Source organism: Epinephelus lanceolatus, chromosome 18, assembly GCF_041903045.1.
Source record: "Epinephelus lanceolatus isolate andai-2023 chromosome 18, ASM4190304v1, whole genome shotgun sequence".
NCBI classification, from domain to species: Eukaryota; Metazoa; Chordata; class Actinopteri; order Perciformes; family Serranidae; genus Epinephelus; species Epinephelus lanceolatus.
This window is the reverse complement of record NC_135751.1, coordinates 18,470,143-18,614,321: the sequence shown is the minus strand read 5'-3', so window position 1 is coordinate 18,614,321 and position 144,179 is coordinate 18,470,143. Positions and strand designations below refer to the sequence as shown.

Here is a 144,179-nt window from a genome sequence, read left to right as displayed (position 1 = left end):
TCTACATTCAAAAAAATGGATTTGTTGCAGCATGTGTTCAGGCCATTGGACTCAGCCTTTTGGTAAATTATGCGTATAGCTATCAAGTGCATATTTAAGACCATTTTACAGGGTTGTACTTTAAGAATAAGTCATCTCAAGATATTAAAAAGTCAACAGGAAACAGCATTTTTCAACAAACCAATTGAACATTAGCCTAATTAGCTAGTTAGTTACAGCTAAGGTGATGTCATTGTTTTTTGTTAGTCTGTAACCTTCCTGAGAAATTATTCATTTTCTTCTGTTGAGTAATTGACCTGAGTATTTCTCAGCGGGGATTTAATCTAATTTGACAAATTCATCAGAGAAATTCTCAAAGGAGTCTTGTGTGGTCATGTTTCAGGCTATTTTCAAGATTGTTTAAGTGAAGATACCTGCTGAGTCTCTTCTAAACAACTGTTTAGAAGTTAAATCACTTGGCAAATGTCATTTCCAAGTATCGTTAAAAGCAGCCTTTAAAAAAATATAATTGACTGTTCTGTCATAGATCTTACAGCATGTCTGCAAATTCAAGATATCCTCTGCTACAAAAGTGCTTTCCCATTAATGAATAGAACATGAGATGTGGAAATTATTCCTTGAATTCTCTGGGCAGATAATGATTCTCATCTTTATCAGTGGTTTATCTTCTAAGGTCAAGATTAAAGTGAAAAGTGATGTGAACCCCCAGTGTCTCCAATTAAGAAGAGAGAGAGAGAAAGAAAGGGAGAGGGAATGAGAGAGAGCAGAGGTGGACTCTGCTACATTACTCTGCTTTCTGGTCCCTAAAGTATCCCTGAGAAATAGAAAACAACACAATTAAATTATGACACCTGACATCTAGACCTCACATCAGTGTGAATCATAATGGACTAACCACTGAAAGTGAGATCCTGTCAGACGATTAATGTGATCACACACATTAGCACCTTTCTAACTTGACATCTTTTGATGTTTTTTTTTGTCTGGTCTTGATAAAGACCTCAGAATAAATGTCCAAAGAAACAGCATAGCCGAAGCTTGAAGTAAAGAAAAAAAACATTGCACTGATATGTCTCTATGTGGCAGCTATTAAGTCACTGTATCAGTAAAAGAGCATATACCCTCAGCAGGTAGCCAATTGCTTACAAACAAGAAGCAGCCCTGTCTTTCTGTTTCTGCTGTGGGGCCTCTGTGTATTCAGAACAACTAATAACAGCTCTTGCAGAAACTTCTCTATGAGAAAGGTATTGTTTTTCTTTTTCAGATGCAAATCTACAACTTAGCCAGTCTTTCCAAAAATAAATACTGCAGGAAATAAAGCCTCTGAGGTTTCCAGTAGCTGTAATAATTTGAATGGAGACAGAGCTTCATAGTCAGCATGAAAGGAAGTAAACATTGTGGCTCAACAGTCAAAGAAAAGACCAGTCATGCTTTCAACTACATATGCTGCTACTTGGACTATTATGTTTTAAATCGCAAAGATTTTTTTTGTTTAAATTAGCACAGGCTGCAGAGTTTGCATGTCCCACAAACTTTGCATTTATTTATCTATTTCTTTAAGCTTTATTTATCTAGAAAAACCACTTCAGATTGAAAAGCATCATAAGTTACAGACAAAAATACAGAATAAAAATGTAAAACTCTATTAGTACAAAGAAAAAGGTATGTTCATATATACTAGAAATGAACCATGCAAATGCAAAAACAGCAACTACACATGATTACAAAGACCAGCTAAGACACACTGTAACACTGGCATATAGAAGACAAAAATCAGTGCTGTGAAACGGCCGAGAGGAGTTGCATGCTTTCCTTGTGGTAAGGTTTCTTCTGGTTGCTACAGTTTTCTGCCACAGTCCAAAAACATGCAGGTCAGGTTAAGTGGCAACCCCACAATCAAAAATGCGTTATTCTTTTTACCTGTAGTGCTATTTATCAGTCTAGATTATTTTGCCAGATGCCCAGTGTTGGAGATATTGGCTGTAGAGATGTCTGCCATCTCTAGAATATAATGGAACTAGATGGCACTCGGCTTGTGATGCTAAAAGCACCAAAACAATACAATGAAAGAAACTCAACAGCAATATCTCTTTGCAGGAATCATGGACCTGGTTACTTAAGATAATCACAGACCTTTTTGCTTATGTAGGAACCATTTTATTTCTACCAAACTACACCCACCAACCATAAAATAGTCCAGAAAGAAGCATTCATCCTAGCTCAGTGAGCATCAGTGAGCATCACTGAGCTAGCTAACATTGCAGCTTGGCCGAGAAGGATGCTATTAATGGTTACATCTTTCGCTGTCACGAGCATGAGTCTCTAATACAGCAACTTATACCAAAACAATCTAGACTGAAAAATCCAGCACTGCAGGTAAAAGGAAATAAATATAATTTTGGAGAGAACTGTAATGGATGTATGGTAGTTGCCAGGACAGGGACTCTGGATGCTGTGAGGATGATAATTGTATGGTAAATATCATGACTAAAAGCCAACATAAGCTGATATCTGATCAACATTTTCTTTCTCATATCATTCTTCTATAACTTAACCAGTCGAACGTGAGCGTAAGTATTTCAGTTTGCCCCCCATGGTGCCAGCTGCACCCGGTTACCATAGAATAGAACCTCTTCTTTCCTTGAACATGCTGTGGCTGGTAATGAATTTTTTTCACATGGGTGAAAGCAAAGAAACTTACAGAGTTTTACAAGCAGGGGTGCTACTAGTAATTCTGCCTCCTCTGACAAGATGTCACACCGGACCCCCCTCACCCTGTTATCATATAACAGTAGAGTATCACCCCGACGGTACCCTCCACCTCGGGGTCCTATTAAGAATACTGCATTTTCATGAGACCCACTACCTGTGCCACAAATTAAGAGACTTTCAACACCAGTGAAAATAGCCGCCTAGAGCAGCGCCTCCCCACCGAGAGGCTGAAGGAGCTCTCAGTCAAGTGGTGGAGGGGAGTTGTGACCATGTATATTTTAATGTGTAACCAATCCAATGCCTTATAACTACACCACACTAATAGATTGCCAGTTGGCTACACCAGCTGAGCTTTATCATCAGGTGCCAGTTGAAAATCATTAGGCATATAATTTAATAGCTTTTTGGCATTAGGCTGTTATTTCCACAGCAAAAAAGGAGAGAGAGAAAAAAATCTTCTTCCCATCTTACCTAGACATTCAGCCCTATTATTTAGTCGTAAAATTTTATTGTACTATTTATTTCTGTTAATGCAAAAGAATCTTTGCCCCATGGTGCACTCAGACTAACTAACTCAGAGATTTGCTTCCCATTCATTTTCTTAGTGGAGCAGTTTGAGACACATCTGCTTGTCACAAATGTTTTTATTTATATCATGTCATTTTATTTAGTCAGAAAAACTGTCTATTCACCGATGGCTACATTCTTAGCGTTGTTCTACAATGAAACACTGGTTGCTCCATGCAGCTTTGGTCTGGAGTGTTTGTGAGCCTGTAATGCAAACTGATAACTCCAAAGTAAGCAGGTAACTAAATACCTTTAGTGTTTTTGGTAACTAAATCTGATTAGACTTTTGCACAGGCTTTAAAGTTCAATGCTGGAAATCATGAGAGGTCAGTGTACTTATTCAAGCCTTTACACACCAGGGACATTTTATTTCTTTATTCAGTTCATTTGCATGTCAATATAGTGCTTTTTTAAACTGTTCTTGTCATGAGTACATTCACACTGAGCGCAAATATTACATGGTGAAAAAAGGAAGAAATTATTTTTCGGAGGTAAAATTTTTCTGAGCCTTCACACTGTGAATGAAGACATTAACCAGCCACACTGTGCATATTATTAGGAGGATTATAAGACAACAACACAGAAGCTTTGCAGTGTGGACCAAGGCAGCAAACTTTATCACTCCTAAGGCAACGCATACCAGATCCACTCCTTCCATTCTAACCTTTCACAATAAAAGCTATTGACTTATTAATTGTGTAACTGTTTACTCAGATTCACTGAGAGAGTTTTGCTAAAAAGAAACTCAATAAAATCGCTTATTGTAGCTTAGTCTTAGACAGACTCCCAGATGCTGGTCTGGGTGTAAAGGATCTCAGCTGTCGTAAATTCACATCGCAGGTGACTATTTTGCATTTTCATGTTGTTAATTGATCATGGCCCTGATGTTTAAAAGTCTTAAGGGTAATAAAGCTGGCCTGTGAGTTGGCCTGCCTAGCAACTAAGTCAGAATGATCTCAATCAGCCATTGTCTGTATCTACACACCAACTTAAAAGGTTTTTCTGTAGTAGGTAAAGTAATCCCCTGCTGTAAGGGTTTAGTGAAAACAAAGGTCATTGTGAGTTCGTTTGGCACGGTGTTGCTTAAGTCAACTGACCTATACCCATGAAAAAAAAAAAAAAAAGAAAGAAATAGTCTTAAGAAAAAGCAGCCAAAAGGCCCTGATACACCAAGTTGACTTTAGAGAACTAGCGGCAACGAAAGCCGACTGTTGCATCACCTCATGTCACCTGTGTCTTGGCCAAAAAGTTGCACTTCAATACACCACAAAGACTAAAGCCAACAGCCAATGAGTATGTACATTCTACTCCTGCATGAGAGAAAATAACTCTCAGCGCAGGCACACAGTGGTAGTCTGTATTTGTCATTCAAAAAGGGAAACCAGAGGACCATCTTGACACTAGTTAGCCAGTTAGCACAGAAACAGAAACCAGTGTTGAAAGAACAAAGCATATTTATTGTATGACAGTGAACAATAACACAAACCATCACAAAATATTTCTGCTAAAGAGCTCAATGGCTAAATTAAAATAATCTTACCATATTTTTGTTTGGTTTTCTCACTTCCTCTTCACTTTGGCTGATTGTTTACTTTCCTCACTTCAGTTTCTGTTCTCATACACTGAGGTGAACTTACAATCAGAGTGATTTGACTCACTGACGCCAATAAAACATGCTAAATTGGCCAAAAAGACATTTTTAAAAAGCTGACAGGGGCTGATGAGGGGCAATGATGCCGGACACACCGCACTGACTAAGGTGACCGACACTCACCAATGGCTTGGTGTGTCAGGGCCTTTAACCCCGTCTCAGCAGACAGGCCTGGGCTGTAATGAGTCAGCTGGTAGACTGACTATAAAGAGTGAGAGCAACATGTGGTTACACGCTAAACAAAAGTTCTGATAACAGAACTCTCACTTTCAGCTTTCACTCAGTCCGTGTCATCTTGAAAACCTCTCTGCAATTGTTGCTCTAGAAAAGGTTTCAAGTTAGCAGTAAAACAGAACCCAGAAGTCTCTGCCTGATGTTTACACTTCATGAATTTCACATAAACTTACTTTACTAGTCAGTTTGCCCACGGTAACTAGTATTTGTCCTTTTATCTTTCCCCTATACATACAGTGTAGCTCCGAAAATACATGTTGTAGGCAGGTCATATTGCAGGTTTGCCTGCAGTGCGTTTGTACCCGGACATTTAGGGCATGCTTGTCTTCTCTCCCATAGATAGCGCTAAAGAACAAACAGCTGAAAACTTGCAAATTTGGAATAGTATTGAAGAAAATGCCAATATTATAAGCTCAAATAATTTATTGAGTTATCCTTTGTTGTGAAAATACGCCACTATAAAGACGTGCTTCTACATTTTCATCAGTTTCAATAAATGTTGAACTTTGAGGCGTAGTAGTAATTCTTTGTTTCCAAATGAGCAGAACTAAAAACACACAAGAGCACACACGCTCACATAACACATAACACCTACACATTAAGCCCACATTATAACAGTGAGTGCTTTGTTATCGACATGAGACTTGATTCAAGCAGTAAATCCAAGTAATTCAGCACAAAACCAGTGCAACACATTTAATTGCTGTATGGTATGGTGTCACTATAAGAAACCAGAACAATTTCTGTTATTTAAATAAAGCCCCCTCAAAGATGAAAATATCACAGCAGCTATGGAGATAGAAACAAGGACGTGAAAAGCAATAAAGTTCTTGACATAACAGCGCTTTATGGCGTTAAACGTTGACGCTTGAAATAAATACAGACCAAGCAACTCTGAGAAAAATCAATTTTAAACAAATTAGCCTTAGATTTAGCCCATTCTGGTTAAAGTACAGCTGGAGCTGCCAACTCTTTAAACTTTTTAGATCTCTGACATACAAATTCTCTGTATTTAGCACCTCAGCAGCGGAAGAGAAGTGTTAACACTGCTGCAGTAGTGGAAGAAGTAGGCCTATTCAGATGCTTTACTTAAAGGAACACTTTACCCACACATTTAACATTTCTATATAATAATTAACGTGTTATGTTGAATTCAAGAAGAAAACTTTTTTCTTGCATGCCTTAATGGTGAAGAAATAATCCAAAAACTGAGAAAATTCTTAATGAATTGAAGTCATAGGGGGCCACGTTTAACATCAGCAAAACTGTATCAAAACATGAAACTCGCACACAACTTGTTCAGTACAATCAAAGTCTGATTTATCCAGTCGTATGCTCAGTACTTCCCAAACAGACAGCTCTTACTGATGAGAAGCTGAACTAAAAGTACAAGTACCAGTCGTATGCTCAGTACTTCCCAAACAGACAGCTCTTACTGATGTATGCTCAGTACTTCCCAAACAGACAGCTCTTACTGATGGGAAGCTGAACTAAAAGTACAAAATCTATGCACTCTTTAAAGTCAGACTACGTTGAAAAAACCCATTGATTTTACCTATAGCTGAACATGGGAGCTGTTGGTATACTTCTGCCTCAATCAGTAGTTTGTTTGTCATATTGTGTGATTTTGCTGAATCTGTACTAACCCTTTAAAACACCAACATTTCAGAAAAAATACCACACACATATTTTGTTGTTGCTGAGATGAGTTAATGATTGACATATTTTAATTATAAATTATCAAAATTACTTACTGAAGTTGTTAATTTACATGTGTGGAGAGTTTTGTCTGATATAATACATAAAAAGTGGAACACAGTGCATTATGTTGACAATTAACTTGATTATTTAATATGTACATTTTCATGCATTTGTTAAATTGTGATATATGTCATTAATGGAAGGACCCCCACCCCAACTTATACATTAACATGTAAGCAGTATTTTGATTTTGTAACTGATTGGGATGAAGTTGACTCCATACATTTATCTATTGCTGTGTGGTTTAATCTTATAAATCAGAATTTAGAAGCAGATACCTTTTGTGTGTAAAATCTTAACCTGCAAAGTAACTAGTAACTGTAGCTTTCGAATACATGTAGTGGAGTATAAAGAACAATACAGAGTAATACAATGGTAGTATTTGCCTCTAAAATGTAGTGGAGTAGAAGTGTAATGCAGCATAAAATAGACATACTGAAGTAAAGTACCAGCGCCTCAAATGAGTAGTGTTGTGCATGAAGGTGTTATAAAAACATGCTCACATTTTTGGTGAATGGCGAACTGAATACATCAGATTGCAATTTATGAATCTAAACATAAGCGCTGTTCACTATATCGAAAGTCAACAACACTGGCATGACTATCTATTGCTAACTATTGTACTGTTGAAACCAGTTCATTTGGACATTTGAAGGACTTTTATGAACAAATCTGTAAATTACAGATTCCAAAAAAATAATCTGAATATCTCATATTCCTATACAACCAAGTGAAAAAACAAGTCAGAAGGTCAGCCACATTGGCAACAAATTTGACAAACACATCAAGTCGAAGCATCTTGACAGCATCTGACCAGTCTTTGGAAATAGCTGCCAGTGAATGATCGTCACAAGATTTGACTTTATTAAAAAAACAAACAAACAAACATAAGACATATCTGTAAAGTACTTCATTTTTGGGGGACTGTGAACATGGGGTTGGGGTTAGGCTAACCCAAACTCTTGGGTAACTCTATCCCTACGAGTTAGCCCTAACCCCATTCAAAATTAATTCATTAAGTTTGAGTTGACTCTTGTGAAGAGTGAAAATGCAAAACATTGCTTGAGTAAATGTACTTAGTTACTTTGCAGCACTGCATAGTTGCAACAGCTGTCCTGAAAAGTACATTTAAGGGCTTATTTGCATTAAATTTATCACAAAGTTGTTGGTGTTAACTGAAGAATCTGAGAGAAAAGTGAATCTTAGGGGAAGTTACAATTTGCAGAATCTTGCTAAGTCCTAAATAGTAAATTCTAACTCTATGTGATAGTTTTATTGTATAATTATATTATTATATTATATAATTTCATATTATTTCACACTAAAAAAGACTGACATGTCTAACACATTGGTAATAACAGGGATGACAACGTTTCACATGCCATAAAAACAGTACACTGTCTATGGAACCGCAACAGTGACCGAATCAATTAGTCTCCAATCAGCTGAATGTGCTAAAGAGTCTCATTTTATTTTGTACAAACAATAGAGGAGACAAGGCTACGCAGGAAAAGAAAAGCAATCCTTTTGCTCCAGTGGCCCATGGCAGATAGATGATTCCTCCAGGTAGATTTTTTAGTTCAGCTGAGCTGCATTGATTTGGCAGCATTGGGTGGATGTCACACATGCACTGAACAATGCTCAATGACTTTGCTATCCTATTCCCATTTAAATTGCCTCTACATTTCCTTTCTGACACCTGTTTAAATCAATGCCTTCCTCTGCAGGTCATGGGCTGAATGTACTAAGGCGCACACCAGCCGCCTCTCAAATCCACTAAAATCAACACAATAATTGAAATATTTTCAAGCTGATTACACCGAAGCCTGGGGCTTGGCTGGTTGCTAAGAGTATGCTCCCTAGTTGCTAGGGGGAGTAAATCATCCTGCATTATTTGATTTTTGTTACTGATATGAAACTGCTAGTCCCTCGATTAAATGTCTCGCAGTCAAACACCTAGGGGATGGACAGGAGAGAAAAAATAAAATAGTCACTGCGAACCTGTAAAATAGCATCTCTAACTTCTCTTTTCCATGGGGCTTCAGCACAAATCTATCTGCTTGTTTATGTTTGTTCCTGCTGAAATAAACAAAGCTCCGGTTCTGCTCTCATTGAGGAAAAACAGAAAAGACAGCAAAATATCCAGAAGTCCCATATCACACTTTGGTAAGATCATGAGTAATCTGTCTGTCCCTCTTATCAAAACAGATTGCATAGTCGAAACCATGATTTTTTTCATAGCAATCTCAGTTCGATTTGGGCGGTAACAGTCTTGTAAATAATAGTCAGTCGAATACAACAAGGGAAACATTGACTGAATAATATACTGTCATAGAAGATTCAAAGATAAATTACCTTGATGTGCACATGGGCTCCTACATGTGTCACAATTTATAGAAGATCTTTTTTTCTTTGCAGCAGACATCTTAGTCAATCTAGTCAGCGTGGTATTACATTTAGCAGCTGTAAGTATGAGTCAGGAACATGCAGTTTCCTCCCTGTTGATTATAAAAAGCCCTAATACATTTATTGCCTTCCTCCAGCATGCAAAAGAAGGAGCCACAGTCTACTACACCACACTGTGGATCTGATGCTCGCTGATTACAACTGGACCTTCACTCTCATTCCATTTAATATTAATACTGCATTGAGGAGGATTTTCTCCAAAGACTTGTCAGACATTGAGGGCTGCTCCAGCCGGCCTTGTCAAATGAGATCAGTGCTCACCATAATGGTGAGGTCAAGTGGAGGGGCAGCCTCTCAACTCCATAACAGCCTGACAGCGAGCATTATATTATGCTCGGTAAGTATAGAGCACAGAGACGTGCGCAGTTACAAACTACAGATGCACTTGACACACAGCCAAGGTGTGCCATATCATTAAAAAAAGTGTCAACGTAATCCTCCAAATGGGTGTCAGCTGAATTAGTTAATCTACTTATGCAACATTAGATTCTATCTATCAAAGGAATAAACTCCCGTGAAGAGAATACAAGCCATTTAACAATATTCCTTGACCTCCGCTATGAGCTGGCCTCTGATTTTGTCGTTCTGCAGCCAATAGGAAAAAGCTGCCTGACAGCTCCACTAAAGGGGGGTGAGTGGTGATCATGGCCCGGCTGCTAAATAAACGCCTAACCACGGACCGGAGTCCCTTCATTAGCCGGCAGTCAGGTCTGGCTCGTGGTAGTTGGATCGCTAAAGCAGCCCCGCTCTTTTTTTTATTTACCAACTACCACATTTCTTGTCACTGAGTTGTCTTTAAACTGTGTCGCTGTTTAACTGCTTTATTCAGCCTCTGTATGCGACCATCTGGTCCCCTGTCCTGTAAGTCTCTTCTAAAGCCCAGGCCTGACAAGCAAGAGATATGTCAATGCAGTCCTCAGCACAAAGCAACATCTGCCATGCCTGACGCCCACTATTGTATGGCCATTTAATCTGTCCCCCTCCTCCCCTTAACGGCACACAACAGTTCCTGGTATTATGTTTTGCCACTCAATTAGCATTATCATCCCGCTGAAATAGAAGCCAATTTACCTTTAATGACGTGATTGTTAGATGAGTGACAGCAGTCGGTGCTGCCACTATCGCTAGATAAACGGAGGCCTGCCCCTGTTTTCCTGACTGGTCGTGCCGAGGGCTGGGAAGTCAGAGCCAGCCAATCACGATGGCCTGACTTCACCCCTTCACCACCAACATTGTTTCCTCCGGTTCATAGAGGCAGTGTGCTGGAAAATTGAGTCCAGATTCATTAGGTTTTCAGTGTGCCGCTCGAGTCAGTTAAATTGATACATTTCCTAACAAAATTGAAGTGCTTTTGTGGTGCCTGCGGATGGCTGGTGACCCCACTCGGCCCACTGAGCAGCCGAAGCAAGCTGATGGATCCATTAGACCGCTTAGACTGCTTATTCCTCTCTCTCCATCTCTGACTGACACTGTAAATCTGAACCAATTTCAGACTCTAATCACCATTACAAACCCCTTCCACTGTCCATTTGTTACTCTGCAATTCGAATACACTACCTAGATTGGTTCAGAAATACCAGTTTAGAGGGGCCCTCCTGCTTTCCCATGGTTAAATGGCTCATGACTGGTCCCTTTTCTCAGCTGAAGCAGAAAAGCAGTGGCTACTGGAGGGGCAGGAGGCGGGGGGGGGGGGGGAATAACATACAGTGAAACAAAGGGCCTTGAACAATTCCCAAAAGATAAACTGGAATTAAGAAGAATGATAGATAAATGAATAAATACGAGGAAAAAATAGGAAGTGTGAAATTCAGTGAGATGACAGACAGGCCTCAAGGCCACACTGCTGGCTGTGGTAGAAGGGTGTCCCTTGAATAACAATCACTGTTACACCTCCAAAACATTTCCTCATCCACTAGCCATTTCTACCAAAGCTTTTATCTGCTCAGTCAACCGCACAGCACTAGCGAAGCGGCTGGAGGATATTATTTCCCTGTTGGCCCCAGTCATATAACTCTGCTTAATATGCGCTCTATAATTTAAGAAACTCGAATTATAACCAGAATACGCCTTGCTTTATATTATCTATCTAACCTTCAACTTTGTTCAACTTTGAATTAGTGACTCTGAACATTTTCACATAACAGGTAAAAAATGCTCAAAAAAGTCTGAAAGTAAAGCCTCACATGCATTATTTATGCCCTTAAATCATGGCAGTTCAATTGAAGGGCTTATATTGAAAACCGGTGAGCTCACCCGTCAGTCTCCACATCTAATTAACTGCTGCACCTCATATCCTCTAAGTGCAGTGGAAACACATTTTAATTGATATTGAGATGTTTATGCCCTTAGAAAGTAATTAAGATTTTCAATTAATCCTGTCTTATTTCTGGACATCTTGGTTCTGTGTCCTTGAGCGTCCAGCGATTAATTCCCCAAACCTCCTCCAAATGAGGGAACTTCAATTACTTTGCACTGAATCACAACCCTGTGAGTGACCTCATCCAAGGCTGCATCATCATTTAAATTAAAGGCAATACAAACCCAATTAAATCATATAAGGCTGGTGAAATCACCAGTAGCTGAAAGGCTGTTTGGTATATCCCACGTAGGTGCGAGTGAACCGGGGAATCTCCTTTACTGTATGTCTCCTGAGGGGGAGAAAACAGGCTATTATAAAAACCCATCTGCTTTTTAGGTTATCAATATTTCTATACAATCAATTAAAACAGCCTTTTTATGGAAAGTTGTGCTCCCTTTGGGATCAGAAAAGCAGTATGTGCCGTTTACACTGACCTCTTCCCACTCCCCCGCGTCTCCATTTGCTTGTTTACTACAAACATGCACCACACTCCACTACAAAAGTGTTTGCTCACCAGTAGGAAAAAGGAGACACAGACTTTATCAATCAACCCACCAAAAAACGTTTGTTTCCTCATCCCAAGATACACCCTAACTGATAAGAGTAAAAGGTAAGACCTGATATGAAAACATAATCCATCTTCTACAGTATTTTTATACCTTTGGAATTACATCTCCCCAAACCTCAAATGTGTACATACAATATGACAACACTCTGACTGTCCAAACCTCTATTGTCATGCCAAGAATAAATAATAATTTCTCCTTGCTGCCCTTGCAGTGCTGTTTTGCTCACACATAGAATCACCTGCCCATCTAGGCAACAAAAAGCCTGCTTGGGGATTATGGTGACATAATCTTAGCAGTGGCCTGTGAGTCGGGGGCTGAATGGGTTTGAACCCTCTATGCCACGCTGAGATAACATTTGTCACCGGGGTTCCTAGGCGCCCTATTCATAGATTAGTGGACTGTCGCCTTTTCAGAATGTGAAATGGCTTTGGCACTGCTGCATGTTTATTTTCAAAAACCCGTGCCTCCAAGGATGAGGAGAGCATCTTGTCCTTTTCTTGAGAGCTCCACCGCTTGGCCTCGTACGAGCACTGAGAAATCAGCGGCCTCTGTTGTCTATGTGAATCCATGAGGACAGTGAACACTGAGGGATACTGTTACATCGTCTTGTTGCTCAGTGGGCCTCTTGAAATAATACATGATATGCTTGATAGGCAAAGTGTTATCTTTTCATACGTTTTTAAGTAAAACAAGCCTGATTTCTGTTTGCCTCTGGTTGTTCTTTAAAGAAGCTCTACACAACTTTAAGAGCATTAATACTGCAGCAAACAACTAAGATATAGTGGAGTAATGGCGTCCCTAGCAGAGAATGAAGTCATGTTCTGTCTGTGTGTGTTGTAATCTAAGCTTCTCTATTTGTTGTTGTTGTAGACGGTCCAGCGGCGTGTGCATGTGGCGGCGGCATATCCCTTTGTGTGTATCCTCACTGGCTTACTAACTGCTGCCACCCTGCACTGTACTCATACAGCAGCTACTGCTGATAACACTGTCCTGACCAGTGGTCGAATTCCTGGCGCCAACCCCTCCACGCCAACCACCCAGGGTTACACTGTTAGCTCTGTCAGCACTGTTGAATTGTTAGCACTGTTCACGCTGTTAGCACCATAGGCTGCTAGCCGGTGGCTCAGCCATCTCCATGTTGAGAACCGTGGGCAGACAACCTGAGTCAGATCCTGAATCTCCAGCCTGTTATCAATCCCAGCTCGTCAAATACCATTGCTTTGTCTGTGATATGAACGTCTGTGTCAGACAAGGATGCAAGTGCATGTGGCCTCTTTGGAGGGGTGGTGGATGGGTCAAACAAACTCAGGACTTTCACAGGGGTGCTCATTGTTCAGTTCCCATATGAATTTTAAACTAAACCATGAAGTTTTTTTAAACATAACCATGTGCTGTTGTTGCCCAAACTTAAGTAAAAGTAAAGTAAGTAAAAATTAGGAATTTTAGGTAAGTTGTAAGTTCATTTTGAAAAAGACTGTTTGCATGTAACAAGTAGAAACTGTACACTCCCTGTTAAAATGTAAGTGTATTTTGAAAAGACACAATGTAAGTAAAAAGAGTGAATTGACACGCCATCCCAGAACGTCCAAAACTGACACAGGAGGGTATTTAGTGTGCCATATTTAGAAGCTTAAGTCCACTGACAAAGCGGTAGTATTTGACAAGTTGGGATGAGAACCTGTTGGAATAGTATTTTAGCATCTTAACAAGGAGTAGTAACTTCCTGAAGTCTTTGCTGGTTTCCTGGCGACCTGCTCCCCTCCCAAAAGGATCTCCTATAAATTGGTGAATTGTTGATTTTACACTGTGGTTTGTGTATGGATTTAAAAATAACAGAGATATAAAGTGTTAATTGGTGCACTGGTAGGTGATTTTGTCGCTTCTGGACAGAGCCAGGCTAGCTGTTACCTCCTGTTTCTAGCCTTTATGCTATGCTAAGCTAAGCTAAGCTAAGCTAACTGGTGCAGGCTGTAGGCTTATGATTGACAGACAGACTTTAGAGCAGTATTGATTTGACTCTCCACGAGAAAGCCAACAAGCATATTTCCTAAAAACTATTTCTTTAGGCGATGAACTTTACATTTTCTAGCCATCAAACCAGCACAAAGCCAGCGTGAGCCGTGAGTGATTGGTTACTTATTTATTGAAATTCATTCAGAACAGAAGATTTGGGGATGTTCACCGCTGCAACGTCTCTGCTGTCCCTCTCCGAACATCCATTGTATTATTTGCGCACGCTTCAAGGGGTCTTTAATCAGCCCGAGCGGTCCCCACAGTTAGCATTTAAAGCGAATCTTTGCATCACAAAAGGGTGGGATGTGTAAATGAGATGTGACATTTTATTTGTGCAGGGCTATGCAGCAAATAAATAAATATCAGGCCATGACAGACAGAGACTGCTGGGAAAATCTTCTCTACATTGCGCTCACTGGTTAACTGTCACACCATTAAATTGACTTTCACGTTGACATGTTGCCTTCCGATTGGTTAGCAGATGTAAAAAGAGGGAACACTTGCCAAACAGTTTCCAAGAGCATGAAATTGATATTGTGAATCATATGTGACAGTGACTCTTCTGCCCTATAATTGATCTACATTAAGGCTACAAGGCTTCAGCCTGTGATTGGAAAGCGGGGCACATCATGAGGCTCTGTGTATCCCCGGCTGGCAGCCAGAGGAGTTTATTCTTGCACTGGAAAGATTACATCTTCAATTTTACCTGGGGTGTATAGACCTCAGTGGGCCAGCAGATATCTCTCTATAAGTGGGACCTTACTTATTGCTCTTTCAAGTGGTAGATCTATCCATTCACTCTAATTAAATTGAGGTTTTTAATCTGGTTCTTCTAATCCAGAGTCAAGTGTGTTGGGACTTGGATGATGTGATTTGAAAGGGAATACTCTTGAATCGCTGAAACACTGTTATCTCCTCTCCACTATTGAAATAAATTTGAAAATGAGGTTTGTGCACTTAAGCACCACACACTCAGATGACCTGAGCCGGGTGCTTTGATGTACAATGTGTTCCAAGTAAAGCAGGAGGATATAATGGAAAGCAAAAGCCTCCAATCAGCACCTGCCATCTTTTGTAACTGAAATGAAATTACAGGAGAAGGGGCTAAAACCAGAACTCGGCAGGGCTCAAAAATAACATTGCTTTTTTTATTATTATTATTATTATTTAGCCTATTTATTTTTTGGCCAAACAAACATGGCATTATCATGTTGCGAAAAAACCTTATCATGTGTGCCAGATTGGTGAAAATGCTAAATCAAAAGTCATTGCCAACCAGGGAATTTTAGTGCCAAATCCTTCTTGGAGAATGTTGAGAAAATAAATAAATAGATATTTGAGTTGGATCTGTAAGTTGAAGATGACCTCTCCTTGCAATCCTAGGGTCCATCTGGCTAAAGGTAAGCCCTTCATCTCAAAAGCAGTAAAGCATCCATCACTGCACTATATAACCTCTCTGCTGGGGGAATTCATGCAGTTTGGTCTTTAAGATCCAGATCAGGACGAGGCTTGATAAAGCTTGTTCTAGCTGGGTATCCAGAGATAGGGGTCTTACCTATGAGTCATTTTCAGCATGATCACCCTTATCTGTGTTGAGCTGGGCTCCCCTGGCTACTCGGAGGCCTCCGTTTAACCCTGGCCCTCACATGGCTTCACCACCAAACACAAAACCCACTCGCAGCCAAAGATGCTTGTTTGTCAGGGATTAAAGGTATTTTCCCTGCCTCTGTCGCAGCATCCTTATTTGGCAACAGCAGCCCTCTAATTCAGGTCATGGTGCCACCGCTCTCATCAACAAACTGTAGGCCACTTTCCAAGTTACACTGGCTCGCATAAACCTGTGCAAATTGCACTGGACAAATATCAGAGCAGCCAACTGCCCCGGTGAGAAAAATAAATGATAGAAATTAAAAAATAAAAGTTTAATGGGAGATATTCGGTCTTGATGTGCGTTAAAATCAAGAGAAAATGAAAGAATCTGGGTTGGGATCGCAGCTATGGGAGAAATGTTGCAGGGATATGACTGAAAAGAATGGGACAATGAATATATTTTAGGCAATTACCTCAGAGAGCATGAGTTCCATAATTTATGTCTGCCAAGATAAAAGTAATCCACAACACAGAAACTAAAGAGCTGATCTCATAATGGATATTTTAATCAAGTCCCTCAAAAAGAAAGAAGAGCCTATTAAATTCCAATTTTAATTTATGAATAAAGAAATGATTTTGTACCTCAGCGAAATTACCAAAGGCATGCTGCAAGATGTTGTGCAAGATTAAACATTGAACTTAAAAAAATACTCAAATTACTTTTGAAATGCAGTCCATGTTTCTTTGTGTATTTATTTTTTAAAAAAATGTGGTCACTCGTCATCTGCTGTTACACTTATGCAAGAGAGGAATGAAATATGAAGTGAAACATGCTTTTCAAAAAGGCAATATTTCATGGAGGGACTCAGTGCAGCCTGCTATAGGTTGAAGTGTTGTCTCTAACAATATATCTAGTATATTTACATTTCTTCCTCATGGGAACAGGCATGCATGTAGGGCTACCATCCCCAAAAGGAATATCACAGTAAACTAATCATGAAGCTCTGACACCAGCATCTCTCACGTCTGTGTATCCCAAAGTGGAATACTCTCCTCTAATTGCCAACGTTAGCCGCACCGTGCACATCCACTGAGACATGTCTTCACCACTTTATCTACATTTATGATTTTTTTTTTTTTTTTAAAAAGGAATCATTTACATCTCTTTTTTGGGGGGCAAACTTGACAGGGGATCTCATCTGAGGCCTTGATTTGGATAACAGACAAATGCCAATACTGTAACCCCGATTCCATCTATTTAGGCTCACATACATTACTGCTAAAATAGCCTAAATGGATGTCTAAACTGCAGCTCGTAAACAAACAGCAGCAGGGTGGGAATGGTCTTTGCTATCGAGCAAAGCATGACACTCTGGGGGGTTGCGGATGGGATCTCTCCATAGTGACGAGATGTGATCAGAGACGTCCCTACTGAAATCTTTCCAGGTTACACAATACCCACAGCAAAGGAGACTGAATTTAAAAGAAAAAAAAATGTGTGGCTGTTGACCTTAGATGCATATATACCCTACAAAAACAAAAAAAAGCAATTCTGGCAAAGATGTAACAAAGGCAAGACCTTGGAGAAAAAGAGGAAGAGAAATGGAGAGAAGAAGAGGGAGGGATATGCTGGTGTGTATTTGTCCATGATGTAAGGCCAAGAGGGAGAAATAAATGGGGAGACGGGGATAAAAAGAAGGGAAATGACAGAAGAAGAGAAGGAAGTATTGGGGTCACACTGATGGGCACTGAATTGTGTTGTGAATTGAATGAACTCATCTTTAAAAGACTACTGTGTATTTTCCCTTTTACTGAGAGAATAGTCATATTAACATCCTGTTCTCTTTGTGAGGCAAAGCCATATCCGATGATGATTGGGTTTGGGAAATGCTCTGATGGAAAAATAGAGCCCATTGCATCCACATCACCATCTCACACCACATTGGCATATGCGGCTCACTGCTTCCCACTTTTGGCCAAAATTGAAGAGCTTGCACAGAGGAAAATAAATAGATGGTTGAATAGCAATGGCCTCTGCCACTGAACCTTTTATCAGTGGGAATCTAACAGCCGTGCCGTTTCAGAATTTCAGTTTAGCTTCCGATTACGGTATGTCCCGGCATTTTATTCCCTACATCTCTATGCTTCATAGCCTTCAAACACTTCTCGGTAACTGCCTATTATCCAACAGTTCCACTCCACTGACCCTGCCAATAAAACTTTTCATATCCTTATAAATGAACTCAATTGCCGCGTTCTAAACATTTACACTGCACTAACAGATCATCTCCACACCTTGGAATTGACTAAATTCCCTTTTCCTTATGAATATATAGGAGGAGATTAGAGATATGATAGCTTTTCAGATTGCTGCACCCAGTGAAATTAGTTTAGTGAGCATTTACAGACTAAATTGGAACCATTAAATAGCGGATTGAATTGATGGCACATTCATTGTCTCTCCATCGGTATCACTGTAAAATCAATTAGCCGTCACTTTTCCATTCTCAATAAAGTATGATTGTCAGCTACGGATGAATAAAGAAGACCCTGACAGCTACTCAGACCAGAACACCATGTGAAAACAAATCTGTGCGTAGGGGCTGGCAGGGGCTGCCAAATGTGATCTGTAATTGTGCAAAAAGGCGCAATTGTCTTCATCAAAAGGCCACTATGCATAGGATGGGCCATTAGTTTAAAAATTTACTACATCAAAGTGATATCAAAGGCGGGGGAAGCTGCAACAATTGTTTCAGTGCGACGATAAGTAAAGAATGCTTATTGAATTTTTATTATTCATGCAGGAATGGTCATTATTCTTTTTACTGTCAGATAATTTTGAAGGTCATGTATAAAGAGTCTTTTTTAAATGTCAGATAGCCTTGCTATACTGACAGACCAATGAATAAGAGATGTTTTAAAAAGTTTCCAAGTCATTAGAACTTGTAAGAATGAACACGGCAACGCTGTGAATATCCATAATTTTCAAATAGCACCCACTCTTGAAAACTGAGACAAAATCTTATATTTACTCTTCAGTTAGGATGGAAAATATATTTTAAAAGATCAGAGTCTTGACTATTAAACCTTGTAATGGCCCAGACTCCCAGTGATTACATTTTTTTTCCTAAATAGCATATATGGTGGATATTAGAGGATAGGTTCTGACAGAGTTGATGCCTTACAAAGTTGACAAAAAGTTATACATTTCTCCATTTCATACTAGTCATAATGAGTAGCTGTTTTATTTTTCAAAGCTGCTAAGAGTTCTCTTAAAGCTAATCAAAATACAAATTTTTGAGCCATAATTCTTATTTAGTTTTAATTTAGAAGAACTATGGTGCTGACATGTTATGGTTGAGACACCCGATAGCAATATTATCTAATGAATTCATCAAAAAATAGATAACTTACCAGTACTTGAGCAGCACTCTAACCTTTTCGGAAACCAGGAAGTGAGACAGGAGTCCTGACAATATAGCTTACCCCAGTTATACCTGATTAAATGATGTTTTTTAGAATTCTGACAGAGTAAAAAAAAAAAAAAAAATCTAGTGCACAACTTTAGAGGGCCAACATTTTCACAAAAATAAAAAAATGAAACAGAGATCATTATAGCAGTACATTTTTACAGCGATGTTGTCAGTACATAATGTTAGTTTTAAATTTTGAAGGCTTTTAACACATTGTGGGGTTGTTTAAAGTGAATTCTTGTCTCGGACATGGCTGTTTTTTGGTTCAGGCCATTTTTAGAAGTTAAAAAAGTGAAAGCAGAATAAAGTATTTTTGTGTTGTTGTTTATTGTTGTTTATTGTAATGTTTATTTTATGAATATATAACCTTTAAAAATAATGTTTCACCCTAGAAATGGAAATAGTCTGTTAATAAGTTATATTTTTAAGGGTTTTTTTAGGGCATGATTTCTTTAAATTCTCAAGAATGGGTGACAGGAAATGATGTCGACTTGTAGGGGACACATCCCACTAAATATTTAGAACAGGTGCATTTGGCCCCCCAATAAATATATAAATGTACCAAATGAGGACTTACATCTAGACAATATTAAAGACATTTACACTGTAAAATGATGCAGAAAAGGCACAAATTGTTGCATAAAAATTCACCAGAATGCTGGAAATTCAGTGTTTAATGCTCAACCTTTTCTGGTGGAGGACCCCAGGACCATTTCAAAATGGAAACCCACTGTTTCATAGTGTCCACCCAGTGAAACGAAACCTACACCCCTGAAAAACATCATATAATCATCACAACACATGCTTTATGCGGCCATAGTGTATGCCTGTTACATTGGAAAACATTACCCCACAGATGCACATAGAATATTGTACCATGCTGGTTTCCCATCATGTGATATCCCACTTCATGTTTTCTTTATCAATCAATGGAATATCATTTGTTTAACCAAACACTCAGCTGTTCAGTTTTGGTTGCAAATCAAACAGCATTATGTCTGTCAATTTGCCAGAGGCACTGCTAAGTGTCCTCTGAGATCAGGACTTTCATCTAATTTTTCCTTCTAATGAAATCAAATAGGGTCTCCCAATATCCCTCATCACAATGCTGCGTGCAATATCTGCACTGAGAGCTCCAGCAGCTGAAGTCCCCCCTCTTTATTTGTTCTGTATAGAGTAACATATGAACATGCATATGAAAATTACCAGAGGCAGCAGCATCACATATGCTATTATGCCATGGATGGCACAATGAAACAATGCCAGTTTTTCATTAAGCCATTTTGTTGAATTGATAGAACAGCTGAAGCTTTTTTTTTTTCTCTGGATATGGCAACAACAGATTAAAACAATGTGGCCAACAGCCCGATGGACTGTGAGCACTGTAACTTTTAAGGCCTGCCAACAATTGCTAGTCAGGGCTCCAAATCACTGATGCTAATACGGTGTATCAGCAATATTGTGATTTTAAGATTTAATCCAAAAATTACAATTCCGCTTGAATCTTTTGCACAGAATTTACAAGTTTCAACAAATGCTGAATCAAATTAAAAAAGTGGGGTAGCAATGTGTCTTCAGCTTTGTTGCGTTAAACCTTGATCCGAGAAAGATGTTTGATCAAAATATTCATTCATTTTCCTCCAAATAAACAGAGAAAAATTGTGTTTCACCAAAACCAATGAAAATTCAAACGTTTTCCTTCCCATTAATTACAAAATAAGTCTCTTCAGTGTCCTGAAGGAAATGGTTATATACCACTAAAATGCGAGCCATGCTGAGTAGGTGATAAAAAAAATAAGTGGTGCCATAGCGTTTACAGGTATTAAATTCACTGTCAGGACCACATAGCTGTAATTTTCTAAAAAATTAATGAATCCTCATCTCCCTGCTGCAATTACTCTGGTGTACATTGTATTGGCAGAGGATTGGTTATCTCCACACAAAGTAAAGGGCTTTAAGATTCTCAGATGAAAGGTGAGATGGAAATGCGATCGGGTATTATTGCTTCATGTTATCAACACTTCAGCTCCCAGTATATGTACTGATACATAGTAGATGCTCATCTCAGAGGTAAATACGTTGATTTCATGAATACAAATGGTTGTTCACAATAGGCAGGGTAAGAATTCAATCTATATCAATCTGATTCAGGCCCTTAGAAGAGAATGAAGGGATCCAGCACCAGCTTTCAGATATGAGCTCAGTGTTTGGTTAGAGCAAAGAGGGAAGGTATAATAAACCGCCAATAGCTGCTGAGCTCTCAGGTATGGTGTGAGATTGACAATGTTTAAGGAGGCAGGCCGAGCAGCGTCAGGGTCAGAGGATGTCCCAGGTAGCAGATCAACCTCAGACAAGCCGAGGAGCTCTTTAATGTTCAGGAACTAGTGGAAGGTGAGAAAAGCTTAGAGGGGGCTTTCTCATGAACCTGGCTGACCTGGGGGAGAGGCTATAGGGGAGGCCTGGGGCTTCGGTGGAAAAATAGACAGCTGATGTTTGGTAGCAGGTGGGGTGCTGCTCTGTCCACAGGTGCTGCACAGATGCCTCCGAAGCAGAGCAAGCACCAGTTATCCAGGGACACTGGGACCCGCTGGAGTCTCCTGATTCAGTCTCACCCACAGCCCTCGCATCTGCTCAGCCATTCTCTAGGAGTAATTACACATGGCACCGGGTGGGCACATGATGGATGCTGGGAAACAAGGACAGAAATCTGACATGATTTTTCCTTTAAGGTTCAATAGCAGTAAATTAAGTGGGATTCTGTTTTTTTTTCATCATAATTTAAATGATGTTTTGTATGGAGAAGTGAGGTCAGGCCCAGCTGTTCTCTTCCAAGGAGGATTTTCAAGATGTTCGGTATTTCAAAGCCATAATGGAGAATAAATGAAATGTATGAGGAAATGCTGTCCAATTGGTGTCATAATTGCTATTTGGAGGATTCATAATTACAGAGTGCAGCCATCAGATAAAGGAGCGCAGATAAAAAGGAGTTGGGTCGGTAATGGAAATCTGTTTGGAGAGGAATAGTTTCTAATAAGTAATTTTGCCTAATAAACTATAACCGATTTAATCTCCACCTTATCAGGCCAAGATTTCACCACTTTCCTTTTTAATTGGCTATTTTGTAATCCCGATTCCCAACAGAGCGGATGGTCTGCCTCCCTCTCCTGAGAGTTAGCATGAAATCAGTTTAAAACACTGTGTCAATCTCATTCTGAAGTGGCCATCTGGCCAGTGTACAGAAGCTGGGGATAGCATGCTGAACCACGGGGTCTCTGTGAGGCAATCATCAGCAGATTTACACAATGTGTTAATGCAAATTTAATAGAGACTTCCTATCAGCCACTTTAATCTTCCATGTGTTCTCAGTGTCAGCCTGACCAAAACCTGCACTACACCAGGAAATCATCTCCAACAGGCAACACATTCAGCTGCTGCACCGCCATGTTTCTCTTTTATAAAATTTACATATAATTTCCATGTATTTAATCATGAATGGAGTAGTGGTAACAGTAAAAACATTTCAAGTAAAATATGGTAGCACACTGTAAAGTGGGAATTTAGCCACTTACTAACACGACTACAGAGCTTCCTATTGCAGTGACCACTGTTGGTAACACAGGCAGTGCCGGAAATAGCTTATTTGGAGCCCTAGGCAAGCTTCCCTGGCACCCACCCCCACCCCAAAAGTAGTTTTGTTTTAAATTATTATCAGTGATTACATTTAATATTTATTGCACAAGAATTCTTATAAAAAATCAACACTAATAATCAAGTTAGCTCACAAACAATAATGATAAAAATAAACAATGTCAGAACGCACTATTTGCAAATTTGTGAATTTCTTGTTTTTTCTTTTTTACAATGTGCCCCAGATGGTACGTTCTTCTTAATATTTACGTCCCCCTCCCCCAAAATAAAAACGTGAAAGTAGCAGACATTAATTTCGATGAACACCCAATTATATGTTTTCCCCCACCACCACCACTAATGTTGAAACAAGACCTATGCCCTTGATTGGTAATGTACTTTATTTGTTTTACTTCATTAACTACTATACGTCTGACATACTCTACTATACTTCTAATGTAATCTGATTTTTATATTACCCTTATTGTAACAGTTCCTGCTGAAAAACTGTTGCCTTTTTAAAACCAGTGATTTGATGGATTAAAGAAAGCTGAATTGATGTTGATTTCACCAGACTGCAGGAGATAAAGTGATTAATACTTCAGATGTTCTTGCTGAGGTCCCCTAACCATTTCAAAATGGAAACCCACTGTTTAATAGTGTCTTTCCCGATGTTGAAACCAAACTTACGGTCTTGGAAAACATCATATAATCATCATAACACCGGCCTGCTGAAAAACTGTTGCCCCATTTCAGATTTTTAAAAGCAGTGATTTGCTGGACTAAAGAAATCTAAATTGTTGATGTAAGTGCCAACATAACTCATCCTTCAACACGGATTTTAATGCTCTAAAATGGATTTTGGCTTATGACTGAAATCAGTTTCTATCCACATGACAAACAAACTGAAGTGAAATGTGGGTAATGGTGGTGTACTTTACTCAGTGCTGATGGTAGACTCACAATATGCACTGCCCCCAAGAGCCTTGCATAAGTGCAGACATGTACTGCAGCAGTGGCTTGCAGTTTTACTGTACCACTGTTGGGCCCACGACACCAAACAGTACAACAAATATTTTGTTCTGTTAATGACTACTGCAGCGACTGACATCAATGATCTTTCAAGTCAGTATAGTCTCATTCAATTAAAAAATTTCAGCCTTTTAATGAATTGCATTTTATCGGTTGTGGTTAATAATTGCATCCAAAACCCAATGCAATAATTCCTCTGGAGTTACAAAAATATGTCTATTCCCTCTATTCATTAAAGTGTAATATATCATGCAGGGCCATAGCTAGGAATTCTGGGATCTTTGAAAGGATATTGCTCTGGGCCCCGCTTAATTAATTCATACATCCTGCTAAGATTTTTATGGTCCCTCTCCAGCTGTGGGCCCCTAATATTATCCCCACCTTTCACCCTGCTCAATTTGCATTGGCTTTTTCCCAGATACTATCTTTAATTTCAATTAGGGAAATACTGGAAAGATTTTTAATGTGTGCACAATAAAAACAAAACAATGAAAACTTAATAGAAATGCCAGAACTTCGTGTGCCTAAAAATGCTTTAAAAATAAATAAAAAATAAATGAAAATAAAACGTAGCCAAGGTGGACAAGTTAGCTCATCAATTTAATTTTCATTTAATTTCATTAGTACATTATGTGCCTCTGTTTTTCTGCGTACATTAAAAAGCCATATCAGGCCACAGTGCTCTTTTAACTTTATAATCATGCTGTACTGTTATGAGACAATTTGAATGAAAACCAACATTTGGAAATGTAAGATTGTGTAACATAAGGATAGAAACATACCAGTATCAGAGATGGAAAGACCATTCCAGCACCGGCATCATGAACTCGAACATCTCTTGGACAGGAAACAAAGAACTGCCGAGGGCGGCTCAATGAATGGGGCATAGCTTTATTGTAGCAGCGCCTTTTTTCCAAAGCTATAATATGTCGTCTGATCACCAGGAAATTATCCTGGCTGCTCTCTCGGTGACCTTTTTGCATTTTTCCACTCCATTCTCTATGGAGGGGCACATCAGTGTGACATCACAGATTACAGGGTGTGGAAAATCCTCTCTTGTTTCACGTTATTGCAGAAATTATGGATTCGGATCCTTGAAGTGTCCTATGACGTACTGTGGCAATGGCACATTTGAATGGCGGTACAGTCTGTTAAGCATGGAGTGTCTGAAAACAAAGACACAGTGCTGGAGGAATCTGGATCAATTCAATTTCTTGTTTTTTGTGTGTCCTTGTTTTTCTGATTTTTTCTTTGGATACGGTGCTGTTTTCTACCCTCTACTTTAATTTGACTTACTTACTGTACATGTACATTGCATTGTGTCTCCAATGCTTAAGAAACAAAATATGGATCAACCTCATTGCTATAGTTGTATTTACACTAACATATTACAAAATAAAAGTCAGTAAACATGGAGAGCAACTTTATGAGAAATGTTTACTGAAAACTCTTCCTACAACCTTATGCGAGTAGTTCCACTGTTTTTTTTTATCACACAATAACCAGTTACCAGGAAACACAGATATGTTTTGCTCATTGATGCTGTCCAAATATTGCTGAGTATCAGTCTTGTTTGAGTCTTGTACACGCCAACGATCTTTTGCTTGGCACATCTTTCACATAGAGGACTTCTGAATATAAAATACCCCTTTCCTTTGACAATGTGTGGTGTAAAATATGACATTTTTGCAGCTTCAAGTACATTCACAATCGTCAAGTGTCCATATGAATATTGAAACACATTGTGCTTGATCTATACATTTCTCCTCTTCATAAAAGATCCCTTCTTATACACGTTCAGTGTGAATAATGGGGGACAAGTTTTGTGCAATAATGCATCCCAATGTTCAGCCACGATATCTTCAAATTTTTCATTATAAGCTTTGTATAGTTAATTTGCACAGATAGTGAAAATATGATCAACAGCAGAATTGTTTGTCACCTTTGTGGAAGCTCTTAAATATGAGATCACAGAAACTACTTCTACTTTTTTGCCTTACAGCCAAGGAGTTAACATCAGGGGGTCCGATCCTTTTTACCCAAATATTATTTGTTTCATAACACTTGCAAAAACAGTCGCAAATGACAGTGATAAAGCCTACGTAATACACATATAACATTCTATTTTTCAACTTGTTAATACATTTGGAAGAGGGACAACAAAGTGTTTGACACTGATCGTACCTACCCACAGCAGACGAGCAACGGCCTCTGCAACACCACCCACATGCAGAACTAAAGAATAATAACAGTTTGTTAATACTATTTATAATTATGATTCCATTTCATGATTATTTTGGCCAGTGGTGCATGGATTTGTGTAACAGAATAGCACTTTTAACCATATTTAAATATTGGGGGGATGTGTCCGAAAAAGCATTAATGTGAATAGGGATGCAGCCCCATTCACATTAATGCTTTGAGTGTTGAGGCAAACAAAAGAAACTTCAGCTTCAAGCCATTTTTTTTATCTACAGTTAATTTCTGTCATGTTCATTCAATTAGTGCAAAATCATTTCTGTATTTGCTCATTTAACTGTTCGTGTGAGTTCTGAAAATGTTGAGGCTCGAGGAGTTCAAGTGGAAGATAGCAGTGTTGCCCCTTAGCAAAAGGACATTTTGTGCTTTTGTTCAGGGACAGTAAATAGACATTGTCTTGCCAAGTCCCTCTCTTTATTATTTGCTTTGCCCCTGTCAGGCCCTTTGTTGTTTCATAATACAGCTCCACAATGCCACTACACCAGTCACATATGCATCAGTAGTCTCCAGTGGGAGTATTGTTATGTAAATGCATATTAATGAACTTCCCTGTGAACAAAGTGCACTGGTAATGGTGTTGGAGATGTGGTGATGTATTAAGGCAGTGAAAGAAGTGCCTCTTTCTTTAAATGCTGCATTATTGATCAGTTAAAATAAACCACCTGAGTAGATATATTTTATATATGTATATATATTTCACTTCTGACTGAGACCGAGAGACATGTCCCAAACTTTCTAGAAACAATTTAATACACCAATCAAACTCAAATAAGACAATATTCCTCTAATCGGTTTAAATATTAAATGTACTAAATTGTTTTGTTTCGATCCTCAGAACATTTTGAATTTCCTTTTTGTTTATACCTGCTGGACCTCTTAGCTTTTAGGCAGTCTCAAATAGTTTTGGTCATGCTAAATTCTGAAGTAATTAAAACAGTCAGACACTCACAGAACGGTTTTTAACAAAATGACATTGTCATATCTGAATAATACAGCGGACCGCATTTGTGTGAACGGTTAAGAACAGGTAAATAAAACCTTTGATTCCATTTCAGCTTGAATGTTTCTTAACAAAAGAGACATGGCTAAAGAAAGAAAATGGATATCAAAATGGAAATTTCCCTGGCTGTTTAATTGGATGGCCACTTTTACTTAACTTATCTTTGCAGCCCAACTCATTCACTGGAAGTGAGCATTTCCAATTAGAGGAAATAACCATTTCTTCTCGGTTCAAAAGCATGTCTTTTACTGTGGTATTTAGTTATGATGGCATGTAGTGGCATAAACAAACACGACACTCAGCATTGTCCTCTCTTAACCCAACTCGTGTCTGTCAAATGTGCTTGTGAACACACTCTCCCAGGTTTATAAGACACATATGTCATTCAGAATCACACTTATCTGAAAAAAATGTTCAATAACAAAAAACATATACTTATTTATAGCTAGGAAAAATGACTCAGGCACAAACAGCCACCCTGGAGATCATCTCTAAGTAAGTCAATATGACATGAATCATGATGAACGACATTTTAAATGGCACACCGTTACAATCTTAACAATATTGCAAGCTGAGTTAAGAACAAATGATTTCATCCTGTATGGCCTCAGAATAATGGAAAAGGCTCCTACATTATTGCCCATTTTTTCCTGGAAGCTATAGAGACTGACATTAATCCCAACTGTCTGTAAAATTGAAGCAATAAAAACCACAAGCAGTGGCATCAAATTTCGCCATGGCAATGCTCCTCAAAAATATAGATCCACAGACAAACAGTGATGTAGTTGATTGTTTCAGTAAAGATTCCTGGACTCTCTGCATTCCCTTTGTTGTACATGAGAGAGACATTACACCAATGGTGGAATATGACCTCATTTGCTGCAAAGAGGAAATTTAATTAACAGAGCAAACAGCGTCTGCCAATATGCCTCCGTAGAGACTGCAGAGGATAAGAAATACCTTTCACAAGAACCTGCAATACTGTCTTAAGACTGGACCAACAGTTGGACACATGGCACTAACCCTCTGTGAGGCTTTTAATGTACAGCTCTAAAACGCCATTAATAGAGATCAGTGAGAATATACGCTATACATAACCAATGCACATAAACTCATAAGGTCATGAAAGCTGCATGGATGAAGTTCGGACAACAAGAGCCAGCAGTGTCCATCTGTGCTTCAGCAGCAGAGTAATAGAAACACTAATATCACCGCCTATATTATCCGCCTTTTTTGTCTTAACTTGTAAAACTGCTCATTTGACTTCATCGCTGTTCTTCTTTGCTGCTCTTGTTTTGCCAAAATAAACTGAAAATCCTCAGAGGGGCTAAGTGTGTGTTTTTTAATCCAATAGAGTTTCATCTCGTGGCCAAACTAACTTTAATACACATTGTAATGATAGCTATATTCACACTTAACATTGTAACTGAGGGAGACACACAGAGTTCAGAGAAAAACAAATATAAGAATCTCTCATGTAAAATAACAAAAACTGTTCAAACTTTGGCAGAAAATATTTTGTTCCCATCAGTTTTCAGCGCCTTGAATACATTGTTGAACAACAGTTAAATCAGAATTTTCTGATGCTGTTTAAAGCTTCTTGACATCAGTAATATAGCTCTGTATCAACGAAATTATGATCTGCTTACCACCTAGCCCTGGCCTGTCTTGTCTTGTACTACCAATTGCACCTTGAGAGGCGATAGTGCAACCCTTTCTCACTCCGAAGTCGTCAAAATCTGGTACGTGGGTGGTGACTTGTGGTGTCAGACACTGATGAAAGAAAACGTTCTTTAATGTCAGCACAATACACAGCCAGTCGCCATTATAGTTTAATGGCATCAGGGGAAACATGGCAGGACACAAACCAAAGGTAAGGCAGCGGAAGTCCAAGCAGGGCGGGTGGGAGTAGTGGTGAAAGGGTACCACAAATATTGACTTTCCCCTGGGAGAGCGGACTTTGCGTCCCATAAAATTATAAAGCCAAACCCAGTTCTTTTTTCCTAAACCTAACCATGTGCTTTTGTTGCCGTTCATTACGTTCATTTTGAAAGAGACTGTATGTAAACGGTAAAGTTCCTGTGAAAACAGAAGTGTATTTTGACAGAAGAGAATGAATGTAACAGACATAACTTGACAGGGTGTCCCAGAACGTCAACAGTCAACGCACCCAGGGTACATTTTGCGTTGTATCTGGACGTGGAAAGTCCATGACCAAATGTCAATATGTGACGAGGTCAGAGAGAGAATGTGTTGGATAGTGAGTCACTGTGGCATCCAGTCTGCCCTCTGTCCAACATGAAAGGACAAAGAAGTCAAGTCCAGTATTCTTTTTGTCGTTTTGACATATCTGAACTCTCCCAACGTTCACCAATCTTTTTATGTCATAATCTTCCTCTTCTCTAGCTGACAAACAGTCAATCAGAGATCCAAAATCCACATTACTGGTGTGGTTAAGTCAGCCACCGGATGCCGGTATACAGCAGGTTTACCGTTCGTTGCTTGTTAGAGTCATAGAATATTAAATCGTTTTCTCAATCCAGGCATTGGTCAAAGCCAAAATAGGTCCAGGGCCAGGTAATCTGAAGCACGAAACCCAAAATCCAACATACAAAATCCACTGATTTTAGGCAAAGACTGTGAAAAAGCCAAGGGACACAGGAAGCACAGACAGTGCAACTAATGACTACAAAAAATGTTCTGAAAAAATATTCCAAATGGCGTCAAAAGATGGTTTGGATGTGGCTGTTTTCTTGCTTAAGATTATAAAAGCAAATTTTGACCAGCTCTCAGAGTTTCAGTAGTTGTGTCGAATCTTGTGTATTCTTGCTCTGCTGTTGGTTAGTAGTTGGCTTTGAGGTGAAATCCTGCCCCTTAATTTGTTTGGAGCATGTGGCCAGGTATTTGACTGCACATTGCACCTTTAACACAAACTTCAACTATAAATGTGACTTTAGCTCAAATGTATATGTTATAAATAAGGATTAAACCTTTAACAAACAAGATGTGGCCAAAGAATCCCATATTACGAAACTGATATTTTCTTTCTGTCTGACTAATTGGATGTCCACCTTTTGTAATGTTTGCATCCAGTACATTCAAGCAAAGTGAACATATAGTCAGGTGTGTGCATACAGTATGGAACAAGCATGTTTGATTGAATTAATGCATCACCTCTGAGCTTTGCTAATGACTATAGGCGCTGTCTTGTTCTTTCGCCGCCTTTACAATGTGCTAACATCACTCAACTTGCGTGAAAACAACACCTTCACATGGCAAGCAGCAATAGAGGTGGTGCTCTATTACCCATATAGCCCATTCATGGTTATCATTTTTATTGCTCTTTCTGCTCTGCCTGAGACTTAAAACACTTCCAGAGAGCTTCACTGAATCGCTGGTGCTCTGATGGTTGAGTGGACTGATTTGTTTGCCCTGGGAATTGTTCATGTGCTATCAAGAACGAATAAAAACACAAAGAGCCTGGGATGCTTGAACTGGAAGCACATCATCTCCTGTCAGGAGAACAACAGATAGCCACACTAAATGTCACTGTATCTGGATGTATGTTTTTTTTCTGCTAATTCTTAATGCAACAGCGTAATTGGTTTCTGTAATATTAAATTCATAGCTAAAGTGAGCAGCATCCAAACTTCAGTAAACAATTTTAAGCCTAATTTGGTATGAGACATGACTGGCCCAGTGGCAGTGTGCAACTCCAATTATGATAAGGATTAAGCACATGCAATCAAAAGATAGAACAAGATAATGTGCAAAGATACATTTGGCAAGCAAGCAATTAATTGGAGAAGCATGACACGCTGCCTGTGAAAGATGAGGCAGAAGATGATGTTTCAACACTTCAGTATTATTATTAATGGCAATGACTACTGATTTCTGCCTGTTCTTGTGAATTGGCCGCAGTCATCACAGAAAAGGCTCGTCTGTATGATTTTGGAGGGGCCAGACGGAGCTGTCAGGGAGTCCACTGCATTTGGTGGTCGCTGTCTGTAACTGCTGTCTGTGCCTAGTGAACCCAGGAGGCTGAAAATGACCGAGTTCACAACTTGATTAATGAGTGTGCTGCCACCAGTTGTCAAAATCTGACACTGATTATGAGGCTTCAAGCTCTTCTTTTTTTTTTTTGAGGCAAAAAATAAAATACTATATCCTTTGATGATGAATCAATTAAGTGCAGAAAATTAATTATGATTCGGACAGCCTGGTCGTGAACACACATTTAAGGGTGCTGCCTCGATTCCAAAGCAAATAGATCAGGAGGGGTTCTTGCAGAATCGGTTGGCATGAGCAGATCTGATTTTGATAGGCTGATGTGGCTCCTTGAGAAAATACAATGACAGATCTAGTTTTCACTTTGCAGGAGAAATGGTTTCAGAGTGGTAGTAGCGGCGATAACATATGTTGAATCTGTTTAGCTGCTGACTGTCCAACTGTTAGGAGAGATGATGAGATTAATTAGGAGTGGGATGGCTACTGAGGGAGAGATGAAGCTGTCATTATACAGTAGGTGTTGAGTAATGATGACTGCCTTGTCTTTATCCTCGGCGAGACCGTCTCCACCACGCTTTTAACTCTGACCCAATTAATACCCCAGGTAAACAGGCTCTTGCCGTGGTCACAGGCTCGTTCCTCCTGAGATTACCAGTGAAATGAAGCTGTACATTTTATCTGTGCATCATGGTTGGAAAGTCAACTTGACAGAACACGGGGGCACTTGATAAACAGTCTATCTAGGGCACACACTGTATCGCAGGTCTCTCAGGGGGGGTAGAGAAAACCCAAGACATTACAGAGAAACCCAAAGCAAATTATCCTGACATGGATGAAACAATAGCAAATTGGACAAATGATATAATTTGAGTCATATAGGCCCCAGCAGAGTCTGGTTGTTTCTTGCACTCTGAGGGATTTGGAAACAAGAATAGTGTTTGATGGTAAAGGTCAGAAGACAAAGGTGGCTCCCTGCATGGTTTCCATAGTAGGAAGACATGGGGTCCCTGTGAAACACCCCCGATACCAAATGTATTCATTATGTTCTTCCTGTTTTGTAATGTGCCTCATATGAGATGAATGCTGCTTTCATTATTCAGGAGTGATTCCTTTGGTCTTTGCTCAAAATACAAAGAGATTTGAGGGATTGTCGAAGGTGCCAACCAGGAGGCAGGGCTGTCTCGTTTTCTACACACTATAAATCATTTTTGTATATTTCCAACACAAAGCACTGCTCCTCACCATCGCTGCAGCTTGATATCTTTACTGCTATGCGGCTTCGAAAAAATACATGTTAAAAAAAATCAATTTACAGTACACCTTCTGATTCTAAACACGTTACGTCTCCACTTGTCCAGCTAATTAGACTTGATTAACCATGAGGGATTGAGTGATGTAAATGTGACTTTCCACTTAAAAATCAATTATGTTTTTTTTGAGTCAGGGGGACAAATGTGTTAAATAAGTTCAGGAGGACAAGGGTCTCTCTGGGATTTAAAATTCCTCAACTGGCGTATCTCCTTGGTAAGGAGGTGGTAGGTTGGGGAAATCTTAGTCTAGACTGAGTGTGCACTTTTCAGCAGGAGGGAGCCACAGCGAGTCATTAATCACCCGCCACTGACTCTGAAAACCTTCTGCCCCTCATAAGGGCAAAATAACCTCTAACAATGAGAGGAACTAAGTGGCCAGAGACAATGGGATATTGCGTGGTAGTTTATGTTCTCCTCATAAGCAGCCCAGCCAGCCTCAGACGATGGAGCAGCCATTCGATCCAGCTCCGTGACTGTACACAGCAGCAGGGAGGGACATTACATGGTCCTCGTCAGTGAAGCGGCCTACAGATTCAAAGTGCAGAGTGGAACGTGTGTCGTTTCTCACAATGAAACTGACCCTCGGTAGCATCATTACATGCACATTTGGGGCTGAAAAGCTAAAAACGAGCAACAAGAAAACTGCTGAGTTTAATGGCATGAAGAGCGTTAAAATACTGAGCTTCAGCTAAAGTCCGGAGACACCATTCACCATTGCTAACGTGATACCAGTCTTGTTTTGATCTATTGCAGCAGACACAGATGACATAGACAGTGGTGGGTGAAGTACCAGATCATTTACTTAAGTAAAAGTGGTAATTCACCCTTTGCTAAGCCCCGCCCCTTTGTGACGTTAGTGTGGCACCCACACTGTAACTAACTGCACTCCCTGAAGAAACATTATCAAATTTTTTGATAAAACGAAAAAGCGAATTCAATTCTACTTGACTTAGACCTGTTATCTAACCTGGAAATCCAGATGCCCCACCCCTAGCAAATTCGAATTTGCACTGCATGGGAATCTGGCCCTGACGAGCAGAGCCCGCTGAATCGCCATCGGACCAATCAGATCAGTCTATCTCACAGAGGCGGGCTCTGGACGGGCATAACATGATGAAGACAGCGTTGCCCCATAGGAGTCAAAAAGTAAACAGCCAAGATGGCAGCTGCCGAAGGACTGCGTCCATTCAATTTAGCTTTGGAAGAAACGCTAAGCCAACTACACTTATCTTTTTCCTTGAGAGAGGAACAGAAGACTGCCCTAGAAGCCGTTTTTGACATTTTGCCGAAGGGATACAGCAAAAGCATAATATATCAGTTAGCCCCACTGGTCTGCAAACAAATTGGGCTTACTGCAATGAATACGTCACCATGTTTTTTGCTCTGATTGGCTATCGTGCTATCCAATTGCATGTGGCGGCATTTAATATGCCTCAGTTAGCGACACCCCTTGGGTAGGAAGGGTGTATCGGTGAGGGCCAGACTCAGAAAGCTTTCTAGATTTGAGTCTGGATTTCCAGGCTACCTGTTGTCCTCATTCATGGACACTTTTTTGCCATCTAGTGGTAGTAAAACCACAATACACTAATTCATGTAAAAACAAGATGGCAGCCATCTCTGCCAAGTCAGTCTGCAGCTAATCCTGACACAAAAGTGGACCAAACCTGATCACATTTCATAGTGGCATCTTGTTTATTTATGGTTAATAATGATTGTAGTTTGATATGGCAACAAATTTGACCAATTAGGAAATACTCGTTTGAAGACATTGGGACTTTATTATTGTCTTGCTTGAGGACATTGGGATTTAACTATTGTTGACAATGTTTAGTTTTGTTATACTTATTGGGTCCTATTGATCCCAAATATCTAGGAGAAAAAAAATGCATACCAAACAAAAGTTTGGTTCTCAGGAGGATATGTGTTTGAAAGGTAAATCCATGATGTCAGACTTACTCAGAAGCAAAAATAGGTTAAAAAGATAAAAATAGTTAGACGCTAAAGCCGATCTATATGCTACAGATCACAGTGTAAAAGTAACTATAGCTGTCAGATATATGGAGTAAAAAAAAGAGATGAAAAATAACTATATTTTCCTCTGGAATGTAGTGGACTTAAAATATGAAGTGACATAAAAGGGAAATACTGAAGTTAAGTGCATGTACCATATTTTTAAACCTTGCAACATTTTAGGAAAATACACTAGCTGACAGGATTGATACCACTCCCATTTCTGTACACTTAATACGAAGCTACCACCAGCAGATGGTTAGCTTAGCTTGGCTGGAAACCATGGGAAACAGCTGGAACCAACCAGATATGTTCATTTTTTAAGTGTAGAGGTTCTGGTTAGCTGATTTTTTTATATTTTGACCGAGTTGGGCTAGCTGTTTTCCTCTGTTTGCAGTCTTTGTGCTAAGCTAAGCTAACTTGCTGCTGGCTGTGGCCTTGTATTTAATGGAGACGGGTCCATGTCATTGGTTCGACAGCCCATTGGTTCGACATCCCATTAGTCCGACTGTCCGCGGTGCTGAATGGCTCACGGCGGGCGTATGGTGCGCCGCAACCGGCTTGAGGCGGAGCAGGCCCACGGCTTATGTGTTTGTCACTTTCTTTTTCATTTTAACCCACACCATGATCTTTTCCTGACCCTAACCAAGTGGTTTTTGTGCCTAAACCTAACCAGACCTTAACCACAGGGCGTCATGATGATTTCGGAACGGACTTCGGAACAATGAGTTTAATATGGTCGGAACAATGGGATGTCAAACCAATGGGATGTCGAACCAATGGGCAGTTCCCATGGAGACAGACATAAATGTGGTGTTGTTCTGCCAGAAAGCTACCAAGCATATTTCCCAATGTGGAACTATTCCTTTATATACAGCAGTTGTGGAAATGTACTTTGTTATATTCCACCAATGGCGATGGATGACACTTAATTTTTCTTTTAATCATCACACTGCCAGAAACATCATATTGTCAGAGATTATGAGACACTATCAAAGCATTTTATTCTTGTCTGACAACAGAGGTGAATGATATTGAATTTCAGCACTCTCATATTCATCATTTCCCCTTACCATTTAAGTCTGTATTAGTGAGCGCACACAGCTGTCACCAGAAAACAAAAGAGCCGAGTTTGTTCTGCTCCCTAAATTGTGTTGTCAGTATCACCATACTGCACCTCTTCAGTGAAAATAAACTGGGGGGGAAAAAAGGGACACATTTGACAGAGTGAGACACCGGGTATGATTTTCACGAAAGACGTTGTGGTACAACGAAAACAGAGAAAAGCTTATTTGATTATAAATCCTCAAACACACAGTTGTATGTATCCACAAGTCAATTCATTCTTTGCCAGCTGGAAAACGGTAACTCATTTAAATATTTGGTCATGTTTAGTGTTTCCCAGATGTAAAAGGAGTGACTTGTGAATCCTTATATTAAGAGATGTTCTTCTTCAATTGACTGTATTAGTCCTGTATATTAGGATCACAGTAATTTGGCACCCGAGGCCTGAAAAAAAAAAAAAAAACCTGAGAAGAGGGACCCTCAGCTATAACACACATTTGTATCCCAGATCTCATGAAGGCCTGAAGCTGATTGATTAATAGAGACAGAGCATGCCAAGCCATATCAGGGCCCCTGCGCAGGTTAAGTGGTGCTAAGATTGTTTTATATAGTCTATGATTAGAGGATAAGGAAGGAGAGTTTGATCTTCCAGACTTGCTGACCCGCTAATCACAGGGGGTCTTTCGATCCAACCTGCCCCAACAACTTCAATCAGACACAGTCTTTTGAGTTTGAAACTGGCAGCAGGGTGAAGGAAAGGGAAAGGAGATTTAGGATCAGATAATCTAAGAAATACATACACATATGTGTATTTTATAGACATGCATTATGTGATTCACATCACGAGCTGTTAGATAACTGATTTAAAGTCTGAATAAACCTCAAGTCTACTATCACAATGATATTTCAGGGCTGGTTTTGCAGGGGAAACTGACAACAGGTTCTCCAACCCACATGACTACATAGGTTGTTTTCTTCCTACTCTCTAATACGACCCACGGGAGCTTTTCACAAATTAGTGCATGCACAGGTGGATGGAAGCATAGCTTGTATATGACCATTAAAGGGGCTTAATGTAACTCTGGAGAATGTTAGCTGATTGTTGAGTCTTGTTCCCAGGTTGTCAAATACTGACGCTTTGGGTTAGTAGACGTATAAAACAGCCCGTTGTCACTCCATGTCAAATTCCACTCCTTTGTTACGAATGTCGATGTCAGACACGGACCTAGAGACGCACCATTCATAGTGGTATGATATGCACATATTATAATACAAAGAGTAAGAAAGTCCATATCAGGAGGGTGGGAGGGGTGGTGTATGGGTCAAACAAACTGCAGACTTTCACCTGGGTGCCTGTTGTTTGTTTCTTGTGTGAATTGTATACTAAACTATGAAGTTTTTTTCTAAACCTAACCACATGTTTTTGATGCCTAAAGCTAAGGAAATAAACGTGTGTTTTACTGACATTGTTATTTTATTTTGAAAAAGATTTTATGCATTTGACAAGCAGAAACTGTACAATTCCTGTGAAAATAGAATTATATTTAGAAGACACATACACAGACACAGACACAGGAGGTTACCTAGCGTGTCATATTTAGACATGTAGGTCCACTGACACAGTGGGAATATTTAACGAGTTGGCATGAGAACATGTTGAACCAAACCACTAACTCAAACTGTCGGTTACAGTTTTAAAGATGTGATGAACGCTGTGAAATGGTCACAGTTGCACCCAAACTATGGATCTAGAAAAAAGCTCATGGTTTGGCTAAAATAACTGTTACTAACAACATGACATAGCGTGACATTTTTTATGTGAAATAGTGCAACATACCGCTATAGGATGTTGAAATAACAACGCTGGCTTTTGGTTTCACATGAGACACATTTCCTGGATGAAAGTTTTGTGTTTGTTTGACCCGTTCACCTCCCCTCCCTCCCTCCTTAAGCGGACTTTCTTGCGCTTTATACCACGTCACCTGACTTCCTCCTTTCCCATCATTATAATTGCATCCACTGCGGTTTGCTGCCTAGCAGTAAACGGAAATATGGGTCGTAATTTCTGTTGTACAAACAACATATGTGGTCGTATTTTGGAGGACAGTCTCACAATTGCCATTAAAAGTCATCAAGCATGGTGTGCTGATGTTCAGGACTCAAACCTCTTTGATATGATTGGACCTCACACCTTTTAAATCAAGCTTTATTGCTTCAAAATTGGTCAATGAGTGGACAACTCACATATTCGGACAAATCATTTCGTCCTTGAACACATTTCTAAAACAATCAAACCATTTTGGTGAAGTCCCTTTCTACCTTACTTTTAGCCTCTTTTTGATATAAAAATCACACTTTCTAATGCAATTCACTATAGCAGTGGCAAAAGACATAAAACTAGCTTCTAAGACCTCTGTAATCACTCTTCAAGGAGTAATTCTGTGCTGGCAGTTCATATTTTCAGTTGCATTTGCACTTAAGTGTCAGTGAAATACTCTAAATCCCAGGGATGAATACACACTTTGTGAGCAACTAAGTGATTTTAAAACCAGATAAAGCTATGTGAACGTGAAATAACATGTTCAGCTCAAGAATATTTGTAAAAATAGTATTTACATGTGATAGCTGATCAGGAGATACAAAGGTTTTAAGGTTTTTCTGTAATTTTGCCCGCTGCAAAAACTCTCCAGAGTGCAACATAATTATCTACATCATCAAAAGCAATTATGGATGCATAAATTGATACATGTCTACATCCCCATTGTCCCTCACATACTTGTCCCTTGCACAGATAACACAGCATTATCATTACAATGGAGGGGGAATAAAGGAGTTGCCCAGCTGGGGTTAAAGGGACATGACAATAAGTGTGACAAGCCTCAGTCAGATGCTCGGCACAAAAAAAAACAAAAACTTTTCATCCCATTCAGATGTGGGCGTGTAGAGTCAAATGAATCACAGACATCATGGCTTCAGAGATGAACTGCTAAACACAAACTTAACACACATGAATAAAAAAGCCCTTTATGGGTCTGTACAAATTACGACTCTTGTCCATCGATAATAAAAGAGAACATGGCGGGTTGTTGATCTTACCCTAACCATACCAAAAAGTTGTTCATTAACAGTATTGCCAAAGAAGGTGAATGTGAAAGCCAAGCTTTGTCCTCTTGGTTTTTCACTTTGCTATATTTGCATTTTTATGGCCAGTGTCCACAATTTTTGTAGCTTTCTCTTGGGGGTTGGTGCTCCTACCTGGTCACTATCTTTTCATAAATTCCCGACCTCACTTGCACGCTGTGCCTAGGAACGTCCTGAAGGCATCAAAATATGAGGAAAATGAGAAAATGGGGTAAAGGGTAGAGTCTCTCCAGATAAATGCACCACAACACACCTCTAATGGGTCATACTCTAAGTGATGATTGAGAAAGATTACCCTTTTTTTTGCAGGAAAATCCTGCAATGGTCCTTGTAATGGTTTTGGAGGGTACAAAAAAATTAACATTGTCCTGCCAATTGGTGTTTTAGATCAGAAAATGTTTACACATGTTTTTCTGGAGGGTAATCACAAACAATGGAACTTTTTTTTTCTTCTTCTTCTTTTTTTTTGGAGGAGGACTTACTGCAATTTCAGTGATGTTTAACAATAACACCCTTCACAAAATTCCTGGGGACTAATTGATGATGCCAGTCTGCAACAGCCTTTCAAAGACTTTTGGTAGAGCATTTTGGTAGAGTCTGTACTTTGTGGTTAGAACAACTCCTCTGTCAGTACATGGGAGGACCACAGCACCATAGGTCAGTCAAACAGGCTCATTTGTCACTCACTGTGACAAACACAAACAGCTCTAAAGCCTGTTTGTCATGTGCAAGAAACAATCCACAGACACGCACAAACTGCAGTTATTTCGTACGACAGGGACAGAAATATGCCAAACACAGCTACTACTTGCAAATGAATGAATAACATATTAAATATTTTGATAACACTGAAGAAGGAACAGTAACTGTTTGCTATTAAATAGAATTATTTTTAAGCCTCTTGAGAATCTCAGAAATTATTTTTCTCGTCTTTTATCAGAGGACCAAATTCCTCCATGGACCATTAAAAGAAAGAGTCCCAAACTGACTGTTTTCAGACTAACTACAAATGATTTGTGATTTTCAGACATGCTCCAGCGACTTCGAGTCAACTGTCTAATTATTTGTCAGTAGAAAACTCCAGGCTGAACGTTGGTCCTTTACATTTTCCCTCCACGAGTCTACAAAAGATAAAAAGTCAAATTAACAAAAGAGAGGAAAAAAAACATCAATTTAGAAATGTTTAATATTTGAGCTTGTCATTCAGAAGTTGGTATTTGTCAGGAAACCCATGAAATGATGGATTGTCAAACATCAATTCATCCCCTGATCTAACATCCTTATCCTCAATCAACTGGAAGTGATAAACATCTCCAAATGCCTGATCCACATTATTATCACAGTCTGCTGCAGTGACTCATTTTGGGCCTTTTTTCCTGAGCTGCAGTCAACACACCAGGCCCTCCTCTCGTCAGCTGAGACACTCTGAGAATCCCTGGCAGCTCATATATCAAGGGAGATCCTCACAGCAGTACTCCTCTTCCTTTTTCAATGCACAGGGTAAGTATTTTAATTAGTTGGCTAATTGTCTAAGTAATTGGAAGACAACTTAGCTCAAAGAGTAATCAATCTCTACAGGGCTGTGTTCTATCACATCAAAGGATCTGTAATTAACACTGCAAACCATGGGATGGTCTTTGACTGAGCTCGATAGCATGGGGGCGTATGATCACAGATAACACCGAGGTTGAGGAGACGGATCTGGGAGGCCTCCAATGAGCACAGAGAGGTGTTATCATTTAGACACAACCGGAGTCAGACCCAAACACTTTAAAGGCAGAGGCAGCCAGACCTTTATATGCTGGCTGTGATGCAAGAGTTGCACTCTGTAAACAAAAGACATATAAAGCCGCTGGTTATTAAATACTGTGTGTGTCTGTGTGTTTGACTTTCACACATCCGAGCAGGTCTGATTCTTTTAAATTCTGGGAAAACAGTGTTTTTTTTCTTGTCAATAATAATAATAATAATAATAAAAAAAAGATTCAATATGAATGCTGCAAAGCTTGAATGTTCAAATGTGCATTCTCCCCTTAAATTTCCCCAAAGAATATCTGTTAGCGTGATTTTGACAACAGAATTGGCAATTCATTAAATGTTTTCATATACCGAGTATCAATTTCACTTTGCAGCAAAGCTCACACCAGGCATTAAAAAAAATTATACGTTTGGGATGAACAAGACTAATCATGTCTCAGATTCATCCATTTGAGGCCCCTTAATTTCCCCATTGTAGAAAACAAGACGTATAATGAACAATTATACATAAAGTCAATTTCAGTGTTGTGCAGAAGACTTAATTAAAATTACTAATGAAAAAAGGGACTGCTTACAGTGTGGAAGTTTACTCATCAATTTCAAAATGAGTGAATGCTTTGTCTTGGTGGACTGTAATGAAAATGACCCTAAATGGCAACACACTCCATTTTTTGTTTACAAACAATCATTATGAATAAAATTAGTAACCACAAACCCATCTTGTTATTCACTCTGAGAAGAATTTGACATAATTGGCCAGATTGTGGAAGGAAACAGCAGCTAAACATCAATACCATTACATTATTCTGGGACGACGTATCACATTATCAATTAACAAATGTATTCAAAATGCAGAAATGAATGTCATGCTTGTGGCAGCAGCCCTAAAATGGATAATTATGATGAAACATCCAGAGGAGAGCAGTCATTGGAAGACATGATATTCCCTGAAGTGATCCCCCTCCCCCCTCCGGCCCCCGCGCTCCCCGCCGCAAGGCACAATCCGCACAGTGGCACTGACAGATTGACAAATAAGGTTAATAAGTACTTTCCACCTCTCCTAAAGGCTAATCAAATATTAATCCTTGAGGTGTGGTCAGCAGAAAAAACACAACAAACAATTGGTGGAGGGGAATTGATTGAATTGATTCTCCCTCGTAATGCTCGAGGTAGAAGAAGACGAAGAAGAGGAGGCGGGGGTTGGGGTGGGGGGTGGGGGGTGTTGAGTTGGAACTGTAGGAATTCATTTTGGGCTGAAAATGGACAAATATTTGGTTATAAGCGCTTAAAGCAATTTCAATTTTTAATCCATCTCCACATTCTGGTGGCTCGCTGGGCGCAGTTTATACGCCACATGCTCACGGTATTGTGGATCTGAATCTGGCTTGTGACCCCCCTCACACACACAAACCCACACCCAGGCTTTCCCAGACCCTCCACACACACACACACACACACACACACCCCAAAAAACAATAGTTTTTATGTCATTCTCCATTGCGCAGTATAAACCTTTAAACAGAAATGCCATGAAAACTGTCCTTAGAATCTAATTTAAAAACAACACAAAGAGAGAGCAGAGAGTTTAGTCGGTAAATCATGACGACATAAAATAAATATACATATGAATATGACTGTTATAAATGCCAATGTGCGCACACAGGAGCAAGAATCAAAACCCAGGACCCTTCAAAAACATACTATTGGTGACAAATTTGAATTTTATACAAATCTCCTTCCCCCCCTCGAACAGTTCTCCACTAATCGGAAGCCTCGGGACATCTTGAGGCCTGGTGGACCATGTGAGAAGAGCCACACACTCATGTACTGATAGGGCAAAATTGGATCCAGTGAGAATGCAAAGAAGCTTATCAACCAACACTTCCAGGCAGTGCTCTCTGCAAGAGCATATGTCAACATCATTTATTAGATGTGGCCAGGGACTAAATTATGTATGATCACAAAACGAGGCAAAAAAAGGGGGGAAAAATAGGATCACACGCAGCAGGTGGATAGAATAATATTTGGAGAGAATATGAAATTATTAATAGAGGCCCTTAAGGGAGAATATTTGTTAACATTAACCAGTGAGTCATTTGTAATGCTCAGAGTCTATGATTAATCATATTGGACATTTCAGAATCATACATAGAGTTAAGTGAATGTTTTATTTGCTCTACTGTTTTGAGGGGAGCGATCCATATTATTACTGTCACATATATTTCTATATTAATGTGTGCAGATAGACTTAAATCAAACATTTCCAAATTGCACCCAGTAAATCGTGCTTCGAGAAAAAAAAAGTGGATATGGAATTTAAAAACCTGTTAACTGTATTTCCTTCACTGCAGCCAAACATATACTAAGTAGCTTTAATATTGCCAGATGAGCAATCTCTCAAGCAAAATACTCTTCAGAGATACTATGTAATTGACTCCACATCTAACAGTATGGAACAAATCCCACTAGCAGAGGGAGTTGACAAATTGCATTAAAAACACTCAATTGGGCCAGGATTGGATAGAAGCTCATGTTCCTCCTTATCCCATTAAACATGAAACAGTTTAATCTCTAAAACTTGCTGACATACGAGGAAACGCTTAAGCATGCAGCCTGTATTTGATTTGTGGAGGAAAATCAAGGTACAACAACACGGCCTCTGAACTACTGTGCGCCTCTGTGTGTGCGTAACATGTGTAGACAAGAGCAGAATTTACACTCGCCTCAACACGGAAATAGCATTATTTTAATCAGCGTCAATTACAACGTGGTTTAATAGCGAAGTAACAGCGAAACCGTTGACGTGCATATCATTTGTTTCAGGCTGCTCAAAGTGGGCACTATTAAAGAGACTCAAACTGTCAAATCATCCAAGTTTCTTCTTCAATAGCTTACCCGATTTGAACATGTTCCGCTTCTTTTCATGACATGTAAACAGGTTTTGACATGGGTCTAGTTAAATGTGTAAGACATGCTGAAAAAAAGGAAAGGGAAATGCCTGTGCAAAAAAAAAAAAAAGCCAAACCTGTCAACACACAGTACCTGCTTTAAATCTGTTCCCCATTTCAGGCAATCTGTGGGAACCAGGCCTGTGGAGTCTAATCCTGTTTTCATCCGTACCCCCCCCCCCCCAACACCCCCCTCATCTGTATCACACTTTCAATTCCACTTGCTGGTGCCTTTGTGTGATTTTCATTTGATCTCGCTTTTAAAATTCAAAATCTATTCAAGGTTTTTTTAGTTGGATTCACGCTGTTGCCGTGAAGCCCTATTTATGTTCTAGATTTGGAATTGCAAATGGAGAGTGTGTGATTTAGGGGGAATGGAGGTCCAAAATTCCCCGGCATCACCTTTTATGATTCTGTAGGTTTAAAATGTTAACAAGGGTGTTTTAGCAAGCTGATTTGTGCAGTATCAGCCTGTCTCTGGCTGTGTGTGTGTGTGTGTGTACAGAGGACTCTTCCTGATTGTGGCAGACAATAATCAGAGTAAACTTAAACTCTTATTTACCAAGTCTGGTCGTCTGTGGCACAGAGGCACTGTGGTGTTTTTAATTCTGCTCCACATCCATAAAGTACCTACCAAGCAAACTTATATTGACAGTGCTCCATTTTAGCAGTTTGTAAAAAAGATTTAATGTATTTTTATATCAGTGCACCAACAAACAATAGATCTATTTTAAAATCTGTAAAATCCAAAAGGGTAACTCCTGCTTTTTACAACCTGCACCCTATTTTCCCATGTTTTTGTTTCTAATACCCCTTTGCCACCAAAATTAGTGCATGTATGCAGGTTTTTTAAAGGCAGGAAATCCCACTAAAAATAGATGACAGACTGCTTTCCCATTGCCAGTAGACCAGAGCCCTGTACACGGCTTTGCTGTAGACGAGTTTGCCTTTCTGTTTTTTTACTGGTGTGTCACATTCAGCGTCACAGACGGGCCAGAAAAACAGGATAGTAAACAATAGAAAGAAGCCTTGAGGCCAGTGAAAATGTTACAGTGGTTACTTGCTACGATTTTCAAGCACTGCTTGGACAGAAACTGAGGGATACTTTTGGTGGCCCATCATTACATCACACCAGCAAAGGGGCTAAAATTAGGACGTGCTGTAATTCCATCACAGCCAATTGGAGCCGAGAAATACCTGAGACTACTGCAGAGCCATTTGTCCTGGAAGTGAATGCTGATTGTAACTGTTCCTCTTAAAAGCCTGATGTTAGCGGGTGTTAGTGGGCTTGTTGTGCAGTGGGAAAGACAACAATTTTAGAAACTGGTCTAGTAATGATTGAGAGAGCTGCAGCTGAAAGGTCAATATAAACATAACGTTAATGGGCAATCAGGCAACATCAATTCACTAAAAGTGCTTGTTTTTGCCAATGACAGGCTCAGATTGTCATTATAAGTGTCTGACACCATTTTGGAAAGGATCCCTACAGAGATTGACTTTTTTTTTAAAGAGTGACAGCCTCAAAATTGCTAACCAGACTTTATTTAAAGTAATTAACAGTAATTTTATCGTCATAAAACAGAGTTCATTCAAAGTCGACAGAAACAACATTAAAACTCACCAAAGCTATTTTGGTTACATTGTCCACTGTTTCAAAAATCACGAGTTCTGGTTTGGTTAAAAAAAAAGTTCAGCTGGTAAGATGTCAGATGTCATGCTCTATACACACTAAAATTAATGCTTATTTAAATGGAGTTATCCCTTTAAGAAAAATCCAAACTGTCACAGAAGTAGTTACAGTCTTATTTACTTATTTATGATTATTCTTTAACTTTTTTAAAAGAGCTTTTATTAAGCTTCTCACTGCTTTTCCACTTCGTAGTGCAAAATTATGCATGCTGGCTTTTTTTTCCAGTAGGAATGCCACCAAACAACAGCTTATTTTCAGTTCTGTTCAATTTTGTATTTTGGAGCAATATTATAGCTTCGTAAGATCATCCCGATGGTGTGAGCTTAGCAGTCTGTTTTGCTCTGTGTTTTAGCCCAAAACACTTTCAGTGGGCGGAGTACTCACCTTGACAGACAAAGGCCCAATCCCATTTCTACCCATTAAATCTTCCACTTGGTATTGAGTGCCCTCGTTTGCGAGATAATCTTTCATGAAGGAAGTGAGAAATATTAAGGTAAAGATCTTTCCCTAAGAAATGAGACACCACTTCATGCAAATTGGCATGGCCAACATGCAGGCATATGTCACGTGTAGTAGCGACACAAGATTCCAGTAGTCATTCAGGTTTGAGTATACCAGCTCCAGCGCTTGTGTTGTGGCGTGTGCTATGTTTAGTCTTCTCCGTCTGATGACTCAATGGAGAAGAAATGCTGAAAACAGGAGGCGCCTACAACGTCTTCTAGTTCTGATTTATTTTGTTTGGGTAATTTGTTTAAATATTTTGATACTGTGTTCAACCGAGTTGCTGATGAGTTTACGCTAGTCCAACCATCTGTTGTTTGTATAGCCTACATTACAATCGTACAGTAACAAACTGTTTTCCAAAACTTTGAAACCACTTCCACTACCTCAATTCTGTTTTGGGACACCACTAGCCTTAACATGAACGTGCACAACCAAGTGCAAGTGGGTATTTCTAGGGGAAGTGTGTGTATTGGGACAGGCCCAAACTCCTTCAGCCAATCAGCGTTACAAAACGCCAGAGAACATCATCTTCATCACAGATCCTGCAACAACCATGAACATACCACCATAGCTGGGAGTCATCACTACAGGTGCTCTGCACACATATGCCCAATCATCTGTCTCCAAAGTCTCAACAAGTTGCAGAACTGAGAGACAAAAACAGAACAAAAACACCAAGATAACCAAACAGAGTAAAAGCACATGCTGACTGCTGAGAATAACCTTTTCATATCAAACAGTGCTGCCACATGTCAGCAGTATATTACACTGAGTTGCAAAGAGAAACATGTACTGTAGGACAACCTTGGATACTTTGATCAAAAGTATAAGAAGCTTATACATCTATATAAAATTTCTTTGCTACAGCAGAACACTGTGGTTTGACAGAGCACAATAAAAGCATTAGCATCCAAGACAGCATGCACTTTGGATTGATTTTCCATCAGACTTAACTCAGCCATTATAGTGATACCGATGAGACAATATCAATATCGACCAAATTAATAACTTCCCCACTGAAAGATCTCAGGCTGTGCTGCACCTGTATCTATTCAGAGACCATGAGAAATAGTGAGAAAACAAACTTTGAATCTATTGAATAAATTCCTATATGAGCACTTTATGCAAAGAAATTTAATATTGCTGCAGACTCTCATCTGCTCTGCAAATAAATGGTTACTTCTGCGCTCAGATATGACTCTAAAGAGCACCTCATAGAGAATCCACAATGGGCCGATTCATATTCCTGAATCACGGACGTTAACATTCAAAAAAGACACACTTGGTTGTTTTTCAAATGTCAAGGTATAATAAACAACTGAATATATATTTATGTGTGTTTCAGCTCAACAGTATGCAGTATATCTCGGGCATGAGCTTCACTAAGTATATGAGCCTTTGATGATCAGTCTTGAAGTCATGTTTGTTGTTGGAATAAGTTATGACTGATAATCATATTATGGGAAAACAGTATATCTGCTTATCACAGAATATTACTGCCCTACTTGATGCCCAGTGACGGATTAAGGTGAGCATTATGAACTCAGCCATAACAAGCCCCACTTCCTGTGATTATCTGACACAAGATGCTGACAGACGCTCGCTGTTGACATTTCTGTTGATATTGGCAGTGAAAAGGACAGCAACGGCAGAGAATGACAACGCTTACAGGACTTACACAGTTGTATTTTCCTCTTTGTCAGCCTGTGTTGTTGGACTTAGCGTATCATCGGCAGTTGAATGAGCTGTGGTACTGACCTGATGTGACAGACCAGGATCATACATCAGGGCTGTTTTCTCTCTGTCATCACAGTTGTGTGGTCAGGCCTGACACCCGGAACAGCTGAAACATCACAAATGCAAAATGTAAAAGCCCCATTGTGGAGCAGCATGTCAAAAAGTAGTACATGTAATGGATAGAGGGTCACAGTGTCGCTGGTTTTTAATGTCGCGGTGTGATCCAAACCTGATTGGTTTCTGTTAGAAGTTATTATTAGAATAACACAGACCCTACTTACCATAAAATAACAGGTGAGGTTAATGGCAAATGATTTGTTGCATTAAAACCACAGTTTTTGCATCTCCCTCACTTTTTTTTTTGCCCTAATGGATTTTATTTTACTGAATATTCTCTGAAAGCATACATAATTCTGTGTGAAAGCAAATCTATTTTTCATGAATACAAAGCAATATTAAAAGCACAACTTAAGAGACTATGAATTAATAATTTTGTATTACTGAACATGAAAAATACACAATTAAGAGCATTTTTTCACCGCCTCCTGTGTGGTGGCATAGATGATCTACTGTTTTACATTACACCCTGAAACAAGTCTGTAGCTGTTTAAGTCTTGTCACACAGTCCTGACAAACATGTGACACTGAGTATAGATGGTGCACATGGGTAATTCTGCAAATATCTGTATATATGAGACATATGAAAGTTATACATAGTAAATCAACATTCATGAGCTCATGTGGTATCAAAAAAACTATTTAAGTTGAGATAAGTCTGATCTATTGCTGGTCAGTAATGGTCAAGACGCCCTCCATAAAAACATGAATATTTAAGTTATTGTAAACCCATTACATTTCCAGAGGACCTAAGTCCCAGACACACCAAACCAACATCAATGAGCAGCCAACTAGCATGTACGTTTTGCGCCTGCTTGAGAGGAAAATACTCTCTACTAGCAGGTGGTGGTAAACTGTATTCAACAGGATAGTTTCAAGATGCTAGTTAGCCAGTTAGCACATTAACAACACAATCCCATGTTGAAAGAACAAATCATATTTACTGTGCACTAGCAAACAATAACACAAACAACTACAAAACATTTCTGATAAAGAGATCAGTGGCTAAAAACATAATCTAATCGAATTTGTTTCTATCTCATGCCCTCCTGACTTGGGCTGTTTGTTTACTTTCCTCACTTCTGTATCTCTTCTTGAGCCGAACTGCCAATCAGATTGATTTCTGCCATCTCCGACACCAATTCAACATTTTGAACAGACGAAACACAGCCATCAGAGGCCTACAAGTGTGGGACACACCGCAAAAACTAGGACGACAGACACTGACCAATGACCCGACACTGACTTATGGCTGACCATCAGTTAGATCTCAGGGCCTGTAGGTAAATTTAAGAGTCCCAAAAAGGTTCAGACCAATTCGACCAAATTACACCTACCAGTAACATCATACATTTAGGTCCACCCAGAAAGGATAAGTCTGGCTAAAACGCTTGGTCTTGCTGGGTTGTGTGGTTTACCCAAACAGGAGTAAATAGTTTATAAGTTGGGAACCACTTTCAGCTGCAGATCTGACATGCTAGTGAATATTTACAGCAGCAGGTCTGTGCATGTGGGATGGAGTCAAAATAAACTACACTACAGTGCCCATGTTCATTGTTATAAAGAAACATGTCAGCCAGTGAAACAATGTGGCTCACTGATGTGTTTTTAATAGTTCTTGGACGGCAATGGAGGTCCATGGCACAGAGGAATGTTACTATATAAAACTTTGGCTAGACAAACATGATTTTTTAAGGCTCAGTCATGCCAAACCAACATCAATGGGCTAGTGGCAACATAGGCCGACTGTTGTGTCACCTCAAGTTGGCTGTATCTCTGCCAGAAAGTCATACTGAACACACAGCAAAGACCACAGCTACCAGCCAATTAGCCTGTCTGTGCCTGTGTGAAAGAACTTACTATAAAAGCAGGGGGTGGTAGTCTGGAGTTGTTATTCAAAAAGCGAAACCTAAAGACCAACAGGACGGATTCAAGACCAGTGTTAGGTAAGGGTTACTTTAAAAGTAATCAAAGTACATTACTGCATTACTTTTTTAAAAAGTAACCAGTTACTTTACTGCGTTACTCCCTGAGTAAAGTAACTCAATTACTTTAAAAGTACTTCCAACGTTACTCCCTGAGAAAAGTAACTCAAGCACTTTTAAAGTACTTTTGAGTATTCTACATTTTCTATTGGGCAATGGACCACAGGGCGCTAAGCCTACATTTTTTTGTCTCCAAAATTAAAGTTATGGACCACTTCACTGAGATCCAATTCTCCCATCACAGCCGTCACTTGGACTAGTAGAAACACACAATGATCTGCTGCCGTAGACAACTGTATGACAACAACACCCCAACATTTTTAGTATTTCCTCTAGGGATGTTACCACACAGAGTAAAAGGGGGAAATGATAGTGTGAAACAGCAGAGGCACTTTGTCAACCCGCTGAGTTAACGTTACTGTCATTAGCATCAAGCTAGCAAACAATGGTACATCCTCACGGTCGGACATAAAATAATAACATTAACAAATAGCGGCGGGGCTTTTACTCACCACAACTGCAGAGGCTCCCAGCTTCATTTGAAACAGACTACATTATAGACTGTCCGTGATTTATTAATCCCTCTGTGTGTTTATATTTTTACTTTTTATCCGCTCCGTTGTCTTTGTAAAGTTAACATATCGCACCATCATTTCAAACTCAACACTTGTTTCAAATTAAAAGCCCCTTATAATCTCAGCTGAGAGAATTCCTCCATTTTCTAAATAGGCTTTTATTCTGAAACATTTGTCAAAACTTCCTGTGGAAGATATAGTAGCTTGATAGTTTACTTATGGCGCTTCAAACCACAGACTGTATAAAACGTAGCTCCTGCCATCTGCTGACGCTTTTAGGTGACTACAACAACATGTCGGCTGGCACATGAACAGACACAGTGACTCATATAATAGTCAAAGTAATAAAAATAGGACAAGAATAACCCGATGACATCACACACGCCGTGAAAGACGACTGGGGATAATTGGTGAGTACCAGCATGTAGCGTGTACCAGGCATAATGCAAGTCCTGAGTCTGAAATATGTCTGTCAGCGAGTCCTACTCCACCTATTTAGACTCCACCATAGACAACGGCAGCATTTCTCCGACCACGTAGCGAGCCACAAGCTCTGTGGCTTCTTTCAGACTGATAGGTTTAACGTTATCTCCGTTATTAGAACCAAACAACAGCCGTTGCTGTTTCGGAGCTGAAGGACCAGCATTCTAAAAGGAACGGAAGTAACTGATGTCTTGTTTGAAAATGTACTTAAGTATTTGATTACTCAAACAGCAAACTAACGCGTTAGGTTACTCGTTACTGCAAAAAATAATCAAAGTACTCTAACGTGTAACAAAGTAACACGTTATACCCAACTCTGTTCAAGATGCACATTAACAACACAACCTGATGCTGAATGAACAAAGGATATTTACCATGCGCTAGGAAACAATAGCACAAACAATGGCGAACCCTTACTGGTAAAGAGCTCAATGGCTAAAAACCTAATCAAATATAACATGTTTATTTCAATCCTGTTCCCTCCTGCTGTTTTTCACTTTCCTCACTTCTGTTTCTTTTCTTGGGCTGAACCGCCAATCAGTGTGATTTCAGTCACTGACGGGCTCCGCAAAGACCGACAAGGGCCAAACTACAGTGCAAACAGTGTAGGACACACCACAAAGACTAGGGCAGCAGACCCTCACCATCAGCGCAACATTGACCAACGGCCAGCTGTGGCTTGGTGTGTGGCACAATGTGATTTTGCCAAGTAGTACATGTTCCAGAATCAACATCCCACATTGCATTCCTGGACCAATATTACAATCAACCAGTCACAGCCCTCTGACATCATCTGTATGCTGCTCCTGTGCCTCTTTAGAAAATCCTTTGTGCTTCTTCTCGTGCTAGTTTTCCAAATTAAAGTTAGTACAATTAAACAAAATCCTAATGAGCTGCTGCCGGGTTAGGGAGTTAGCTTGCTAAGTAGGTAGACTGAAAATGTGGTAACAGCAGGTATTTGCAACTGATAATAATATTATCCTTAATCTAGCCTATGCTTACTTGTTAGCATAGCTACCTAGTTAGCAAGCTGACTGGTTAGCAGCTTTTAAGGATTTTGGTCAGTGCAACTGAGGATTTTGTTATATTGTACTAACTTTAATTTAGAAAACTTAGCTCAGAGGAGGCACAAAGGAATTTTGAAAAAAGCACAGGTAGACACTGATGATGTCAGAGGGCTGGTTGATTGCAATGTTGGTCCTGGAATGCAATGTGGGATGTTGATCCAGGAAAATCACGTCATGCTTGGTGGGTTAGGGCCATTAGCAGGATCATTTCATTAGGCCCGTTTCCACTGAAGAAGTTCCTGGTACTATTTGGGGAGCAGGAACTACTACAGGAACGTCCTCTCGCTCGGCCCTCTCAACCGCCGTGTCTTCACTGAGAGAGCGGAGTACGAGGAAGGTTCCTGTAAAGTTACGGGCTTTGGATGTGACGTAATCATTGCGCAACCATTTTGACCGGGGCGACGTAGGGACGCCGTTAGCTGTTAGCCAATAGCGGTGTCTGTAATAGGCCCGTTTCCACTGAAGAAGTTCCTGGTACTATTTGGGGGGCAGGAACTACTACAGGAACGTCCTCTCACTCGGCTCTCTCAACCGCCGTGTCTCCACTGAGAGAGCGGAGTACGAGGAAGGTTCCTGTAAAGTTACGGGCTCTGGATGTGACGTAATCGTTGCGCGACCATTTTGACCGGGGCGACGTAGGGACGTTGTTAGCTGTTAGCTGATAGCGGTGTCTGTAATAACTCAGTAAATGGCCCGTGAAAAAAATATTTTTTCCAGCGGATGTCTTAGTTACAACATGATTGAGCTAACTGGAGTAGTTTCATGTTGTATCCGACAACGGGAGGCTTTTAACAGATGCTGTTGTGAGCTGTCCCTCTCAGCTGCAGCCACTACTGATGCTTTCTAGACATCGTGATTTCCCGTAACTGAATAAATACCACACATATCAACACAAAACTGCTTTGCTAGCTCAATCATGTTGTAACTAAGATATCCGCTGGAAAAAATATTTTTTTCACGGGCCATTTAGTGAGGTTTTTTTTACATGGCGGCGGAAGCTATATGAACAAGCTAACCCTCGTCTGCTGAGTTTTAAAAATGCCGGCTATTTTGTTGCTTTCTGTTGTCGTCACATCCCTCCTTGAGTATATCCAATCAGCACCAAGTAATCCCCAAGCCCCAGCCAGGAGTGTTTCGGGGCCGTTCTGAGTACCTACTCCGAGGCAGGGACTTGTTTAGCCCCTGTAAAAGTTCCGGAACTCTGTCCTTCGGGGGTGGTTCCTGCGGTGGAGACACGCACCAACAGCCCCGGCCCCGTAAAATTACCCCGAAGTTCCTGTGGTGGGAACGGGCATATTGCTGGTTTTGGTCTTCTCATGAGATTTATTGAAAAAAAAGAAAATAGCAAATATCATCAGACTTATAATTTAACCTGCAGTTCACTTTCAGTAACATCAATATCACTTTTGGCCTTCAACAGCCAACATAAAGTGCACCGATCCTCTGATCAGAAGCTAATTAATGTGTCTTGGTTGTAGCAGAAGGTCTGTACCAGAAGCTGTAGATGGATGGCATATCACTTCTGCCACCAAAGCCTTTAGTGTATTTTGATAATGTTGTATCATAAAAATGCAATGCATTTTCACATGTATAAAAGCCCTGCAGAGTTACTATATCATTTACAAATGCATACTTTAATGCCTATGTTACATACACTGTCACCAAGCCTTTCTACCTGAAGCACATACAGTAATGGCTGTGGCACCAGCTTTTCCCATGACATTTGGAGGTTAATTTGCACTAGTTTCATGGTCATTTATCGATGGAGGGTTCTGAAATTAGCATTCACCACGCTTTTTATTGACAGAAGTGTTTAATAACCCATCAAATCAAACAGGATGGTCAGCCAGGAAGTGAGGAGAAAATATGCTCCATTCAAACTGCATACTGTCTTAGTTCAACATATACTGTGTGATGCTGAAGCCCAGATGTTTCTGTGAATTCATTTTAGCAAATCATGCAAAGCATCATGGCAGATTTATGTCAGGGAAGCTTTGTGGTAAATATTCTGTAGGGGATGATGCCTGATGTTGGGCTAATGTGTGTGGAGGGATTTGCTGATGATAAACCTGCATGAGCTGCTTCGATCCAGATGGACCTGGTCAGTGTAGTGGAGACATATGAGGGAAGAGGAAGGAGAGGTTTCTTGTTCGCACCACAGGTTTCCCTTTATTTTGACATATTTACAGCCTCACTCAGTCTGTTATATCTTTTTTTTCTCCACCTATACAGCATGTTCTGCCCTGCACACTGCCTGAGATTTACAGTGTTTCTCCTCTCTTCCTTTCACATCCCGTTTCCTGAACTTTGTCACATTGCTTTGAAGCATGAGCGAAATTGTTTACTTTTGTGGTTGAATGAATGATGATTTTCTTTCTGAGTGGCTGCAGTGGAAGTATTGTAGGTTACGGAACAACGTTCACCAACTTGTATCGCATTCGGAGAGAACTTATTCATCAAACAAAGTGCTCGTGTTGGCTGTAAAAGCACAGGAAAATCATGTGCATTTTTTGTCTAGAAAATTAGTTCAAGCACATAAACTACGTTGCACATAATTTTTTGTGATCTCCTTTATAATTCCCAGCTTCCTCCTCCACCCTTATCTTCTTCTAACCACTGTTGTGTGTAATTTCACATCCACAGATTCACACGGCATGTCACCAACTCGGAGTGAAATATACTTATGTTCAAAGGAGTCCTAATGTGGAGTGATGGGTGGGCCTACAGTAGCCTCAGAACCGTTGACACACAGCTGTCTTTGCTATAAATCTTGCAAATCCACTCAAAAAAATGGAAAAACGCTCTCTTTTGAGACTTTTTTGAGTGGTAAATTGCTTCAGCTCTGAAAGTAAGTGTAGCTCGAATCTCCCTGTATACACCACGATTGAGCAAATCATTTAAGTCCAATGGAGGAAGGCAGTCAGAGCTGCAGCTGCACTTCTAATAACACGGAGCAATTCTTTTAGATTATGTGTGTGACCAAATGTAAATAAATAAACAAATCTGACTTCTAACGTATAGTTACTGGACAAGGTTAATCCTGCAGGTTAATAAATACAATGCATTCCCCTCTTAATAGCATGCATGGCCTTGTCAGAGTTCCTTTATCTACAAGCTTTGTCTGTGCGGCTATTATATAATTATATCATTGCATTTGTCATTTGCGTTCACCCTTGGGGTGAAGAACAAATTAAAGCACTGAGTATGTTAGCTTTATAAGCAGAATGTCTGCAACACAAACCATAACAAAAGTTCATATTTTCTGTGTAATGAATGTTACATTATTTATACTATGAATTATGGATGAACTTGTGCAGACCTGCGCAGCCCTGAATGGGATGGCTTGTAATCAATCCTTGTCTGATGGACCTCTCCAACAAACAGTTATTAGTGCTTAAAAAAAAGAGAACCTAACTAACTGCTAGAGAGCAATAACAGGAGCTATTATTACCTGCAGTCAAGGTATAAATTACACTTCTATTCACAGAAAATTCATTGCCAGTAATTTGAGGGGGAAAAAATTAAGATATTGTAGTTGTGATGATTCAAAGATTGTGGCAGCAGAGATTAAGCAGTTCACTGATTTAGCGACATTGAAAGGCTTATTGAAGTGAGCCAAAATACTAAAGAGAATGCACATTAAATGACAGCATCCTTTGAATTAATACACTTTGTAACTTCACAGGCAGTGGCATAAGCACTGAGCTGAGATAGGAAGGAAACATTATTCATGGTGTTTTTCATCCTAACTCTACTTTATTAGCTTATTTGATTCCCCATTCTCCTCATAGTTGATTCAATACATTTCCCTATTTGCATAAAACTGTCCGGTAAGATTATCTTCACTTATTCGATCTATCCTAAGAGTCACCTTGTTCAGGATCTTATATGAATAATGAGATTTTAAATTGGAAGACACTCACACAGAGAATGAGGCATTTACAGTTAATTCATCTCATTGAGTTACATTGCTTAGAGGTATTGGAGGGTTTAGATTTTCATTCAAGCATCATATTTAACAGTGTCTGCTTCCCCCACTTTACTGCCATTGAAATTTAAATGGCCTGAGCCTGACAGATCCAATATTGCGACCCACTGTTGCTATTTTCCTGGGAGCAAATATATTGTCAAAATCCGTATATTCAGAGAATGAAGAGGCAAAAAAAAGAGTGATCACATGGAGCCCCCCGCCATTGTGGTTTCCACCTTTTTACAAATATTTCAATAGGACCAAACCCCATTCTTTATTTGCCTATTTATAGAAACAGATACACATCTGAGGGTTGCAGGAATGATTTCAGATCTAAAGAATTTTGCTTTCAGAAATGACTTCAAATTAGTCATTTTTTATGTAACAAAACAAATTTGTACAATAGCTTCACATAGTTTTTTTGCTGTCACACATGCATGCACATTCACAGTGATTTGACAGAGAGAAAAAGACAGAATGAGAGAGTGGGAAAGAGAGGGAGGGGGGGAGGGGGTTAATTGGCTTTTTATGACTCCAATTAAATAACATTATGCATATACTGGCTTAACGGCTTATATGTGGCCTCCATTAACAATGTCCTCTTGATTGGTTCTTGGGCTTAAGGTCTCCTCCAACTCAGGCGGCGCTTGTCATAGTGTTTAAACCCATATGTGGAGAAAAAGCTTGTGACAGTAAGAGATTTTATGTGTGCGTGAATAATTTAAAAGGAAAACTACAGATCTCGAAAAGATCAATGACCCTTTCTATACCGACACAACCTGCAACAAGACCGCTTGAAACGCTATCTGTCTGACAATTGAATAAAATAAATCTCATCATTAAGGCCTCTGCGCGTTATCTTGAAAGCAAAAGAGAGAGAAAGAAAACAAGCATGTGCCTGTCCTGAAGCGGAGCTCCTGAGGTGTTAACTAATCTCTGGTGGCCAGTCTATGCACTGCCTCCTCTAATTGCTCCCTGTATTTCAGTCTGGTGTGAGAGCAGCCATTGTAGCGAGCGCCCAGTCAGCCCCCAGAGGTCTCACACCTTCATTATCACTCTTTATTGCAGAACCTTATACGGGCACTCGGCACCAAACAGCCTGCCCGTTAAAAATAGAGCCTTCTCCTCTCCTCTCCTTTTGGTGGTTTCAGTTTTAATTACTAACACAGAGCCAAAGCCAGAGTCCTCAACAGGCCTGGCGTTTTTTTGTTCACTAATTAAAGCGAGGATGGAGTTTATTGAAGGGACCCTGACTCTGCTCTCTCATCTATTATTAAGAGGGCAGGACAAATCATTTTCAAATTTATATGCTGAAACCTGTCCAGGGACAGGCACGGGGCGGTAAAGGTTGGGGGAAGGTGGGGTGAAATGGTGCTGAACACAAGGGAAGGTGGCTGAGACGCTGTATGTGCGAAGAGCGGAGGAGATCCTGAAGAAGAAGAAGGATAAATGCAGAAAACCAACTGTTATACAATGCAACACAAAGGTAGGGGGTGCAGTGGATTAATGCTAACTGCTGTACCTGTGCAAAGTTCCTGTGATGCAGGCAGCACACCTTAATTTTGATCATTACGGGATGAGAGTCTGGTGGACCTGCATCAGTAGTATTAGCAAAGATAATGGCATTGATTGGAGGACCCCCTCTGTGTGCTCTGTGTAAACAGTGGGCATAAATACCAAAACAGCAGGGTGGTAATGTGAGAGCACAATGTCCAGCCAGATTGATGTTCGTAGTGATTCACTAACCCCCTCCGTCTAACATTCTTAATTGCCTAAACAGCCGCGACCCTGACAGCTGCACAGGTACTTCACTGAAAGAACAAAAAGACAAGCCTCTGACAGGAGGGATGGGAAGGGGCAAGACAGCTGGCAGCACAACATTAAGAAGAGACAGTTGAAATAAGTCTTTACATATGTACTTTTCTGTTGTACAGTTCTCCAAATCAGATGTTTGTCCAGATTTTGAGCCAAAATATTTCAAAGTCAGATGTAAAGCATTAAGATAGTCAAAGATTGTTTGTTTTTGCTTAAGGATCATGATATCAATGCAAATCTAAAAAGCCTATATTTATATAAGAGTATAGGCTACTGTATAAGTTTACATGTAAGCAAATCCATATCTTTTTAATCACTAACTCCCAGCTTACCTCTGTACCCTTTCTGTCTTAGCTCTGGCAGTTACTAGCTAAACACCTTCAATTGGTTGCTCTTTAAGGTACCCCCGGTCCCAGGTTATGACAGATCTTGTGAAATCTGCATTTTCCTATTATGCACCTTGGGCAGGGGTCTGCGATGTTTTTCAGGCCAAGGACCCCTTAGCTGAAAGGGAGACAGAGCAGGGACCCCTGTCTACATATATTGAATAAAACTGAGTTGCACTAATTTTCAGAAATTCCGGGTCTTCTCTTGTTTGCGAATGCTTGTAGCTACTAAGTCAGTAGCAGTTGTAGCATGGCTAGGTGGTTGGGTCCATGTCATTGGTCTGACAGCCCATTGGTCCGACATCCCATTAGTCCGAAGGTCCGCGGTGCTGAACGGCTCCCGGCGGGTGTATTTCTACCTTGATGGTGCGCCGCGACCGCCTCTGGGTCAGCTGGGAAAAGCTTGAGGTGAAGCAGGCTCACAGCTTATGTGTTTGTCACTTTCTTTTTCATTTTAACCCACACCATGATCTTTTCCTAACCCTAACCAAGTGGTTTTTGTGCCTAAACCTAACCAGACCTTAACCACAGGGCATCATGGTGATTTCGGAACGGACTTCAGAACAATGGGTTTAATATGGTCGGAACAATGGGATGTCGGACCAATGGGCTGTCGGACCAATGGGCAGTTCCCAGGTGGTTAGCCTCACCCTCTGCGCTATTGCCAGTGGTCTCAAGATGGACAGTATGTCAGAATCTCTTGCTTAAAGAGTTATAAAATGATCCATTGTGGCTCGCTAGAAGGTCTTAATACTTGGAAAAATAATACAACTAATTGACCAATATGCTAAGTATGTAGGGGCCTATCTGAATTTCTGTCTTTGAGAGATATTATTTTGTAATATAACTGAATTTTCTATCCATACATATAAAATTATAAGGCATCTTTGAGTAAACTGCGAGTATCATTTAAGTAGGATATGTCGTGGCCAGGCCGAGTGTCCTCTTTTTTGGAAATCAAAATATGGTCACCCTAAAAAGCAGGATTTATACTTGTGCGTCAGCTCTATGTAGAGCCTACGCCATAGCCTACACACATGGCCGATGCCGTTGTGAGCATTTGTGCAGTGGTGTGTCTGTGTTACTCTGCAGTTACACTTCCAAAACACTAGTCGGCTAGTTTCTGTGAAATGCTGTAAAGTTTAGATGATTCAAAACACACATTAAACACACATTAAACATGGCTTAATAGCAACACAAGAACACAAATCAGCTTTACTATAACTCACAGCATTCACAGACAAACAATGTGTCCTTTGCTGGACACATTTTCCCCACAAATACAACATGCTAATGATTATAGCACAAGCCTATGGCATTGTACATTGTATAGATTAGCCTAGTGGCTAGCAGACTTTTCCTCTACTCATATGAAGCCAGGGACATCAGCAACATATAACAAAGGTAACGTTACAAAATTCAGCTCCATTACAACTCACAAGGTTCACTGACAAAACAACTGTCTTATACTTAACACGTTTTCCAAACAAATACAACATGCTAACGTTATTAGCACAAGCCTATGGCATTTTACATTGTATATATTAGCCTAGTGACGAGTAGAGCACTCCTCTAGTATGAAGCCAGGATAAATCCCAAAGTACAAATCCCTGAAGGATAAATCATACACAAGACTTAACATGCTGTTTTGTGGGGGCTGCATTGCCGCGACGTGTAGTTACATTTCTGGGGAGGTGCACCTCAGGCTACGGCATAGGTTATGGCATAGGCTCTGCACTGACACAGAGCCTACGCCGTAGGTACAGTGTTGGTTCGATGTGGAAGTATAAATCCTGCATAACTGTTAGCTAACTAGTTTGTCTTGCCTTTATGAATAGGTGCTGCGAAGTCATGTAGCTTAAGCTGCACAAAGATTCATGAGAAACAGTTCGCCTATCTTCAGTGTTGTGCATGCTGGATTCATGTTAATGTGTATTTTCAGACACATTTTAAGTTTTGAAAAAATGAAATGAAATGAAATGAAATTAAATCGAAACTTAAATAATCAATCAGTAATTTTGTGGCCCCCCTGCAATACCTCTAAGGGCCCCATCAGGGTTGCAGACCCCCTGTTGAAGACCCAGTACCATTGGCATTGGCATGGAATAAGCTGCAAAAAGATCTAAAATTAGAGGTTTTTATATCTACTGGTGAATTTCGGGACATCATGAAGAAAGTGATGATGGAGGCATGTGGTTGTGTTTCTTGAGAAGCCACTGTGTTAAATAGCTGTTCTTCTGTTTTATTGTGAATTTTTATATATCAATATCAAAAATATTGTATAGCCAGCACAGTGAAACTGTTAACAATTATCAAAAAGCCTTTGGGTTTTTGGAGTCTAAAAAAATAAATAATAAAATAAAAAGCTGATTATGAATTCTAAAATGACCAAGAAACTCAAAAATAAAAGAAAAAATGAAACAACCTTGACTCTCACACTGTCAAACTGTTTTAAGTAGCAATGAATGCTTTGTCAAGTTGCTGCTTTACATTAAATTGGTCTCTAATAGTCGCAGTATGTGAGGTATATTCGTGCTGAAAAACACAACTGGGAGCAAGTCCTCATGGAAAATTAGCAACATACAATTAGAGAAAGAAAATCTTCATATCTGGTTTCTAACCTTTATAAGATGAGGTAGAGTGAATTGAAAAGGAGAAATAATTAATTTAGCCGGGTGAAGAGCAAGAGAATCTTCCCTTCGCCTAACAAGCAGCTCGCATCCTCAGGGCAATTAGTCACTGTCATATGAGGGCAAATGTAGAACCCTTTGCATGCTTGTTAAGTAAAAACTTACACAGAGGTCACTGACATGTAAGAGAAATGCAGTGTAACCACTGAGCTATAGAAGACTTTCAGAGTAAAATAAGCCAGACAAAACTCCACCAGTACAATAAATCTGTGTGATTTAAATAATCTAACTTAGTTTTATTAACCACATGCAAATTAATGAATGCACTGCAAGACACAGTGGTGCTTTCACTGATATTGATCACCTTTATTCATATCTGACACAACATTTAATGTCGCTGGCCAAAACACATAAACCTCCAGAGCCAAACAATGTAACAAATGAAAGGATTTTTTTATTTACAACATTATATGTAGCTTTGTTTACTTGGTAACAAGGAATTTTAGGTTATTTATAAGACATTTAGTATAAAGAAACTGCAGGGAAAACAGGCACATTACAGAATCTGCTGTTTCCATGTAATATTTCAGTCACTGTTTGTGTAGGATTTTACTGATTTTCACTCAGCCCTTCATGTGCTGCATGTGCCTGACATATTTCCATCTAGACAATTTGGCCCAATGCCTCACCCAGTTAACACCAAACAAATCCTCCATGTACAGCAAACTGAAGAATAAAGTGAATTTCACAAGCGTTTAATGTGGGATTGTTTAATTTCACCATTTCTATGCATTATAAATGTACATTTCTTTCGGGGTGGATTTTTCCAATACATACAGGGAGGGATATATAGGTCAGAGACCCCGGTGCCTTATCAGTAATTCGCCATTGCCTGGTTATTAAGGACAGCTTAGGTGGAGAGGGCTGGAGTACCAGGAGGGGTTAAGGTGAATTGATTGCCTGTGGACATGTTAAACATGACCCTGTCAGGCCTCCACTCCACTCCTAAAATGCACCAACCTGTGCACCTCACTCCAAGTAATCAGCTGTAGAGGCTTTAATAAAATTCAGAAAGCCCCGAGAACTTCCCCCCAGGGACTGTACCAAGTTGGAAATAATCGAAACCCGCGGCAAGAGACATTTGCACTGTGTTACCGTAGGAAGCATAACAAAATGCCTGGTGCTCTGAACCCTTAAAAAATGTTTTCAGGGAGCAAAAAAAAAAAGTTGTGGTTTATGAGCGTAATGGAAGCACATAGGTTGTTGTTCACTGTTAAACAGATTGGAAAGTAATCACCAAAGTGTCTGTTCCTCTGCTGACTGGGTTCAGATGCAGCAGCTTGCAGCAGAGGGGCAGTGGCAGGGTAATTACGGGGTAACTTGGGCTCAATCTGTCTGTAGACACCCTCCCTCTTGGAAGGGGGTGTTTCCCTTGATTAGCCCGACGCAGGGTGAAGCCCCCTCTGCAAACGGCAGATTGAAGTTCATCACAGGGGTCTCAGCTGCCAGTATGTTGCAATGAATTGCTTGCTGTAAGAAGGTGTTGACAGGAGCAGCTGGACATCAGAGAGTGATGAAAAGAAAGGGAAATTCATGGAGAACCCAGACAGAATGGTCCACTGGGGGGAAAGACAGAGAATTGGTCATCTGCTGGTGGGGAGCAGAACTGCAGCCATTGTAGTCTGGCCTCGGGGTGTGTGTGCGCGAGTCACTTTTGTTTATGTGTGGCCTTCATTGTGGAGAAAGCCTGCGTTTGAGAGTTAAGAACACTGAAGTGTATGAAGTTCAGTCACGCTGATTGATTGGATCACTGCAGCCTCTGGCAATTACTCAAGTGATAACCACCCTGAAATAGATATTTAAGTCAAATGATAATGTCAGCCATTCAAAAAAAATTACGATATGCCTGCAGCGTGTTGATAAAATGACAATAATGGTGAGACTACATTATAAATATTTCTATTTTCTTAATGTCATCTCTTGGCAGGCAGAGTGTACTCTGGCAGGAATTCATGTTAGAAAGTGTTGATGTTTAAGACACAGATCACATCAAACCTTGTTTAGCACCCAAATTATAAATAATGACATTGGACAGGCCTTCAGGGTGGCTGACAGCGACTGTAGGACATCGCACACACATGTGTCCATTGTCTCACAAGTGCTGCTGCATGGCTCAGCTATGGTGACTAATGTTAGTGAAAATGAGAAATGTGTGTGTGTGTTTTGATGAATAGAGATGGTGCCCTAAGGTGAGGACAGACTATATTGGTGTGATTCTACCATTCACTATATTAATGAACTGCCTAAAGGTGCAAATTAGGTTTTAATGGGTGTTACTTTACTAGCTTTGGTTCTACCACACACAAACCCTCGCGCACGATGTTTCTCCTGCACCTTTTAAGAAGAAGAAAAAAAAAAGCAATTACAATTTGCAGCCATTTCTGTAATGCCAAAATAAAATACAAACATTAGCAGCTCAACTTCTCAAGAAAAAAAATGCTTATTCATTTTGTTATGACACTATGTTCTGACTCTTTTCCCTCCACACTTGAAATGCCTCAACTCATACTGCCAAATTTTGTCTTCCACCAGCTTACTGCGAACAAAGCCAAACCATTTTGCATGCCTGCGTGTTTGAACCCTTCATGCTGTATAATTTAACGCTCTTTATTTTGCAGCAGGAGAATTTGGAAAGAGGAAATGTAGACTGTTACATTTCAAAGAAATAGGTGGAGAAAAAAAAGAGAGAAGTTTAGCATGGGGGGGGGGGGGGGGGGGGGGGACTCATAGAACAAATGCCTTTTTAAGTCAGTGGTTTGAGAGAGCAGCTTCCTGCCTAACATGGTCTCTTTGCATACTTGACACCAGCCACTACTTAATTAGCTGCCATCATCTCTGAGCCCCGGAGAAAGAGGGACAGGCTAATGATTAATGATAAAAATGCCTGGAAAAAAAAAACCCTTTGACAAAACACAACATGTCATCCTGTGTCCTCTGCAGACGTGAGCCACTGCTGTGATTTACCCTCCTTGAAGCTGATGAAGATTATTTATGCTCACAAACCTGATTAAGCTCAGATTTGTTTCTGCCTTCCCAAACACAGATGGAATTTTGTTTGCATTTGTAAACAACGCCCCGCAATCGGTAATTGATAAGGTATTTTTGACACACACGATGGCTGACTGTGCAGAGTCTACAGGGAAATCTGAAGAGTCATGTTTCTGTCTGTATGTAATGGTCAGGTTGTATTGCATTTTTCATGCTTTAACTCCTCTGCTGAATCTCCGAGCATACTGCAAAATCAATTGCTTTATTGATCTATAACTAATTAGGGGAAGATAAATGGTTCAACTAAACAAATACAGGCTCTATAATGAGCCGATACAGTGCAAGACATATTAATTGAGTTCTGCATAATATGAGGCTATTTTTCTATATTAGACCTTGCATGGTGTTCAACGAGAGCTAATGTGACTGATGTTAGATACCTGAACTGGAACGTAAAATCATTTATATATTTATTTAGCTTACAGTTAAAAAGATGTCTTATCTCTACACCAAGGTATTTTGTGCGCCGACGCCAGTGTAGCAACCAGATCCCATGGTAAAAAAAAAACTACCTCTCTGGTGTGACTCGTGTTGTGTGCAGTCACCAGCGATCAAAGGCTAATTAGTTTCAGCTGACACGGGGTATGGCCCTCAGGTCAAAGATCATGACTGATGTTACGGAGATGATGGTGGAGAGAGGGAGAAGCGGGGGAGAGCCCAGGGATCCGAATCCTCATTAACCAGAAGTTGTTGCTCTTACATCAAATCCCAGACTAAACTTAAACCGAACACATTTCCTTTTCTAATCACTTGTATCACACTTTTAAAAAACCTGAACTTTGGGCTGTTTCTGGGAACGGCTCGTCCCTTGGCACGTGTGTTTGAGTGGAAAAGGCAGATATAGAGTGAGATCAGATTCCATACATTTATTGTATGTTTCCCTGAAGGCTATTTTAAAAAACCCACAAAAATATACACTTTGCAGTTCACATTATACAGTAGTGTTAGTGTAGTTCATATAACCAGGGGCTCCCTCTACAGGCCGACTGTTCGCTCCAACAGCAGGCAGCTCAGTCTCTCACTGACAACATGCTCTCTCGCAATGCTTCATTTGTCATAGCAGATGTTCAAAACTATTTTCCCTGGAAGCCTAAAATCTGAAGAAGTAAATTAATATCCCCTCCCCTCCCGTTTTAAGTCCCTCAGACTCAGTTCATAGCCTGCACTAAGTGCCCTTGTTGACTCAATTGGATTAGCACTAATATGTAAACACAGGAGGTAAGAGGAGTAATCCTCTAATGAGAGGAGAAAAAGTGAAATAAATAAGTTGAAATGCCATGCCGTGCCTTCTAACGCAGGCATCTGTCAGGTAAGCTGGATGCGTGTAGATTGAAAGCAGGTATTAAACGTGGACCAGGGGATATTCTGAGGTAAACAGTTGTGACCATTCAGTGACAGCGTAATTACTCGTTTGTAACTTAGTTGGATAATAGGAATACAGCCTCCAGGGGATAAGACAAAGACTTGTTAATTATTAAAGCTTACATCAGCCAGGCACTAGAGAGTTGCAATTATTAATGTTGTTGTTCTTGTTTGTGCTTAAACACTACCTCTGCTGTTAATATGCTCATTAACCAAAATGAGTGATTTTATTACTCTTGATTTGGTTTGGGGTTTGTTAAACGTATCAGGGCTTAGCTGTCGGTGTTTACTGAGGGATAAACACTTGTGGACAGGTGACAAGAGAAACATCCCGCTGAATCTTATTTTCTCAGATTCATTTTTAAACACATATTGTCAGCGTTGGGGAGTAACTCAGTACACATAATTAAATTACAAAATAAATGTAATTGTGATCAGTTAATGAGGAAAATGCAATATGCAATTAAATTACAGTTACTAATCAAAATGTTGGTGACAACATGGGGTTACATCCATATATGTTCTTTTTGGTAAAAAAATGACAGAAAATATAACATTAATTCAGCTGCTTTTTGCCTTTTTGACATGGAGGAATGCCTACTTTTGGCATAGACTATTTTCAGACATTTTTCAGCTTCATTGCCCAGTTTAAAACATTTCTTGGAATACTAAAAAAAAAGTAATCAAATGTTTTCGCCAGGGAAATGTAACCTATTACATTTCAAAAATAACCTTACCAACACTGATTATTAATGCACGAGTCATACAGTGCACTACTTTGTGCTACAGTTAACTCACTTTCCATTTATAAAAACATATTTTCATTCAGTCTAATCATACAGACACTGCAAGGCTGACTCCAGTTTAATGTCAATTATCAAACTGCAAAGAATCACTCCCAATTTAAACATAATATTACATTGCGCTCAAAATTAAACAAGTTGTGTCTAATTAAGCTGAAATTTTCCTGCACCATCTGAAGTCCTCAATGAAACATAACGCCTTCTTGTAAATGCTAAATTGCTTTATTAATATCTGTTGCACAAATGATCATGGCTCAAAATGTGAATAAGTTGAAGCAGTAATTTAGAATTTTTTTCTTCATATATTCTTTATATTTATTTTCTATATATATTATATATTCTTATGTCAACCTTTTTAGTGTTTCTGTAAAAATGTATCTCATTATATAGAGCTGTTTCTTTATTGTCTTCTAAATTTACAGCAGTTTGCGTGTTAAACTCTTAGCAATAAAAGCCCCTCTTACATCTTGCCAATAGTGATTTCAGGTGTCCACACTGTTGTTGCTGCTCGTGAAGACTCTCTAATTGGACCTGTCTGTTGATCGAGGAGAGAGAAAAAGAGGGTCTAAACACTGGTTGTCACTTCTAGTGCAGCTGTGAGTCTGACTGGTGTGTGACTTTGACTCTCTATAATAAAACATAATGAGTTAAACTAAAAGTTGCAACAATAATTAGCTTTACTTTACTGAACTCATATACATCATCCTTTGTTTAGTTCACCACTTCAGAGACAGTCAGCTGTGACTGTGTAACTGCTCCAAATCTACACAGCTTTTGTCCAATTTGGAAAAAAATATTAAACGAACATATTCTCGAAATTATAAAACAACAAAAAAAATCTTAAAGCAAACAAGCAATTATATTTGTTCACTCTCCATTGTGAGCTAAAACCATATGCAGCTTTAAAGGGTGTTCCTCTTCCTAATGGGCCCCGTGGGGACGAAGGGGTTAATTGATGCAGATGTTGATCGCTTTTACACACGATGCAGGGAGCATCTCCCCGGTGGCTCCTATTAGAGGCAGTTTTAATGAAGTGCTAAACAGAAGGCTTTCTTACAGTGTGGCCTGTCCTCAGGAATACTCAGCAAAGAAAGCACTTCACAGGAAAACAAGGTCCCCTATTGATCGCCATGCCAAATAACTGAATCCTTTCCCAATCAATGCTTATTTCTCAACTTATGGAACCTAATAGAAGACAACGTGAGAGAAAGTCAATCACAGAGGCGATATATGGCTCGGGGCACATGAATGAGTGTGTGGTTGTCATGTTGAGAAAAAGGCACTGCAGTTTTGGTCCCAATAATTCAACTGTAGTTTAATGAGTAAATGTCATATTGGGAGAGTTTTGATTTTGGATTTTAAAAATGGTGAAATTTCTAAGATTATTTTATGGGATATCTGCTTTTTTATTTTGTTAGATACCCTGAAGTAGGAGGATAAGACTAGGAATTCACTATTTGTTAGGCTATGAAAATTTAAAGAAAATTCACACATGAATTTAATTCCAAAAACCACTTTTTTACGTCTAAAATTAAACAAGAAAAAAAAATCACACCACTACATAATGCTTACTAGTCAGTGGAGGTTGGTTAAAGTGATGGTAATGTAATGGGGCTTCTCACGCAGCGTTACCAGCCCATAGTCACTAAATTCTGCTCATTAAAATGACAAACCCAAACACACAGCTACTCAGGCGTGATCTTCAGCTGTGTATGGCATCTGGCCCTGACGCACCTCCGCCCCCAACTCCCTAGAGCATCACACACAAATCCAACACACACACACACACACACACACACACACACACACAGAATAACCCCAATCAAATTTTAAAACAATCAGCATTCCTTTCATTTCCAATTTAGTCACCTGCCACAGGCTCCTATTAGTGTCCTCTATGATACAGTATTAGAGGTTTAGAAATGAGGATGGTGCCTTCCTCCCCTTCAGTCTGAAGGAGTTTTTACATTTTCCCCAGTCAGCTTCTCACTCCATCCGTCAGCCTCTTCCATCCTGATTATCAGGAGACACCAATTTCAAAGAGACATCTTAATAGTGATGTCAACGTATTAATTAGAAGTGTTAATGAGCTAAAAGCAACCCAAATTAAATTAATGCAGCACTAGACAGAGAGCGAAATTAGCTTCAATTTCTGTAAATGATTCTGAAGTGTGCACAACATATCAGCCTGTCTGAACATTCCCATCCCCCAAAGCTAATCAAGAGCTACATTGCAATTAGCTGCTTAATTAAAGCAACACTCTGCTCGGAAAATCCGGCACAATTAAGTAATGGCTGTTATAGCATGAAGACAGACTGTATTTTTCTTCTGGAGGAGAAAAAAAAATAGAAAACAACATATTCTATCCCTAATGGCCTGCAGGGGATTGAGCCAGCCAAGATGTGCCAAGATGGAGAGGTTTCTATCTCACGCTTCAATGGGGATCTTTGCTCCAGCTGGAAGCCTTGTGAATCAATGACAGCAAGGCAGATCAAACTGCCGTGCCCAGGGTTGCTAAGACATCTGAATTGGCACTGACTGGGGTGACTGTGTCCTAATCACCAGTTCTGTTTTAGCAGCTCAGTGGCTTCCAGTTGGACAGAGGAGCTCCAGACTATTGACACTTTGCACATATTTCGGCAGTGGACCTGTTACTGATCCCTGTGGCTGTGGACACTGTTGTCCTTCATTCCCTGCTGGTGTGGCTGGAATTTACCAGCAGCAAGGGATAAACAGTCTCAGAGCCAGAGGGAAGAGTGTCTGCAGCTTTATATTTACATGCATTTACATTTAGATATCCATAAATTTGATTCATTTATCACAGATGTAAAAACCATAAACATTTAACCAACACAACGTGGGTGTCAAATTAGAATACTTATATAGGAGACAAAAAAATTTGTGGGCCATCTTACGTGAGGAGCATTTACAGGTAGGGTCATCTGAATGGCTTAGTTCTTGGAATAAACTGCAAATATACATTTCAGCAGCTCAAAGAAAGCAGAAGACTCATCCATGCACTTTTGACAGCAAACAGTCCAACTCCTTTGAAGCAGGAGGTATCATTTAACCGAGACTGTGCCCCATTGCCATACCACATGCTAACTCCTGGAGCTGTCTTACCACTAGTCCTAATTTGTTTTAAGATTTCATAGTTGTAAGTAGCTCCTCCGTTTCTTTTATGCATTGTAGGAAAGTAGTCTCCATAGTAGCACATTTAAAGTGGAAACAGACAACCTTTTAACTTTACCCACCACAGTTATTCCACTGTCCGCCATTTTCACTACTTGGGAAAATAACTGCAAAGAACTTACCTTGATACTCTTTGGTACCTGGGGATAGCTATCGATGGCTGTTGGGGAAAACATGAGCATTATCCTTTTACTGTTTTGGTTGCGCAGTGGTTGACATACTTTCTTTGTGCTGTAAATCGAGCCTCCATTTCCCTGGAGATTGAACAGACAGAGTTGCATAGTGAAAGTGAAGCTCATAGAAACCTCTAAACCTCTAAACTTATGGTGTCACTATTGCAACACATTCTCATTCCCAACTTGTCAAATATTGATGCTCTGTCAGTGGCCCTATACATCAAACTATGACGCTCTAGGTACCCCTGCTAACGTCGGTTTAGCATGCTCAGGAACAGCATGTCACTGTAGATGTAGTAGATGGTGAAGATGGCGACGCATATAGATTTATGTCATATTCTTTATACTGTTTTACTTTTACTTTTAACATATAGCTTGTCATTGTTTTTATAAGCTCTTTTTACTTATCTTTACACTGAAGATGCTGCATCCAATTTCGTTGTGCATAGGGATGCACCGAAATGAAAATTTGTGGCCGAAGCCGAAGCCGAATAATATTAAACGCTTGGCCGAATACTGAGTACCGAATATTGTTGTTTAGTTTTTCATTAGTTTTTGCAGATGAACCCCTTTCAGATTAGTGTTGTCACAATACCAAAATTGGGACCCATGGTACAATACCAGTGAAAGTATCATGGTTCTAAGTAGTATCACGATACCACAGCAAAAATGAGGCAGATGTGCCTTTTGTCATTTATAAAAAGATAAATCACTTTTCTATAATACATCAATGATATTTCATTGGAATAAATTACTTATTTACTTATTCATACTTCAAAAACAGCATCAATAACTGATTAACATAGGGGGAATCAAAATAAAATAAATAAATAAAATAAGAATCAACCAGCCACCCTCCCCTCCTTCATAAGTAAGGAACAGTCCCTTAAGTGTGGTGAGGTTTGTGGGCCGTGAACGGCTCGTTTCTCCTCTGACACGTCACATACCTGTGTTCAGCTGGCTCGGCTGTTCAGGTACTTCTGGGCAGTCCACACGCCAAGAAGAGGATATTGTGCATGTAAAATGACAATAAAGATACAACAATAAAAATACAACTCTATTCTAAACTCAATTTTTACAGGTTTCTGCTTGTTTTCAGAATAAACTTAGAACATTGGTAAAATAAACTTTTTTTCCCTCAGGTTTAGGCAACAAAAGTACAGGGTTAAGTTAAAAAAAAAAACATCATGTGGCTTTAATAAGTACATTTGTTACAAATGTGATCTAATGTCCCGTGACATCTGTTACATGCATCATGTGACATCCATCACCAGCATTATATACTACACATACTAGCATACTATGCTGTTATTAAAATAACTTGATTGACTTTTGGTTTTACAGGAGAAATGAACAGTGGGCCCCCAGATAAAATGCTAGAATTTGTTTGACCCATCCACACTCCCCCTTTGCGCCCTGTGAGGACTGTCTCACCATTTATAATACAGCAGCTGCTCAGAGTCAAAAAATGCCGCTGCTCGGTGCATCTCATACCACTGCTACAGGGTGCCTCTGTGCGTTGGTATCTAACGCTGAGGGCCACTGACCAAGCATTTGTATTTAACAAGTTGACTATTCTTAAGTCATTACATTGTGCAGTCAACATTAATTTCATAATGAGAAGTTACAGCAAAGCAGCTTGCCTACTTCCACTTTAATAAGATAGCATTTTTATTATACATACTGTTGTTGTTTTTTTTTTGTTGTTTTTTGGAGTAATTATTTTGTCACTTAAAAACCTTCTTTAAATTTGAAATAAGTCTGGCACTGTTACACAGGTCACGTTTCATCAGCACTGGAGCAGTGGTTTTCATAGGCGATGTCCAAATTCCTGGATATTTTCATCCCACTGAAGCTTTAAAAGCCTCCCAAATGATGCAATAACTGCACCAATAGAAAGAACAATCTCATTTCTGACTAACAAAAAGGCACAATGCTAAGTTCAAGTGAGGAACCCCCCTGCTACTCAGTTATTTTCTGGTTTTTAAAAGCGCCTGAATGAGTGGTAAGCTGTGATTAACAGCCGCCTCGGAGGTGGAGTCCAGGGACTGTGGTGTAAACGCCATCCTTCAGCAGGTGTAGGCCACAGCAGAGCATATGCCGTCAGGTAACCAGGCTGGTTTGCTCTACAGAGACTCCACTGTGATCGTTTCCCTGGGCCCGCTTCTGCTGGGAACCAGTGTCACTCACAAACACCATCTGCCAGAAAACAGGTCCGCCTGTTTAGAGCATTTATCAGCGGGTCAAGGAGTGGTGGCTTCCTTTAAAAAAAGAAAAAAAAAAGCCCTGCACACCTGCTGAAGAAAACAAAGGGAGACGGCGCTTTACGCTGCTTTTATAGCTCCTAATTTCTTCTTTAGGAATCAGCCATGTAAACATAAAACAGTAAAAGCACCAGGCACAAGAGATGGCTCAGATCCCACAGTGCTCCAGGATACCTTTCCCTTTGCTGAAGAGAGGGGAAAAGACACCTGAAGTGTTTGACGCTAAATTAGCTTTTCAAAGACAATAATTAGACTTCTCCCCCTAAAGGTAAATTACCTGCTAACCAACTGAACTGTGTTCTAATTATAGGATCCTGCCTCTGAGCCATCGCCAAGGATCCTTGTTCCTAGCAAGAAGATGTAAAACACATTAAAAAAAATAGACGTTGAAGCGGTAAAGCCTACAGAATTCAGAGTGGAAACATGTTCTGTGCTCCCATTGCTCTGTAACACAGAGCTGAAAAACTGACGGATCACTTGCACAACTGCAATAACCTTTAGAGGATTTAAACAAGATAATTTCATAGAGCAACCAGATGGCAGCTATCGTTCCTTATGTGCATTTTGACAGAGGAGGTTGACTGAGCAACACTGGATGGGTGACAACTAGGTACTTATCTGCGCTTTGCATATTTTGCAGTTGATGTCGTGACACTGCAAATTGATTTGTAAGACACACAGTCAGTGAAAGGATATTGAATATTTACACTCGCCATGTAATAAAACCTATCATGTCTGGGATGGGGAGGGTTTCGTTGGCCTTTGGGTCTAGGTAATTTCTCATTGTTCTGCCGGGTTGAGTGCTGAGCCTCCCGCAAGGCGGCACTGTGGCTGTGGATCGCTGCAAAGCCACAGCAAAGGGCCACACATTTGAATTCATCACCCGTGCTGATAGCCTGCCACTAATTAATATGTAAATTTAACATTGTTTGTTTGCCGCTGTGTCAAACTTTGATGCGAGGAGCAGCTTCCAGGTTAACAGAGATTTAGTGGAGATTGAGGGCTGGAGATCTGCCACATATCCCAACCAGCCTGTGATCTAATATTTTATTTAAATACATCGACTAATACTGTATGTCTCCACAGCTTAGAACCTGGGAGACAGGCTAATGATATTTTATTAAGCCAGAGTAATTGAGGATCCCATCAAAATATGTAATTAAACACTTAAGCATAATTATCCAACACAGTAGGAACCCAAATGAATTAATTAAAAAAACGTCAATACATCAATTTATTTGAATTCCTTTGTCCCTTTTCTACTTGTAATAATTAACATTTTAATTGCCTTAATTTGTGATGAGTAAAAGAAACTCACTCTTTATTGGACACCAGCAATAAAGCGAAGAAATTTGAGCTCACAGGAATGTGATTGCAGGAAAATGATGATGAATGTTAGCTGCGTACAGCTCATTGCAGCAGAGAGAAGGAAAAACTGTTAAAATGTTTTTTTTGGTGGAGTAAAAGTGGGGGATGTGATGCGTGTGTGTGTGTGTGTGTGTGTGTGTGTGTGTGTGTGTGTGTGTGCATGTGAGTGTGTGTGTGTGTGTGTGTGTGTGTGTGTGTGTGTGTCTTTGCTTGCTCGCTTGCCTGGGTATATGTTCATTATCAGCAGGCTGCCTGGGTTTGATGCATACCTGGAGAGCAACTTAATATCCTCAGGCCACTACTACATGTCAGGCCATGAGAAAGATACACACACAAGACAGAGGAACATCTCTGGCCCCGATGGAGCCATTTACCTTTCTCCAAGTAGGTTCAAGATATTAATTAAGATAAATCTACCTCAATTCACACATTCTGCCATCTGCCTATTTATCAGAATTATGTTAATCATTTCTGTAGGGCACAAGAATTATTACCCATTTTGTGCGTAATTCAAATTAACATTCAGAACTAAATGATTTTGCATTCTGCTCCATATGGACTCCTTACACCATGACATCTTTTCAGCATACAGTAGTAAAATAAGTGACACATTCGTAACACAAACACACACAGAGCGCATGACAGCGTTTTCCCTCCGGTACTCCCACAAACAATATGGAAATGTATCCATTCTAATCATACACAGCCTCTCAGGATTTATTCGTCATGATGCACCTCGTGCGTTTGAACAGCTTTAAACAAAACAATAATCTTATGATGATCCGTTCTGTCTCGGTGGCTGTGATTTGAAGTGATTCAAGGCTGCTTTTTTCTTTTTTTTTTTTCTTTTGGCCAATAGATGAGCTAGTTAATTAAACTCTGAGGAGATAATTAAGATGAGACGGCTGCTTGAATCACTCCGGTCATTCTGCCATTATCTGGGGCAGGCCGACAGGTGGCACAGGCCTGCATCAGGTGACAGCTCAGCCAACGGATCACACCATATGATGGTATGGGCAAATTTCATAGCATCCCCTGGCGCAAGACACACATGTCACGCAAATAGATCTATAGAGTTGTTGGACTTGATTTGAGCTTTAAGTTTGGGGCTGTGTGGATGCACGTCTGTGGGTCAGAGTCAGAGGGTGGAAGAAGAGTGCCAGGGCTAAAACAGGGCAGATCGACTAATGAGGGTGAGAATGGGGCCAGGCGATGCTATGTGATTAAATTTAGATCTGGAGGGAGATCTTGACCCATGGTGGCCTACGTCTAAGTGACATTTACCCAAGAGAAACACACTGCAGCTGAGGCTTATTAACCTTTTATAGATCTAAGCACTGCCGCCTGTCTTAATTGGCAATTGGATTATTAAATAGACCAAATTCAGAGTGATTTGATCCAACAAGGTCTACAATGTGGAGGCTATTTTGAAAGGTCCGGTCCCTGACAATGTGTGCATCCGATCCATGTAAAAGGTTCAATCTTCTAAAGCAAAGTCTCAGCGAAGATTCTCAGTCAATTATAGGATTGCAACAAGCGTTATTGGAGGTAAGTCATTAGGTTAACTGTGAATTACGCTGTCAATAGCACAGAACTGGAATCAGTTCCTAGGAAGTGTAAGTCAGAGCAGAAATCTATGTCATGATGGACATTGTGTCAACCACTTATAACTGGATCTGCATGAAGGTTTTCTTTGCAGTGCAAGTCTTTCGTAAGTGCAACAGGAATTCATCCCTCGCTCTTGTTTATCATTCAATCTTCTCCCCATTTAAGACCAATTACAGTGAGTAAATGTAATCAGCTTAACAATGTAATTGATGAGAATGCTTCTGTAAATATATAGCCTTCTTTTGCTGATAGTTATACAGAATTGTTTACACGTGCAATTTGTACCAATTCAACTCATTTAAGTCTCAATTAAGTGATGTGACCGTAAAAGTGATATTCCCATGAAGTATACACTAGCCTTTAAACAGATATGCTTCCCTTATATGCAACTAAAAGAATTTCTGCACACTGTCCTACTACTTGAAATAAACTTTATTTAAGTACCTTGATCAGGTACCTTTACCTGTTTAAATAAAGTTTATTGCAGGTAATAGGGCAGTGTCTCTTCTCTTCACCTGTGGACCATTTCCTCCAATGCACCTGTCTACAAGTTACTGAAGGTGTGCCTGAGCCTCCACACCGATATATGAACAAATATTCAGCTTATTCAATACTCTTAGTACTACAATTTAGTACCCCAATTCAACATTAAAGGTGCAGTACATGTAGTTACATGAATTGTAAGCTTTATTTTCCAAAATCTGTCCCTTTCTTATTTTGATTTATTGTGTACAAACAAGTTGCTTTTCAGAGTAATTCTAAATTCATCTAGAATGGAGACTTGACAGGGAGCTCCGATGTGTTTGTAACTCATGCAAAGGGGTAACATGCCTGATTCAGTGACATTATAATGACTAAAAGGTTACAGATTACTAGTTACACTGCTCAAAATGTATTAAGCATTGTAATTATTTTCAAGTACTTCAATAAAGTAATGTAACTTAGAAAAAGGCTGTGCCAAAAGAAGGCATTGCTGCATGGTGAAAAGATGCAAGGCAGCAGATTGAAATGTTATATTTTATATTTAAGCCCTTTACCACAATGAATATATTCAGATGTAACCTCTTTGTAATCACCAACATTTTGATTACCAACTGTAATTTAATTACAGATTTTTTCTCAGTAACTGTAACTGATTATAATTACATTTATTTTGTAACTGAATTACAACTAGTACTAGTTATGTTTTAGTTTTGACATTTATAAAGCAGATTATAACTGCATATGTATTCAGTCTGACCCTTGAACATTATGTTATGTTGCAGGTAGAAAACTTGATCCGAGATGCAGCTCAAACATTTTAATCATGGGTTTAACTGTGATTACTCTTCATTGACACAGTTTATTTACTCAGTGAGTCTAATGTTAAATAAAGAGGATGAAGTGGCTGAGCCAAATATCATCAGTACAACAGATTTTCCCAGCAGCTCTAAAACTTGTGTGTCCTGTGGTGTTGATGCAGATATTCACTCGGAACAAGACGGCCACTTTTATGGACTTCTTACAGTCAGTTAAGATGACCGACAAGCACTGGGAACATTAGTTCTGTGCCACAAGTCCCATACATCAACTGTCTTGTGACGAGTAAGGGAGGGGATCAACATATTCTAAATGAGTAGACATAATCCCACTGAATGTGGAGTTAAGCCATTTCATAATTAGCAGATTTTCTAATGTATGCCAGGCTTTAATGACCTTTGCAAATGAGAATGGTTGTTTGAATTTCCATCCTTCACATCGTTTTATCCCTGCCATATCTGCCTGATAGAATGAGTGCACCAGTTGATGATATGCATAAGCTTAATGAACAAGTGCACACACTTCTGAATGGAAACTGATGGGCTCAAGCCAGGGAGATTGGAAATGCATTTCCACACCTTGCATATCATCATCGTGCCCATAAGTGGTGTCTCTCTGACCCGTTAACAATGCATTTCAAGCCTTTTCCTTCAATTAGGTACACTTCTCACTCAGATTTTGCTCATCAAAATACCATTAGCATACTATAGTATAAAAATATACTAGACTTCTATAGCATCACAGCCTCTTAACTATTGTAAATGACAAAATTATTATTCGTTCAACAGTGCAGATGACAATCAGGAAGAGCAGAGTATTACCTTGCCTAATATGTTATTCTCAAGCGTTTCTGTGTAGATATATAACCTGAAACTCAAATATATCAAGCTCTAAAGGGGCTACGATCAATATTTTCATATTAACAATGAATCAGATGATTATGTGTAATGAGAAAGTGGGTGCTCTTAGTGATGAGCTCACAAAGAATTACCACCAACTCAGCAACAACAGTTCAGCATCTTTCAGCTCATTGTTTTGATTTCCAGCCCTCACTCTCACCTCACTGTAAACTGTTGGACACAGCAGCAGCAAAAAGGCTCTGACAAACCTTTTGTACACAGCCTTCTCAAAGTAAAGCATTTGGCAGCTCAAGACACAGATATTTCTTATATTTTAGATATTGGTCGAGACGAAAAACAGAGCTAAGAGAAGATTCAATATCTGTCTTACATACATCCAAAACAAAACTCCTGCCAGAGGTGTACATAACAAGTTGCTGAATCAACTTAAAAGGCTTGCATTTTTGTTACTGCCCCCAAGTGGCCAAAAAATCAGCTATGGCAGGTTTAAGTACAAGCTCTGAAATAAATTGCCAACGATTCACTTTTAACAGTAGATGTAAATCCAACCCAGTTGCCAAAGTAAGTGTTGGCATTGTACATTTCTACAAATCACGGATATGTAAAATATTTACATTTCATATGTAAATTTAGCCCAGGTGTCACCATCTACCATCGGCTCCAGCTCATGATGAGAAACTCAGCTCATGATCTGACCTATGTCACTTTAGAGATGTTGATATGATACATATGAAATTTACAAATGTAACATATCTGTGGTTTGCAGAAACATACACTGCCAACATTTTCTTCAAGAGACTGGGCTGCATAAATCGCACATTAAATCTGTGCCCTTTTTCACTTTAAAACTACAGTAAAGATGGCGTTCCTCGAAACGTTCCGGAAAATTTGATAAGGAGTTTTTCCTGTGTAGGTACAATGAATGCAAAGCCATTATATTAAATAGCGAACACAGTGTTGACATTTTGATGCAACCCTCCAAACTGGATCACCATTTCTTAATATTGTATAGAATGAGCATTTCTAACTGAGCATTTTGGGATTATGCTGTTGTTGTTGTTGTTTGTCTTACTACAATCATTATTATAGGATAATTTGGTGTTTAGGACAAAGTCATATGCCTCATTTACCTCTCAGGACAGACACATATTAAAGGGTATGCAATGCATAATTTTCCTAAAAAAAAACAATGCACAGACTCATACAAAAGTAATCCCCCTAAGTCATTACTTATGACCCACTAGAAGTGTCGCGGTGTATTTATCTGTAGAGATTCTGCCCTGTATTTTCTTGGTTTCTTCTTATTTTGCTATGTTTGGGATGTTTCTGGCTGTGTAGCTGACAGCCAACCCTGGTGAGGTCAGGACAAAAGGTAGCAACCAGGTGTCAGACCATAAGCAGCTCACATCCAAGAGGAAGCCACAAAAATTGTGGTCACAGCACCAAAAAAATGCAAATATAGTGAATGACAAAATGCCACGTGAACAATGCTCATTCCAAAATGAGAGTGAATCTGGGGTTGGCTTTTACCTTAGCTTTTGTTGGTGAGCACTGACGCAGAGAACGGGGATGAAGGGTGACGTGGAGTTTGCCTGTTTTCTGTTGGACAGGTAGGTGCTGGCAGTTAGCTTAGTTAGCTTGCTGAAGTATTGCCGTTCCCATTATAACAAATGTAATGTTCCTGTAGTAGCTTTGGTGTATGTACAAGCAGTGTAGGGAGGTGGTGTGTGTTTACAAAGAATAACCCACAATTTCTTCATTGTATATCTTTCAATCCTAAAACTGTGTCCAATAATACCACAGTAAAAGACACACACATAAACAGCAAAGATTACCACTTACCTTCAAACGGCACACAAAGACATAAAAAGACATATGGATACAATTTTCAGTCTGGTTAATTAGGAAACAGGAAACAGTCCCTTTAAGTTTAAGTTCCATTATCAGCAAACATACCAGGAAGTGACAGCCTATCATAACAACAGTTTCTTCTGGACAAGTTTCAGAGCATTTTACATACTATCTATCAAAAAATAGCTGCAAGTGGCATCAAATTCTACCTCTGATATATTTAATGTTGCGCAGTTGCACTGTCTAACTCTGCCCTCGTCAGACGCCTGGTAAGAGGCCACGTGGCGGGCTCTGCTAAAAGCCACCAACATTCATCATGGCTTTAATGCTATCAAACTGTAATCTGTCTGGGATTTCATGTGTGTTAACACAGCTACAAATGCAGAGAGCAAACACTTCAACAGCACTACATAAATGTCTCAATATATTAACTAGACAATAAACAACCTATTCAATTCCAGGGATTTGCATGAGAACCGTGAGCATTAGTGAACAGAGACAAGTCTTCTGCCTTTCTGCTGAGGGGAAGGATGGCTTCAAACATGATCCTTTGTCAGACAGGATGGGAGACACAGATGCACAAGCCTCTCGCTTTTGGCAGATCTGGGCTCACAATGCCATAGATTAGTAACAGCCTGACCACAGAGCTGAAATAAGCTAATTGCTTAATTAGCTGACCCAATTCTTTAAGCTTCTTTTAGCATATTAACAAGAGCTATGTAACAAATAGTTGTGTTTCACAGAGGTGGTGTTTGTTTATGGAATTACAATAATGAGGATCAAATACAAAACATACGGTCAATGGCACTCGGCTTCAGAAAATCAAAGTATTATTTGATTTCAGCAACACTGAGGCGCTTTTATTCATGTAAAACTCAATTCAGCTTTTGTCTTATCCACACGCAAATGATCCCAGTGCTTATTTGTCATTGACATCAATTTTACATCCACTATCCTTCTATGTTGTTGTTGTTGGGGTTTTTTTTATGTTAAACAATTAAGCTGCTTCAGGGAATAGTTTGACCGCCCTCTCAATATTCCTGGACATTTGAGCAACGAGGGACAAACGAGAGAAGGGAGAGAAAAAAAAATCTTATTAGATTGAATGATGATTGAAATGGATTAATTTACATTTTCTGCATGCATACTTTACATACATGATCTTTGCTCAGCACAGGGAGTTCTGGGCAAAAGAGCACTATTTGTATGAGATGAACTCATCTATATGCTAATTCATTGGCATGTAGACCTGCTTCATTTCTTCCATTCAGGACTGTTTACCTATTAGCTCTTATAGATGCAAAGGGAATTGGAATATTAAAACCAAAAAGCTAAGGAATACAGAGCATTAGCAGTACATCACCTGTTATTATATTTATATTAGGGTGGCATTTCTGCCCTTTGTTTAAGCTGAAACCACGTCAACCTCCAAGACACTTATTACAAATAAAATAAGCAGACTCTTTCACTTAAGTGAGACTTGTTGCCCCTGACAAAGGCACAGTTTTCAGAAGTCTGTCAAAGGACTAGAGCAGACTACACCCTGCTGAAAACCATATGAGCTCTCCAGATTCAAATAAGGAATGATCTGACGCTGAAAGACGGAAAACAACTTGGACTGTTTAGCATTTCACAAGTCGATCTCCAGGTTTTAAGGTGCTATAATGTTCTTTTGTGTATAAGAATACAATTTATAACACAACAGAGTACAAAACCTGACTTCAATGTTGCTTAGAAACATCAACATCGCCTTATAAGGAGATATTTGACTGATCAAGTTACAAGTGATGCCTAAATGCTAATGTAATTTCATATGAACCAGGCTGAAAGAGATGCAATCAACCATCCCTGATTCAGACCACTGTTGTGTTTAAGAGGATGACAACCCCCTTTCTTATTGTCTATGTAATTCACCAAAATTGCCACTTACAGCCGCTAAGAGCAGGACGTTTCATCTCCAAGCTTCCTCTGGTCTTTGCTACTCATCCCATTTCTACTTCCTCCAAAAGTGCCACCACTTCATTAACCTTGCCAGGCATGAGATAAGAGAGCCAGTGCATCAAAGCTGCCTGCCCACAGAGAGAACAGAGCCCTGCGTGTCTCCACTACACAGCAGCCATCACACACACTGGCAGATACACAGTCCACAAACCATCCAACATGCAGGAAAAGACCTTTTGTGTTCCAAACTGTCATTCAGAAATGGGTTTTTTGTGTGTGCGCAGGACATCATTATGTTTTAAATATAATTCTAAGTAGAGTGAAAACATTTGCTTGTTCCAGAGGTTTTAAGGGCGTTTGATTGGGGAGGAATGCAAAATAATTGGTCTGGGTCAGACTCCTTATTGCCTCAGACTCTGCAGACACTTATTTTTGGTGTCTCATAGCACTCTTGTAAGCGGAGTTCAGGTGCACGGCGCTGTCATCACTATGACCCATACACTTAAAAGCTCGAAAATGAGAAAATTAAACAAGAAAAGCATCAAAGCCAACTTCAGCCCGATGAGTAACAACTCCTGACTTCCTCAAAGCATGAAAGTAGATGGTAGGAAATGTATTAACTGAGTCACAATATTGTTTTACTTGCACCACATACAAATCTCTCTGGTGCATTTAATCCCTCTACCCACAGTTTCTCAGAAAGGAGGATATAAATTATTTTCCTTTGGTGGAAACTGCAAATCCCTGTCTGGATTCTGTTAAAAGGCTTAAAATGTCACTAAATGCCAAGGCTGAGACTCCTGCTAACACGTAGGTCTTTAAGACAAGATGTTAAAGCGTTGAAAGTTACCTGAAATTGATGAGGTTAATATTCTTATCGCAAACTGAGGCTTCTGTGAGAGTGGATATTGAAAATAGCCAGGTAACCCTTCATATTAGAGGCTATCACAAGGATTAGCAGCATAAACACCAATTACACATTTAATTGTTTATTGTCAGTAGTATTTAGAAAACCTGCCACAGTGCATAAATTAAAAGGATTGGGATGTAGAGTGGGGAATTTGCCACAATATAGTATCATCGTAAGTGTGTATTTCAGTGAAGAAGACAAGGAAATGTTCCCAAAATAACAAGTCAAACTACTGAATGTTGGGCTGTAAATGAGTAATTTACCATGAATATCCTTCTCTATCCCTTTACGACCATATGAATTTCCGAACCACGTTACACTAGCATGGAAGGGTCTGTCACTGAAATTTGAAATAGAGGACAAAGGGCCACCGAGCAAATAGGTTTTTTTAGACACCATCCTCTGAGTTCTCTGCCAATGTGAATCAGAGGTAAAATACAGTGCATTAAGTCGACCTCTGAGGCAGCACAGAGGAGGGTAGAGTGAGACATTCTGCTATCTATTAAGACTTGCGTTATGTATATATTGTGTTTTGAAGGAATTTTACTGATCCACAAAACCAGCAGGAAAGGATAAGAGTGAGTCCCTAAGACCATGTGGTAAGCAACTGCAGTGCAGAATCTCAGGCAAGTTGAAAGTTGCTGTGCCGTTAAGGAGAAAGTCTGGCAGAATCCTGCATGCCCGCTGATAACATGGTTGGATTAAGGATGTTTAAGGGAAGTGAAAATTATTCATTTGAGATGGATGAAAGCTGCACTTGTCAAGTCTACCAGTCATGCACTTTATACATTTCATTTCCACTAGCCAGCATGCATAATTTCCCCTCAATGCAAATTTCTACACACCGAAAATTGTGAGCATATTTACCCCGCTCCCTTAACACATTCTCTGACACAGAAAATGGATCATCTCTATTGAACAGGGAACAAAACAATGCAATTTTGTTTGCAGAGGTGTGAGAATCTAATTTTGTGCAGGAAGATAAAGTCACAAGACCCGGTAGAATACAAACAATGGCTTTCATTCGAAATCATGCCTGAATCAAAAAGAGACAATGTTTTGTTGCCCTGCTCATCTGAATGACATCTAATGGAAATAATTTTAGCACATGCCCAATTATGCAAACGGACGTCATGTTTTGAGTGTAATTACTGGTTTTTAAGTCGCAAAAGTCTCGGCCTCCGCGTTGGTCTAGGAGCATTCAAACTGAGTATATATACTGTATATCTGTCTCTCTATACAAATATTATGATCTCTCTGATGAGAATTAAGTCTCCAGCCTGGATGGCCAATAAATTAGAGGCACGCTTCTCGTTTACTCATCAGAGCTAATGAGCCTGATAAAATTACCTCGAGGATCATAATTACAGGCTAGTGGCAGAGACTCTGGCAGGGACTGGAATAAGACGACACACACACACACACACACACACACACACACACACACACACACACACACATACACACACACACAGAATTTAGATTGTGTTGCAAGTGGCAGCGTACAACAGCTAAAACATCACAAAGCACTCACAGTCTTATTAATAGAATAACAGGCTAATATCAGTGTGCACAGGCAAAGATTGTGTGTATTAATTCAGGAAACAATTCAGCCAGTGAGACATATAGAAACCTATATTGTTTAAAAATGAATGCATTTATAAAAAAAAATGTACCAGATTAGCATAATGTTAGGGGCTGAACAATATTACAATTTCCACCTTTCTGTCGAAGCAGTTCAAACTGATTTTTACCACCGTTTCATAAAGATTAAGCACTTCATGGGTAATGGCATATTTTAATGAACGATGGCAGCCTGGACACAAGAGCTCACCTCAGAGGATTCCATTTCATCACACATTCACAGGATGAATTGTTTTACTTATGAATATTAATGTCCCTCTAATTTGAGGCTGTTGTTAATGCTTGTCGCTAGGAGCTTGGCAAATCAGGTCCCATTCCTGTTAAAACCATGTATTAGACACCCCCCTGACACTAAGCCCTTGCCTTTGATTCTTAATTGCAGAAGTGCAAGCATTTGCAGTAGATGGGGCGCAAAGCTTTAATTAACTCTAATATCACACATTCAGTCTCGACTGTCACCCACATCACGCGTGGCATTTTGTACCAATATCATCCCCAACTCTGCTCAGCTAGAAAGATTGTGTTCCAAGTTCATGATCACAATTTCATGCATCTCAAAATGAGGGATATGTAGTTTATAAGTAGCTGCAATATATTGACGCTGGTGAATTATCTTGATGCCGTCCTGAAAAAACCTTTTTTAAAAGCACACACTGATGCAGCTCTGTGATTACGGCTTTAATGCAAAGGAGCCGCAGCATTGTTGGTTTCTTACTGAAAGCGACATCTGATCTTGGCAGTCGTTGAATCAACAGTCATTGCTGAAGCCTGTAACATGGGAAGTGGAGTGATAAAAAAAGTTCAAGGATGTGTTTAAATAGAAAGATGTGTGCCAAAGGAAGCTGTTAAGTAAATAATTCAACCTCTCGTACACACTAATCTTCAAAGGATTTATTGGACTACAGATTTCAAGTTTAAAAATGCTATAAATAGAGTACAAGTACATAACCATCCAATAACACTGTAAAAGCAACATTACAGTTCAGTCCTTACAAACACTGTGAATGCCATTTTTACACATGAGTGACTCCACACTACGTTTGAACATTTTAATAGCTCAGGTACGGAGCATTTCTGATGCAGATATTAGTAAAGAGTAATGTTTAATTAAACCCGGTTTGAAGATAAAGAGCTCAATACAACCTATAGTTTATAAGCCTTCCCCGGCCATAAGCTACTGCTCTACCTAATCCTCTTTCACGTAACATTATTGCATCAGCACAGCTGAACATTTTTGCAGCATTTATAAAATTAGCAAAGAAATTAACTGTCCGTACTGTGGCAAATTGGATTTCCAAGTTCTTGCCTTGTGATACAGCATACCCAGGCTGCCACCTACAGTACAGTGTGAGAGAGGAACTGCACTCTGCAACATGTGTGGCTCTCCATTTTACACTCCACAGCCATTCAAACTTAATTGTCAAGGCTTTTTTCTCCTGCTAATATCCTTACAGGAAATTTGTTAAAATCCATTATTAAATAAATACTGAAATAATTTCATTTGGGATCAGGACTGTTGAAGGATTACACATTTATTCTGCTCATTCCTATTTGCATGTGGAACAGCCAGTGTTCCCTCTGTAATAAGAAAACCATGATAGCTTGTTTTTTCAACACCCAACGTCCAATTTTTTTGACCCAGTGCAAGCTGATGTGCTGAAATTATTGATTAAAAAACTCATACCAATCATTCAATAAATATACACAATGTTAACATAACAAACATATCAATGACTGAAGGCATTTTTTCTTGTGACACTCCCCTGAGCTCTAATCAATATAAGGGAACCGCTTGCAGCTGCGACTGCCACGTAATTAAACACCATTTTCTTTTTTGAAAAAACTGTGAAAAACAATGAAAAACACACCTTGTGAAAAAAAGCAAAGACTGAATCATAAGATATTTAGAAATTCTCACTTCACTTGAATAACAGCAAAGAACTGAAGGTGAATGTTGAACAAAAATAACACATTTTACGGAAACATCTAGAAAGCAAACACTTGATTTAGTCCAATATGCTCCATTTATTTAACATCCCTCCATTTGCCCTCTCATTAGCACACTATGTACTGCAGTACTTAAATATAAAAACCTTAAAGCACATTTCAAATCTCTGGTTATAACACATAAAATACAATAATGCAAGTTTAGTAAAAATTGCCTTGATCACTCCACTCGTCTTTTACTTCTTCGCCTGAACAGTTTTGAGATGGAGGATTTCCTCTTACTTTTTGCTTTCTTTACTCCTATTCACCCAAAAAAAGTGCATATTAGAACGATGCATTCAAATTGGACAAAAAATCTCATCTAAATCAAAAAGCATTTCGTGCAATACTTACCAAGATTTTGCATCATTTCATTCAACTGCTGATCCTCCTCCACTTCCCTGAAATTAATCAAAAATAAAACTCTAGTTAAGCATTTTGTCTTGTTTGCATATCAAGTTGTTATTATTCTGCATTACTGATCCCATCGCTGTAAAAAATTAATCCTAAAATGCATCGTGTTACCTCCGCCTGTCTTCATCCAGACCCTCCACTATTGCATTTCTGCCATCCACAATCTCCACCAGCCTCTGCATCAGCTTCTTCTCCCGCTGCTGCTCCTCTCTGGACTTTAAATGATCTGTGATACCAAGTTGACAGACTTTAGAGTTGGGAGAAGCACGTTAACAGAGCTGATGTTTAGAGGAGAGTCTGTGATATCTTACCTGGCTTCTCCATCAGCCTGCGAAGTTCCCCCTCCACACCTGGCTGCTGCTGCTCCAGCTCCTGAGTCCTGGCTCTGACATATGCATTCAGTAATCAGGTGTGTAAAAATGTAAACCTGGTTTATTATGCACATCACAATCATCCCCAAACTGTTTACAATCTAGAACAAGCACATTTGATTTGACAGGTAATGCATTTGAATTATTTCTGACATTGTGTAAGTGTATAGGAATAAAAAAGACAGGCTTCATACTTATACCACTGAAAACTTATTTTATATGATTAGAAATAAAAGTTAAACACAAACCACAGTTAAACAGAATCAGTTACAACCAAATAGATGTTTTAAGCTATAGAACAACCCACATGTACATTAGCTCCGACTCGTTCCTAATGTACATCTGCTTCTTTCGAATCAGGTTGAACCAGTCGACCATCAGTGGGTCCATCAATATGTCTCCCTCCCCCTCTGAAACACACAAAATTTTAAATGTTACAGTATTACAGTAATACCCTGAGATACAATCTGTGACCCTTTATAACCTTTTATAATGGTCAAGTTCTACATATCGAGTGGAGATTAATGAACAAGTTGTGGTTAATTAATGTAGAAAATAATAAACAACTCCAACGCCTGTCAACCCTCTAGAAATTTCTGTAAGAAAATGTGCATTTATTATCGACTCTGACCAACTTCTGACTACAGTTTAATGTAACTCAACTAAATGTTTATGACTCGCACTTCAAAAAAAAATGTAATTCTGCAGGGACAAATTAAGCTCAGAGATTTCAGACAGCAGCATTTAAATACAGTTTGGCTCTGCGCTCTCCTGATATCGCATAATGCAGCGACCGAGGTTAAAGAGCAAGCTGTGGAATAATTGTTTTCATTGATATTATATAATTTAATTGTTGTTTAAAAACAAACAGACATCCTTTTATTTAATATAACAATCAAGGAGCCCCCCCTGCTCACGCAGAATCACAGCTCATTTTATTTTCACCAGATCAACTCTTTGTTTCCACATGACTGTATTAGTTACACAAGTAACACAGTAACACATTAGGGTTTTTGGATATTTGGCTGATATGCAGCAGGGTGCAGGATTGTTGAGATGGAGGGTGACTCACCTCCTGGGACCATGTCAACACTTCACTTTAGCAGCCAACGACACACAGCCCTGCACCTTCAGTGTCTTAAATCTGATACTTTAAACTTATTGTCAACACAACTATCATGTGCTGCAGAACAAAGATATGTTCAACAGTTAGGGATAAAATGCTGTTAACATAGACTTCAGCATATAACATAACCTTCCTTAATCTTAATGAAAGCTTGGGTGAATAATCTATTTTACACTGAGCTCAGTTTATTTTTAAAAATACTGAATTAAACGTAATATGATTAGTAGAAAAGACAACAACTATTTGTAATCGATTAATTGCTGCAATCAGTTTTCAGTCAAAATTGTTAATCATTCTCTGGTTCCAGTTTTTCAGATGTGAAGATTTGTTGCTTTTCTTTGTCAAATATGAAGATAAAGTATCTACTTTATCTTCATATTTGACAGGGTTTTTTTTTTTGTTTTTTGGGGTTTTCGATTGCTGGTCACATAAAACAAGCATTTTGGGAAATTATAATGAGCATTTCTCGTGATTATCTGACATTTTATGTTAAAAAAACACATAAATTGATTAATCAATAGTAAAAATAATCATTAGACAGTCGCTAGCATCCCCATCTATAATATCATTCCTTATCTACACCCCAGAACATTCTCTTAACTAGGGCTGCGACTAATGACAATTTTAATTTTTGAATGATCTGTTGATTATATTCTAGATTAATTGCTTGGTTGTTTGGCCTATAAAATGTCAGTGTTTTCAAAAGCTCAAGATAACATCCTCAAATGTCTTGTTTTGTCCAAACCCTAAAGATATTCAGTTTACTGTCACATAGGAAGAAAGAACCAAGAAAATATTCACATTTAGGAAGCTGGAATCACAATTGTTTTACTTTATTTCCTTTAAGAATTACTCAAATTGATTAAACAATCATTAAACTAGCTGGCGATTACTTTAATAGTTGACAGCTAATTGATTAATTGATTAATCATTGCAGCTCTAGTCTTAATATGTAAGTTTTAACATGCAGGGGGTGAAGAGCAACACACAGGGAATACATGATGAAGCACAGATTTGTCTTCATCATTTATTTAATGATGATTTAGAAAAATCCAGCAGGAATTGGCTTTAATTTAAGTATTTTTTCACCCAAAGTACAGTAAAGCTTTGACAGAGACAGTGATTACTATATAAATATAAAATGTTAAAGGCTGTTTCAATATTTCCCCAAGGCAGTATTCATGGCCCACCACTGTTTTATGATATACACTGCAAAACAGCTCAGACCAGAATACCTGAGAAGGTGGATCAATAGAGTGAATATTTGCCAATTAATCCATCAAAACACACACCAAAGCCACATTTATAATAACCACCAAACAGGACAGGAACTGAGGACAAAACAGTCCACATCCTGCCGTCACCAGAACAAACGTGATTTTATTCTGAACTTGAGTGTCAGGGTTTAGTTTTTACGATGACAAGTTGAGAAGTAGATGATCTCCTACGTGGTGTGTAATTGATGTCAAATTCTGGCCAAGCAATTGCATGCTCAGGCTTCCTGGGTGGCGAGCAGGGAGAAAAAAAAAAGAAAAAAAAAAAAAAAGAACGCAATCGACCAGAATATATATTACTATACCCGAGTCATGTTGACCTTGAGCAAAGCAATCAGGCCCCCTACTCCCACTTCCTCAAAAAGAGAAGCAACATCCCTGTGGGCTGTCTGTGCCTCTTACCTCATTTGGCTGCAGAAACAGTAATAGAAATGGCAGGTAAATCCCCCCCGAACACACACACACACACATCGAGCTCCAGCTGATGGCTAGTGAATGTGTGTGTCCCGTGTGAAGCAACCAGGATGCAACTCTGCACCAGAGATGCTCTCCCTGAAGCAGCAGTGGGATTTAGCAGTTTGCACAAATACAATAAAATATCAAAGTCAAGGTTATTCACTGCAAGAGAGCAAAACCGACCATTGCATTGGTGTCTTTTACCCAATAGGTGAGTGTTTATTTTCAAAATTGCAAAGCTTGTTTCTGACTTCAATTTTGTGTGCGCGTCTAAACAAGGAAAAGGAAGGTAGGGAGGAGATTTAGTTGCAGAGGAAGAGCGACAGGAATAAAGTACCTTCCTCACAGCAGCGGAGTTTCTTTTCCAGCTCCACACCCTCCTTCTCCAACTGAGCCAAATTTGTCTCAATATCATTCAAGTCCCTCTCAATCTGCTCCGCTGGAATATGATAAGACTTCACCTGATATAAAACAAAGAGAACTTCAGAGTCACAGTTAAGTATAGATAACTTTAATTTGAAAATTCCTACTTTAGACACTTAAACGTAAAGAAGGTCGTCCATTTTTTACCGGGAATATAATGAAAGCATATTTGTAGAGTTGTTAATTAATCTCTTAAGAGACTTAATGGAGGGAACTTACAGAGGGTGACCTCATTTCAGTCCTGGAGGCGTTGGTGGGTGACAAATACTTTCCCTTTTTAGCACCTAAGAGGTAGATAAAATAGGATTAGATAGTCCTTTCATGGCAGCTTTTCAGAAAAGCATTGTCACATATGACTTCACCTGATTTATTTTCAGTGAAAAATGACTGCTCATATGAAATCAACAAGATGGCTGAGGCCTTGTACGTGTGGCTTTGATGATGACATTTTTAAAAACCTGGGAACCAACCTGACGGATTTCCGTGATTGGCTGGAGCAGTCGTCGTGGAGCTAATAGATTCCACAGCTGGCCGTCTGGTTGGGGATTTCACAGGCGAGTGACTCCCATGTTTAAAACCTAAAATAAGGACAGGGAGGTTTACACGCTGGAGATCTGCAGAGAGTTCAGTCTGCTGATGCCTTTTTCTGTTTTAGCAGAAAACAGCAGAAAATAAAAAAAGACTACAAGAATGTCAAAACACAGAAAAGCTTTGCTTTTAGCAATGCAAGTGGTGTGGCAATATGGCAATGTTAGTCTGTCTATCAGCCACTCAACACAGAGTATAAAAGAAATGGACACAGACAATGTGGCATCACCCAATGGTTCAAAAACTGCAGTTTTGAAGCCTCTATTCTGACATTTTGACTGTCACTATCTTGATTTTTTTGGAACCATAAGTGACCACATTTGGATGAGAGAGTGTAGATGTGGAGGAGCAAGGGGTGGATCTGACTGAGAGCCCAAGGACACTGCTGTGGTAGCAACTTGTCAGTCACATTGTAGCTACGTCCTTCTGCAAACCCTACTTTATCGTCCAGTTTACTCTAAATAGGACCATAATTTACAAAATGAACATCACGCTTTGCTAAAGAAAACTTGAATCTAGCAATTGAGACTGTAAACTCATTGGAAAATGTTTACTGAGATAATAAATCAAGTCAGAAGTTGGGCCATTTATACAATCAGACTTTCTTCAATCAGTGGAGTTGCCTCCTACTGGCCATTAGAAGGAATGCAGCTTTACAGCACCTCTTCATTGGCATTGCTCTTTAGACCTGGATATAATCCGTTAGTCCACCACAATGTTCATTGATGGACCCCAGGGGCTGAAGTCAAATTACTTTGGTTGTCCTCTGACTTTTCCTCTTGTGCTTCCATGAGGTTGCCATTTGTAGTTTTGTCTGAAATGTCTCAGAATACTAAATGGATTTCCATTAAATTTGGTACAGCTATCATGTTCCCCTCAAGATGAATTGTGATCACTTTCATTAACCTCTGACTTTTTCTCTAGTGCCATAATGAGGTCATCATAATTTTAGTTGTCCAAGACTTCACTGTATCCACACACATTTCTTATGATGTGTTATGAATAAGCTCCCCTACTGGTTAGGTTACGTTTAGGAGAAGAATCATGGTTTGTGATGTGACAACGTGACATTACATATGTGTCACCTTATTTAGTATAACACAAAGTTGATTTTCCGGTTAACACGGGACACAAACAGCAGTCTCCTACAGTTTAAAGTCCTTTGTTTGATTGACCAATCCATCAACCCCGACCACCCTTCTACGCAGACTTTGTTGTTCTTTATAGGACTTGGTCTGTCATCCTCCTTTGCTCCCATCATTTTATGGAGGACAGCTTGCAGCACATAGCTCAGAGTCTGACTCAAGTCTAAGTCATGTGACTCAAGACCACATTTCTGGCACTATTAGCAAATGTTAGCATACAACGCAGCTAAACTAAGATGGTGAACATGGTTATGTTTAGGTTTCAAGCTGCTATAATTGATATTTTCATCATAAAAACTATCTACATGATGATGTAGAAACAATGTGAAAGGGGTTGCTTGTTTTGATGAACCCAAGGAGAATTATCAACCAAATCTGCAGCTCACCTTGGCTTTATGGAGCCTTATAGTGACTTTCAGCTCATTGTTTAGTTGTTTGGCCAAAAATTAAACTTAAACTCTCACTACTCTCATAGCGTTACTTTCAGCCACTCCATTCAGCTGTGCATTCAGCTCACCGTGCACTACCTGCTCAGAATCAAACACCATGCAGAACAGTTCACAACTAGCTGGTGAACAAACATAGTGGAGCATTTATCCAATAAAAAGTCAAATATTTCTCTCAGAAGTTGGTAAAGAAAGCAGTGCTAAAATAGGATGAATATTGGACTTACACTTGCAGTCTAATTAACACAGACATGATATATAGAAATACAAACATTACACAGCTGAATTGTATCTTCGGACAAGCTGAAAAATAGTTACACTTACTGTCTTCTATGCCACAAGAGTTTTCTGAACATGGAGCTTTTTACCCAGCACTTAAAGTCCAAACTTACTCTACTAGACTCTAGTAGACAAATATATCTTATTATAATGTGCCGACAGGACTCACCAAGGTTTCCAGAATCAAGCTGAGGTTTCTGGGGAGACACTTGCCTAAAGTGTGCAGGATCAAATGGAACAAGGCTAACTGGAGTTACCCCAGGTGCTGGAGCTGAGGGAGGCCTTGTCGCACTGAGGGGGACATTAGATGAAGTTGTAGACATGAATCCAGGCTTATGTTGCTCAGTAAAGGCTTCAGCTTCGACATCTCTGTGAGAAAGACACAATGAAGTGAGTCTTTAAGCGTGTCACCTTTTAAAAAATGGTGTAAAAGTACATCATCGATCTGACAAAGATGTACTTAAGGCTGAACATAAAGAGTAAAAAATATAAAAGGCCACACCTTTTTATTTTGCAATGATAAAAGGTGAAATGGAGGAACCAATGCAGGGATTAGAAATAAGAGTGTTCGAAGAGGGAAAGTTAAGGCTAAAGCTCACTGATTCTGCATTCTGTGGAGTGAATAAGCTGAATGTCCAGGGGTGTTTAAAGACAAATCTTTCAAACCATCATTTTGTCCACCTGCGTGACCTTCCCACCAACGCCTAAGTGAGTTATGAGGTAATAGTGAATATTAGGATGATTGAGGATACTTACTTCAAACCTAGCTCAATTTGCACAGGTTTGAGCTCCATTTGCCCCTGGACTGGATCTGTAGACAAATGATTAAGATGGAAAGGGTTGAATAAATGACTTATGAGAATAAAAGCATGATGGCAAAGGAAAGCTTATCCTACTTCATCTGTCACATGAAAAACTGCTGAAACCATTCTCAATTTCAAAACTCGGGACATTATCATGTGGATTTTTATCAGACACTAGGCAGTAGTTCTAACTTATACTGCGGGGCATACACCCCCAAATATTCATATATGCTCAAAATGTCCCCCCACAATGTAGTGATAAACTATAACCACTGCCTTGCAGTTTTTATGCCTCTCTGAGCCAGTCAAGTAAACAGTAAACATTGTTTCAAATATGAAATTTCTGCAAAGAAGCTACAAACTTTAAAACATGGATGCTCCAAACACATATTCAACCCAGCAGCACAAAAGATCTATACAATCAGCACAATTACTGAGTCATGGCCAAAAACATGTTTTGTGAGGTCACAGTAACCTTGATCTTTTTAATAAGTTCATTGCTGAGTCCAAGTGGATGTCTGTGCCAGATTTGAAGAAATTCCCTTAAGGTGTTCTTGAGATATAGCATTCATGAGAATGTAACAGACAGACGACTCGAAAACATTATGCCTCTGGCCACAGCTCTAACAATTATGGAGGCCTAAAACTATATAGAAAAAAAAATTGCAACACTATTAAAGGCAACCATGCACCACCATCCAATAATACTCATTAGCAAATGTTATCATAAGCATAAATAAACTTAACAAAGTGCCATCATTGCCATTATATTATTATTTTTATTACTGGTTCTGGAATTACAGTGCACTGCAGTTCTGCATGTGGTTTGTCCAAGTGGTGTTGCCATACCCCAGCAGAAACTGTTGACTGTCTGACTGCTGCTGGTAGGTACAATCATTGTCTAACACTGTACTCTCCATTTCATGACTTTCAAATGTATTAAAAAGCATTAAACTAGAATGTACTATGGGTGCAATGTAGGCTATGTCACTGTTAAGTGTTATAGATTTGGTAAAGTAAACTCAAAATGCTCTCAAAAGCTCAATTTAGCTGTTAAGTTTCTAAAAATATCTCCTGTGGGGAATTCCCTAAGGACTTCACTCAATGGTTGGGTCGCAGAGGGTGCAGATTGAAAAAGGTCCCCCAGGGTTGAATGGGCACAAATAAATAAAATATGTTGAGTTTTTTTTTTGTTGGTAATTCCAAGTCCCGAAAAGGTGACAAGCAATATTATTCTCAAAAAATGTTCTCCTGAAGGCCCCCTTGCCCCCCAAATGCTAAATAGGTGGTTATGGCCCTGATGTGACATCTGCTTTATCAAAGAAGTGTGCACTCAAAGCAGTTACACATACCTGTACAAGTCCCTGTAAACAAAACACTCCCTGGACTCATCTCCATGTCACACTCACCTGAACAGCTGATAATGAGTGCAGCTACTGGTTTATTATCTGGTCTCTATAACAGTGCACTAAAGTAACTGATCACCACCTGCATATCTGCACTAAAGAACCAAATTATGCTCTAAGCTGTGTATATCAAACAGATAATTTCTAAGTAAAATCTGACAAGAGGTGATCTTGATTGCAGTAATATCCATGGTCAATATGTGGTCCATATTAACAGGCAACATAATTACTTCCCATGATAGGGAGACTTCTATAAAAGACGATAATTTGATGACCATTTATATAAAAAAAAAAGACAGTAATTGTGTTTCTGTCTGAAAAACTGTCAGGATGCTGCACCCATGCATGCACATCCATCCAAAGAGAATGACAGTTCAACTATGAAACTTTATTAAAAGTGTGAAACTGAAATTAAAATGTCAGTATCCAGCATTGCGCTAACATCATGCTAAACGCACCGGCTGTATAAATAGGGCAGAAATGACAAAAGGAGCTTTGTTTTCTATGAATGCGTTCTGAGACAGACAGAGAGAATGGTGGTGGGGGGTGTTGGCTAGATGTCAAATAATGGATCAAGAACAACTGAAATGAATTTAGCTTGCCTTTGGCGGTTGTGTGTACAGTTGTTGGCCTTGTGTTGTCTTTGTTGATGGCCTTCAGACATGGCGATTCCTTATTGTTTGTCTGGCTGGTGGAGGGCTGTCCTGCCCAGTTTCCTGCTGGGTCTTGGCTGCATTTATCTTTTCTCAAACCAGGCCTGTCAGCTGAACTTGGCTCATCTCCAAACCTGCAGTGAGAGGAAACCCTCATCATTAGCCTTAATAACACAAGTCATTATGAATCCATACAGACGGTGGGAAAGACTAGAAATATCCAAGTATTAAAGAAGAATATGTTTGTGGCCAAAGAAAGTATACAGTATAATCACCGTATCTCTGCTGATCGGATGGTGAACAGGCGTTTGTTGTTATTGTTGCAGTTTTCCTCGGCCAGTTTCTTTCCAATGTTTGTCCTGGCTCTGCTCTTCTCGTCATCAGGACTGAGTGGGACCTTTGGCCTTCCTGAAACACTCAGTGGCTCGGTGGGCTTCCTGTTACCTGTTGAGGACTCTGTGACTGGCGCTGCAGCCTGGAAAAACCTCTGCCGGGCCGTCTGGGTCTTATGGGCTGAGGTTGTCCAGGACTGGGAAGGTGGAGGAGGACTGACTGGCTTCAGTGGGGCTGTCAGTGGGGCTGACAGCACAGAAGAGGGGCATGGTGCAGGCTGGGTCTGGCTGGCACTCTTTAATCGCCCAGCTGAACTGGCGGATCCATTTTTGATCACAGTCTCAGAGGGGGAAGGTTTGCAACTGTTGTGGTGGGTGTTACAGATAAAACTGTCTGGATTCTTCCCAGGTTTGTAGCCTCCTGTGTGAAGCACGCTGGAGCATTCGCTGCATCTGGTGGAAGTTCATTAACATGAAAATATTAATACAACAAACACAGTAACTGACAGGAAAGTATCAACACATGATATAGATTAAACTCTTACTTGAAACAGCTTCTGTGAAAGAGCTTGCCTTCCACAAAGTGCCGCTGAACCAGATGAACATGGCTCTTGCATGCAACACATTTGCTGTTGAGAGTCCCGCTTTTGTTGGCATTTTCTGCCAGAACCGTCTTCTGTGAAACGAAATTTAAACTGAAGTTATGCTATACCCAAAAAAAGTTACCTTATTTACGTTTACCTCATTCACTTAAAAGGAGCAGTGTTCAGGATTTAGTGGCATCTAGTGGAGAGGATTGCAAATTGCAACCAGGTGAAACCTGTAGCTGGTTAGAGTTCCTTCAGTGATCGATGTCCAGGAGGATTTTTTTTCTATGCTGTTCATCGTGGAGGGGCTGCCAACTACAATGGCTGACACGAAAATGTGAAAACGCGAATGGCTCTATCTAGAGTCAGTGTTTGGTTTGTCCATTCAAGACTACAGTAGAAACATGGCTGTGCAACTTGGCAGACACCATGGAGTAGGACCTGCTCCCTATGAAGATATCAAAGGCTTATTCTAAGGTAATAAAAACACAGTTCTTATTTTGAGGTGATTATACACTAATGAAAACACACTTATTATAGCATATTCCATTTCTGCCAATATATCCCTCTAAATCCTACACACTGGACCTTTAAAATAAACAAAATCCTCTTTGTTCTGACATATGATAAATAAAAAAGCAATTGTGGAAGACATGGAAGACAAGAAAAATGTTTGATGATGTGTTCTGACATGAGTACTGACCTGAGCAGCAGCTCTGGCCAACTTGGGTGATGTCTGAGCTGTGAGAGTAGAGGGTGAACGATTCTCAATGGCAGTTTTAGACACAAAGGTTTTGGCAACCACTGGGAGATTTTTCTTCTCTGATGGCTCCTCCTTGGAGCCCTCTGCTGGCCTTTTTACACCTCCCACTGAGGAGAAGTGAAACATTATCAGTATCAAACATCCCATTACAGCACAGGAGAGAAACAATATACTTCAGCATAAAACTGAAAATAAAGTATGTAAGGAAAAGCCCTGAATTTGAGAAAATATACACTGTTACAGCTTAAATTTATCTACACTGTTGCTAAGGATATTTGAAGCAGCCGTATTCTCACTGGGTGGACGTCCTTTGAAGTAGTTGTAGTACTGGGAGACGTAGGTGAGAATGCTCAGCCTGTCTGGGATCCTTAAAGCCACCATGTCTTCTGCATCTAACAAAGCTGGAATCCCCAACATCTCCTCTGCGACCTGAAAAGCCTTCAGATAAAAAGAAAAAATGACACAGTTTAACAAACAGCCCCTTGACTCCTGCCAACATTTAATGTCAGTTTATGATGCAACAAGTAAACACACATCCAAAGCATTTTTGCCCTATAAAAACACAGTAGTCACCGGGCACAGTAATGTCAGCCCCTACAATTACAGCATGCGTAAAAATGTCAGACAATACAATCTACTTTAAATAGACTAGCAGTATTCTGTGACTAGGCCCGGAGAGATCTGGAAAGGGCTGTATAATGAATAGCACACTTCCTGTGAGCTTGTAGGGATAAGAAAGGGGATGGAGGGAGCAGGATATCGGGGCATTGTTTAGGATCAGCACGGACATGCTCATTAAATTTAAAGCAAAGCTTCGCTGAATACCAAGTCTGCTGATATAAAAGTAGAGCACAAAAGAGAAAGAATGTGGGTTTTCCTACAAACACACACTGACAATTTCTTATGTAGCATCTTGTGAAATAACCACTGGTAACAGAAACATGATGCTATTCATAAAATATAGAAGAGTGTGCATTACATACCATTCACATTCTCATGTTTCAGCACAGGGAGCATCTTTAACAGTTGATCAAAGCTAAAACCTGATGAAAACACACTATCCTGTGGCCACAAGTGGGGTTTAAAGTTCTTCTACTTGCGTAATATTTAAGCATAATACAACGACAGTGGCTTCAAGTGAACTGTCATCATGAGGATCGAGTGACAGAGGACAGCAAGCCTCATTCAAAATGAATAGCTTGAGAGCCTCTCCCCTGAGCTCAGGTTTGTTGCTGACACTGCCAGCATCATCCAAGACAACTAGGAAGTCGTACAGAGTGCAAACCGTAGCACTGTAGGGCCTGTATCCCTCAGAGGAAGTTGGTAAAATGGAAGAAGACTAAATAATGGAGCGGCCCATGCTGTGCTGCTCAGGTCATGTGGGGGTTGACAAAATAAATGAGGTCAAGTGGACAGAAGCTGAGCAAAGATACAGAAAGTTTGATAGGAATCTTGAGAAGTGGCACAGAGATGTACTTTCCACCACGGAAGCTTAAACTGCTCTGCTGTTAAAATGTTGAAACAGCTAAATATTTAAACAATCTGCTGCATAAACGCTAAGTCGAGAACAAACACTGTGTATCTGTGGATGTGCCATCGTGTGTAAGGGGTTAATGAAGTGCATGTTTTATGCTGCATCAGATTTTGCAGCTCGAGTTCGAACTCTGCTCCACTCTATGTAACAAAAGGTTCAACAACTTGACATCTCACCAGTCTGTTGTTCTCAAACACATCTTCTTCTCTGAGTGAGTCATAGTCTCTGGGAAAACAGGAATACAATGAACAGAGAAGTGAGACATGCTGGCAGAAAAAAACTCTTATAAATAAGGATTTCACATATAAATAAAACAAAACATAAGTATATATTTAAAACTAACCAGCATAGAACTTTTAAGGCATTATCCTTCGTACGCATAATAATAAACTTAATTTCTATTCCGCTTTCTGAACCAGAGTCTGTGGTTTAAAATTCTTTAAAATACCATGCAATATAACAAAAAATTAAAAAAACAGAAAAAAAATCATACACAGAAAATGCTGTAACAGAGATAAAACAAAGTCAATGCAAACAAACAACAAACATGATAGATCTCCCTAGCATTAACCATAGGGAAGCCCATTTCTGCCAGTGTGATGAAAATAAAAGGTCCTGTAAGTCACTTAAATGAGAAACTTTCTCCAAATTATGAGTTAGTATCTCAAAATAATGAGAAACTTTATCAAAATAAGGACTTAGTATCATTTCTTCATCCATTACTTTAATTTTAAGACCTGTTCAAGACACCTTTTATCCAAATTTATGACAGATTTTTGGACAAATCATGTTTTAGTTGTTTAAATATCGTAGGTAAGCATTGCAAGTAGTAGGCTATATATGTAGTCTCTTGTGCAGGGTAAGTGTCATGTAGGAATATGGTTATTAGAGTGAACTAAGTCAGGCTATATTTTGCCAATAGTTAAGTGCAAGTATGAAGTAACATAACAGTATATAGTTTTTCTTTTAGATTGGTAGGAATGTGGACTTTTACATAGAAAGGCTTCACTCATTTTCACAAAAAGAAATTTAAAAATTGATAAAATGTTTGTAGTAGTTAAGACCTCAAAAAATCAGATCTAGGACTATTTAATTACTTTTAAGGCCTTATTGTTGTAACATTGTTTATAAGACATTTTAAGGACTTTTTAAGGACCTGTGGACACTCTGACTAACTAAACTTTTTGTTTCATTACATTGACAGAGATGGGCTTCCATATAACTAAACTAAAAGAACCACTGAAAGAGATATGCATCAAGATTACCAAAGAAAACAAAATAAAAACCATCTAAGGTTAATATGTACCAAAGACACGTGTGTCCAGCTGCCCCATGGAGGCAACAAAAGCCTACACAGCCAAACCCCAGCACAATTTCACATACATTATAACCACTTCTTCAGAGTTAAATACTCACATCAGGTCCGGTCTGTACTTGTGTATAAGCGCACAGAAAGCCAATCCGTTTCTGAAGGAGGTCGTCATGTTGGTGATGGCCACATCTCTGTAGCCGTCACACTGTATTTTACACCACTGCTCCAAAGCCTTGATGGCAGCCATGCTCCCGGCGCGACAGATAGAGACGCTGTGCTCTCAGTAGCCTCCAGACAAAGTGTGCAACAGGCTGAGGTCTCAGCGTGGAGGAGTCAGAGGAAAGAGAGATAAAAACAAAGTGTCTCTGTTCGAGGTTTGACCGTGAACCGCGGCGCTGCAGCTGCGTCCTGTTTCCGTCTTTTACCTGAATGACAGCCGGGGCGGCGGGACGGAGCTGGTGGTGTGCGTTTCTCCGCTCATTACACTAATTGACATGGACTGATGGTTTGTAACGACAGTTGAGTAAACTCAGGCAGAGAGGTAAATAGTTTCTCTGGTGATCAAATTTAATGCACTTTTTTGCAAACTCAATTAATGCAGAGTTCTCGGTGTGGTGTACAAAACATTATTGGAGTGTCATTATTTAGTAGTATGGTCATATCCAAATTTGGTCAGACCTATAGTATATCTGTTATTCTAGATTATTTCTGATGAGTCATAATGACTTCGACTTATTTGATGAAATATAATGTAGCAGGGGCAGATTGATTTCAGGGAAGGAGGGGGTGAGGGGGGCATTTAGTACAGGCACAAATCCTCAGAAGGTCTTTAGTATTTTCAGATACCACTACCCCTGTAGAACAAAACTGGACCATGTTTTTTTTCATAATTTTGATATGTACCTTTCAAGAAATGGATGATCATAACAAAAATATTTCAGAAAGCAAAATACAACAAAAAATGATGAAACTTATCAATTAATTTACTTACCCTACCAAAGAGAAAAGCACAGTATAAAACCGCTCTGGAGATGATGGTCATTTCTCATGTATTTATTGTAAAACTAGAGCCTATGGAGACTTTTAAAGGTCCAGTGTGTAGGATTTAGTGGCATCTAGTGGTGAGGTTGCAGAACTGAAACTGCTCCTATATGCCAAATATGTAGGACAACTTTGGTGGCCAATCCGGTCTCACTCCAAGTTGTCGAAATCTGGTGCTTGGGCAATGACTTGCGGCATCAGACACTGAAGAAAAAAGCCGACCTTTCACGTTGGCATGATATGCGGGCGGTCACCATTATAGTTTAACAGCACTTGGCAGTGTCAGGGGGAAACGCTACAGGACAAGGACAAAAGTTAAGGCTCGAAAGTCTGAATAGGGTGGGTGGGAATTATGGTGGATGGGTCCAACAAACATCGACTTTCACCCCGGAGAGCGGTGTTTGCATCCTGTAAGATTATAAAGCCAAACCATGTTCTTTTTTACCTAAACTTATCCCTGTGATATTGTTGCCTAAACCCAACCACGTGTGTTAGTTGTTGGAGGAAAAGAAACATCAATTTGCATTGTTGAACTGACGTGGCGCATTTATTTTGAAAGAGACAATATGTAATTGGTAAATTTCCTGTAAAAACGGAAGTGTATTTTGAAAGACAACAATGCATGTAACAGGCAGAACTCGACACAGCATCCCAGAACGTCAACAACCAACGTACCCAGATAACCTTTCACGTCTGGACATTCTGGACGCGGACGGTCCATGACCAAACGTTGATATGTGACAAGGTCAGAGTGAGAATGTGTTGCGATGGCCAATGCAAAAACGCTAATGGCCCTGTTTAGATTCAGTGTTTGGTTTGTCCGTTCTGGGCTACTGTAGAACAACATGGTGGACTCCATAGAGACCTGTATAAATGGCTCATTTTAAGGTAATGAAAATTTAATGATTCTTACTTTCAGGTAATTATAAACTGATGAAAATATAGATATGTAGTTTATAAACCATTTCTGCCAATAGATGCACCTAACTCTTACACACTGGATCTTTAAATACAAAGGTTTAATGGGCAGAAATGTCACACAGACACCTTTTTAAAAAGTTACTTTTACTTAAAATAAAATATGATGATATGCTGGCACAGTTCCAGCCATTAAGAATTGCTGCACAAAGACAATAAAAGTGGTGCAATAAAGCAAAATGTGTAAACTGAGGAATAAAAGGCATTTTTTATATTGCCATTTTTAGTCTCTTTTATACTTTATTTCCATACTTTATATTCATTCTGTATGTAATTTACAACATTTTAAAAGTGGATGGGTCCAGTACTGCTTTCTACTTTCTGAAAAGTGCAGGGGCCATGTCTCCTCTGACCCCCCATTAGTTAGGCCCCTGCTAAAGAGCCACTATATTGTCCTGTGACAAAGGGTGTTGCTCTGCTTTTGTATTGCATGTAAAAGGTCTATTGGAATCTTATTTTAGCTATTATTTCCATAATATTCCATTATATTTACATTTACAATCTTTTTTTTATTTAATGCTTCCTAAATTCATCTTTTAGGGGTCCTGATAAAGGAGGAAGATGCTGTAGGATTTCTGAAGTAATTAAACACCAGACTTGTTATCTCAGCCAGCATATCGAGGTTAGTGTGCGGTATGAGAACCAAGAACAGAATCTATGACATACATTTTTTTACTTCCGTCATCTTTGTGTGGGGCCTAATTGGGGACTAATTGAGGCCAACTATTGTCATATAAGGATTCCGCCCTAATTAGCCCATATTATGGTGTCCCACCATGTTTTAGGGAAAAAGTGTAAGTTGATTTCTCTGCAACTTTCATAAAGTAAACTGATTATGAAGAATTATAGTCGGAAAGTTTTTTGGAGAAATCTGTGGGAAAGTTGGAGGAGTCCTTCCACCTATTCCACCTAATGAGGAAACAAAACAACTCTAATCTTCCAGCATGCTGCCCTGATCCATTTAGAAAAGAAGTTTCAGATTTGACCCAGTGACCTCATCAGTGAGTGAGACCAGAGGTGAACTTGAGTTGTTGAAATGTGACCTTCACTGACCTCATTCACTGCAAGATATAAATTGTTTATTATTTGTCACGACAACAGGGTCTCCAAAAAGATTAAGCAGAGTAACACACCTTTGGAAGTTTCACTATGGTCCACACATCAAATAAGATGTGTGTGACTGCAGTGCAAAAAAGAAATGTACACATCAGCTGGATTTGAAGAACACATATTGTACAATGTATGTTGCCTTGTCTGAAATATGAGTCTAATCGATCCTGTCTGAGGACATCTTCATGCCCAGAAGGGGGCAGCGTTACACTGCACTGTTAGAGGACTGTCTCACCACTCTAAACCTGTGGTCAAATGCATTAACAATGCATGCAAACAGGCAATATCATTTCCATATAGACATATGGAGTAAAACCTTAACTTCAACTAGAATTACGCCAGCACATAAACTATACAGTGTGTGCAATCAGTGTAGTAGAAAAGACCACCTAACCTGACCAAGTCATGACCATGAGACCAGAGTGTATCAAGACCGAGACAAGACCAAGACTTTGAGGGGTTGAAGTCAAGACCAAGACCACGGCAGTGCGAGTTCGACATTGCACGACACACTTGCGATAAAATGCGGAACATGCAAACTAAAGTCACTCTTCAAAATTATCTGAAAGATCCACATTACCATAAAAATACCCATAGAAAACAAATGAAGATTCCTCTTCACCTCTTATAGCCACACTCTATATATGTTTGTGTGTATAAGTGTACTGTAAGAAATGTCTCAAGAAAATAATCAAAAGGAATTGCAGAGGTGAATTTTACATGTGTGATTTTTTTCTTTGTTTCTATGAGCAAACAAATACAAACACTAAGGAGCTGAAATCAACTCCACCATTTTTATTCAACGCTCAGTTTTGCACAGGAAACTTAATGATGTCCTGGTAGTTGTGGTCTTGACCAGTCTTTAAATAAAATCCAGAGTCCTCTTTGTCTGAGACAGAGTAAAAATACGTTCAAGATGAGATCTTCAAAAACTGGTGTTGAGACCGGTCTCGAGACCAAGACCAATCTCCAGTACTCCAACACTGTTATAAACAGTCAAAGTTATGATAAAATGCAGTGTTACCATCCATTACTTGAGTCATCCAATACTATTATTATTTATTACTTGCTTAAATTAACTTGATAATTTATTAGTTCATTTGATGTTTTAACCCAGTATCTTCTCATGTTCTGTTTTGACAGTACGATGAAAAATACTGTGTGCCATAGTTGAAGACACACACATGGAATTATAAGATGTTTTCAGACATACTGCTGTGTTTGTTTAATAAATGTAACACATGAGACTCACTAATAATTCACCCTCATATCACTCAGATTAATTTTGTCTGCAGTTTAAAGACAGTTGAGATGCCGTCACAACCTGAACTTAGCAGAACAACAAAGTTAGATTGGTCACAAGCAGATCAAGGATCATTATGTCACATTTTGTGACTTCATAATTTATTTTATGAACTATTATTTCATCCTGGTATTATCATTTTCCATGAGTCTCAACTTTTCTTCTCTTTTGATCAACAGCTCTTTATGGAATGTGCCTCACTATCTTTGAAGACAGAAGAAGTCAGTATATTATGTCCCTGATGCATACAGTTTTAAGAAAAACAGACGTGTATCATATATACAGACTCACTCGTCATGATTTCATTTTTCAGTTATTTCCATTGTTTCCTGTGAGGACGTGTGGCTGCACGCAGACATCCTGTCTGTCTCTGGAAGTAGCCCGAGAGGTCAGGGATGAGTTCGTCATTAGTGAAATCATTTAGAAATGATCTGACTGTATCCGATTTCAGCCGTGCCCCGATAGGCTGATATGATAAGACGGCAACATTTGTCACTGTTATCTGCTGATGACTGACCTGTATACAGTGTGTGCCTTTCAGTCACAGTCACGACTTGTTGAGAACGGCATTCAGAATATAGACAAACATAAACAGCACATGCGTGTGAGACAATCAGTCACTTGTTAAAGGAATGAAAAATGGCAGGGTACAGAGTTTTTACAGTTTTACACTTGTATACGTGTTAACCACCCAAACTTTAAAGGAACTTTAAAAGCGCTATTTAAATAAAAATGTCCACAAAATGTCAACACAGACGTTAACTGAAATGTACCATGAATATAAGACTGAAAATAGTGCGGCAAGATAAATACTTGTTTATAATTTGATAGAAAATCACATAGAAGATTACAATAGTGTTTTATACTGCAATAAATCTTTAATCAATGAAGGCTAAATAATAAAGTGCCTCATCCCAAATAGGTTTAAAAAATATTTTCTTGCGTGTTCATGGTGTCTAAGCTGTTTTATTATCTTTACAAAAGGAAAAAGGAAAACTATGAATCATTGTGCATGGCATCATCTTCCTGTGTTTGTGACTGTGTGTCGCCTCCTGACATGTTTACTGTGCTGTGGATCTCGGCCTCGTGTTCTCTGGCTTTGGCCCTTAGCTTGGCGATGCTGCAGGAACGGAGCTCCTCTGAGCTTGGCCCCTCCGGCCTCTCCCACTTCCCCGACCTCTGGGTCACAGGCTGCATACGTACGCTCAGCACAGCACTTGCAGCTTTTGTCCATGGATAGTTCTCTCCTTCCTGTCGTCTTTCCCAGTGCTCGCCGTCACAACTTTCTGTCTGCTGTTTTAAATTCCTGCTCGTTTTCTCAGATGTTTCATCATTGTCTCTTTTTACATAAGGCCCTGCGAGCTGACCCTGGAGTTTCAGCTGTCGTCTCATCTTGGCACGGCGGTTTTGGAACCACACCTGAAAACAAATGAAGGAAAAGTAAATAGAAATGACGAGGAAGCATGAATAAACTTCTTTTTTTTTTTTTTTGTTAACAGTGTAACAGCAACTCAGTAAGTCAGTCAAAGTTTTGGTACATGACTCACCGACTTTGACGTAACGTGCAGAAACATGATGGACGAAAGTATATGTTTGGTTGATGCTCAGAAACTATTAAATAATTCCCTTATTGCACATCAATTTTTAGCTCAAATGTAATTTGTAATGCGGTATGCAGTATGTTAACATTAGTTGCAGAGTGACCTAGATTAGTTAGAAAAGTTATTTTTTAGCTCTATCCCTGAGAACAAATCAGGTAAAGCAGTATTTTAGTAGTTTCAGGGATTATACATATGAAGAAACAGCTATCAGTGTGTTGTTTTAAAGCTCTGAGCAATATAAAACAGCACATCTTGTTAGTAGCGTCCGTGTTGTTTCAAAATTCCAACTTTAAAGCTCTTGAACACGCCAAAGTCAGAAAAATGACTTCCCAACTCAGGATATGGGACCATCTGAGGAGCATGTGAATGCAGCATAACCTGTATTCACACTGTTTGAGTACTTTGAGAGTTGAATTTGAGGATATGGTTGATATGGTTGATATGGTTGATATGTTAAGTCAACTGACACGACTGTATGTTCAGTAAAAGAGTTACAGGCTGCCGTAATCATTCCTCCCATCTCTGAAATGAGATATCTCCTATCTAAAATCCCTGTCTGACACAATTCCAATCTTGTAATACAAAAAAAATCTATTTATTTATTTTAAAGACAACTTTTAGAAGATATCCGCTTCATTCGACTATCTCCAACTGTGCACTTTTGCACAGAAAGTGCTGAAATTTTTTAACCCCTATCTCTAACAGTGTAGCTGTGTTAGTAAGGAATCTCCTTATGGCCGGTAGACAAGCAGAAGTACTGAAAGTAAATGACTGTGTCAATGTACATATTGGAATGTGAGTATATCTCAAAAAGGTGAACCGATCCTTTAAAGCTATGTTGCATTAATGACAGAAAAAATAATTTCCCAGACATCTTTTCTTTGCTGCAACATTATGCATCTTCCTGAAATCTTGAATTAAGAAATGTGTGTGGATTTAAATGTTATCACTCGACACACGTGGGACTGATGGATCTGCAACAGAGTCGGTAAGGCATTTACGCACTGTACATGAAAATTAATATCAGCTGAACGAGTATAAGGTGAACATTTCCAGGAGGAGTTCAGAGTTCCAATTACCTGTACTCTGGCCTCGATGAGGTCCAGTCTGAGGGCCAGGGCCTCCCTCATGAAGATGTCTGGGTAGTGGGTGGTCTCGAAGGCCTTCTCCAGTTCCTCCAGCTGCCAGCTGCTGTAGTTGGCCCGTGCACGACGCTGCTTCACTGGCCTCTGTTCATCTGGAAAGCACAGCGCGAGCACCAATTACACAATCGCCAACGGGTGACAAGGAACTAATGGCTCTAGATTGGATAATTAGCACAGCGATCATTAGCTCCACTTTAACACTGCTTGATAATTGATTGTTAGTTACAAGCTGTTAGCCAATCTTTTGTAAACATTTACATTGTGATCAGATGGTGCACACTGACTGTCTTAGAGACTGTGGTCAAACTGTGCCAGTTTGGCTGTGCACTATCTGCACCAGTCCAGTGTTAACAGCCCTTTTTTGGCCACAGCAGCTGCAGTTTGAACTCACCTATGCCCTCTGTGAGCGGCGCCATCCCCACTGCCTGTGTGGCCAGGAGAAAAGCTTCCTTGCGTGGCTCTGGCTGCAGATAATTCCTCAAGGATTCATAGCTGATAAAGGGCCCTGGGATCAGAATCTGAGGTTGAGAACCCAGTCTGGTTGGGAAGGCAGGGAAAAAGTGAGCTGCAGGTGAATGGAAAACTGCAGGCAAGAGAGTGGATACCAGCTGCCCTGGGCCAAACATGTCCATGCTGTTAAGAGTCCAATACTAAGCGTCAGTCCACTGCAAAGGGCCAAGTTGACTCCTACAGGGATGCTGATAAAATGGTGAAATGCATCCCAACATCCAGAAAAACAAGAAAAGTTATGGTTGTCCACTAGATGTGTCTGTCCAGTTGGTTGTTAAAGCTGCTGTGTGTGTCTGAGGGGCTCAGCGCAGGTATAAGGTGTTGCCTGAGGAGTAAAGGTAACGCTTGAGTAGCGGAGGTGGTCTCACCTTAGCTTTCTGTGCTTCTCCTCCAAATCCTCTCCCCCACCTTTCCCAGTCACATGACCTCCAAACAGACAGCAGGGCTTGGTTTATAGGACGGAGGTGAAAATCCAACCTGTGATTCATCTCTCAGTGGATTATCAGTATTACTCCGTCAGTGTTTGCGGTATTCGTCATTGCTTTCCAAACCACAATCTGTTCCTTACATTTTAGTGATAGGATATATGTCCCCTGACTTTTCCTCTCACTGCCTACCTGGGACAAGTTGCAACATCTTTGGCTTCTGAAATTTCAATCAGTGAGATGGACAGGAGCTCAGTGTGTGGAAAGTCACTTGCGAAGATGAACATGTGTGTGTGCTCATATAGGCACGTTCGCCTTAAAGATTTGCACAACTCCTATCTGACCGGTTTAACAGTTGTCAAATATAATAAGAACAAATTATTGCAAAGGACACGTAATGAAAACACAGGTTGTTCACTCCTGTGGGATGAAAACAAGCACACAAGCGGCAGACCCTGAACAGCAGGTTCCAGGATAAACACACTCCTCCTGACAACAATGAGACAAACCTGAAAGGTCATTTGCTGAATGTTTTGAAATCCCTCCTAGTAACTTTGTGTTTACTCCATTGTTGATTTAATTTTATTGTTTTTTCTAAAGTTGTGACAGGCTGTGCAAAATTATCATGTCTGTCAACGAGTAGAGGCAGCGCACACACACAAATCCCTTCTTTGCATGACAGTAGAAATCCACTAATGAAATATTAAAGGGGAATTATTAAGCTCATTTTCAGGTTCATACTTGTATTTAAGGCTTGTACCTGAACATGTTTACACGCTTAAGTGTTCAAAAACACTTATTTTTCTCATACACAGGGCTTTTCTTGGTTCAAAATGAGGCATAGGTGCTACTGTCCTGGTCATGTGCATACACGTGCATGTGTACCATGGCTCCAGAGAACACTTTTTTACAAGGAACATCTTTTTTTGGTGTTGCACATTGTAGAGTCCCTGCACACTCGTCTCACAGCAAGCTGCACATTGAGAGCAACATTATTTGTCCAGCTCAGACAACGGCTTGTTCTGGTGGAAGTTAGGTTGTAGCTCGTTGTTCACTTTATGTCAAAGTGTCATTTGTGTTTAAACAACATTTTACTTATGAGTTATTGAGCCAGGAAGATAAAGTCTGTAGATATCTTTCCAACTTTATGAACTGCACAGAGTTGCGTTCACAAACGCTGCCATTTACAAACCCTGACTGCCATTTGCAACCGTGTTTCTAAGTGCCAGCTGGCAAACTAGGCCAATATTAAAACACCAAACAGCAGGGACCAGAAGACTAATAATGACCTCATCGACTTTGTTTTGCATTAATAGGGCAGGTGCCCACTTTGCTGCGGTCAAGCCAAAAATTAATGTCTTTCTTTCTCTTTGACACTTTTGGCAGCACCTTTTCTGGTGCATTGCTGATTAAGATAAAGCGCCAACACGTCAGCGTTATGTTGCAATTGCAGCTACAAATGACAGAACTCCAACAAGTGTAAGGCTTGTTAGAAAAGTGTTTTCCCTGAAGACACACATAAGATTTTTTTTTAAAAAGCTGAGGCTGGACAAAATTTGATGGAGGTGGTTGCCTCATAATTCTCTATGCAGGAAAAACCCTCATATATTGTCTATACTGCAACACCAGTCAACCCTCATTCTGAGACAATCCATTTTAGCGCCTGTCTCTTTAGGCCCGGACATGTTCTAGCTGAAATATGATCCAAAAATCGGGCAGACATTAACAACAAGTTTACTGGTTACCCTACCGTTAGCTTGTAGCTACATGTAGCAGTGTAGACTACATTATGTAGCACTAGCAGTAGCGTGCCTGGAGCAGATCACTATATACGTAAAAACCTTCACGAGCTGACGTCCTCTTATAGCTAAAGCAGAAATGTTGGAAACAGAGTATTTCGAATAGTTTGAAGCCTGAGGTGTTTGCTCACAGGGATTACTTTTACATACGTACAACATACAACTTTGGCCATGTTTAATATAAACATCTGACACTGTAACACTATATAATCATGACAGAAAGTAAGGAAAAGCATAATAGGTTCCCTTAACACAAGGTAAAGCAGGTATAATGAAAATGTGACACCTGTAACATTGGCAAATGTTAGAAGCTTTTTTAACCAAACTTTAAAAGAGCATTCCATTTAAAATGCAAAATACTTTCTATCCTAAATCTGTGACTGTACAGTGGCTGTTTAATAAATGTTTCATTAAAAGGACAAGAGCAAATTCTGTAAAACAAAATAATGCAAGGACGTTGCCCAAGTGCTAACACCAGTTTGTGCTTCTCATGTATTAGCATTAGGATTATATTCAAGTCACACAGTGCATCAGCTTCTCTAAATACTGCCGATGTTTGGAAAACCCAAGGTCATTTAACAAGACTTAACACTGTTCTGAAAGACTGTCCTAACCATCTGGCTGAGAAAAAAAAAAATCTGTGTCCTGGATTGAAAGTCTTTCACTATGCACTGGGTGATTTATTTATTTTTTTATCCACATGATCTAATATAGTCAAATATCTTGTTAAATGAACTTCTGGGTTTTTAAGACTGGCATTTAGCTTTCAGAAAACCTGAATTTTAGCACTGTGACTCGAATGTAATGCTGAAGGCCACAAACTTCCAGCTACCCTTATTGCACACTTCAGCACAGACTTAAAGTTAAACAACTAAAACGTATTGATTTGTTGCAAATTTTGGCACGAAATCTACTTTGAATGCCACTTTTTAAAACTTGCTTGCATGCTACCTAGTGAGTTTGGCAGCGTCACCAGATAATTTGTCAAAACATTCACTGTCAGATGCAAGTGCTTAGTATTCATGTTCTATCCTGTGTTTTTAATAACTGATATACTGCAATAATTAGCGGTGATGTATTCTTACCATCGTTGTAAAGTATAAAAGACAGAAGTCAAAGTGTTACCGAACACTTACTGGATTTTTCCATCTCAGATCAAAGCATTCACATCAACACATTAACAGCCAAGACAGGAAGATTATTAACACTTTTTTTTCTATGAGCAAGGCAGCTGTAGCTTAGTGTTGATGGATCTCTGATGAGATGATCGCCAGCACTGTCTATGTGAATTAAACACAGGTGTGTCAATTAATCCGAAGATACATATCACCTAACAACACATCTTGCAAAACTGCTCATCAGCTCAGACGGCGGTGAAAACATTTCGCTGTCAGTGTTGTCACCGCTGAACTGGCGAGCTGAGGCAGCTTTGATCAGCACGGGACCTCTGCAGCAGGCAGCTGGTCAGAGCTGAGGTGAGTCACAGGGTGGTCATTCCTCTGCGAGCAGCGAGAGCTGCAACTACCTCACCTGTGGCCCTTTCATCTGCACCTGTTTAAACACTAAATTAATGCCTTAGGGGAGGCGGTAAAGAGGTCAGTATTAGGGTTTGACTGATTTGGATTTCTTTGAAGCTCATGTTGAGACTGAAAGACGATAGTTGAATTTACATGGTTTTATTTCAGAAGAATTACAAAGTTTTACAATTTCACCCATAATTTGTTTCTTGAAATTGTGAAAAAATCACTTTACTGGCATTAAGAACATCACTGGACACTTGAACTCTCCAGTGAAACTTGACTAATAAAACATTTTTAGCAATAGCATCTTTGCATAAGGTAGCCACATCTCATCTATATTATTACCTATCTACCTATCATCTATATAATGTAAATAATTTAGGCTTTACATTAATTATTTAATGTAGGTGTAGTCAGGGAGGACCACCGTCAATGATGGGTGACATAACCAGCTGATTAAAAAAAACTTTTAGCACTTCAGTCTGTTTTTGTGTATGCACGTGTGTGATGGCGGAAACAGACAGACAGAGATTGAAAGAAATCATTTCTTGGGTTTGCAAGTTCTGCAGGGAAAAGCAAAATAGATTAAACGTGTCTAGTTTGAGCTGCGGCTAAATAAACACTGTGTGTGGTGGGACTGACGACTGAATAGCCATCTCCGTTTGTCCCTGGCACACAGGTAGTTACAGGGATTTCTAATCTGTCTGAAAGTAGACCCCCTTCTCCCAACCCCCCCAAACTACTGTGTTTGTCTGTGCCTGGGTCTTTTAATGCCCATTGATCCGGATAATCAGGGACAAAATTGGTGAAAAACCGGTGGGGGAGGTTCTGACAGTAGCTGCTCAAAAGAGCTGCTTGTGGATAATTGAAGGAGGCATTAAGACAACAATAGTAATGGCTAATGCCAGGCCTTATTGGTCTCTCAGGTATCTCAAGCTCCCTAGATGACAAGGCAACACTGGTGATCCACAGCTAAAATGGCAATCATCGTATCATTAGCAGACCCTCAGCTGCACAGACAGAATGTGCATTATCTGAGGGTTTAGCAAGTCACCAAAGGGATGCCCTTCAGATGGCTTTAGTTTGAGATGGACTTGTTGGAACTTGCATTCATTCATTGCAAAGTAGAGGGAAAAGGACGTCTGAAATCCCCCCAAATGTGTCTTTTTGGATCACAGGTAACATCGTGATTCTCAAATTTGAAAAACCTCAAAGGAATAGCCTACTTCCCCCACAAAATCATCATTTGTATGTCAAATACCCACCCTGTGTTATGTTGAATTCATCAAGAAAACTTTTTTTTCTTGCATGCCTCCAAGGTGAATGAAAAAACTGAATTGGAGTGAAAGGTGGTCTACGTTTAACAACAGTAAAACTATTTTAAAACATCTTATTGCAAACTTTGAAACAACTAGTCCAGTATAATTTCAGTCTAATTTATCCAGTCATTCGCCCAATACTTCCCAATCATATGCATTGTCAATACAACCTTCCTATTTAAAATGCCTCTGCACACGAGTAGCACATCCAGGAGAGCACATTTGCATTTGAATTCTGCTTGTACATTCCACTGAGCTGACTTAAAATGCATGCACTTGCCCAGGCACGATGCTTATATGGATATGAGACTGTTTATGTGGAAGTGTGTTTAATAGTAAAGTGTTAGCCAAGCGGAAACCTCCAGGGCTCCCAAATAAAGCCAACAGGAAAGTGTCAAAAACTGCAATTCTTTGAGTGGCCACTTGAGGCTGGCTCGAGAAGCGAGTCAACCATTGATCCAAATGTTAAAATGCCCAACTCCACAGCAGAAATAAACATGTTTACAGCTTGGTACAAAAAACGGTTTTGGTCTCTATAGCTAATTTCTTCATTTATGACAACTGTGCGAGGGGGTGTATTTTGTATAACTCATCCGTTTACATTTCATGAAGGCTTGGGCTGTGGCCACTTTGAGTGACAGGCTTTCTGCAAGGTGACTGGCAGTCTGATCCACTCCTTGCTTCTCCACAGCTCCACCCTCTCCTCCAAATATTGTCACTTTTGGCTCCAAAAAAACAAAATGATGACAGCTTAAATACCAAACTCAAGGCTAGTGCGAGTTGTCATGTTAGCTATGTAAGTTATTTAATACAGTCTATGGTTTTAGGTAAAATGCATGTTTTTGGGGACTCCTGAGCATACGACTGGATACATGAGACTTGGATTATACTGCACAAGTTGTGTGAGAGTTTGTAAACTTTGCTATAGTTTTGCTGTTGTTAAATGTGGCCCCCTTTATTGACAGTTCATTGAGAATTTTCTGTTTTTGGATTCACCTCAGGCCAGCTAGAAAACCTAAGTTTTCTTTACGAGTATTACAGGACAAAGGGTTAATAACTACTATACAAAGGATTTTGTAGGTAATGTATTCTTTTAAAGTCCCCCTGCAATAAAAAATACATTTTGCTTATCGTTGCTTTACTTGGATGCCTGGCTTTCACTGTGCAGAATGACAAATGTGCAGAGTTTGACAACAGAAAACTGTTTTCACATTTGTTTTCTGAAAAGAGAAAGTTTTTCTTTTCTTATAGTAAACCTGAGTTTAAGATGTGTAGCATTGCAACCAGTTTGGAAGACAGTCATGGTCCAATATGGAACTTTCCCAAGTGTGCTCTGGAAACTTGAAGCCTCCCATTAAATGATCTATCATCTGGAATTTATTGCAGAAAAGCACTTTCAATGAGTTGAAATCCGAATTAAATGATGCAGGCTATTTACCCCCTTTTTTTCCTTGACAGACATGGCTGAAGTGGATTAACTCTCACACTCTGCCCTTAGTGTGATAAGATACGATCTAACATAATGGAGATCATGAACACTGCACATTATATTATTCTTTCCCATCCACTACAATGGCACTTCAGCTCATAACGCAAGAGTTCTGCCAAATGTCATGCGAAGATGGATGATTATCGTCAGCTCCACTGTCATGGGAATATATCTATCTGGTGTAATTTGCAGGCTGGAACAGCAATGAGCACAGATAAGATCAATATTTAATGAAAGTCTAAGTGAAGCTTAAGGGTTGTCACTTATGCCTCTGCTGTTAATGACATGTCACATTATCATACTTATCAGATTGGGTCAATCTTAACTGCAATTACTGGCCTCATTTCTTTTTAATTCATTACAAATGTTGAATCATTTCAGTCGTCCACCTCTGTGCAAACACTGGAATATATTCTCTGGCTGCTTGTATGTTAGTGTCAACCGTCTGCAAAAACTTTAATATCTATTAATGGGAGCGTGGGTCAGTATAATTCAATCAACACACCTAAAATGTGTTTGTAACTTGGAAGAAAAGTGTATTTCATGGCTGAGGAAGCCCCTATGCTTGGTGCCTCACTCTCCCTGGTAATAGTATCCCGCAGTGAGCAGGCTGATTGTTTTAGTCCTGGATCACTGGCCATGGGATAAACCTGAGAGCCCAGTCTGCTTTTCATGTCAAAACCTTCAAGGGAAAGCGGCCACAATCCAAGAGCAATCACACTTGAGACATCAAAGTGCCAGAGAGAAGAGAGGCGAGAGACGGTCCACATTTTTTCCACGCAAGCCAAGTGCAACTCAAGCGTGGAGGAAGAGGAGATGATCTAAGGCGAGGGTGCCATTGAGAGGAAGACGGAGAGCAGACAGATGTGCATGGGCAGGTAGCGGCACATCGGGGCCCCTCCTGTAGGTGAGAGAGACACCGAGAAGCCTCTGCCGGTCACATTCCTGCTCGCTGCTCATTCACTGTCCACTTTCACATGGGCAGGAAGACCCACTGACAACCATGTACCTGCACTTTGAAACAGTATTCCCATCATCAGTGCTGGAAGAAGTATTTAGATTGTTTACTTAAGTTAAAGTACAACCAATATAAAAAAGTAAAAATACTCAATTGAAGTAAAAGTCCTATATTTAAAATGCTATGTAAAAAGTATTATCTGCAAAATATACTCTAGGCATCAAAAGTTATCTGTAAAAATGTGAAGACTTTTACAGTTTTAGTAAGTCGAGCTGGAGCTAATTTTAACTGCTAGCTACTTTATGAACAGTTTGGTAAATTAGTGCAACAGTTCCCAACCTATAGGTCAGACCCTCTCCAAATGGTCACAAGCTAAACCTATGGGGTCATAACATGATAATATGGAAGGAAATATAGTCATATTTTGCCCTTTTACCATTCTTTGCCATTTCTTTGTGAAATATTAGACAATTTGATATTTTTGGTCCTCTTAAACTCATTTAAATGAACCCATCTGAGAAGTTTTGAGGGAAAATCCTTTTTAGAACTGCTAAATCTTGTAGACGTCTAAAACTTAACAAGGGATCCCGACTAGACGATGCTTTTTTTTTATAAGAGGCGATGAGCCAAAAAACACTGGGAACCACAGATGACTATTTGTGTATCAGTTAGTCATGCTGTGTTGCCTTGACTCCTTGAAGTAAACTTTGTTTTTCTCAGCATACCACCCTGGAAAACAGTGAACATATTGATTTATTGATTGATTGGGGAACATGTTTATCAACACCCGACACATCCCTTTAAAAACTGTCACACAACTCCTGCAGTATAATCAAAAGGTGCGTTCCAAATCTCATACTTTTCCTTTTTACTTTTAGTATGTACTGCAGCTGTCCTTAAAAAGTACGTACTGTTGCATGCAGTACGCACAGTCGAGACATACTACTGTCTCATAACATTACGCCCTGAACTTTGACCCTCTTTCTCATATATTTGTTAGGTTGGCGATAAAACAAAACACTGTACACCAAGTGCGCCAGAGATGGAAGTTGTTGTTGTTACTTTGCAATGTATGTAGTTTTAACTTTGACGTTATAACTGCATACAAGGTAGATTCTAACATGGTGGTAACCTTTATGATTATTTTGTGCATTTAAATAATTAATATTCCTATTTTTACTATCAGACTGGTCATCATGTACTTGAATTCTCTGTCAGCCGTCATTGCAGCCTCTGAGAGCCGTCAGCTGTCAGCAAGTGGTCATCTTGGTGGCTCAGTCAATGTGATGAATCAAAAGCATGCTGGCATGCATAGTGCAGAATACAACTGGATGTAGTAGAACTTCCTGGTATTTTTGGCATACTGCATTTGACATACTATGAATGAGGACATACTAAATCTTTGTCTGGCATACTATATAGTATAGAAGTATGGGCATTGGAACGTACAGAAAGTCAATCCAGTCGTATGCTCAGTACTTTCTGAACACATGCATTTTGCTACGACCTTAGACTTGGATTAAACTGCAGGAGTTGTGTGACAGTTCATGAATGGAGGTTTTGAAAGTTTTGCTGTTGTTAAAAGCGGCCCCCAGTCAATCAATAAATCAGTATGTTCACAGTTTTCCGTAGAGGCACGCAAGAAAATTTTGTATTTTACAAGATCAGCATTTGCTTTTCATGTAAAATCTTAATCTGAAGACTAACTAGTAAAGATGTGAAATACATGTAGTAAAGAAGAAAGTGGAATATTTCCCTCAAGTAGAAATTCTTAAGTTAAGTATAAATACCTTAAAACTGTACTTAAATAGTAAGTACAGTAAATATACTTAGTTACTGCCCATGTTTACCCTCAATAACTATGTACTATGAAGATATTTTGTAACCACGAAGCAAAATGTTCAGCATGACCAAATGAGCGTTTGGCTCTCAGCAGCTGCATTTCAGGGCATCCAGCCTGGTATGATGAATAAAGGCAGAGGTTGTTAACTTGTCAGTGGTCCGTCAGACTATTCAGCAACACGCCGGCCCCCCCTCTCCCTCCCAACACTTCCTCGTTAGCTGTCATTCATCTCTGTTCCGCCTCACTGCTGCCCAGCCAATAGGATGCTGGCGCCTGACCAAGAGCCCAGGCTGCTAAGACTTGTGTTGTAAGTTGATAGATAACCATAAACAGAGCTCTCGGCTAGTTACAGGACACCATACAGGTGCAATTAACACATCAGACAGGCAGCAGAGAGGGGCATGAGGCATGATGGGTAGGATATGATTGGGTTTACATATGAACAAGTTAATTATAGGAATGGATGTGTGAATACATATTCATTAAAGGGGATTTGGAGGCAGTGAGGTGTTCAGAAGACAAAGGCACATATATAATGATTTCACAATGTCTTGGGTTTGATTTCTGTGCATGAGTCTTGTCACAACTCCAATTGTTTATATATTTTGTTGCCCAAACACATGAAGGAAACATGATTTTCAGTATGTCCTTCTTTCACAAAAGAAGGCAATTTTTGATCAAACTTTAAAGTACTTTGACCCCTAGCCTTGGTTATTGTGTTACATTTTAAATGAAAAAGCTGCATTAATGTAGTCTGAGACAACCAGCCCAGGTATCTCAATGAATGCCTGTTATTTCTGAATGACAGATTCCACTGACCCACCAGTGTGGGCATGTCTCACCCCCTCATTGAGGATCCTTATGCCGTGGATTCATCTTCATGTCCTTCTCTTTAACAAAACACCAGCAGCAAAGTCTGTGCTTCAAAATGGCCTACCCACATCACGTCTTCAAAGCCCCCTTTGGTCTGTGTGATTGAACAATTACCGCCATGGTTAATTTACTATCAATAGGGACGTCCACTTTCCAAGTTTACCGGCATGCCTACACATTGTTTAACTTATCCCTTTGACTCCATCAAGAGGTTTTCAGAAGAAGTCAGTGGCACTGGGCAAAACAACTCGCACTTTCATGGCAAAATGGTTTCCATCACAGCGTGTGCATCACGCCATTAATTTGTCTGTTACACGCCAATGAAGAGCAAGCGCACCTACGACAGCTGTTTCCAGTTTTATCTGGATCCAAGAATTATTGGAAGGAAATGAAAGGCCACAAACCTGCACCGTTTATTTTTTCCCTTCCATCTCGTTTGAGGTGCTAAAATATTATTCTGAAAGGTAATAATTGGTTCTTGTGAAACTTGAGTTTCTACAATTTCAACATTTAACTGCTTTCAAATTAAATAGTGATAAAATGTCTCCAATGAATCCCTGAACTACAGCGGTTAGCTGCTGAAATATGTTACACTTTTCATTTTCCATCAGGTAAAGCAGAATCAAAAATAAAAAAAGGCATATTTCCAGAGTTATTTTATTCTGTTCACATTTAGGTGGCTCACAGATGGTGCGTTCAGGAACGGGTCATGACTTCAAAATAAATGACCTGTTATTTTCAGCTTTTTATTCACAACTAACATTATATCCTGCCAATAACACATTTAGGCTTCATATTCTTAATAATCTGAAACAACAAAACTCTTTTTACACACAAAATCAGAGGAAAACTGTGGCAAAATTGTCGCTACACCGATACAACCCTGGATGGAAAACCATGAGCAGGATTTTTTTTTTTTTGTGAAAGTCAGCTTTTTAATTGTGCAATGTTAATGTTTCATATTCAAACTATTGAAAATATTAAGCCAAAACGAGTGAGCCATTTTCCAAATACACAATGAGCTCTGCATTTTGTAATAATGTATGTCAGTAATTTAATAACTGCAGCAGTGCAAAAACTCCCTCTAAATGTCTGAAAATGCAATGTTTTAATTTGAATTTAATTTAATCAATTCTGTAAATAATTATTTATTATGATATAATTTTCATTTATTAAGTATTGTTGACTCTGACTCTTATTTAATGCTTCATTACATCATCAGTTAAAATAATTTACATTCATTAAGAAGTAATATATGTACTAATTGTGGCATTATTATCATGAACACTTTTAATTATTAAATTTTCAACCCATTTATAGGGAATTTTTAAGCATTCTTTGAAGTCATTAAATTACCCATAAAGTTATTACATTACTAGTAGCCACCAGCTCATTGGTGGATCCTTTAATCTGTAGCACTGAAGAACCACAGAGTTTGTTAATCTGTCACAATCAAATTAGAGCAATGTTTGAACTAAAAGCAATGAAAAAAAAAAACAACTCTGGAATGCAGAAAACAAATGACACTATTTTTAATCGGATGTGAAGCTGTACGCTTTGTTGTTACGTTGTTGCATCCATGTGAAGGACCTTCATTGACTCTGCGATCATTGAACTGGTGTCAATTTGTCCGTAGATACCCACTAAAAACGCCTTGTGGAGCAAGATGTCTGCATGCTCTGTGAAGGAAAAAAGCACATGGATGCGTGACTGTAACTGGGGTGCGTGACTGTAACTGGGGTGCATGCTTTGTTAAATCGCTTTTTGTTTTACTTAAAAAAATATTGCGTGGTCATGTGACTGTAAGATTAAGCAAGCACAGGAGGGGCTGCTTCTTACAAGATCAACAAGAATGTGACTAAAGAGAATCTTCTTACCTTGACAGAGAAGCACATATTCCGGAAGATTCCTGAGAGCCGTCTGCACCACGTCGAAGTTACCACTGCCCATACAGTACATGAAAGTTGGCAGGAAGTCTGTTGCCAGGCTGCAGCACAGAAACATACATAGCGAGAAGCACGTAACAAATAAAGGTATGCATAAGGATGCATTGAAGATTGATTGATAGACAGATAGGTATCACAACACCATCACTGGCTTCTCTTTATTTATCTCCACACATTCCCCATCAGTCCCAGCACGCTCTCCGTAGCTGGTTTGTCCCGCAGTGCTGCAAACTTACCAGGGATTATTCTGGATGCAGCGCAGGGCCAGACTGAAGGCCATATTCCGACACAGCTCCTCCGAGGACGTCATAAGTCTCTGCAGATCATTCTGCAAACAGTGACATGAGGTGATGACTGATGCGTTACACACTGACAGGTACTGCTCTTGACCTTTTTTTTTTTTTTATATGTTGTTTATGACTCACAATGAAGTACTGGATGATCTCTGGGCTCCTCCTCGACTTCTCATCCACTTCTGTCAACACTTCCAACACATCTATAGCGTATGGGAAAAAAACAGCTTATGATGTTCATTATGATACAGGGTTCATACACTGTAAAAACGCTGCAGCAGTGATGTTTGTTACCTTCGACTGCCTCTCCTCTCGACATCTTTTTCGGGTACATTGTCATGTCGGCTGTACTTTGTGAAACCGAGGCAGATATGTTGACAAGAGGCAGGGACCCAGTGGACAGGTCGTCTGGTAAAAAGCAAAACTGTAGTTAGCAAAAAACAGTATAACAGTGGCACTAGACTTGACTAGACTTAATGATTCTGATTATTTATATTTTAAAGGCTCTTATGTTTCAGATATATGTGGGCTCTGTAACAACTTCATGGGTTGAGAAAATCCTCCTGTGCTTACCATCTCTCTCCTCTGGTGCAACCTCTGCAGAAGACCTTTTCACTGGCAAAGTGAGACCGGCCAGCAGAGATTTCAGTTGAACCAGGTCTGGGTTTTCAGCACATAGACCCCTGGCAGGAGAAACAGCAAACAAAATCTTTTAATAAACCCATTATTGCTGTAAATACGGTAAACTCAGTCATGGTTTGCCAATTCATCATTCACAAAGGTATGTTTGCCGAAATGTACTTACTGCAAGATGTCAGAGTGCTTCTGTAAATAGGGAATGGCGGCTGCAGCATCGTGGGTGATGTACTTCTGTGTGAACTGCAAAAACTTGTTGATGAAGACCAATGGAGAACGAGTCCTCTGGAAGTTCTAAGAGAAGAAAGATTTACAAATACTTATGAACACTGTAAAACTGATTTGTAGTTTATTAAAAAAAAAAAAAGAAGTGGTTGCGTCTGATTTCTAAATCCTGTGGTGAGGATTTGACAGTGTGTGTGAGCCGCCTACCCGAAGGACCTTCATAAAGGACAGAAGGCAGTCTTGAAGCGCCCTCTGGTGCTCGCTGTGGAAAACAAGCGGCTGCAGCAGCTCGAGGATGGCGAGCACATTGCTGAAGAACGTCATGTGGTTTTGCTGCCGAAACTCCTGCATGTTCAGGTGGATGCGGCCGTGTAAGAGACCTGCGATCATAGGCAGGTGTCTGGGAAGAAAAGAACAGTGTTAGAGCCAGTGTTTGTAGACACACAATACTTCTGCACAGAGTACAAACTAGTTGTATTCACCTGAGCAATAGGACAGGGTGGGACACAGCCATCTTTCTGCATGCGAGGTTGGCATCAGACACACGGCCCTCAGCAGACTTTGAGTCTCCTATATCAGCAAGCAGTGTGACCAGGCGATGCACCAGGACATCAAGCTGGAAAAATACATGAAATGAGCACATACTGCACTGTGAAGTATCATTGCTGTAAGTGATGAATATACAATAAGATTCAATCCAAGTAACAACCCACTTTTTCTTTGAGTTGTCAACAATTTTTTTTTTATGAAAACCAAAAAACGGTCATGACATCAGATCCCAATTTTCAGCATTATGAACGCTTCTTCTTGTGGAGTGCAGTGAAGTGTGCAGCTCATGGAGCTCAGTGTGGACTAAAGGTCATGACTTGTAACCTAACTGTGATAAGCTATGGAATACTTATATATAACTGTTACTGTTGCTTGCCCTGTTTTTAGTCTGTGATATCTAAATTTATTTAGAAAGTTCCTAATATATCTCACCAGCTAGTTCACTTAATTGGAAGAGCCTGTGGTTTAAGTACAGTATGATATCTCTATTATATTCACAAAAAGAATAAATGAATGGTAACAGGGCATCGAAATCCAAATGTCACAACAAAGTATGTGGTCTATGAATCTGGTAAGACATCTCCTTTTTTGGGCTCTTGTTTGTTGCCTTTACAGGATAGAGCAGCTGAAGAAAGACAGTAAAGATGGGAGAGAAGGGGGAGGGGCCATGGGTTGAAATTGGACCTGGGACCCTGCCTATGTGGGGCACACACTCTACCAGGTGAGCTACCAGGATGCCACATGGCAAGACATCTTTACCTTGCAGCTGCTGCCGTCTGCAGCCCCGCCGCTGCTGAAGGTGCCTTCGGGCAGGGTGACGTGCTGGATGACCTCAGGGAAGTGCAGATAAATCTGCAGCAGCAAGTTGTGGCACCGCTTACTCATCGCGCTGAAAAACAGAACAAACAAAACGAGATGTGCACAGTTTAGAGGCGAGGCACCAACAACAGGAATGTGTCATTCACTTTAGGCGAAACACAGTTTTATTATTGGCTTAGGACAGTTCAGCTGTCCATGGTGAAGCTAGAAGCTTAGTAACAAAATAATCAACACTGTAATCCCTGATGTTATTGAGTTGTGTCGCTTGGAGCTATTTAATTGACAGTGACTGGTTGACCAATTTTGTGCAGCCATAGAAAGTTTGTCGCAGCTTTTCAACTCCAGTGAGCTTCACTCTGTAGTGGCACTAACATTTATAAAGCAATATTCCCAGTTTCACAGAAAAATTACCTTGGGTTTTTGTCAAATTCACTTTCTCCATCTCTTTCAACGGATTATTAACAGAACTGATATGAGATCACAGATTAAAGCACGATAAAGAACTTCTCTATTGTTTCTGTCTGCAAGCCACAATAATTAATGTACACACTAATGCAAACTAGGCACATGAATAGCGTAATGTAATACCAAAGGCCTTGAAGTGACTGTGGTTTCATGAAATCCTTTAAGGCTCTTGTCGAGCTCAAATGACGTACCCTCAACTAACTGAGGAGTTTATTACAGCCACGAATTAAGCAAATCAGAGCGACCTTGACCGAGAGTAAAGTGTCCAGCTGTTGTTCAATAGTTGCTGTGTAATTGGAATAAACACCGGCTTATCTGACAGTGAGGTCTCCCAAGAAGAATGCTCAACATACAATCAAGTGTTTATTCATTACAAGGCCAAAACCCTTTACTTTCAACATGATTTTATCCTGCCATATTTTTCACGAGCAACAATTTTTACCAGACAGCTTAGCTGTACTTAAAATACTGTAATTCGGGAGCTAATTTTGCTTGACCTTGGCCAAAGTTTCCTCATTAAAGTGGTTTAATAACCAGAGACATATTCATGAAAAGAGGGTTTGCCTCCACAAAGAGTTGCACCCTGATCTCTGACAGCTAAGTCAGAGCAGGAATTCACAACACAGGCAAGTTTAGAGCTTCAGCCTTAATCCTCTTGGCTTCATTATAATACACTGAGCTTTTAAAGAGATCACAGTACAGACGACTTCTGCTGGTTTTAATTTCACACCAATAGACCTAATTATCGAGTTTTCCCTGGTCCACGGCATTGTGGCTGACAGAGGAAGTCTGAAAAGTTCATCTGCACTGAGAGGGAAAATCTAGTGCAATTTACCCCCAAGTTTATCGGCACACCATAACAGGGGGAAAAATTGACTTTCCGTATTTGGGCCAATTAGAAAGAACAATACAATGTGTCGAAATGGATGGGCAGAACACTTTGGTGAACCTTATACGACAAAAGGTGATGAACATATGTGTCTTTGCTTATGGAGGGATGAGACAGAGAAGAGATTTGAGAATAGAATATCAGGGTTGAAACAATAAATACAGTAGATCAGTGGTGCTCAAACTTTTCACACTGCATACCACCTCGGAAAATATTAGGCTCTCTTTAGTCTTGCATTACCAGCGCTATCTCACACTGTGCCAGCACTGGAGAAAGGTCTGGATGAACCCATTGTAACTAAGAGAAAAACTGCTCTATGCTCTTTGTTTGTATTTCTTTAATCCAATCACAATGATCTTGGATGGCGCTAAGCCCAGGATGCAACAAAAGTGCCCTTGCAAATTAGTATCGGAAGGGAACTACTCACAAAAGAAAATGTCACATGAAACATCATGTTGTTTGCTGGCTCGGAAGTTGTTGTTTCACGCACAATGCTAAAAGAAAGTGTCGAGGTAGGTCTGGCTACAAGACTTTTTTTTTTTTTTTTTTTTTTTTTTACATAACATTGAGGATTTGCGTGTTTCCATGGAGACAGGTGGCTGAAGACAGGCTTTATACCTGCCGTCTACATCCTGTGAGCCAGACTAGGCTCTATTAAACCATTCATTTTACATCCGCTCACTATTATGCCATAACAGTTTGGCTGGCAATATTATATTTCAGGGATCTCATTGTTTACGTGTTTTCAATCAAAATGTTTAGTATTTTGAAGCATTAAATATATTTAAATGTATTTAAATTTCAGAAAATACTTTTTAGACGCCTCCATGTACCACTAGAGGGAGCTCACATACTTCCAGTGGTGCACGTACCATAGTTTGAAAACCACTGTGCTACAAGACAACTAACATACGTAGTGCTGCCAACTTACAATCACATTCATTGTTGATTAATCTGTTCATTCTTTTCTTGATTAATCATTTAGTTTTTGGTCAATAAAATGGTTAAAAATGTCAATCAGTTTTGTAAAGCTCAATCTGACATCCTCAACTAGATCTAGTGTTGCCTATAACCCAAAGATATTCAGTTTACTGTCATAGAGGAGTAAAGAAACCAGAAAATATTCACTTTTAAGAAGCTACAATGAATAAAAATGACTCAAAATGATAAATTGATTATCGAATTAGTTGAAAATTGATCGATTAATTGCTGCAGCTCTACACCATACCTGTCCTCCCATTTCTTTGTGCAATTGATGAGGTACTCTGAGACTTTCTTGATGTTTTCTAGCTCCCCGCTGCAGTAGGAGTGAAGAAGGGGCAGCCTGGACTGGATGAGGGAGCAGGATGCCTGGTCCAAGCTGCTTTCGTCATCATGGGGCAAGTCACGACTGTTGAGCTCTGACTCTGACAGGATGAGGTCCACCAGGCTGATGAGCTCCTGCGAACTGAGTCGTAGCACAAACTTCTCTGTTTTCCTCTGCACAGACAAACAGAAGAAAATACATGAGTCATCAGCTTAAGCAGAATGAACTTCCATTGACTTCAGTCTCATCAAAAATGCAAAAAAGGGGCTGGAAACTAGGAACTTTGTATGTGGGTATTTGATCATACTTGAGGAATCTTCTGGTCACGTCCTTGCCAGATACGTGGGATGTGGCTACACGCCCAAAGGAAATCCAGGGCAGATGATGGGTCGAGCCTGAAAAATGTTACACAGACACTGAACACCATTCTCAATAAAATCCCACCTGAAGCAGAAAATAGTTTTACTGGGTCACAAAGAACAGTGGCTGACAAAAATGTATTTAAAAGTGGGCATACTTGTAGTCTCTGCGCTTGCTGAGAAGAGCACTGATACACTGCAGGAGGGTGGACCAGTTTGACTGATGTGTAAGCAAGGCCAAAAGATAAGGTCTGTAGGCAGGGGTTCCTCTTGCCTGAAAGAGAGAAACAGTAGGAAATGATGAATCAGGACTGCAGAGAAAACACTTCCTCCAGTGTGATGAGACAAGAGAAGTACATTACCTGCAGGCAATGCTTATCTTACCTTGTTGAGGGCAAACAGCAGTTTCTGTTGAAGGTCTGGACACACTGAAGTGACCTCGGGGTCGAGATGCTCCAGCCAATCAACCAGCAGACCAGAGCTCAGTCCTGACTTGGTCACCTCGGAGCTGATGGCAAAGGTGAAATTGAAAGGTTATTTCTGGAGATTTGACTGAACATCTATTCAATTCATATAGCCTTAATCACACCCTCAGGAAGATAATGTGCAATACATCCAGAATACAGCTGAGCTTAAGATCTTATGCACATTGTTCACATGCCCAATGTGCTGGTTTATTACAGCCAACATATCAAACATTCAACTATTAGTGTTGAGCCACTTGGAGGCTGTCTTTTACACAGTAGTAACATGGCCTCTCAAGTTCAAGGATAACGTCTGTTTTTTTCAACCTAGACCTTATTTTCCCTTGTTTTGTGATTAAGTGACTAATGGGAAAAACACTTTAAAAATTCATCCAGTATTGAGCCAAAGGACTGCAGTAAGCAGCTGCGAAACAGGTTGCAACCAGACTCCATTGTAAAAAACAATCATTTTAGCACGTATAGAGCCAGCATACTCTCACATCTAACTGGGTGAACTAAGGGTTTATTTCAACCAAACCACAGTCAGTGGTTGCTGGAACAGTGGAGAGACTGACAAAGACGGCTTTTGTAAATTTTATTTTGTTTTGGTCAACTTTGAATGAAGTGTGTTGTATGGTGATAAAATTACTATTTACTTGAATGGAGTCTGGTGGGTTTAACAATGTTGGTTTTGGGGCTGTTTCTGGTTAAACAGAAAGGATCTTACTCTTTAACAGAAAGGTCTATCTTTGTAGGGATCCTTTCCAAAATCTTGTTAGACACTTAGAATAACAATGTGAGCCTGTCAGTGGCAAAAACAAGCACTTTTAGTGGACATAAATTCACAAAGCGCATTCCCTGAGTGGTTACATTGCAGCCTCTTTTGCATCTGCTGTCTGTTACCCTTTAAATCAAGACACTCCGTTTTCTAAAGCTATACCAACAGTCTTCTACCCTATTGCATGCTATCACTACATCTACTAGCACTCCATGAATGAGATCTTGCATGTGTGAATAAGCAGCTTTTCACTATGTACCTTCCCCACCAGCAGTGATTCTGTAAAATGTTCTATGACTCTCGTAGCATGTGAATCTGTAAAGCCAATGTAAAGCTGCAAAACCAATTAAACCTTCCCGAACCAAATCCAATAGCAGTTTCCGAGTACAAGGCCACAGACAGCGAATGTCGCTTTGCTATTTTTGTCGCAGGCAGCCGTGTTTGTCATTTAGTCCCGTCAAATATAAATGTTTCTTGCATGACTTGAGAGGGAAATAGAATTGCGGCACTCACTTGTTAGAATCCACTTCCTTTTTCACAGCTCGCTCCTCACTTTCCTGAAGCAGCAAGGAAATCACCGTGGCAACAGGGCCAGCTGTCCCGTTTTGTGTACCAACAGTCATCAACAGAGACAGCAGCTCCTCCAAATATGGGGACCTCACCTCCATCAGGCCCTGTAACACTGGGATATAATAAGAACAGCATGCTTACTTTGGACCACCGTTATGCATCCCTACGTAACCAAACTACATGTGAAATGTGGACAGAGATTTTGTGCTTTAGTCGTGATTTATGGGTGTTTCAAGACTGTGATAAATTAATTCTCTATCAATCAGTTAATTATTTGCCTCATGTTTAAAACACTAAACTTGATGCTTACACAAAGCAAAAAACAAATTCAATGCACATTCACATCCACACAGTGACTCCATTAATACCTTTCCCAATGAGCTCTGCCTCGGCATTGCATCTGTCTCCGGCTTTCAGCATTGCAATGACAGCTTGCAGTGGCACTTCAGTATCTCTGCGATAGGCTAAAGCCTCAGCCAGGTGGAGGAAACCTGTACGCACTGCAGGGAACAGACACTCATCACTCACTGATGATGTACAATGAATTAATCAAGATTTAAAAAGATAAAGAGTTGAGGTGCTCACCATCACTGTGCCTGTGTTTGTGAGAGTTCTGACCAGCGAAGGATTTTAGCAGAGTCTTCAGTGGTCCTGCCTCCACAGTTGGGTTGTCTAACCAGATTAACATCTCAACGATGACCTTAAGGAACAGTGAGGAGAACGCCACATCCTGGGACACCAGACGCTGGAAGCAACAAGACAAAATAGTCTTATACTGCAATGTTTTATGACTCAACATGAAGTTATGCAATGATTGTCAACAAGCCTTACCTGGTAGAGGTGAAGTTGGCGCATGAGAGGACAGGAGAGGGCGTGGCTGTGGTGCATCGACATGACAATAGGCCCTGCATGTACAGAGGTGAGCAGGGCTGCGATGGCCTGTAGGAGCCGAAACGCCAACCCGCCCTGCTGAATTTGGCCCTGCTTGGCTCGCATCAGCTCTTTAGCAAGGGCCTGCTGCAGGGCCAGAGAGAGCTGGCTGGGAGGGGGGCCGTGCCAGCGAGGGTCCACTTTTAGGGGGAATATCTGTGAACGGAAATGAAACAGAAACAGGTCAGTTTGACACAGAAGTGACTAAACAACAGCTCAGAATAAATAAAGGGATAAAATTTGTTTATAGGTGAATTTGCATGTAATCCACAACTGACATTTAGCCCACAAATAACAGTGTTTTAACCCCATGTTATACAAAAAGTTCAAATGAAAATAAAATGTGAATGAAACAGCTAGTAAATCCCACCTGAAGCAACATGCCAGCGAGATCGTCATCAGGCCCGACCGCAGGAAGCTGACTGGCTGCTCTCATCTTCACAGAGCTGTGGGGCGTTTCCACGGTAACTTTGACCTTACTTGTTTCAGTAGAATCTGTCAGGAGGAATGTCGTCAGGACAAATTTAGATTAATTACATACATTTTCAGGTAGATTTGTGTCAGATTCTTTTCATTAAAAGCCCTATGTCTTCTCAGTTTATGCGTATGTAAAGAAAATCCTACTATTTTTAAACACACTTACAATATTGTGAGTATTGAAAGCTTTTAATGTGAGCAATCTAAACATTTCATATAGAAAACGACAGCACATGAACAATCATTTGGGGGGTAAAGTCACCAACCTCTGTGTGGAGGAAGAGCGGAGCTCAGTAATGAATGGAAAGTGTGCCCCCCAGTGGCACCTCGCTCATGCTGCACTTCAACCAAGTGGGCCATGTAGTCTGTAGTAGGATAAATACAAAATGAGACAAATCATCAATGTCTTAAGAGAATACATCTCAAAATCTTACACCATTTTAAAAGCAGGATATCTGGAGCACTTACGCTTGTCCATGATGTTCTGTTCCAGCGACTGTGGATCATGAGAGCCAGCCTGATCCAAGTACTGCAGCAGTTTACTCATGCTGGATACAGGAATGCCAAAGGATTGTACAAACAGCAGCAGCTGCTGAGGCTCCAGGTCTTGCAAAGCTGAGGGAAATACATATATTGTACCATTAAGAAAAGAATTTACATGACAAGAAACACACATACTCAGTACTATGGCAAGTTGTACCTGCATCAACCAATCGAGAAACCTCTGATCGGATCATCCTCAGTTTCAACCAATCAGGCAGCAGAAGGGCCTCTTCTGAGGTGTCAACCAGGAAGGCAGTGGGTAGAGGTTTCTTGTCGGGAAACCAAATGTCCAAAAGAGCGTAGAAATCACTCTCTCCTGTAAAAATACACACGATGATTAACATGTTCTTAGAGACCCTTTAACAATGCAAACACTGAACTGTAAAGTGAACAGGACTACCTTTGGGTGGCCCCAGAGTCAGCAGGATAACCATGGCATGGACTACAAGAATGTGCATCGTAGCAGTCTCTCCTGTGGTCCAACGCAGAAACACCTGGTCCTGAGATTCTGACTGGAAAATAAAGAGTTTTTCAAGCACAGGGTTTTATCACGCAATTCCGAACTTTCATAACATACCCCCCAAAAAATGCACGCAGACAATAAACTATTTCAGTTTGTAACACTTCTTGCTCACCCAGCTGTAAAGATCCTCGCCCTCTTTGGTCTTCCTCATCCTCTTGATGTATGAAGAGAAGATGGTGAGGAAAGCGCTGAGCACAGCATCGGATTCAGGTCTGCAGGAATGTTTGCAGAACAGGCTGTTCATGATGGTGGAACGCTCAACGATTAGCCGGGCGACGTCCTACACAGAGTGATTAAGGATCAGAGTCTTGTCAGTAGTGTTCAATGAAAACAAAACTGATGAGAGAAAAGCATGAAATGTACTAAATTTAAGCAACTTGCTGTAATTACCAGGGCAAGGTCATTATGAGCAGCTTGCTCCTCCACTGGTGCATGCTGGGATAGGTAGATGAGATAGGCACTGATCGTCTGTGGGTCTGTCTCCATGTGAATAGCCTTCAAGAAAGCAGACACACCCGTCAAACTCCTTGTCACTGATCCTCCCTAAATGTTTCCATGTATTTCCAGTTTCACTGGTCAGCGTCACTGACCTGCTGCAGAGCAGTGGATGTCATGCCTCTGACGCTGTCAAACAAGGGGAGCTTTGGGAGATCTTGTAGCAGCCACTGGTACCCTGGCAAGAGCTCAGCATCTGCAGAGTCTTCCTCCATGGGCTGATCCCGCTCATTTTCATCTTTCAATCCTCCTTCACTCAGCACTAATGACAAACCCTACACACAAATATATAATGTAAATAAAAAACATTTTCACAGTAACACAGTGCTACTAGAGATGTTTTTTTCTGCTACCAGTACAGTACCTTCATGGCTAGGACTCTGGATGCCACCTGAGAGGAGCTGAGACGACGCAGAAAGTAGTCCAGCACTTCACATGTTGTCTGTTCATCAGCCTTAGGACCCAATAAAAGATCCTGGAGACGCCCAAGTAGCTGCCTTTGCTTTTGCTGTCTCTAACAGGAAGAATTATAATAACTCAGGATTAGTCAAGAGTCAGTAATAGTTAGTATAAATAAGCAAAAATATAAATTGAGCATACTGCATGTTTTTAATTGAGACCACAGACAAACAGACCAGTGAGTCACTTACAAAAATTTCCAAAACGATGTCAAAATCGGAAAATGTCTTGCCTGCCAACAATAAGGTATGGTGTTATAATCAACATACTTGTCTCTTCTTGGCTTTCTGCTCTTTGCTCTCTCCCTCTTCGTCATCCTCTATTGGCAGACTGTCATCTGCAGCATCATGCAGAAGGAATTCACACAGGCACTGCACTGGAAGCACATCCAGGGACCCCTCGCTGGACTGGACCAAGTCAGCCAGCCATGGCATGGACTGCGAGGAAGCCTGTGAAGCATTAAAAATGTAGCACAGTTAGAGAATAGACCCTGAAGGCAAAAGCATAAGAATAACATGTTATTTCTTCCTCTTTAAGAGGATTCTAATCCGAAGCAAGTCCAGTATAACACCGAGCAATCATTTTACATGAATTATGTGCTTTTTGAGACACAATCCTTATTTTGAAGGTAACATAGCTGTCAAAACACCTGTTAAAAGTCAGAGAGGAGGCCTTACAGACATTTTTAGATACATTCATTTTGAACCAGGATCAGTAAAAAGGTGTTACAGTAAATTCTGAGCAGTTGCGTAGTAGGTAGTAGTGTGTCTCCAGTCAATACCTGTCTCTGGATGATGTTGAGGAGGAAGTCTGGGTTGCGACTGCGGCAGAGGAGATGACCCAGACGCAGAGACTGGTTGAGGCTCTTCACCTGCTCCTGGATCTGAGGAGGAGGTCGACGAGGAGGACCCCTGAACACAAACAAAAACTGTGAGTCCATCTTCCTGTTATACAGCTGCAAAAACACATTTACTAAGACCTAAAAGTTCAAGTGGTGATTAGATTAATAGATTAATACAGGACTTTTTACATTATGGACTGCCAAGGATTTACTAGTGAAAATAGCTGGATTAAACTCTGCTGTATAAAAAGTAGGACAGTGTACATTTACTGTCCTCTCTTCTATCTAAAGAAAATGGAGATTGTTGGAGAGAGATTCATTTTGACTTTTTCCACTTTATGACAGGTATTTTCTTTGACAATGCAATCAACTAGTTACAGCCTGCATAAGGTATTTCCTCTTTGTGTCTTACTGTGGATCCAGACTGGTAAGCTGAGACAACAGCAGGCTGTTGCTCTCTGTGATGGTCTGCTTGGTGGAGGCAGCTGCCAGGTGGCTCTCAAAGGCCAGAATCTCTTGTTTCTCTCTCTGGGAGATCTGCAGCTCCCTGTTGATCATCTCCGTCTTTGTGTCCTCGTCCGCAATGGTGCACGGAGGGTAGGTATAGTTACTGTGGAAGCATGGAGAGAGTTGTTTAGCATCATCTTGAGAAAAAAAAAAAGTTTATTCTAAATGATAACGTGCACCTACTTTGTCATGACCATCTCCATGAGCATTTTCAGTGTAGGATAGCCGTCCCAGGCAGCCAAACCTAAAAAAAATAAATGTCAGACAGTTTATAAATGAAGAACATTTAACAGCTGAGATGTTGCTACTCTTATGAACGGAGTGCCGTACCTATTTTCTGAGGATTAAACGCAGCCACCACAAGCAGCAGCAGCCATGCCTTCCAATACAGAGTGGATATTGCCAAATTTGGCGGTTGGTACCTGAAACGTTAAGAGCCATTTGTTATTTTAGACTGTAAACTGCATGACCTGAACGTGTTTTTAAAAGCCAGTTTAAGTACCCTGCAGGCAGTTGGATGTTCTCAGGGTGGTGGTATGTACACAGATTCAGCACTGCATCGATGAGTTGGATCCTCTCCACTTTAAGGACCTCCAGATCTGTTTCAAAACAAACAGTCAGTCAGGTCTATGGATTCAAACCTATGTGTCGAGAATCGTGCTACGAGGTATTTAAACGGTTACGATAAAAAAACATATTTCCTTTGTTCATACTTTCCTAAAAGCCTTTTGCTGACTTGTAAGAATAAGAAGTGAACAAGGAGTTGGCCCTCTGATAGACTTCAGTTGGCTGCTCATTAAACTGAGGCACATGTGTTTACCAAATGTGCCAGAGGATAATATACACAGCTTTAACTGCGATTGTAAACAGTCACAGCCTAAGTGGATCTTCACACACCATCAGACTGAACTCCAGCAGCCCTCTTAACCAGGTGATCTGCCAGCTCCATGGCGTCGGCCGGGCCCAGGGGCAAATCACGTGACAGCCCGATCACCAGGATGCGCATCAGTGTGTCCTCTAGCAGAGGCACCTCAGAGCAGAGGCGAAGGAAGAAACTGAGGAATAAAAAAACAGCTTGGTAAAGTACGGTCAGAGGAAAACATGATTAACTTGAATAGTGGGTTAGTTAACTCACTTCCTGTCACTCTCTGGAGGCCAATTGTCCCACTTGTAATACGTCTCAGGTTGCTCAGTGAACAGCACTTTGTGAAGGCTGTAGACATTAAGAGATCATTCATATACACAGTAGCTGAAAACATGGTTAGCTTGGTTAGCAATAAACACAACAGATACATGCAGTTACTGACCAGTGGACGTAGTCTTTTGCGCCAACTTTGCTGATGGTAGGAACGACAGAGTGAAGCCACCACACGGCATCTCTCTGGATGGCAGCTATCTGGTTCTGAAAGCTTCTCAGGACCTCCAGATCTGAAACACATATACAAATGTTTTACGCAAAGTTAATCATGCATGTTCAGATTAATAAATACACCTCTAGAACAAATACACAACACTCACTCTTCTTCTCTCCTTTGTCCCATGCAATTCCAGCTTCTTTGACCTGAGCGGTGATGCCCAACATCATGGAGACAGTCAGTAAATCTGTCACCTGGATAACAAAACGCTCCTGTGGGAGAGACATGGATAAACAAAGTCCAGTGTAAATACATGAAGATAATATAAGCTGAAATGGCAGAGGGATTTTCATATAAACATACTTTAAACTCCATGTCTACATAGCTGGTCTCCTTTCTCTCCTGCATTAAACCAAAGCAGAAGGATTGGAAGTTAATCTCATGCTTGGTCTGTTTGATGATCTCTCTCAGCAGAGCTCTGGAGGCACGGAGGTAATCATCCTTATTGGTGAGCAGGTCCTGGAACACCATCGCCAAGAACTGTAGACACAGTAGAAGAAAACAATAAAAGTTAAACACAGACACTAAACACTGATTAAATTACTAACACTTTGTCCAAACTACTGTTTGTTTAAACAATTCAGAATTCTAGTTTCACCTTTGGAGCCTGCTCTGGGCTGTGCTGCAGCACAGTGTGGAGGACTTGCATGTTGTTAGGATTCCTGGCATTGGACAGCTCGTTGAAGATCACCAGCTTCACCATAGTGCCCAGGTTGTCTCTGTTTGCGTTGAGCAGCTCCCTGGAGAATCAAAGCCAAAGTACCAGTTAGTGTGAGGAGGCTTTTATATCAGATGCAAGTACACTTGACCACAGAGTCCAATTCCTTTGATTAGTGTGAAGACCGTGGAACATAACCGGGCAGCGTACATCAATTCATGCCCAAGTCCACCTGAAAAGGTGTCTAGAATACGGTTCGTGTGTACACCAGCAGCAGTTGGTGAGTAAGATTGCAAAGGTAAGTAGGAAGGCAGGCGAGAGGGTTGTTCTTGGCATTGTCTCCAAAATATAAACAATGGTAGGCATAATGGGAAGGTCGACTCTATTGTACGGGCTTTGGATCTTGTAATTGCCGCTCTTCTCTATACTGTAGCAACAACATAAATGAATTTCATGTCGTTGATGACATATCTTAACTTAACTTTGGTATGGATCAATATTACTAATGTGAAAGCTGAGTGGCAAGGAAGTGGGAGGGGGGCAGTCATACTAAGGTAGGGTACGACTCAATTTTACCCAATATAAAAAATGCCCAATGTCACTGTGTGCAGGGTTACCACACATTTTCATGTGCAAAATTAAAAAAATTCTGTGACCATTCACCATGTACAAAACGAACAGAACTGTATAGAATATTTCACTCCAAATATAACTTTTATTATTATAAGTGATCAGCAGATATGGAGCAGCAGAGCTCCCAAAATGGAGGGAGTGACTGGCAACAGTTTGGTTGGCCTGTTGGTTAATTTGTTTAAAAAAAAAAAAAAAAGAGAGAGAACTCCATACCTTTGAACTACCACACTCTTTCAGAGTAGTTAAAACAAAACCAAATTGGAGATTACAACTCTGAGTGACAATTGAACACCCTAGGCCTGCGATGTTAATTGCTTCATCTCCAAAATGCAGTACTATAGTGGGGCACAGGTGTGGAAACATGTGAAGTCACACTGCCACAGCATTATTATTATTTTTGCCCTACTTGCCTGGTGTTATTGAAACATATCAGAATCAAACTCTATTCAGACCAAATTCTAGCTACCTGGCATACACGAAGGGAGAGATGGAACGTGCAGAGAACATAAAGAAATGTACATGATGGTTAACAAAATGTCACACATCGCCGCATATTAGAGCTACATTACGTCAACAGCTACAGAAAATAAATTCACCATTATGTCACCGTATGTAAAAGTTCATCCACTAAAGATTACTGTAACAACTGCATTACACACAACTAAATTCCATTGCTTTTCCAAAACTTTCAAGGATTTTACTGATTCCATGACTTTTCCAAGTTTTCCATGACTGTGGGAACTTTGTGTGTAACAAAAAAAAAGAGAGAGAGAGAGACTCCACAGACCTGACACACAGCATGTAATGGTTGAGGAGGACTTTCGGTTTGAGTCGGATCTTGATCAGGTTGGAGATGACCTCCATGTCATCTGCTCCCTGGGTGTTGCAGTTCATACACAAAGACATGAGGAGGTCCTGAGCTGGTCGAGTCAGCTGTGCACACACAAAAAATAATAAAAAAAAGTTAATACTCATGAATTACAATAATTGACATTCATCTTCATACTCGTGATGATTTCATGGATACACAAAAAACCTGAAAAAGAGAAAATGTTAGATACTGCAGTTTTGCAATATTGCTGCATCTCCTGCATTTAATAATCAATACAGTGGTACCAATACTGCAAGAGGATGTATCACAACATTGCTAGCAATGTATTGACTTCATAGTGCTTTTTGATATTAAATAGTTTATAGAGTATTTATAATATTTCATCAACAATTTAACAATATGTCACAATTCATGAACATACCTACATAGTCTCCGAATAATTTAGCTGAACTTGAACTATGCACTTAGTCAATGAAACATTACAAATACCTAATAAACTGTCTGTAGGCTGACTATTCAAATAAAGTGTTACTGTATTCTATTTGCCATTATGAGCTACATTTTACCTTTTGTTATAGAGATATTGTGACAAATTCACTCAGCAATTCACTCACCAAATTTGGTATTTTACTACAGGCTGGGGTCAAAAAATATGGCTGATGAGGTCCAAGTAAATTGAGCATTACAACTGGTTTATTCCAGGATATTTTGTTACTCACCTTTGGGTTCTGGAGCCACATCTCCAGCCTCTGCACAGCCATGAGCCGTGCCTCTTTGTAGCCACACGTGGCCGTGAGCAGACGCAGCAGGTTTCGGGACACGTTGTCCATCGGCTGCCTGCGGTTCAACTGATCCCTGAGGACGTCAAGCACATAGTCCTCCACGCTCTCTGCCAGTTCATCATACCTGCAGCACGCAGGACGATGAGACAAACACAAAAAAGTCCAGAAACTCAGTCCATCTTTTGCAAGAATCGCTATAATTTTGACAATTTTAGCTGTGATAATGACTATTTAAATAAATAAACAATGAAAAACCTGTCATCTAGGACTTGTAGCAACCGTCACATCTGTATGAGTAGTTTTCATACCTCGGCATAATCTGCCCTTCATCCTCAGGACTGAGTTTCTCCTCTGCAATCAGCAATTCAGTCTGGCTGTCGTCCTCATCTGGGGTTGAAGGATGAGGGCTGCTACCTAAAAACAAAATGTAAGAAAAAAACAAAAGCAGCATAAATAATCAGCATTCATTTCCTGCAGCAGCAATCCTAACACCTAACAAGCCAGTGTGTGTTTTCTCCACGTTACTGTACCTGCACTGAGATCTCCACCAGTACGGCCAGTGTCGGCCTGCAGCAGCATGCTCTTAGGGGGCATCTTTGTCCCAAAAGCAGTCTGGATGTTGTCAACAAAATTCTTACAGTGAGAACTGTCAACCCAGATTCTTTCCCCCAAAGAGTCCTCAATGTACACCTGAAAATAGATTTTAGATTATCACACTGCAAGAGTTCCCACATGGCTAGAATAAACATTGTATAAAAGGAATTTATAAAACTGTTTTGAGTATTTAGGAGATTCTCACTTTTACAAAGATCTCTGGCCAGTTCTCGTCTTCCTCATAGGCTGCCATCAGCAGATTGCACGCAAGAACGGACACAAGGCTGTTCCCCTTTGCTTTAAAATTGATGGAAGCATCCCGACGCAGGAGGCTGCACAAAGCCTGGTGGAACAAGTGAAGACAGGTGGATAGTCCAGTCAAATTCCAACATCTCTGAGGTTCTTCTTTTCTTACAACGTCAATGAGAAATCTTACCTCAATAATTCCTTCAGTAGCAAAAACATTAGGCTTGATTTTGGCCAGGAACATGAGACTGAGGTACAGTGTAATGTCAGGCTTGGCTCGGTTCATCTTGAGCTGTTTCACCGCTCCACACAGAAGTCCCTCAATACGGTCATCATTTCCCTCCGACTCTGCAGCTTCAATCTCATCCAGCAGCATCACCGGTGACACTATAATAAAAAAAAAGAGGATCTGTGTTAGCTTTTTCAAGGAAACTGTGGCAAGAGTAAAAAAGTGGCAGAGAGCCATTGATTTACCTTCAATAGGTACCACTGATGGCTCCTTTATTGAGGGTGATATTGCCCTCTTGTCCACCGCTGCAACATCTGCAAGTCGTCCCAGAGCACTGACTGGAGGGGTGTTGGATAGTTTGGGCCGCTTGGTGAGGCTGGACAGCCCCGATGAGGAGGGCAGAACGGAGGAAGCCTCTCTCTTTCGGTCAGCAGGTAGATTTGTGGATGCTGGCTTCAGGAGGACAGCTGGGGCTTTAGGCTCTCCACCCTGGGTCTTTGAACCGAGAGCAATGAAATCTCCTGGTGGAGGGTGACCTGGGAGAAGCAGATGTCCCAGTAAGTTTTCTGCTTTGCTATCATGTTCAACATAAGATGATTCAAACAACACTAAGGTGCCACTGGGTGAGCTTTATACCTGATGGTTTGGCCGCACTGGGGCGCCTGAGAGTTGTTGGCTTTGGTCGATTCATCTTGACTATCAGGCACAAAGTCAAAGCCAAATTCACAGCAGGTTAAACGGGTGACATTACCTAGCTTGACGGAGTCTGTGTGTGAAAAGAACGCGTTTAAACACAAGATTAGCAAACGCAAAATACACGTTTAAACACAAGTTTAGTAACGTTAGCTAAGGCAAGTTAACGGCTAAAGCTAACATTGAATGGTTTTTCCGATCCTCGGTCAACAATCACTTGGCAAGGAAAACAAAATTAACGTGACAGACCAAAAGTAGCAAAAACTGTGTTCAGGTTTAGCTGACAGCCAGCAAGCTGTTATTAACATCTGTACTACACACTGGATCAAAATATGCTAGGCTAACCACAACAAATAACTTACGGCTAACGCTACATATATAACGTTAGCGGTTAGCAACTTTAGCTACCATTAAGGTGTCAAGCGCAGTTCTGACAGCGAACTAGCGTTAATGGACCTGAAATTTTAAAGTAAAAGTGCCTCACATATTTATTCGGCCTCATTAAACCGATCGTGGTTAGCCAGAAAGGTGTAGTTTAAACAAAAAATACGTTTCCCGAATCAAAAGCTTTCAGACAGTCAGAGCCATGGCGGCTTCTTCTTCTTCTCTGTTTCAATGAAGTTCGCCAACAAACATAAAAGTGCATACCGCCACCTAGTGCCGGTGAGTGTCAAGTGGTGATGTTGTTACATTGAAGGCGGTGTATTAGACACGAGTCCACTTCTTCAAAGCAAAGGTAAGATGTTTGCTTCGCTTCAAAATACACAAAATTACCAGTCCTCGTTACGTTTGCTTCGATCGTTACATTGTTACCCCGGCTGTCACGGCGCTTTCGCGATTTTCTTCTAAACTGCTCACCGGAAGTGTTGCTATGCCATTGTTTCTATCTTGACGTTAAAGGAGTGCAGTTGTAGTTACCCACTGTGACCACCGTACATTAGAGCAGAGAAACTCTCTATTATAACGTTACACGTTAGCCCTACAGTCGCATCAAGGCAGACAAAATGTCTTAGTAAAATCTAATAAGCTATTTGCTCAACGGAGGGGGAGTAATGCTTTGATATGCTAATAACTGGCGTAGGTGTAATTATGTACAATGGCCACTAGAGGGCAGTGTGTCTATTTGAGTGTATGGTGGGTAACCGTAAAGTTAGATACAATAGCATAGTGACACTTCCGGTTGACACTTTCAAAGTAAAACTTAAAAAAAAACGCAAGATGTAGTTAGGCTATGTGAGGAGGGCACTAAAAACGCGTCGAAACAACAAGTCACTTACCTGTAAAATAAAAACAAATAAACAAATAAAATTGGATATGATTTTAACATTTACAGGATGACGATGCACAACCCAGCACAGTGTTGGAAGAAATAAATATTAGAGCACTCACTTTTGTTATAGCACAAAAATATAAATCTTGTAAAGGGACATCTTGTACCACTATTGGGACGAGATGCCACTTTACAAGATGGGCAGCGGGCCACAGTTTGGCCACCCCTGACTTATAAAATATTGAAACAAAGCTGATCATACCATGGATTTAATTAGGGAGTATTAAAAGTAATCAGAAATAAATTACTTTATTGCATAAGACCTTTACTAAAGAAGACACGACAAATGACCACAGTCATTTACTAAAACTGTGACTCACAGTTTCTCCATAAAGCCTTGCATATAATCCATGTGTGCAAAGTAAATACCAGAGAAGTGATTGTTAAGCATACATCACAATTTTAATTTCATCAGTCATGTCAAACAATGAATCATTTTAGCACGATTGCTTTATTATGGTTCAGTCAGTGTGTGGATTTGGTAGGGTTAGGGTTCGGACTGGGGTCAGGATTAGGGTTAGGGTTGGGGAAGTAAAATACTAATGAGGACAACCAAATCAGAAGCATTTCTCGCATTTTCACCAACAGGTTTGGGAGCTTTCTGTTGAATTAAGAGGTGGGATAAATTTAGCAAGTAATCTGATTCTTATAATCACTACAGAAGAATGACTCATTATCTCCAGGGAAAAAACAGCACATGTATTGTTTAGCTTATCAACATATTAGACTGAAGGATGAATCAGCAGCCGTTTTCCTTGGAGACAAAATAAAAGCACACAAAGAAGAGGAAGAGTATTTGTCATATTTATATGTCTCTTCCTTCATATTAGTTTACAAGATTCACTTTTCTTTTAAATGTGAATACACTTGCTCAGCAAAGTGACTACATATTTGTGCTTCCTTTAAATGCCACTGATTCAACACAGGGTGGCAGCAGTCTCCAGTTCACTCCAGTGAAATGGTGACATTAATGTAGCAGGGTGGGAGGTTTCTATCTAAGCAGAGTGGAACTTTATCATTTGTGTAAATACATAAAGATTAATGAAAACAGAACAGAACATAAATCTAAACAGAACAATCTGCTGTAACAAAACAGCAGCATTTTTTTGTGATTTTATCAAAGACCACACACTGGAGAAGAAGAATAAGAACAACTTTATCATAGCTTTCCACATTTGAAACTGGATAACACAAAAGATTGAAATGTCATTCAACAACACAGCAGAAAAAATACACCGTCTGGTTTCATCATAAAGAAAACAATCAGTCTAAAGTCATCAGGAAAGCTTTTAATCTAGGTGCTGGTGAGTCACACTGTGGAGCACTGTGGACACAAGGTTTTCTAAGGAAACTGCAGTATGCAAATTTTCATCCCGACAGCTGTTTTCATTCTTTAAAAATATCCATGCCTCGAGGAGAAGCAAGTCTGAGCATCAAAGCTTTACCACTCTTAATAATGTCCATATTTAGTCCCACCCGGTCAGCGCTGGTGCTTTGTTCATTCCTTAAACATGGCTAAGCGCTCTCAACTACTGTGTACAGGCTGCACTCTTCTTGCTTGCTCTCCCCTAAACTTTTATTTTGATAATCAAATAGCTTTCAGTATGCTGAAGCTTTAGGAGAATCCTATAAGGCTTCAAACAGCCCACCATGGCCTGCCACCACTACTGCTGTTACTCCACCATGTTCCTTTCCATGCAGCTCCAACCTGCCAGCCCTGTTACGTAAAGTGTTTTCATATGAAACACATTTTGGTGAAGTCAGTGGAATGTCCAGTCAATGTTCCAAATTAAAGCTTGTGTCATAAGGGAAGTCTACAAATCTGCAAAAACAATCCTTTTACTTCTGAAATTACGTGCGGTCCAAACTGTGCCAGAGGCAGCTGTCTAACGTCAGGCTCTCCCAGTAAACTAGCACTCCTGAACAATGAGAAAACACTCAGGGGGAGAAAATGTGATCAACAGTTTCATGTATTTTTATCAAGCGTGCTTTATTCGGCTCATTGCTAATGCCATTACTTCAGTTTTAAAAAAAACTCTGCGTGGTCAATATCAGCCTTCTGCTCACTAATAATTTGGAGCATTTGGGAAGACAAAAATGATCCCCTTACAACAGGGGGCCTCTTTGTGCCAGATCACATTTCTGAGTTCAACAGTCTGAGTCACAAAGAAGCGAGATTAGTGACTCAATGTTACTTCCTGTAATCCAAAACTGCCTGTAAGAACTCAGACCCCACAGCATGTTGATCTAACAAAAAACCCAGAAAAGTCTGCCGCTGTTTTTATTGTGTTACACACAATGGGTGTATTTCAGGTCATCTGTGTAGACTGGTGCCAGATGGACAGTAATTGGGTGGTACGGTGTCGACTGAGCAGCTGGATGTTTGACAGAAATATCAGCGGTGGCTCTGCAGAGACTTTGGCTTCTCTCTGCCGACTGCTGGCAACACACAGACATTATACTAATACTATGATCTGTTGCATTTTATTGTTTGTTTCTGTTCTGTCATTTCTACACTGTGTCCTGTCTTATTTCTTCTTTAATACACTGTAATCCCACCTGATTTCAACTCTTATAATGATCTGTTCTCATCTCATCTAGTCTCATCCCATCTCACTGTATATAATCTCTAATTTCATTTAATGTCATCTAATCTCATGTAATGTCTTATCTATTGTAATCTAATCTCCTTCTCACCCAGTTCCACTCTACAATATCTAAACATCTCTCTAATATAACATCATCTCATTTAAGCAGATCTCTGCTTTAATGTAATCTAATCGCACCCCATTTGACTTCTAATCTACTGTAATCTGGTCTCATCTCATTTATTTTTGTCACAGTTTTTGATCTGTAGTGATATATAATCCAGTCTAATCTCATCTCATCTCATCTCATCTCATCTACTTTACTCTTATCCAGTCTCATCTATTGTAATCTTTAATTTCATTTAATTTTATCTACTAGCTAATCTAGTGCAATTTAATCTCATTTTCACCTAATTCCATCCAATTTTATCTAAACCCTCTCTAATTTAACAGCATCTCATCTAATTTCTGTTTAAATGTAATCTAATCTCATTCTTTATCTAGTGTTGTCTCGTGTAATCCCATGTAATTTGGTCTCATCAAATTTATTCTCATCACATATCTCTATAATCTCATCTACTTTTATCCCATCTCATCTAATGTAATCTCTAATTCAATGTGATTTTATCTCATTTACCATCTAATCTATTGCAATTTAATCTCATTCTCACCTAATCCAATCCCATTTTTCTATAATCTCCCATCATTTCACATCTAATTCCAATCTAATCTCATTTCATCTCATCCCATGTTATCTAAATTGATCTCTAATCTTACCTCATCTCATCTAGTCAAATTTCTACTTTAATCTAATATAATCTCACATTATCTCATCTCTAATTCCATGTAATCTGGTCTCATCTCATTTATTCTCTTCACATCTCATTTCCACTCTAATCTAATCTGATCCCGATGTCATCTAAACTCACCTGATCATTTCATCTCATCTCATCTCATCTCATCTCATTTAATGTAATCTCTAATTTAATGTGATCTGATCTCATGCAATATTTAATCTACTGAAATCTAATCTCAGATTAGATAAAGTGATGTAATACAATTTAATCTACTCTACTTTCATTCCATTTCACCGATTTTCTAACGTAACATATCTAATTTAATGTCATCTAATCTCGCGTAGTATCTGATCTATTGCAATTTAATCTCATTCGAACATAATCTAGTCTCATTTTATCTAAACTCCTTCTAATCTAACTTTATCTCATCTAATCTAATCTAATCTAATTTCTACTTAAATCTAATCTTTTTCACACCACCTCAGTTCTAATATAATGCAAACCCGTCTCATCTCATTCAATCTCATCACATCTCTTTTTCTCTAATGTAATATAATCTAATTTAATCTACTCTACTCTCATCCATTTCATCCGATGTAATCTCTAATTTAATGTAATCTCATCTCCTGTAATATTTAATCTATTGCAATCTAATCTCATCTAATCCCATCCTGTTTTATCTAAACACCTTTCTAACCTCATCTCATCTAATTTCTACTCTAATGTAATCTAATCTCACACCATCCCACCTCTTATCTATTGTAATCCAGTCTCGTCTCATTTATTCTCATCACATATCTCTTTCTCTAATGTAATATGATCATATTTAATCTACTCTACTCTCATGCCATCTCATCTAATGTAATCTCTATCAAACCATCTCATTCAGTATCCAATGTCTTGCAGTCTAATCCCATTCCTATTTAATTCAATCCCATTTTATCTAAACTCCTCTCTAATCTAATCTAATCTAATCCCATCAAATCTAATTTCTACTTTAAGGTATATTATCTCATTTTCACGTAACTGTGTCTCGTGCAATCCCATCTCTTTTATGACCTCATGTGACCCAGTCTCATGTTATTTCATTTAGTCTCATCTCAGCTCATGTATCTTTGCTTGAATGTTATCTAATCCCATTTCTCATCATATTTATGATTTAATCCAGTTATAATCTAGTGTGATGTAATGTAATATAATCCCATTTCTCATCATATTTATAATTTAATACAGTTATACTCTAGTGTGATATAATGTAATATAATCTCATTTCTCATCATATTTTTAATGTAATCCAATTCTAATCTAGTGTAATGTAATGTAATATAATCTCAGCCCAACTAATCTAAAGTTAAATATATATATATCATATATTCTCATTTTAATTCTGATTAAGGCTAACCTAAACCTTTCTCATCTAAAATAACGTAACACATATCATCTTGAATGTATCTTAAATTAATGTAATCCTATTATAAATCTAATGTAATTTGACTATGGATCATCTCAAATCTAATCCAATAAAATCCAGTCCCATTTCATTTTATTTCATCTCAAATTCCTGCCTGTGTGCTTTGCAAGCACTCTCAGTAGTGTGTATGTAGGAAACACAGAGGGAAAACAAACAGTTTCACCAAATGCTGTTTGTGTTTAGCTTATTACAGGAAGGCCACACAAGGGAAATGCTGTGTTGTTGTTTGTGGTCAACACGAAGGTGACACAAACTAACCGGAACACAACGCTGCTTCGTCCTCTGACAAAGTTAATTTGCCTTTACTCGAAACACGCTCCAGTGGAGATGAAAAAAATTACCATTTCTAGTAAGTAATTGATTCCATATGGATTCAGTGGAAGAGCCTGATGTGTTGAGTCACTGGCCATAAATAATGACAGCAACATAAATCTGCGCCAATCTCAGTATCTGGCACAAAGTGAGGGTAAAAGAGATGATTTGTCAGGAGTTAGTCAGTTTCACTGGAAGTGTGATTTGCATTCTGACTCATAATAATCAATATTTGTATTTTAAAGCGTCAGTGTTTTGGAAAACTGTGAAAGCAAAGATAGACGTCAGCACAGGACACATCCAGAGTTACACCAGGAACATCTAACTCAACTCATTTATTAAGTGCTAGTCACACTTTATCTAAAGGTCAACATTACATCATGCATCTGAGACAGTGTGTGTGTGTGTGTGTGTGTGTGGGTTACAAATGCAAATTCTCCATACTTATATTTGGAAGCCTGGGTCATGTGTATAAATATACCGCTAGTGGCCTGAACATTGCTGGCATATCTAAGTGCAGAGCAAAAAAGCTTGCTAAATTTTGCTCTGTTTCTGCTGTTATAGGCAGCTTGGCTGTATGGAGGAGAAGATGCTATGTATTTCCATGAGTGACCAGTATTGTCTTCTTGACCCCTTTTGTATTTGATTCCCTGCCATATTTAATGTAATTGGTGGAATCAAATAAAGAATTCAAATGTGTGTGTGTGTGTGTGTGTGTGTGTGTGTGTGTGTGTGTGTGTGTGTGTGTGTGTGCTTTGTTTGTGTGTCCCTCTCTACTTCCTCTTTTGTGTCTCTCCAGTGGCTAAACATAGCG

General features: G+C 39.8%; 3 protein-coding genes across 5 annotated transcripts; all 3 read right to left on the bottom strand.

The window, feature by feature from the left end:
* Nucleotides 1–83,775: 83,775 nt before the first annotated feature.
* micall2a (mical-like 2a) lies at nt 83,776–99,267 on the bottom strand. 3 transcript variants are annotated; one of them, XM_078161482.1, is made up of 17 exons: nt 98,902–99,267; nt 97,662–97,710; nt 96,248–96,389; nt 95,892–96,058; nt 95,147–95,277; nt 94,545–95,054; nt 94,219–94,403; nt 92,164–92,218; nt 91,577–91,698; nt 89,420–89,527; nt 89,169–89,233; nt 88,864–88,987; nt 85,978–86,080; nt 85,611–85,684; nt 85,411–85,525; nt 85,240–85,286; nt 83,776–85,146 (listed from the first exon to the last, which is right to left on the bottom strand). In XM_078161482.1, exons 1-17 carry the CDS (start codon nt 99,042–99,044, stop codon nt 85,067–85,069), a joined length of 2,220 nt encoding a protein of 739 aa, XP_078017608.1. In that variant the 5' UTR covers nt 99,045–99,267; the 3' UTR covers nt 83,776–85,066. The 3 variants fall into 3 exon arrangements, with proteins under 3 accessions (XP_078017608.1, XP_033499937.2, XP_033499935.2); XM_033644046.2 differs by having other exon boundaries at nt 91,577–91,776; nt 95,147–95,274; XM_033644044.2 differs by having other exon boundaries at nt 91,577–91,776; nt 98,902–99,266.
* A 3,421-nt stretch (nt 99,268–102,688) lies between these two features.
* LOC117268909 (visual system homeobox 2) lies at nt 102,689–106,827 on the bottom strand. The gene is made up of 3 exons (XM_033645662.2): nt 106,367–106,827; nt 105,910–106,067; nt 102,689–104,648 (listed from the first exon to the last, which is right to left on the bottom strand). The coding sequence occupies exons 1-3, from the start codon at nt 106,605–106,607 to the stop codon at nt 104,226–104,228; spliced, it is 822 nt and encodes a 273-aa protein (XP_033501553.1). The 5' UTR covers nt 106,608–106,827; the 3' UTR covers nt 102,689–104,225.
* Nucleotides 106,828–117,618: 10,791 nt separating this feature from the next.
* Nucleotides 117,619–137,481, bottom strand: ints1 (integrator complex subunit 1). Its single transcript, XM_033645154.2, has 48 exons — nt 137,352–137,481; nt 136,811–136,940; nt 136,420–136,710; nt 136,136–136,332; nt 135,905–136,042; nt 135,636–135,795; nt 135,414–135,519; nt 135,043–135,229; nt 134,279–134,424; nt 132,799–132,940; nt 132,504–132,680; nt 132,304–132,412; nt 132,093–132,213; nt 131,921–131,998; nt 131,683–131,840; nt 131,288–131,384; nt 131,116–131,207; nt 130,969–131,029; nt 130,691–130,888; nt 130,219–130,348; nt 129,707–129,886; nt 129,343–129,492; nt 129,074–129,253; nt 128,874–128,978; nt 128,596–128,763; nt 128,361–128,472; nt 128,118–128,276; nt 127,886–128,032; nt 127,684–127,782; nt 127,311–127,435; nt 126,842–127,096; nt 126,596–126,755; nt 126,379–126,510; nt 125,954–126,122; nt 124,583–124,706; nt 124,357–124,472; nt 124,147–124,234; nt 123,762–124,012; nt 121,120–121,249; nt 120,294–120,427; nt 120,019–120,211; nt 119,756–119,880; nt 119,524–119,633; nt 119,245–119,358; nt 119,083–119,153; nt 118,894–118,985; nt 118,589–118,698; nt 117,619–118,390 (listed from the first exon to the last, which is right to left on the bottom strand). The coding sequence occupies exons 2-48, from the start codon at nt 136,863–136,865 to the stop codon at nt 118,275–118,277; spliced, it is 6,558 nt and encodes a 2,185-aa protein (XP_033501045.2). The 5' UTR covers nt 136,866–136,940; nt 137,352–137,481; the 3' UTR covers nt 117,619–118,274.
* Between the last annotated feature and the right edge of the window lie 6,698 nt (nt 137,482–144,179).

Coding starts and splice junctions, on each gene's coding strand:
- ints1 (XM_033645154.2), bottom strand. CDS start 136,865: ATGAATCGACCAAAGCCAACAACTCTCAGGCGCCCCAGTGCGGCCAAA. Junction 132,214..132,303: donor GGACAAAGGAGAGAAGAAGA/GTGAGTGTTGTG, acceptor TATGTGTTTCAG/ATCTGGAGGTCCTGAGAAGC. Junction 131,841..131,920: donor CCTCCAGAGAGTGACAGGAA/GTGAGTTAACTA, acceptor TTTATTCCTCAG/TTTCTTCCTTCGCCTCTGCT.
- micall2a (XM_033644044.2), bottom strand. CDS start 99,044: ATGGCTGCCATCAAGGCTTTGGAGCAGTGGTGTAAAATACAGTGTGAC. Junction 96,059..96,247: donor CTTCAAAGGACGTCCACCCA/GTGAGAATACGG, acceptor ACTTCTCCTCAG/TGGGAGGTGTAAAAAGGCCA. Junction 85,526..85,610: donor CAGGCTGATGGAGAAGCCAG/GTAAGATATCAC, acceptor TTGGTATCACAG/ATCATTTAAAGTCCAGAGAG.
- LOC117268909 (XM_033645662.2), bottom strand. CDS start 106,607: ATGGACATGTTTGGCCCAGGGCAGCTGGTATCCACTCTCTTGCCTGCA. Junction 106,068..106,366: donor GCCGCTCACAGAGGGCATAG/GTGAGTTCAAAC, acceptor TGTGCTTTCCAG/ATGAACAGAGGCCAGTGAAG. Junction 104,649..105,909: donor TCATCGAGGCCAGAGTACAG/GTAATTGGAACT, acceptor ATTTGTTTTCAG/GTGTGGTTCCAAAACCGCCG.